General features: G+C 40.5%; 5 protein-coding genes across 9 annotated transcripts; 2 read left to right on the forward strand and 3 right to left on the reverse strand.

Annotated features, from left to right (window-relative positions):
- Positions 1–27,666: 27,666 nt before the first annotated feature.
- Positions 27,667–30,822, reverse strand: LOC147800523 (uncharacterized). Its single transcript, XM_087146615.1, has one exon. It carries the CDS (start codon positions 30,563–30,565, stop codon positions 29,864–29,866), a length of 702 nt encoding a protein of 233 aa, XP_087002741.1. The 5' UTR covers positions 30,566–30,822; the 3' UTR covers positions 27,667–29,863.
- Positions 30,823–33,264: 2,442 nt separating this feature from the next.
- On the forward strand, positions 33,265–60,936 carry LOC110989729 (putative tubulin polyglutamylase ttll-15). Of its 3 annotated transcripts, none has more exons than XR_015428166.1 (13): positions 33,265–33,462; positions 41,517–41,782; positions 43,295–43,450; positions 43,899–44,018; positions 44,663–44,738; positions 45,327–45,565; positions 45,965–46,043; positions 47,741–47,849; positions 48,402–48,468; positions 49,170–49,297; positions 54,260–54,356; positions 55,605–56,013; positions 58,623–58,657. XR_015428166.1 is itself a non-coding variant. In XM_022254309.2 (13 exons), the coding sequence occupies exons 2-13, from the start codon at positions 41,525–41,527 to the stop codon at positions 58,740–58,742; spliced, it is 1,563 nt and encodes a 520-aa protein (XP_022110001.1). In that variant the 5' UTR covers positions 33,265–33,466; positions 41,517–41,524; the 3' UTR covers positions 58,743–60,936. The 3 variants fall into 3 exon arrangements, 2 of the variants coding, with proteins under 2 accessions (XP_022110001.1, XP_022110000.1); XM_022254309.2 differs by having other exon boundaries at positions 33,265–33,466; positions 55,900–56,013; positions 58,623–60,936; XM_022254308.2 differs by having other exon boundaries at positions 55,900–56,013; positions 58,623–60,936.
- A 335-nt stretch (positions 60,937–61,271) lies between these two features.
- On the forward strand, positions 61,272–79,786 carry cfap36 (cilia and flagella associated protein 36). 2 transcript variants are annotated; one of them, XM_022254314.2, is made up of 10 exons: positions 61,272–61,413; positions 62,395–62,459; positions 63,049–63,153; positions 64,553–64,770; positions 65,399–65,552; positions 66,306–66,380; positions 69,680–69,763; positions 70,485–70,691; positions 73,129–73,309; positions 74,683–79,786. In XM_022254314.2, the coding sequence occupies exons 1-10, from the start codon at positions 61,314–61,316 to the stop codon at positions 74,787–74,789; spliced, it is 1,296 nt and encodes a 431-aa protein (XP_022110006.1). In that variant the 5' UTR covers positions 61,272–61,313; the 3' UTR covers positions 74,790–79,786. The 2 variants fall into 2 exon arrangements, with proteins under 2 accessions (XP_022110006.1, XP_022110008.1); XM_022254316.2 differs by lacking the exon at positions 66,306–66,380.
- A 106-nt stretch (positions 79,787–79,892) lies between these two features.
- LOC110989732 (serine/threonine-protein phosphatase 4 regulatory subunit 3-like) lies at positions 79,893–108,115 on the reverse strand. Of its 2 annotated transcripts, none has more exons than XM_022254313.2 (16): positions 107,782–108,115; positions 104,427–104,482; positions 103,579–103,677; positions 101,611–102,234; positions 97,954–98,097; positions 96,858–96,902; positions 95,497–95,613; positions 92,866–92,920; positions 92,263–92,345; positions 89,875–89,977; positions 88,907–89,065; positions 88,523–88,692; positions 87,657–87,802; positions 86,692–86,903; positions 84,437–84,711; positions 79,893–84,315 (listed from the first exon to the last, which is right to left on the reverse strand). In XM_022254313.2, exons 1-16 carry the CDS (start codon positions 107,921–107,923, stop codon positions 84,217–84,219), a joined length of 2,529 nt encoding a protein of 842 aa, XP_022110005.1. In that variant the 5' UTR covers positions 107,924–108,115; the 3' UTR covers positions 79,893–84,216. The 2 variants fall into 2 exon arrangements, with proteins under 2 accessions (XP_022110005.1, XP_022110004.1); XM_022254312.2 differs by having other exon boundaries at positions 79,893–84,318.
- Positions 108,116–110,686: 2,571 nt separating this feature from the next.
- LOC110989720 (transmembrane protein 26-like) lies at positions 110,687–121,461 on the reverse strand. The gene is made up of 3 exons (XM_022254295.2): positions 120,163–121,461; positions 114,698–114,911; positions 110,687–114,008 (listed from the first exon to the last, which is right to left on the reverse strand). Exons 1-3 carry the CDS (start codon positions 120,351–120,353, stop codon positions 113,361–113,363), a joined length of 1,053 nt encoding a protein of 350 aa, XP_022109987.1. The 5' UTR covers positions 120,354–121,461; the 3' UTR covers positions 110,687–113,360.
- Between the last annotated feature and the right edge of the window lie 435 nt (positions 121,462–121,896).

A 121,896-nucleotide genomic window follows, 5' to 3' on the forward strand; every position in this document is an offset into this window, starting at 1 on the left:
AAATCTGGCCATCTTGGTTGCATCTGAAAGGTTGAATGTTCCTCTCTCCATTGATGTAAGTTTCATGTGCATATTCAATTTGGTGAGGGAGATATCTTTGAAAGAATGTTCTAGTGCTTGCTATTTTTCTTAAATTGCCGCTTCTACTACACATTATTGGTCTAGTTTTCCGCCAAACATGTCTCCCTATATCGGATTTTAAAAGACCTGACAATTGTCCAAATCTAGCCATCTTGGTTGCATCTAAAAGGCTAAAGAATCCTCTTTCCATTGATGTAAGTTTCATATCTATATTCGTTTTGGTTAGGAAGATATCTTTGAAAGAAGGTTATGGTGTTTGCTTTTTTTCTGGAATTCCCGCATCTACTACCCATTATTGGTCTAGTTTTTCGCCAAACATGTCTCCCTATATCGGATCTTAAAAGACCTGACAGTTATCCAAATCTGGTCATTTTGGTTGCATCTAAAAGGTTGAATGTTGTTCTTTCCATTGATGTAAGTTTCATATCCATTTTTGTTTTGGTTAGGAAGATATCTTTAAAAAAAAATTCTGTTGCTTGATATTTTTCTGGAACTCCCGCTTGGACTACACATTGTTGGTCTAGTTTCCACCAAAGTTGGCTCAAAATATTGGATCTTAAAAGATATAAAAAATGTCCAAACCTGGCCATCTTGGCTGCATTCAAAAGGTCGAAGGTTATTCTTTCCATTGATGTAAGTTTCATATCCATATTCGTTTTGGTTAGGAAGATATCTTTGAAAGAAGGTTCAGTTGCTTGAAATTTTTCTGGAATTCCCTCTTCGACTACACATTATTAGTCTAGTTTCCACCAAAGTTGGTTTCCTCTATCGGATCATAAAAGATATGAAAGTTGTCGAAATCTGGCCATCTTGGTTGCATCTGAAAACTCGAATGTTCCTCTCTCCATTGATGTAAGTTTCATATCCATATTCATTTTGGTGAGGGAGATATCTTTGAAAGAATGTTCTGGTGCTTGCTATTTTTCTTAAATTGCCGCTTCTACTAAACATTATTGGTCTAGTTTTCCGCCAAACATGTCTCCCTATATCGGATCTTAAAAGACCTGACAATTGTCCACATCTGGCCATCTTGGTTGCATTTGAAAGGTCGAATGTTTTTCTTTCCATTGATGTAAGATTCGTATCCATATTCGTTTTGGTTAGGGAGATATCTTTGAAAGAAGGTTATGGTGCTTGCTATTTTTCTGGAATTCCCGCTTCTACTACACATTATTGGTCTAGTTTTTGGCCAAACATGTCTCCCTATATCGGATTGTAAAAGACCTGACAATTGCCCACATCTGGCCATCTTGGTTGCATTTGAAAAGTCGAATGTACTTCTTTCCATTGATGTAAGATTCGTATCCATATTCGTTTGGGTTAGGGAGATATCTTTGAAAGAAGGTTATGGTGCTTGCTATTTTTCTTAAATTGCCGCTTTTACTACACATTATTGGTCTAGTTTTCCGCCAAACATGTCTCCCTATATCGGATGTAAAAGACTTGTTCAAATCTGGCCATCTTGGTTGCATTTGAAAGGTCGAATGTTCTTCTTTCCATTGATATAAGTTTCTTATCCATATTCATTTGGCGAGGGAAATATCTTTGAAAGAATGTTCCGGTGTTTGCTATTTTTTTGGATTCCCGCTTCTACTACACATTATTGGTCTAGTTTTCCGCCAAACATGTCTCCCTATATCGGATCTTAAAAGATATGAAAATTGTCCAAATCTGGCCATCTTGGTTGCATTTAAAAGGTCGAATGGTCCTCTTTCCATTGATGTAAGTTTCATATCCATATTTGTTTTGGTTAAGAAGATATCTTTGAAAGAAGGTTCAGTTGTTTGATATTTTTCTGGAATTCCCGCTTCGAATACACATTATTGGTCTAGTTTCCACCAAGGTTGACTCAAAATGTTGGATCTTAAAAGATATAAAAAATGTCCAAACCTGGCTATCTTGGTTGCATTCAAAAGGTCGAAGGTTCTTCTTTCCATTGATGTAAGTTTCATATCCATATTCGTTTTGGTTAGGAAGATATCTTTGAAAGAAGGTTCTGTTGCTTGATATTTTTCTGGAATTCCCGCTTCGACTACACATTATTGGTCTAGTTTTTCGCCAAACATGTCTCCCTATATTGGATCTTAAAAGACCTGACAATTGTCCAAATCTGGCCATCTTGGTTGCATTTAAAAGGTTGAATGGTCCTCTTTCCATTGATGTAAGTTTCATATCCATATTCGTTTTGGTTAGGAAGATATCTTTGAAAGAAGGTTCTGTTGCTTGATATTTTTCTGGAATTCCCGCTTCGACTGCACATTATTAGTCTAGTTTCCACCAAAGTTGGCTTCCTCTTTCGAATCATAAACGATATGAAAATTGTCGAAATCTGGCCATCTTGGTTGCATCTGAAAACTCGAATTTTCCTCACTCCATTGATGTAAGTTTTATATCCACATTGATTTTGGTGAGAGAGATATCTTTGAAAGAATGTTCTGGTGCTTGCTAATTTTCTTAAATTGCCCCTTCTACTACACATTATTGGTCTAGTTTTCCGCCAAACATGTCTCCCTATATCGGATCGTAAAAGACCTGACAATTGTCCAAATCTGGCCATCTTGGTTGCATTTGAGAGGTCGAATGCTGTTCTTTCCATTGATGTAAGATTCGTATCCATATTCGTTTTGGTTAGGGAGATATCTTTGAAAGAAGGTTCTGGTGCTTGCTATTTTTCTTAAATTGCCGCTTCTACTACACATTATTGGTCTAGTTTTTCGCCAAACATGTCTCCCTATATCGGATCTTAAAAGACCTGACAATTTTCCAAATCTCGCCATCCTGGTTGCATCTAAAAGGTTAAATGGTCCTCTTTCCATTGATGTAAGTTTCATATCCATATTCGTTATCGTTAGGAAGATATCTTTGAAAGAAGGTTCTGTTGCTTGATATTTTTCTGGAATTCCCGCTTCGACTACACATTATTGGTCTAGTTTTCCGCCAAACATGTCTCCCTATATCGGATTGTAAAAGACCTGACAATTGTCCACATCTGGCCATCTTGGTTGCATTTGAAAGGTCGAATGTTCTTCTTTCCATTGATGTAAGATTCGTATCCATATTCGTTTGGGTTAGGGAGATATCTTTGAAAGATGGTTATGGTGCTTGCTATTTTTCTTAAATTCCTGCTTCTACTACACATTATTGGTCTAGTTTTTCGCCAAACATGTCTCCCTATATCGGATCGTAAAAGACCTGACAATTGTCCAAATCTGGCCATCTTGGTTGCATTTGAAAGGTCGAATGTTCTTCTCTCCATTGATGTAAGTTTCATATCCATATTCATTTTGGTGAGGGAGATATCTTTGAAAGAATGTTCTGGTGCTTGCTTTTTTTCTTGAATTGCCGCTTCTACTAAACATTATTGGTCTAGTTTTCCGCCAAACATGTCTCCCTATATCGGATTGAACAAGACCTGACAATTGTCCACATCTGGTCATCTTGGTTGCATTTGAGAGGTCGAATGCTGTTCTTTCCATTGATGTAAGATTCGTATCCATATTCGTTTTGGTTAGGGAGATATCTTTGAAAGAAGGTTATGGTGCTTGCTATTTTTCTGGAATTCCCCCTTCTAGTACACATTATTGGTCTAGTTTTCCGTCAAACATGTCTCCCTATATCGGATCTTAAAAGTCCTGACAATTTTCCAAATCTCGCCATCCTGGTTGCATCTAAAAGGTTAAATGGTCCTCTTTTCATTGATGTAAGTTTCATATCCATATTCGTTTTGGTTAGGAAGATATCTTTGAAAGAAGGTTCTGTTGCTTGATATTTTTCTGGAATTCCCGCTTCGACTACACATTATTGGTCTAGTTTCCACCAAAGTTGGCTCAAAATATTGGATCTTAAAAGATATAAAAAATGTCCAAACCTGGCCATCTTGGTTGCATTCAAAAGGTCGAAGGTTCTTCTTTCCATTGATGTAAGTTTCATATCCATATTCGTTTTGGTTAGGAAGATATCTTTGAAAGAAGGTTCAGTTGCTCGATATTTTTATGGAATTCCCGCTCCGACTACACATTATTGGTCTAGTTTCCACCAAAGTTGGCTTCCTCTATCGGATCATAAAAGATATGAAAGTTGTCGAAATCTGGCCATCTTGGTTGCATCTGAAAACTCGAATGTTCCTCTCTCCATTGATGTAAGATTCGTATCCATATTCGTTTTGGTTAGGGAGATATCTTTGAAAGAAGGTTCTGGTGCTTGGTATTTTTCTTAAATTGCCGCTTCTACTACACATTATTGGTCTAGTTTTCCCCTAAACATGTCTCCCTATATCGGATCGTAAAAGACCTGACAATTGTCCAAATCTGGTCATTTTGGTTGCATCTAAAAGGTCGAATGGTCCTCTTTCCATTGATGTAAGTTTCATATCCATATTCGTTTTGGTTAGGAAGATATCTTTGAAAGAAGGTTCTGTTGCTTGATATTTTTCTGGAATTCCCGCTTCGACTGCACATTATTAGTCTAGTTTCCACCAAAGTTGGCTTCCTCTATCGGATCATAAAAGATATGAAAGTTGTCGAAATCTGGCCATCTTGGTTGCATCTGAAAACTCGAATGTTCCTCTCTCCATTGATGTAAGTTTCATATCCATATTCATTTTGGTGAGGGAGATATCTTTGAAAGAATGTTCTGGTGCTTGCTATTTTTCTGGAATTCCCGCTTCTACTACACATTATTGGTCTAGTTTTCCGCCAAACATGTCTCCCTATATCGGATCGTAAAAGACCTGACAATTGTCTAAATCTGGCCATCTTGGTTGCATTTGAGAGGTCGAATGCTGTTCTTTCCATTGATGTAAGATTCGTATCCATATTCGTTTTGGTTAGGGAGATATCTTTGAAAGAAGGTTATGGTGCTTGCTATTTTTCTGGAATTCCCGCTTCTACTACACATTATTGGTCTAGTTTTTCGCCAAACATGTCTCCCTATATCGGATCTTAAAAGACCTGACAATTGTCCAAATCTCACCATCCTGGTTGCATCTAAAAGGTTAAATGGTCCTCTTTCCATTGATGTAAGTTTCATATCCATATTTGTTTTGGTTAAGAAGATATCTTTGAAAGAAGGTTCAGTTGTTTGATATTTTTCTGGAATTCCCGCTTCGAATACACATTATTGGTCTAGTTTCAACCGAAATTGGCTCAAAATATTAGATCTTAAAAGATATAAAAAATGTCCAAATCTGGCCATCTTGGTTGCATTCAAAAGGTCGAAGGTTCCTCTTTGCATTGATGTAAGTTTCATATCCATATTCGTTTGGGTTAGGAAAATATCTTTGAAAGAAGGTTCTGTAGCTTGATATTTTTCTGGAATTCCCGCTTCGACTAAACATTATTGGTCTGGTTCCCACCAAAGTTGGCTTCCTCTATCGGATCATAAAAGATATGAAAATTGTCCAAATCTGGCCATCTTGGTTGCATCTAAGAAATCGAATGTTCCTCTCTCCATTGATGTAAGTTTCATATCCATATTCATTTTGGTTAGGAAAATATCTTTGAAAGAAGGTTATGGTGCTTGCTATTTTTCTGGAATTCCCGCTTCGACTACACATTATTAGTCTAGTTTTTCGCCAAACATGTCTCCCTATATCGGATTTTAAAAGACCTGACAATTGTCCAAATCTCGCCATCTTTGTTGCATCTAAAAGGTGAAATGGTCCTCTTTCGATTGATGTAAGTTTCATATTCATATTCGTTTTGGTTAGGAAGATATCTTTGAAAGAAGGTTCAGTTGCTTGAAATTTGTCTGGAATTCCCGCTTCGACTACACATTATTGGTCTAGTTTCCACCAAAGTTGGCTCAAAATATTGGATCTTAAAAGATATAAAAAATGTCCAAACCTGGCCATCTTGGTTGCATTCAAAAGGTCGAAGGTTCTTCATTCCATTGATGTAACTTTCATATCCATATTCGTTTTGGTTAGGAAGATATCTTTGAAAGAAGGTTCTGTTGCTTGATATTTTTCTGGAATTCCCGCTTCGACTACACATTATTAGTCTAGTTTCCACCAAAGTTGGCTTCCTCTATCGGATCATAAAAGATATGAAAGTTGTCGAAATCTGGCCATCTTGGTTGCATCTGAAAACTCGAATGTTCCTCTCTCCATTGATGTAAGTTTCATTCATTTTGGTTAGGAAGATATCTTTGAAAGAAGTTTCAGTTGCTTGATATTTTTTGGAATTCCTGCTTCGACTACACATTATTAGTCTAGTTTCCACCAAAGTTGGCTTCCTCTATCGGATCATAAAAGATGAGAAAGTTGTCGAAATCGGGCCATCTTGGTTGCATCTAAAAACTCGAATGTTCCTCTCTCCATTGATGTAAGTTTCATATCCATATTCATTTTGGTGAGAGAGATATCTTTGAAAGAATGTTCTGGTGCTTGCTTTTTTTCTTGAATTGCCGCTTCTACAAAACATTATTGGTTTAGTTTTTCGCCAAACATGTCTCCCTATATCGGATTGTACAAGACCTGCCAATTGTCCACATCTGGCCATCTTGGTTGCATTTGAAAGGTCGAATGTTGTTCTTTCCATTGATGTAAGTTTCATATCCATATTCATTTTGGTTAGAAAGATATCTTTGAAAGAAGGTTATGGTGCTTGCTATTTTTCTGGAATTCCCGCTTCGACTACACATTATTAGTCTAGTTTTTCGCCAAACATGTCTCCCTATATCGGATTTTAAAAGACCTGACAATTGTCCAAATCTCGCCATCTTGGTTGCATCTAAAAGGTGAAATGGTCTTCTCTCCATTGATGTAAGTTTCATATCCATATTCGTTTTGGTTAGGAAGATATCTTTGAAAGAAGGTTCAGTTGCTTGATATTTTTCTGGAATTCCTGCTTCGACTACACATTATTAGTCTAGTTTCCACCAAAGTTGGCTTCCTCTATCGGATCATAAAAGATAAGAAAGTTGTCGAAATCGGGCCATCTTGGTTGCATCTAAAAACTCGAATGTTCCTCTCTCCATTGATGTAAGTTTCATATCCATATTCATTTTGGTGAGGGAGATATCTTTGAAAGAATGTTCTGGTGCTTGATATTTTTCTGGAATTCCCGCTTCGACTACACATTATTGGTCTAGTTTTTCGCCAAACATGTCTCCCTATATCGGATTTTAAAAGACCTGACAATTGTCCAAATCTAGCCATCTTGGTTGCATCTAAAAGGCTAAATAATCCTCTTTCCATTGATGTAAGTTTCATATCTATATTCGTTTTGGTTAGGAAGATATCTTTGAAAGAAAGTTCTGTTGCTTGATATTTTTCTGGAATTCCCGCTTCGACTACACATTATTGGTCTAGTTTCCACCAAAGTTGGCTCAAAATATTGGATCTTAAAAGATATAAAAAATGTCCAAACCTGGCCATCTTGGTTGCATTGAAAAGGTCGAAGGTTCTTCTTTCCATTGATGTAACTTTCATATCCATATTCGTTTTGGTTAGGAAGATATCTTTGAAAGAAGGTTCAGTTGCTTGATATTTTTTTGGAATTCCTGCTTCGACTACACATTATTAGTCTAGTTTCCACCAAAGTTGGCTTCCTCTATCGGATCATAAAAGATAACAAAGTTGTCGAAATGGGGCCATCTTGGTTGCATCTAAAAACTCGAATGTTCCTCTCTCCATTGATGTAAGTTTCATATCCATATTCATCTTGGTGAGGGAGATATCTTTGAAAGAAAGTTCTGTTGCTTGATATTTTTCTGGAATTCCCGCATCGACTACACATCATCGGTCTAGTTTTCTGCAAAACATGTCTCCCTATATCGGATCTTAAAAGACCTGATAATTATCCAAATCTGGTCATTTTGGTTGCATTTCAAAGGTCGAAAGGTCCTCTTTCCATTGATATAAGTTTCATATCCATATTCGTTTTGGTTAGGGAGATATCTTTAAAAGAAGGTTCAGTTGCTTGATATTTTTCTGGAATTCCCGCTTCGACTACACATTATTAGTCTAGTTTCCACCAAAGTTGTCTTCCTCTATCGGATCATAAAAGATATGAAAGTTGTCGAAATCTGGCCATCTTGGTTGCATCTGAAAGGTCGAATGGTCCTCTCTCCATTGATGTAAGTTTCATATCCACATTCAATTTGGTGAGGGAGATATCTTTGAAAGAATGTTCTGGTGCTTGCTATTTTTCTTAAATTGCCGCTTCTACTACACATTATTGGTCTAGTTTTCCGCCAAACATGTCTCCCTATATCGGATCGTAAAAGACCTGACAATTGTCCAAATCTGGCCATCTTGGTTGCATCTAAAAGGTCGAATGGTCCTCTTTCCATTGATGTAAGATTCGTATCCATATTCGTTTTGGTTAGGGAGATATCTTTGAAAGAAGGTTATGGTGCTTGCTATTTTTCTGGAATTCCCGCTTCTACTACACATTATTGGTCTAGTTTTTGGCCAAACATGTCTCCCTATATCGGATCTTAAAAGACCTGACAATTATCCAAATCTGGTCATTTTGGTTGCATCTAAAAGGTCGAATGCTGTTCTTTCCATTGATGTAAGTTTCATATCCATATTCGTTTTGGTTAGGAAGATATCTTTGAAAGAAGGTTCTGTTGCTTGATATTTTTCTGGAATTCCCGCTTCGACTACACATTATTAGTCTAGTTTCCACCAAAGTTGGCTTCCTCTATCGGATCATAAAAGATATGAAAGTTGTCGAAATCTGGCCATCTTGGTTGCATCTGAAAACTCGAATGTTCCTCTCTCCATTGATGTAAGTTTCATATCCATATTCATTTTGGTGAGGGAGATATCTTTGAAAGATGGTTATGGTGCTTGCTATTTTTTTTTATTCCCGCTTCTACTACACATTATTGGTCTAGTTTTTCACCAAACATGTCTCCCTATATCGGATTTTAAAAGACCTGAAAATTTTCCCAAATCTGGCCATCTTGATTGCATCTAAAAGGTTGAATGGTGTTCTTTCCACTGATGTAAGTTTCATCTCCATATTCATTTTGGTGAGGGAGATATCTTTGAAAGAATGTTCTGGTGCTTGCTATTTTTCTTAAATTGCCGCTTCTACTACACATTATTGGTCTAGTTTTCCGCCAAACATGTCTCCCTATATCGGATCGTAAAAGACCTGACAATTGTCCACATCTGGCCATCTTGGTTGCATTTCAAAGGTTAAATGATCCTCTTTCCATTGATGTAAGTTTCATATCTATATTCGTTTTGGTTAGGAATATATCTTTGAAAGAACGTTCAGTTGCTTGATATTTTTCTGGAATTCCCGCTTGGACTACACATTATTGGTCTAGTTTCCACCAAGGTTGACTCAAAATGTTGGATCTTAAAAGATATAAAAAATGTCCAAACCTGGCTATCTTGGTTGCATTCAAAAGGTCGAAGGTTCTTCTTTCCATTGATGTAAGTTTCATATCCATATTCGTTTTGGTTAGGAAGATATCTTTGAAAGAAGGTTCTGTTGCTTGATATTTTTCTGGAATTCCCGCTTCGACTACACATTATTGGTCTAGTTTTCGCCAAACATGTCTCCCTATATCGGATCTTAAAAGACCTGACAATTGTCCAAATCTGGCCATTTTGGTTGCATCTAAAAGGTCCATTGGTTCTCTTTCCATTGATGTAAGTTTCATATCTATATTCGTTTGGTTAGGAAGATATCTTTGAAAGAAGGTTTCCGTTGCCTGATATTTTTCTTGAATTCCCGCTTCGACTGCACATTATTCTTCTAGTTTTCCCACAAACATGTCTCCCTATATAGGATCTTAAAAGACCTGACAATTGTCCAAATCTGGCCATTTTGGTTGCATTTGAAAGGTCCAATGGTTCTCTTGCCATTGATGTAAGTTTCATATCCATATTCGTTTTGGTTATGGAGAAATATTTGAAAGAAGACTCTGTTGCTTGATATTTTTCTGGAATTCGCGCTTCAACTACACATTATTGGTCTGGTTTCCACCAAAGTTGGCTTCCTCTATCAGATCATAAAAGATATGACAGTTGTCCGAGGCTGGCCATCTTGGTTGCATCTGAAAGGTCCAATGTTCCTCTTTCCATTGATGTAAGATTCGTATCCATATTCGTTCTAATTATTGAGATATCTTTGAAAGACGGTTATGGTTCTTGCTATTTTTCTGGAATTGCCGCTTCTACTACACATTATTGGTCTAGTTTTCGACAAACATGTCTCCCTATATCGGATCTTGAAAGACCTGACAATTGTCCAAATCTGGCCATCTTGGATGCATCTAAAATGTTAAATAGTTCTCTTTCCATTGATGTAAGTTTCATATCCATATTCATTTTGGTTAAGGAAATATCTTTGAAAGAAAATTCTGGTGCTTGCTATTTTTCTGGAATTCCCACTTCAACTACACACTATTGGTGTAGTTTTCACCAAAGTTGGCTTCCTCTATCAGATCATAAAAGATATGAAATTTGTCCAAATCCGGCCATTTTGGTTGCATCTGAAAGGTCGAATGTTCCTCTTTCAATTGATGTATGATTCGTATCCGCAATCGTTCTAATTAGGGAGATATCTTTGAAAGACAGTTATGATTCTTGCTATTTTTCTGGAATTGCCGCTTCTACTACACATTATTGTTCTAGTTTTCGACAAACATGTCTCCCTATATCGGATCTTAAAAGACCTGACAATTGTCCAAATCTGGCCATCTTGGTTGCATCTAAAATGTTAAATGGATCTCTTTCCATTGATGTAAGTTTCATATCCATATTCATTTTTGTTAGGGAAATATCTTTGAAAGAAGATTCTGGTGATTGCTATTTGTCTTGAATTATTGCTTCGACTACACATTATTGGTCTAGTTTCCACCAAAGTTGGCTCGAAATATTGGATCTTAAAAGGCCTGCAAGTTGTCCAAATCTGGTCATCTTTGTTGCATTTGAAAGGTCGAAGGTTCTTCTTTCCATTGATGTAAGTTTTATATCCATTTTCGTTTGGATTAAAGAGAGACCTTTGAAATAAGATTCTGTTTTGTTGCGATTTTTCTGGAATTCCCTTTCGACTACACATTATTGGTCTAGTTTCCACGAAAGTTGGCTTCCTCTTTGGGATCATAAAAGATATGAAATTTGTCCAAATCTGGCCATTTTGGTTGCATCTGAAAGGTCGAATGTTCCTCTCTCCATTGATGTAAGTTTCATATCCATATTCATTTTGGTTAGGGAGATATCTTTAAAAGAAGGTTCTGTTGCTTGATATTTTTCTGGAATTCCCTCTTCGACTACACATTTTTGGTCTAGTTTCCCCCAAAGTTTTCTCGAAATATTGGATCTTAAAAGATATGAAAATTGTCCAAATCTGGCCATCTTGGTTGCATTTAAAAGGTCCAAGGTAAGTTTCATATCCATATTCGTTTTGGTTTGGGAGAAATATTTGAAAGAAGGTTCTGTTGCTTGATATTTTTCTGGAATTTGCGCTTCAACTACACATTATTGGTCTAGTTTCCACCAAAGTTTGCTTCCTCTATCGGATCATAAAAGATATGAGAGTTGTCCAAGTCTGGCCATCTTGGTTGCATCTGAAAGGTCGAATGTTCCTCTTTCCATTGATGTAAGATTCGTATCCATATTCGTTCTAATTAGGGAGATATCTTTGAAAGACGGTTATGGTTCTTGCTATTTTTTCTGGAATTGCCGCTTCTACTACACATTATTGGCCTAGTTTTCGACAAACATGTCTCCCTATATCGGATCTTAAAAGACCTTTCAATTGTCCAAATCTGGCCATCTTGGTTGCATCTACAATGTTAAATGGATCTCATTCCGTTGATGTAAGTTTCATATCCATATTCGCTTTAGTTAGGGAGATATCTTTGAAAGGAGGTTCTGGTGCTTGCTATTTGTCTGGAATTTCCGCTTCGACTACACATTATTGGTCTAGTTTCCACTAAAGTTGGCTTCCTCTATCGGATCATAAAAGATATGAAATTTGTCCAAATCTGGCCATCTTGGTTGCATCTGAAAGGTCGAATGTTCCTCTTTCAATTGATGTATGATTCGTATCCGCAATCGTTCTAATTAGGGAGATATCTTTGAAAGACAGTTATGATTCTTGCTATTTTTCTGGAATTGCCGCTTCTACTACACATTATTGTTCTAGTTTTCGACAAACATGTCTCCCTATATCGGATCTTAAAAGACCTGACAATTGTCCAAATCTGGCCATCTTGGTTGCATCTAAAATGTTAAATAGTTCTCTTTCCATTGATGTAAGTTTCATATCCATATTCATTTTGGTTAAGGAAATATCTTTGAAAGAAGATTCTGGTGCTTGCTATTTGTCTTACATTTCTGATTCGACTACACATTATTGGTCTAGTTTTCCCCGAAGTTGGCTCGAAATATTGGATCTTAAAAGACCTGCAAAGTCTCCAAATCTGGTCATCTTTGTTGCATTTGGAAGGTCAAAGGTTCTTCTTTCCATTGATATAAGTTTTATATCCATTTTCGTTTGGATTAAAGAGAGACCTTTGAAATAAGATTCTCTTTTGTTGCGATTTTTCTGGAATTCCCTTTCGACTACACATTATTGGTGTAGTTTCCACCAAAGTCGGCTTCCTCTATCGGATCATAAAAGATATGAAAATTGTCCAAAACTGGCCATTTTGGTTGCATCTGAAAGGTCGAATGTTCCTCTCTCCATTGATGTAAGTTTCATATCCATATTCATTTTGGTTATTGATATATCGTTGAAAGAAGGTTCTGTTGCTTGATATTTTTCTTGAATTCCCGCTTCGACTACACATTATTGGTCTAGTTTCCCCCAAAGATGGCTCGAAATATTGGATCTTAAAAGATATGAAAATTGTCCAAATCTGGCCATCTTGGTTGCATTTAAAAGGTCCAAGGTAAGTTTCATATCCATATTCGTTTTGGTTTGGGAGAAATATTTGAAAGAAGGTTCTGTTGCTTGATATTTTTCTGGAATTTGCGCTTCAACTACACATTATTGGTCTAGTTTCCACCAAAGTTTGCTTCCTCTATCGGATCATAAAAGATATGAGAGTTGTCCAAGTCTGGCCATCTTGGTTGCATCTGAAAGGTCGAATGTTCCTCTTTCCATTGATGTAAGATTCGTATCCATATTCGTTCTAATTAGGGAGATATCTTTGAAAGACGGTTATGGTTCTTGCTATTTTTCTGGAATTGCCGCTTCTACTACACATTATTGGTCTAGTTTTCGACAAACATGTCTCCCTATATCGGATCTTAAAAGACCTTTCAATTGTCCAAATCTGGCCATCTTGGTTGCATCTACAATGTTAAATGGATATCTTTCCATTGATGTAAGTTTCATATCCATATCCATTTTGGTTAGGGAAATATCTTTGAAAGAAGGTTCTGGTCTTGCTGATTTTCTTAAATTGCCGCTTCTACTACAGATTATTGGTCTAGTTATTTGCCAAACATGTCTCCCTATATTGGATCTTAAAAGACCTGAAAATTGTCCAAATCTGGCCACCTTGGTTGCATCTAAAAGATTGAATGTTCCTCTTTCCGTTGATGTAAGATTCGTATCCATATTCGTTTTGGTTAGGGAGATATCTTGGAAAGACGGTTATGGTGCTTGCTATTTTTCTGGAATTCCCGCTTCTACTACATATTATTGGTCTAGTTTTCGACAAACATGTCTTCCTATATCGGATCTTAAAAGACCTGACAACTGTCCAAGTCTGGCCGTCTTTGTTGGATTTGAAGGTCGAATGTTCCTCTTTCCATTGATGTAAGTTTCATATCCATATTCGTTTTGGTTAGAAAGATATCTTTGAAAGAAGTTTCTGGTGCTTGCTATTTTTCTTGAATTCCCGCTGCTGCAAAGCATTATTAGTCTAGTTTTTCGCCAAACATGTCACCATATATCGGATCTTAAAAGACCTGAAAATTTTCCAAATCTCCCCATCTTGGTTGTATCTAAAAGGTCAAATGTTTTTCTTTTCATTGATGTAAGTTTCATATCCATATTCGCTTTAGTTAGGGAGATATCTTTGAAAGGAGGTTCTGGTGCTTGCTATTTGTTTGGAATTCCGGCTTCGACTACACATTATCGTCGTAGTTTCCACTAAAGTTGGCTTCCTCTATCGGATCCTTAAAGACTTGACAATTGTCCAAATCTGGCCATTTTCGTTGCATCTGACAGGTGGAATGCTCCTCTCTCCACTGATGTAAATTAGCTAAATCTTGCAATCTTTTTAACATCCGAAAGGGAACATGTTCCTCTATCTATTCATGTAAGGTTCAACACCATATTTGCAGTAGTTAGTCAAAAATCTGCAAAAGGAAGTACGAGTTTTTGTCCAACTGCCTTCTAATTTTCGGAATTCTGACTTTGTCTGCACTATACTGGTCCTTTCCCGCCCAAAGAATGCTTCATATATTCAACCATAAACGGTCTAATATATATGCAATATGGGTGTCATCTGAAAGCTCACATAGTCCTCTATCTGTTCATAAAGGTTTGGTATCCATATTTGCAGTAGTTAGGGAAATATTTGCAAAAGGAAGTGCGAGCTCATAGCTGACTGATTTATATTTTCCGTCATTCTGACTTTGCGGTATAACGGGTCTTGTACTGGCACAGAGAGTGCTTACTAGAACATAAACGTTCTCCAAATTAGCTAAATCTTCTACTTGTGATGTCTTCCAAAAGGGTACATGTTCCTCTATCTATTCATGTAAGTTTCAATACCATATTTGTGGTAGTTAGGGAGAAATCTGCAAAAGAAGGTACGACTTTTTGTGCAACTGCCTTCTATTTTTTTTAATTCTGGCTTTGTCTGCGGTATAGCGGTCCTTCCTGCACTGAGAATACTTCATATAATCAAGCATAAACGGTCTCAAAATAATCTAAATCTTGCAATATTTTGTTATCGGAAAGGGCACATGTTCCTCTATCTATTCATGTAAGTTTCAGTACCATATTTGCTGTAGTTAGGGAGAAATCTGCAAAAGGAAGTTTTTTTGCAACTGCCTTCTATTTTTCGGAATTCTGGCTTTGTCTGCGCTATAGCGGTCCTTTCATGCCCGAAGAAGTCTTCATATTATCAAGCATAAACGGTCTAAAAATAATCTATATCTTGCAATATTGGTGTCATCTGAAAGGTCACAGAGTCCTTTATCTGGTCATATATGTTTGGTATCCATATTTGCAGTGGTTAGGGAAATATCGTCAAAAGCAACTGGGAGTTCTTTGCTGACTTCTTTATATTTTTTCCGTCATTCTGACTTTGCGGAATGCCGGGTCTTGTACTGGCACAGAGAATGCTTATTGGAGCATAAATGTTCTCCAAATTAGCTAAATCTTGTAATTGTGGTGTCTTCCGAAAGGACACATGTTCCTCTATCTATTCATGTAAGTTTCAATACCATATTTGCAGTAGTTAGGGAGAAATCTGCAAAAGGAAGTAAAAGTTTTTGTCCAACTGCCTTCTATTTTTCGGAATTCTGGCTTTGTGTGCGCTATGCAGGTCCTTTTCCAGCCCAAAGAATGCTTCATATATTCGACCATAAACCGTCTAAAAATAATATAAATCTTGCAATACTGGTGTCATCTGAAAGGTCACATGGTCCTTCATCTATTCATATAAGTTTGGTATCCATATTTGCAGTAGTTTGGGAAATGTCTCCAAAAGCAACTGCGAGTTCATGGCTGACTGCTTTACATTTTTCCGTAATTCTGACTTTGCTGTATACTGGGTCTTGTACTGGCACAGAGAATGCTTAATGGAGCATACATGTTCTCCAAATTAGTTAAATCTTGCAATCGTGGTGTCTAGAGAAAGGGCACATGTTCCTCTATCTATTCATGTAAGTTTCAACACCATATTTGTAGTAGTTAGGGAGAAATCTGCAAAAGGATGTACGAGTTTTTGTGCAACTGCCTTCTATTTTTCGGAATTCTGGCATTGTCTGCGGTTTAGCTGTCCTTCCCGCACTGAGAATGCTTCATATAATCAAGCATAAACGGTCTCAAAATAATCAAAATCTTGCAATCTTGGTTTCATCTGAAAGGTCACATGGTCCTCTATCTATTGATATACGTTTCGTATCCATATTTGAAGTAGTTAGGGAAACATCTGCAAAAGCAACTGCAAGTTCATGGCTGACTGATTTACATGTTTCCGTAATTCTTCCTTTGCGGTATAACAGGTCTTGTACTGGCACAGAGAATGCTCACTGGAGCATAAATGTTCTCCAAATTAGCTAAATCTTGCAGTGCTCGTGTCATCCGAAAGGGCACATGTTCCTCTATCTATTCATGTAAGTTTCAATACCATATTTGCAGTAGTTAGGGAGAAATCCGCAAAAGGAAGTAAGAGTTTTTGTCCAACTGCCTTCTATTTTTCGTAATTCTGGCTTTGTCTGCGGTATAGCAGTCCTTTTCCCGCACAGAGAATGCTTCAGATATTCGATCATAAACGGTCTAAAAATTATCTAAATCTTGCAATATTTTGTCATCTGAAAGGTCACACGGTCCTCTATCTATTCAAATACTTTTGGTACCCATATTTTCAGTAGTCAGGGAAATATCTGCAAAAGCATCTGCGAGTTCATGGCTGACTGCTTTATATTTTTTCGTAATTCTGACTTTGCGGTATACCAGGTCTTGTACTGGCACAGAGAATGCTTATTGGAGCATAAATGTTCCCCAAATTAGCTACATCTTGCAATCGTGGTGTCTTCCGAAAGGGCACATGTTCCTCTATCTATTCATGTAAGTTTCAATACCATGTTTGCAGTAGTTGGGGAGAAATCTGCACAAGGAAGTAAGGGTTTTTGTGCAACTGCCTTCTATTTTTAGGAATTCTGGCTTTGTCTGTGCTATGTAGGTCCTTTTCCAACAGAAAGTATGCTTAAGATATTCGACCATAAACGGTCTACAAATTATCCAAATCTTGCAATATTTTGTCATCTGAAAGGTCACATGGTTCTTTATCTATTCATATACGTTTCGTATCCATATTTGCAGTAGTTAGGGAAATATCCGCAAAAGGAAGTGCGAGCTCTTGTCACAAAGCTTTATATTTTTCCGTAATTCTGACTTTGCGGTACACTGGGTCTTGTACTCGCACAGAGAATGCTTATTGGAGCATAAAAGTTCTCACAATTAGCTAAATCTTGCACTCTTTGTGTCATTTGAGAGAGCACATATTCGAACATAAAAGGTCTAAAAATCCATCGTGGTGTAAACTTAATTAAAGGGCACATTTTAGGCTCTTCATTCTTGTAAATTTCATAACAATATTTGCAGTAGGAGAATATCTGACACACCTGAATCTCTGGATCCACCGGGTAGTCTGTCCCTTAGGCTCACTAAAGTTGAATAGCCATCGCAAGGACCCTTGATTGATCCGGTGTAGGAACCGTTTCCCAAAGAGATAGTGCTTGAAGTAATGGTCAGAGTGGACTACGGGCAGCAACTTTCTCCGAGGGGTACAGTGGTTGCGTTCGGTCTTTTACAAGATACGGCTGCCGTAGGCAATCACACTCTCCCCATCGTCTCCCTCCTGTGACAACACTGTGCCGACGGTGCAGTGGCTAGCGTCTGTGTCCAGAATGTAGCAGTGTTCCGTTCCAGGGTAGCACAACACCGGTGCCGTAGCCAGTGCGTCTTTGAGGTGCTCAAACGCCGACTGACAGTCAACTGGCAAGGTGAAAGCCTTCTTACTCTTGTTGTTGAGGGCGTGGAGAGGACGAACGATTGCGGCAAAGTCCGCGATAAAGCGCTAATAGTAAGACGCAAGACCCAGGAAACTCTGGACCTGCGTCACGTTCGCTGGTCGCGGCCAATTTCTGATGACAGTAACTTTTTCTTTGTCTGTTCGTACCCCCCTCAGCCGACACCACGTGACCCAGAAAGGACACTTCCGTCCTGAAAAGGTCACACTTCTTTGGCCTGAGTCTCATCCCAGTGATAGTGCTCCTCGAAGTCTGCTCCCCAACCTATGACGTCGTCCAAGTAGACAACTGCCATCTGCCACTGCAATCCACAGGCGCTCGAAGGTCGCGAGGGCATTACAGAGTCCGAAAGGCATCACAGGGAACTGGTAGAGCTCGTTCTGCATTCCGAAAGCTGTCCTCTCCCGGTCCTCCTTGTCCATGCCGACCTGCCAATAACCACTGGCCAAGTCCAGCGTGCTAAACCACCTCGCCCAGCTCAAAGCGTCTAAGTTGTCCTTGATCCCAGGAATGGCATAGGCATCATTTAGTGTCACCTTGTTGGTCTTCCAGTAGTCCAAGCAAAAGCGAACAAAGACGTCCCTCTTCCTGAAGAGCACCACTGGTGAGGCCCACGGGCCACGGGCTACACCTGCTGCGACATTTGTTCCACCTGTTCGTCTGCCTCCAACCGTTTATGGAGCAGTAACCTCCTCGGTGGTTGTCGCATAGGAGCCGTGGTCCCCGTATTGATTTTACGCTGGACCAAATTAGTCCGCCCATGCTTGCCGTGTGGACCAGTGAATGCCTCCGAAAACTTGGAGAAAGCTCTGCCAGCCTGGAGCGCTGGACTTCAGCTAGGCCCGCAGCTGCTCGATCTAAGATGTCCTGCAAATGAAATGGCACTTCCTCTTCGGCTCCTTTCCTCTGCCCAGGATTGGCCGAATGGCAAAGCTGGGCGACTCTGGGCTGTCCCCCCTCAAGTTCGACCACGTCAAAGTCAACTGCTGGTGAGAACAACGCTAGTTGACCCCCTTATAGACCGTCACGGGTCGGTGGATTAATGACCCTCACCGGCACGTTTGTGTCAACCAATCTGGTGGTAACCGCAACTTGACAACTGTCCGTTGCATCCAAGCTTGGATAAACCACCCCCACCGCCTTGGGCTGAGCAGATTTGATAGCCTTATGTCTGGCTGGCACTACTATGTTCTTTGTCACTTGCACCTTTGCCGCCATAGGCTGAGGCTTGCACTCTTCCAGTGGAACTGACTTCCCATTGGTAATGACCACATTGTCGCCCCAGAGCCTCTCGCAGTGGTATTTGGACAGGTATTCGATGCCCAGAATCACCTCCGGTTCGATGTTGGCTATAGTGCAGGCATAATATGGGCGATTCACAATTCGGTGCACCACCAAGAGAACAGCGGGGAAAGGCCAAATTACGAGATGCATGATGGGAAAAAGTCGACAGCGGATCGTGGCGTCAGCGCCATCGTGCGCCTTTTCAAGGTTTTTTTCGTGGTCACGAATGGCTTATTTTTCTGAATCCTCCAAATGTGAAGCACACACATACAAACTGAAAAACATTCAGAAATACCCGCGGATGAAAGATATACGGTGGGTTAAATGGCCTGGCCACGAAATGCTGCTGCCGTCGCAAGATGGAAGAAGCTGATAAAACGTAAAGGTAAGAGCAAGGACAGAACTGTGGTTGACAAACTAAATATCACTAAACGATCAAGACTTTGCAGCAGACATTTTGATAAGGATGGCATAGACATGTATGGAAAAGTGTGACCCGAAATACTTTGAATGGAATAATTGGGGACAGCCAACCAAAAAGAACCACATGTGCGCTGCAGAAACTTCACCTGGCAAGATAGGGCCAGGGGCTTCATGACACATCAGGCGTACGACAGGCGACCATGAAGTAACCCCATGTCTGGATCACGGTTTACAATTCCAACAGACAGTTAGTGCTTCGTCAAGAGTTACGAGACCAGACATGCCTGACATTGGATATTAGTGTCCTTTTGAAATTGTCTAAACATGTAATAGGCCTATTCCTAAACATGCTAAAAGCTAAAAAAAAAAAAAGAGCATTCCCTTGATCATGTTTAAAGTTGGACATTAACATGTCATTGTGTAGTGTGAGTAACTCGTGTAAGTTCCACCCTACAAAACTGCCTTTTTAAATATCAGATAATAAGTACAGGCATTTGTGCCGTTAACGGTTTTAATAATCCCTAACCATGCAAGTGCAAATTTTTGTTCAAATTCAAAGCAGCAATGGAGACCCTTTGCTGTATCGAGATTCCACAACCCATGGATCATGACTACCTCCACACCTCATTGCCAACTATGATTGACAGGTGCGTGCAGACGGTTATGACGATGGAGGACCTAGATGAGCTTGAACATCAACCCAAGTCTGTACATGTACATCAACAACTCCCGGGCAAGATGTTGTAGACTGTGCAACTGAGTCTGATGAGAGGGTCAACTTTTTTCAAGGTACCATGTCCCTGTTTTATCGTTTCAAATGTACTCAAATCCACTCGACCACACTGCGTCAGCAAAAAGTTGAGTTGTCAGAGAAGGTATCAACCACCACCACGAAGAAAAGTCTTCAATGGACGACGACGACATGTAAGCCTGAAGAATCGACACCTGGACTAGGACTGGATGTACTACCTCAGTTACGTCCGTCAAGTAACTAACATGGTGCAGATCGTACATGTATTAATTCACCTAAAAGCCTGAAATGTATTTCTCTAAATGCGAGTAGCATCTTTAAAAAGTGATCTTCATATTTCATACCACGGATCTAAAATGTATCTGACCCAATGCAAATAGCCTAGGGTATAAAGTACCTGAAATTAAAACCGTACTTGAATTTGACGATGCTGAAATCCTTTCCATTACAGAAACCCACCTGAATGACGATGTGTTCATTTCTGAAATATTTCCATACCCCTACGAAGCTGATTTCCATTGGAGCCCTACAATTATTAAACTAAGATTTAAAAGGGTGAACATAGGACGGGATTGAATTAAATCATTCATAGACAGGACCATGATTCAGAATGAGAGGTTTTTTGCTGTGAAGTTTGTTGCAAAAGAGGTAACTCTGTTCTTCTCTGTGTATTTCCAAGCGACAGTGATGCTATTAATGAATTAGGCAAGTATCTTGCTCTTTTGAACCTAGGCCAACTAAGTGGCCATAAATTAAGTTACACTGTTCTTATATTTTTGATTTTAACTTCCCTGAAATTGGGATTATGGCCAGCCTGTAAGAAATGCCACAGTAAATAAGAATAACTTTTTTTCAACATGTTATGGAAGCTACCGCAACCACTTCTGCGACAAGCAACACTTTAGGTTTTAGATGTGTAAAATGATTGCGGTTGCACCATGTATCAGTCTCTTTCTTGAGTATGTGTGGTTTCGAACAGTGTACTCTGTCTTCAGGAGACTGTAGGATTCTGACTGGGAGTGGAGCGTATATGGTGTAGGGAGGGGTCCACATGTAGGGATAAGATCGGTGATGAAGCGTTGAGGCGGGAAAAGTGAAGATGGGAACAATGAATGCTGAACTGGATCCTGCAGTACTGCATGACCTGAGTGTGTGCTTACTCAAGCGTGTCGGTTGGAGTTGGCAGTGGGAGAGTGAACAGCTCAAGCGCTCCAAGCACATCAACAATCTGACCTTCCTGAAAAGATGCAGAGATTCTAACATCGTCTTAGACTTAGACTCCATGATCCTATCCGCAGAAGCAAGTCCTAATCCATCCTCCACAAAGCCAGCCTTGCCCTACTCTGCCACCGCATCAGTACCACAAGGTCCACCCTTGCCTCACGCCCTCAACCCTCCAGCCCTATGTGATGTTCTGTACCTTCCAGCCGGTACCAAACAAATCCCCATCTCCGCTCCAAGGAATCCTTCACCAGCCACACCGTGGTCAACATGAGTCCGCGCACCCTCTCCGCAGACGATACCAAAGTTCTGTCGCGAGGTAAGTCAAGACCCAAGATCCCAGATCCACCCCCGACCGCGGGTCTCCTATACCCAATGCCAACTAGTTAGGGCCCCTAGTTCCATCTCCCTCCCCTACTTAGGCAGTACTTCCCACCATATAGAGCGCATTCTCCACCAGCACGGTATTTGAGTTTTCCACACAGCCCCACTGCAGTTGCACAACCTGCTCACCTTGCGCAAGGACCGGCAGGACCCCCAGCGCAGACCAGAGGTGTGCAGAATTCCTTACCATCTGCTCCGGCTGCCGAAGCGGTTTGCTTGGGCGTGGCCGCCGCTCACGCTACAGAAGCCGCAGATGACTGCTGAGTGTCAGGTAGGAGACCACATTTATAGTTAGTTAGTTCATAGTTATTTTTTTAATTTAATCCCAAAGGAAATAACATCTCTGCGTACAAGCCTCATTAAAAACATACAAAAATTAGCATTCTAAAACATACATATACTGAATCTAATTAAAATATAGAATTAATACATTACAAATCATTAAAAATCATCAATACCACATCTCATCAAAGTTCGTCTATTCCCTTCGTATGTTTCAAATTGCATGCAGCAATGGCCCTAGGGATGAAAGAATATTTATAACGCTCGTCATCGGCAGTCGCAGTCTCCTACTTGGCTCGTTTCGTCGCTCGTCAAACTCACCTCCCAGGGGGCGAGTTACGTCACTCAGTATTTTGTCCGTCCTGTCTATCAGTCGTCGGTCGTACGCTAAGTCAAATGTCTCCTGTGTATCCAAAAATGGACAGGTTTCCTTAAACAGCAGCAGACTTCCACGGACACCCCATACACCCCTTTGTTTCAAAATAATTGTACGAAGAAAAAGACCATACAGTCGCCAATGCTTTCTACATCGTGCTGTCTCCCTATCCCACACTCGGCAGTCTTTTCTCTCTAAGAGCTGGTGCATTATCTTTGAGCCAGTACGCCATACTGAATATATTATTGTGAAAATATGAAATAATTTGAAACCGTGTGACGTATTTCTAGCCGCCGAATTTGCATTTTCCTGTCGGAAACGGATTCTGATGACTTGTAAAGCTGGCGTTGATTACCTTGACATCACAGGGCAAACCATGAAATGTTAAGCATGCCGCATTGCACATGTGCACGTGTATACACTTGTTTAAAAGGTGTACATGATACCCGTGTAGTATGCTTATTTTGCCGCTTCCTCTTGTCTAGTGCACAAAACAGGCCTGTCCGGATCAAAAAAATTATGAACGGTATATTCATTCACATGAGCTTTATACATTTAAAAATTGGAAAATGTTCTTTAAGGAATTTGTTAGATTCGAAGGGATGCACTCAAGGCGTCGCAAGAAAGGTTGCGAAGCTCTCTCCGGTGGGCAAAGCACTTATTATCTGCCTACGAAATAACGCGCCATTCATGGTAGAATGAATTTATTCAAGAACATATTCACACAAAGTAGTGATATTCATTCCCTTTCCTCCTTTTGTTCGTTTCTTTTCCTTTATACCCACCCCCCCAACTTTTGGATCTCCTGGCAGGCTATAGGACTGACATAAAGCGTTGTCCACCAATCCATTAAATTGTTGTGTTTTAGAAACTGAAACCTCCTTGAAGCTGGATCAAGGAAAATTAGCCTATTTGAAGTATGACGGACGCAACAGGAGGGCACTATGCAAGTAGGTCAATTTTTAACACAAAAAGATTTTACCCAAACCAAAAATCGCCCTCTTCTTGTGTCCGCCAAATGGGCTAAAGAACGTTGCTTCTCGAATTTAGCTCTGAAACAACCGGTTGAGGGCGGAATCTGCATTGCTTAATGCGCTCAGGTCGCCTGGTTGATCGAACAGACACTTCGCAGATGTACTCAAGTTAATTACGTTTAACGCATGAAAAACGCAGTACTGCATCCATCTCGTCTTCCTTGCGCATGTGTATTCATGATTCTCCTTGGCCTGATGATTGATGACATGATTCTCCTCCGAATCTATGTTGTCGTAGAGATAGCTAGGTTTATGTCTTCACTCCATGAGAAATACACGGAGAAGTGCAGACAATAGACCTAGCCGTAGCTGTGGAAGCCTGTTCGGGACTCGACTTAAGCACTGCAGTGCTAGTGGGTCCAAATGGTGGGGGTAAGAAGAAATGTGGAGTAGCGATTTTCGATTAATAAAAGCTAGCGCCAGTAGGTGTAGATTTGTGAGGGTGCCTTTGTAGATTTAAATCATTAAAATCAAAGTGTTATTCTTCTGCGCAGAAATACGTATTGCTCATAGACCGTGGAACAGGGTCATTTATTGTAACAATTTTATTATTAATTTCAGTATTATTTTCTGTTGTAGATAGCACACAGTGAGGGACGTGAAGGGGTGTCATTTTTAAACCATTCAAAAAAGCTTAAATTCTATCTATCTATTCTAGATAGATAAGCAAGAAAGAAGTTGGTTTATCGCAATTCCTTCTGCAGTCGTGGTATGCCTGGGAATGTTGCATCGAGGAAGCCCTAAAATATTCTGACTTTACTCCATTTTTTAAAGTCATACGTCAAGTTTATTTCCCCCAGAATCAAAACCTTATTGGCAATTAGAACACCATCTGATATCATGAGATATTAAATAAATGGCAGGAGAGCTTTCGTTGTGAAAATAGGGTTTGGATATCAGTATTTGCTTAATCTCTCATTATCAGTTAGGCCAATTAAGAACAGGAATAAGAACTAGACAGCAGTGACAATGGAAATACGGGAAAATAAAAAAGAAAGTAGTGCTCACCAAAAGATGTTTGGTTAGTTGCTAGAAAACGCCTAACATCTTTTGGTAAGCAGTACTTCATCTTCATTTCCCCAATTATAATTTTAAAAATTGGCCTTTCCTTGCTTGTCGTACAAAGTGTTTAAGTGGTGTATTTCAATTCCAGTAAGAAAATTAACGAACTCAATCCAACACTTTTTTCTTTTCCAACCTCTCGGGTAAATGAAGCGCTCTTTGCCTGTATTACGAAATAGGTTTGAATAAACGTTTTAAATCAGTTCTTTGTATATGAAAAAGTAGTTTAAAAATTCAGAAAAGATGTACCGCCCTTCTTTGGAGCTGGAGGTATTATTCATTCAAACAAAAAGACAGAACAGACAAGGAAAAAGGAAAACGAGTGTTTGGATGGTTCCTCAGGCGCTTATATTAATATGGTGTCTTTTCAGAGCAATATTTACTGTGTTTGGTTGGATTTTTGTGTGGCCCACTGGTTGGGTTTGACTCATCTTTAATACAGAAACTACTGATTAGAAAGTTTCAGACAATTAATCGCCGTAGGACTGGCAATTATGTTGGGCGCAATTGGTCGATGTGTGCGATCGTTCCATATTTGCACGATCAGTTAATTTAGTCCACAATTTGTGTTCTGTCATCAGCCGGTGGTCTTTTCTTTCTAATTTATGGTCGTGAAAGATTGTTTTAAAGAAGGGAACTGAAGCTTGAAATTTCATGCAGGACTGACCAATTGCACAGAGCAATAGGGCGATCATGCAGGTCAGCCGATCGCGCCCAAACACGTTTATGTTGTTATTTCCTGACGTTACTTAGCTGCTGCTCATTAATTCGACATGGTGACGGGCGTAAAACAGGAGCTGAATGACTCCGCATACTATATGGCAAGGGGGTTATATAAGCCATTAACCCTACCCCCACCCACCCCCCAAAAACAATTCTGGTGTATAACGGTACAACACAGAAAGTGTACCTTTTAACTGTCCGACAGCCAGATTTATAAAAACCACCCCATCCCCAAAACAAGGCAACAAAAGAGAAAACAAACAGAAAATTAAAAGTGCCTCGTTCGTAATTTTGAGGCTATGAAACAAAAGCGTGAATATTTATGCATTGTGAGTGCCTCTTATTGAAATGTTGTGTCGAACCCCTTCCCCGATTTTTCGAAGTTTAACCCAGTAATTTCAGAATGCCTTCACACCCGCCCCCCTTCACTCGTCGATGTGGACGATGTTTTCATAAGTCCAGGCTCCTAACTGATAAAATCTTTCAAATTCTGAGAGGGTTCCATTCTTTCTCTGAAATAACAGCCAACCAAACCACAGACTCATTTTTCATGCTTGCCTTTTGCACGTCGATTTGTCGTGAAATATTTTGACTCGTGGTGACGTCTTACCCATCGACTCAGACACGCTGCTGCATGGCAGTTCATTTCATCGAAAGTATCTGAGTATTTATTGTTGGACGTCATCACGGAATTTCAGTGGTTCCATATCGATGGATAAGACGGGCGCTACGTGACGATGCGTGTGCTTTGAACGCGCAGTAGGAAACGAACCATGCACAAAAATGGTCAAAGAGTCATTTGCTCATGACAACCAGGTATCACATGTGCTGCCCCAAGCAGAATGTATTTAAAGCAGTTTCAGAGGCTAGACGCTTTGGCCCAAATTTTAGAGGGTCATCACGGAGTGTTGGCTCATCCAGATTGAATCATTAATTCTTGCTCTACCCCCCCCCTTAATGAATTTTGCCAGGCTGTCGAAAGTGAAAAAAGTCCGCTTTCTTCTGTTCTCACTAATAAATACCCTTACATCAATTACGAAAAATTACATTAAGACATGACAGACATTCACAAACAAAAGCCTGTCCGTATACATTGGGATGAAATTTCAACCTGTGGTCATTGGTTTTTTGCTCCACTGTGCCCCGCACGTGCAACAGAGCTATGAGCTTCATCAATGGTCTAAGACGGCGTAGATTGTCCTGTTGAATTTTTCGCCCAATTTCGCATTCAATGTGTTTAGTAAACCATTTTAGTGCCAACATCACAATGAAAAAAAAATACACAACGTAGGGAATCTGTATTATTTAAAGTTGCTAGGCCATGAGCTCTGCGGTGAAAGAGGGTATGCTGTTTGTAGTAGGAGTTACTTTTACTTGCGTTAAAGCAATCGCCAGATTGTAGTAAAAAGTGTTCATAGGCAGGCAGGCTCTTGATTATAACCATGCTCACAACTTCTCAGAGTGTTACCATGTTGTCGTCGTTCCCCTAAAATGCTTATTCATTCTAAATGGGTACATGTTTATTCGAATGTAGAATGCGAAGTATCAAGAATCTATCAGAGTTACCGGAGTTATGTTGCTGCATTTCCCGGACTCCAGCGACAAACAAGTACGAATGAAGCCTGAACAATATGATATTTTGCGGTTTTTTATGCTTGGCCATACAGCTCACAGCCACCCGCTAACCATCATCTACAGAACCAGGCGTCAAGCAGACATTAGCAGCCATCAATGTTCTTTCATCAACATACCTCTTTCTACATCCCCCGGGGGGGGGGTAATCCAGGTTTTTGAGTCAGGGTGTGGTTTTGTTCCAAAATGTCCTTTTTTTATTGAATAAAAGTTATGCCATCAGCTCCCGGCTCAAAGATGCTCACGCTGTTTCCAAAGTGGTGGCAATTCCAATTCTCTAAAGTAGCGTCATGTCCCCACGGACAACTCCCCCCGGAAAAAAACTATTTCCTTCTCCATGAAATTACGCGAGATTTGTGATAGCCAATCATGAGTTTCCATAGTTTGTAAAACAAAGCGTAAGAATGATGACAAAATGGATAACCCCCTTTACTGAATGGCGGTTCATTTTACATGTATCCCCCCCCACACACACACACACCCACACACATGTCGGATGCATGAATTAATTCCTCAAGATGAGGGCCCTCAGCTATCCATGCAACAGCAATATGGCCGGGGGCAAATTTGGAGCATGGGGCCTCTGCTAATGCTTGCTGAAATCCGATAATTGAATACCAGTATTCGAATAGTCGACTTTCCATTCAAAAATATTTGGTTGTATTAATTAAGTAGAAACGACATAGACGTTTTAATAAAACGTACAAAAACAGAGATATTTGAAGGAAAGGTATAGTTTCTGACTTTATTATTGGGGGTGTTACTCATGTTTCCATGAAAATAATGTACTTTTAGAAAGTAACTGTGCTACTAAATAATTCATTGTTTCCCTTTTTATTCATGTAATTGATTTTCATATCCTGATATTTGATTTCGAAAATGAATACTCAAGTATTAGGTAATCGATAAAATATCGGAATAATTCTTGGTACAATTAGCTTACAGGAACGGCTTGATCGTGGTGCTTGAGATAAAGCTGAGATTTAGACAAAATGGCTCTGAGCAGGCTGCAGAAACTGCTATTCCTACATTGGTAGGCTTAGTTGAGGACAAGTTTTTTCCCGGCAGAATTCATCATCTTCGCACACGAATTAGAGGTACTTTCATTCAGATTATAGATTGACCATCTAGAACACCATTTAAAGAGTAAAACTGATCATTCAATTTCATCCTAAGAGCATGTGATTGCACGAAGTTGTTATTCAAAAAGTGATGGGGCATCAGCATTCAATTTGGAAAAACACGCAAAAGCATTCAAACTCGCGCGGACCCTCCTGTGGTATGTTTTTGGCGCTCAGTTTCGTGAATCGGCAAGTATTTGTGAGATTCGTGCAACGTTATTCGTTTAACATTAAATCGTCTGGGTTTTTTTTCCTTGTTACTACTTTATGTAAGATATTTCATAAAAGGAAACGTTTGGTTCACGGATAGGGATCTCTATAAAAATAACGATGGATCAATGTTTAGTTGCTAATTTGCTAATTCGTATTTTGCTTGAGAAATGTCCAAAAAGAATGAAAAATAGAATGAAAAATGAAAGCAAAAAGAATTACTTTAAACATGTGACAAAAAAAGAAAATAAGCCATCGTTAAGTGAACCCGAAATATCTTAGTATACATGCACATTTGCGGAGATAGAGTATGTGTCTTGTGTGTAAAACAAAGAAATTACAAATCATTAAACTGCATCTGAGGGATTTTTCTTTCAGCATCCGTGATGAAGGTCCAGGGAGATTTTCATTTGTACACTTTGATTAGCAAATGCACTGTATTCTTTGTGTGTAATTTGTTTGAGATATATAAAAATATATACATTCAAGTAAATACGTGTCACACGTTTCTATCGTCTTTTCTATTTCTAAACTTCCTTTCTGTTCTTTACACATCTGCATATGTTCCTCTTACCCTGACTACCTTGAAGTTTTTTTCAGTTTGAAGGTTCAAAATGTGAACATGATTGCCCATAAAGGAAAACGAAAGTAAAATTCGGGAGGAATTTCTCATTCCAGTCACCCAACGCGAAATCGAATGACGGTTTTGAATGAAATTAGTTCTGAATAGAATTTGTTACAGTACACTACTCGACAAATTTGAAGGTTCTACCCACTGAAAAAGAAACACGGAAGAAACCAGCTGAGAAAAAGTTGGAATACGAATGAACAATATTGAACTTGATTTTGAAGATGACGAATTCGACTGGGAAAACCTATGCTAAGCTCGCTTTCCCTATAAACTTCGAACACACACTCGGCCTCGAGTTTACCTTTTCCGGCTTTGTATTTTTCATTAATAGGGTTGGAGTCCAAAAGGTTTCATTTCATTATCTTGCCTGTACTGGTTTTAGTCTCCACGGGTAATGATTCGGAGAGACTGGTTCTTTTCTTAATTCGAAAGTGGACGCGAACGCAATTTTGAGACGTCGTCAGATCGAACAATTGTAAAGTAAATTCACAAATATTGAACACATTTCAACCCAAGCGAAGTTTGCTGCAAACGCTCAACGTCACATTCCCATCGCTTTCGCTTTCGCTTTTGCCCGAGGCATAAAGCGGCTTCGAGACAAATACGGTGCAAGGTGTAAACGCTTTTCTGTAGAGTTGACTCATATATAACTGTAGATATCTCCAGGTGCGTGGGAAAGTAGACACAAACGCGAGTTTGTGACGTCAGATCAATCAAACATCCGTGTTGCGAAATTGCAAAGGTTCAGCATGGTTCATCTCAAGCGAATTTCGCTGCAACTGTTTGATGATTTAAATTTTGCTTTGCTTTTGCGTCTGTCTGAAGCATAGTCGGGCCTTAATGAGAATCTCTCAGAACTACAGGGGAGTAATTTTACTTTCTGACTTCTAAGCATGGTTCTGTCTAACGGCAAACATATAGCAATGTCCCATATCGTGGCTTTCACGGAAGGGTTACACGAAGGTAGACGTAGTCATTATAGCCAACACAGCAATGAAGTAACTCGGGTGAACCCTTTGACTTCCATTCTTGCTTGAGTCCTTGACACCAGGCTCCACGTTTGTGCTGGGAACGATCGTCTGGGGTTTAGTGCTCAGCAGAAGTGTCACGGTAGTGGTAATGAGCGGTTGGGTGGTCAGCGGGGAGGTGGTAGGTGGAGGTGTCGTGGGTTCGCTCGGCTCCTGGCAGCTGTATGCAGACTGCATGGCTTGCATGTTGTCGTCAGTGGCCCGCTCGGCGCCTAACTGGGCGTTGGCCTCGACCACAGCGTAGCCAGACTGGAAGGGTGCGAGTAGGAAGATATACCGCTGGTTCTCTTCCACGTTGGTGCTGGTGCAGTCGTGGCTCTCCCCGAACCCGACCACAGTCACCTCGTTATAGACTTTTAGCTGGGGTGACGGCTTCTTGTACACGCACTCCACTGCAACCTCCGCACCGTAGACGGGGGCGCCAAACCGACGGACGAAAACGGGCGGTGTGGTCTTCGTGACGTTTCCCAAGATGGCAAAGTCAACGGAGTCTTCGCTAGCCCTTGATGCGATAGGCAAAGGCTGCCAGCCGACGGGCTCAGAGCAGGCACCGCACATAGTAACAAGTATGGTCAACTGCAAAAGTACAATCACCGCCGATCTTCGTACCGCCATGCCCAATCCCATCGTTGGCTATGAATATCAAAGTTGTTTTTCACTTCAAGGTAGCTATATACGCGGCAAACTGCTAAGTTTCCCTCCTTGCCAGTGCATTTAATCCCTATTACCTCAAGGTAAACTGCTTCTCCAGCACTGAACGACAGAGTCCATGAAAAGAGCAATGCTCAGTAAGGCGATACGTGTATATCAATCAAGCTGTTAACTTCGTGTAGTGAAAATCTGTCCTTGGCTCAAATGGCGCATTCCCCAAGAATGCTACGCCTTGCATTATAATAATTTAAATATCTAGGACGCTCCACTATACATCATACCCAGAAGCGACGGGGCTTGATACCAGCAGGGAACCAGCAAACAAGAGGGCGTGCACAATCCGTATCAAACAGGGAGCACGCAGGGTAGTCCTCCCGCCCAGAGCTCCAGTAAATTCGACTTGACCAAGGCGCTTGTTTGGCCTGAGATGTGTCAGCTAGAGAACTTTTTTTGCGCGTTGATAGAGAATTATCGTCGAATACTACCTAATTCAGGCTCAAGGTTTGACACTTATCTGCAGGTTTGTAAAACGTTTGCCTTCTTAATAGTTTTAATACTTGAATATGATAGAATGAATCATGGGGAAAAGAGGAAAGAAACCCCCATTCGCGTAACAAAGCTGGTTTAGTGGACAGGGGAAAGTTCATTCTTGCGTCGCCTGATCTCTGAATGCGCACCCGCAGCATGACGATATTGATTGTCAGAATGATTTAATCATTATGTATCTGATAGAGGTGATGCTGATATGTTGATCTCGAATTTAACCAATGACCTCAAGTTCACGAACTGTATAGCTCTTCATGATGATGGGCCACGATCTCGGTGTGTGTAAGAGAATTACGGACAGAAACATTCGATTTCAAATTGCAGTGCAATCAAACTAGATAGTTGAGCGCTTAAATTCAAGCTTTTCAAGTTGGAGGGAAATTATCCCCAGTTACTGCATGGTACCAATTTAAACTATATGCAGCGCTGGTCAACGATGAATTTATAACGTCGAGATGATAATCTGTACTTTCCATCATAGGCTTTTATAGTTTACAATTTTTACCAACGACCCTTGTAAATTTATCCATTGGCGTATACAGCTGTACGGTTGGTAAGCTGCCCCCTCTCTGGAAACATTTTGCCAGCTTCTTTGATGTGTTGCGTATGAAAAGCACCAAAATGTAGCATCATCCATCAGAAAATGTGACATGAAACATGAACATATGAAGTTACATGAAAATAGTTTTGCCCATCCCGAAAAAGTTTGCGCCCCTCCCCAAAAGGTTCTGGAACTGACCTCAGGAAAGCATCATTTTCTAGGGGGAATGTTAGTATGAGTATAAATGAGTTTTCTTTGTGGTTTGGATGGGAAGGTAATACGTATTCTGTTGGAACAGAAAAATATCTCTCAGACACCCACTTTGATTATAAAAGGACATCTTGCTCCCCCGGCCCGCAAGACCTTACTCTTCACCACTTAATAATCGCTGTGCTAAGGTACGGACCCAAGCTCAACGAAGCCTCGGGTCTCGTCAGTGTTGCAAAAACATCAAGTTTATGAGGCCAAGGACTCGAACTTCTTAATTTGGTTCCTGCATTCAGTGGCGTAAATTTATGCTGGATATTGGGGGAATGGAGTGGGGTGACTTGCCCGGCCATGGAAATTTGAAAAGCGGGGAGAGGGGGTATGACACCATATGACACTGTAGGCCTATAGAGGGCGATTGTTCATGATACAGATGTATTATTACATTTATGCAGAATCTTACATTGCAATGGAATATTTGTTTATTTATTTTTAATGTTTTCCCTTTTTGAGTGATATTGAATACATTTTAGTCGTTGGAAAGTCCGACAATTCTTCACACTCACTTTAATTTTTCACTCGCTACAAAAATTGAGGGGATGATTTAATAGCCCATCCCACCTCCTAAATAAGGGAGATATATATATACATTCCCCACCCCACCTCAACCCCCACCATTTACGCCCATGCCTTCAGAAAGAATCCGATACCACCACGCAGGTTGATAATGAAGCAGACAGTCACTACGATAGAATAACTAACGAAAGAAACACAGTGCACTAGCAATGAGCGCCATTGCACCGTGCTTGTAAGATGTTCTTAAACGAGTGAAAAGAAGCCAAAGCCGAGTGTGTAAGGGTACAGCCCACTAATTCCAGCCCCATTGAAAACAGTGTGAAATCACCATTCTTCAGAGCCCAATAACATGCAAGCCAACATCCCTGAGGTGTCTCACACAAAAATTTAATTATTATTCAGTCATTAATCTTTCAGTTTCTTTTCAATTTCGGGGGGTTAACAAATTACATTTTTAATTATTCACCCAAAACAAAACCAACCCCCCAAAAGTCGAAGTTCCCAAGTCAGCACGCAGCCATTTTTCAAATGGCAACCCTCTGCTTTCTCGGTCCTTTGGGAACATTTGTCAACCGTTTTTATCTCTTCCGCCCTCAGATGGAAGCCCAAAGAACCAGGGTTTCGATCCTGGCAAAGATTTACACAATCTCACCATTTTGGGGGCCAAACAATCCCCTTTTTCGAAAGATACTGTGGGAGCACTTTTAATGCTAATGACCCTGGGGAAATTATTGCTTGAGTTAGTGGACTGCACCCGTAACTACGTCAAGCCAGACTTTCACCACAGGAGGGCGGTATTTCTACTATTTTTGGTTCGACTACTTTGACGCGTGCTGTTTCCTTCCTCTTGGTCTTAGTCTTAATGTCATGGAGGGATAAGAACATCCTTCAGTCCATGCTCTTAGACAGTATGCTCATCATGTAAACTGGTGTATTGCTGGCCTTATTACTGTGGTTGTCCAGTCTTCGACTTTGACACAATATTTACACAAATTACAGTAAAGTAAGTGAGTACATTTCTGGAATACGTGGTAGGCCTACAGGTTTCGAGTCAACTCGGACCCAAACCAACTCGGACCCATACCAACTCGGACCCATGCCAACTCGGACCCAGGACCAACTCGGACCCACGCCATCTCGGACCCAATACTAACCCGGACCCACGACCATCTCGGACCCACAACCAACTCGGACCCAATACTAACTCGGACCCACGACCAACTAGGACCCACCATGAGTCAACTCGGACCCAACCCAAGGAGCGTGATTAACTTGTTGAAAATTTTTATTTTGTCCACTTTTACATTTAAGCATTTGGTAAATGACACTTTTGCACTGCATGCTGCCGAGATTTAACGTCCTCTCTACACATTATGCGGGGAAACAGTGGCACAGGATTCCCAGAATTTCTCCGTTTTCGAGTTTGAACAGGCATGGTGGTTAAAAACCGTACAGGACTAGATTTGATATCAGTGATGTCTTGGAACAAGTGATAAGTAACCGACAAGCGTCGTATTTTTATGGAGGCACATTTCCTTTGATGTCTTATTTGCCGCTTGTAATCTGGAATCTTAATCGGTTATTAGCTTCCGAGGTACCGCCATGATTAACCACAAAGACTGATTTTGTCACCTTCCATTCTTGAAACCCTATGATCGGGGAGTGGGAGCTTGGGACAACCAATGGGAGCAGCTTTTGGAGTGTGATTGACAGTACCAAATCATTGACGCCCTTTCTCCGAAGTTTTTTTTTTTTGGCACTCTAGATCACCAACAGAAATCGAATGAACTTTCACCAAACAGCCCCCAAAGTTTTTGTTGCAATAAAAAGCCACAGATAGGCCTTCTGATGTACATGAGAGATACTGCATACATACAACAGATACTGCAGATATACACCAATGTCACGAACATTGACCTTTAATAGTGCCATAATCACGAGGGATCATAGAATTATTTATATAAATCCCGAATTTGGGATTAATAGTTTCCGGTTCAGAGTATTTCTTTCACAAAACGCCCCACAATGCGGACCTATTTTGGATAGAGGCAGGCGGCTACATTCAGAGCTGAACGCATAGTTTTACTACTACTGATTAGGGGGTATCTTTGGAAAAGGCGAATAAAAAAGTTCATAAAATTGAAACGAAAAGTGATCAATCTGGCCATAATCTTGAATTTCAAGTGGAAAAAAAATTATCTTGAATTTCCAGCGAGAAAAAATGAAGGCCAACCTCTTCCCGAGGTTCAAAAGTCGGCGCTATTTCGGTCTACGGGCGCGTATTTGGTGTAATGCAACCGTAAGACTCAGTGGGTCCGAGTTGACTCGAGGTGGGTCCGAAATGGCGTGGGTCCGAGTTGACGTGGGTCTGAGTTGGTTGTGGGTCCGAGATGGTCGTGGGTCCGAGTTAGTATTGGGTCCGAGTTGGCGTGGGTCCGAGTTGGTCCTGGGTCCGAGTTGGCATGGGTCCGAGTTGGAATGGGTCCGAGTTGGTTTGGGTCCGAGTTGACCTGATCCCGGCCTACACGTACATGTAGGTACTGGACATGTACATACCTTTACATGTACAGTACATGTACGTAGACTAGTAGTAGTATGCATGGTGTGCAATGTACATGTATGTATGTACGTATGTGTAAAATGTGTGGCGTTACATAAACCACGTGCATACAGATATTAAAGGCCTGAGTGGTTTGTAACTGGCAACTCACCTTATTTTCTTTGACATCAGCATTTTATGAAGACCAATTGACTATGCGTACAATTCTAAATGTATCATTATTATTGTTAAAAAATAATGATCAATTAAAATGATAAATAAACTAACAACTTAGCCTATTTAGGGTGTTTAGGCCTAATGTTTAATGTGTAACGTGTGTGACCGTATAACCATGGAGGAATAAGAACATTCTTCTTTCTTCATGGTACAACCGGCAGGTCCCTTTGTGACTTACGCCACCTTCCTCCATGCTTAGGCATACCGTGAAAATCAATCGGACTTGACAATACCTGAAGGTGGTGAAATTATTGACCGGCTGACCATGGGGCAGTGCATGCAGACATCTGGGAGTTTCACAAGAGTGCATGCTTACGGACTGATCAAAGAAAAGATTGTGTAACCCGATCCTAGGACTCGCTGGTGCGTGCATACATGTACGTCACAGTGGTTTCTGTTTTCACTGGTGAAGTAGCTGTCATTTTGCGAGAATCCCGGATGTCCGCGCTGCCCCAGACATGTACATGCATGGTATGTTTTTTAGTAACATAAGCTACATGTACATGTAAATTACAAGGTTTATTTAGCATGTTACAGTGTGTTAGCCAAGACTAAGCATGCTAAGACAGTTCTGTAGATTCAGTGTAATGCTATGTACATGTACATGTACATGTACGTACTATCACCAGATTACTGACATGTTTACAGGTCCACATGTGCACTGTGCACAAACACTTATTTTATATCTTCGTATCCTTTATGTACTAAAAATTTAGAGTGGGAAGTGCACGTTCCAATTCACTCCCATTTTGAACAAGAATCTTGTTTCTTACGTCATGTCACTTACACGTACAGTAGGCCAACATTTGTTATAAGTTTGCTATAAAGAATGCAATGTTAGGGAAAACAAGGAATTAAAAAGATGGTTTCTATTATATTAAATTCATTTTTTCTTCTCCCACCTGCATAAGTTACATGTACATGTAATTTTAGGGGGAAAATGGTACTTTAGAGTTTTATTTTTAAATTTTGCCACCCTGCAATCCTGCAAAATTTCATGTAATGTTTGTAATCCAAGCAGTAAACAAATGCAGGCTTTTGGCATGTACATGTACTTGGGCATTTCCACGGTGACTTGCGTAACATTTTAGTTCATTTTGAAACTTTTATAACCAAACACATACTGAAATGTAGCAATTAAAAATTCCATTTACTATGTGAAGGTACATGTAAATGTACTTAATGACACTTGGTATAAAATAAAAATAAAAAAAAAGATTTCAATAGATGACAATGCTTTTATTGCATTGTAACTATACCATGACTTGCGTTATGCAAAAAGGAAAGCAGTCAAATTGGTTTAGGTTTAAATCAAATTTCTCCTCAAACCATGAATTGGAGGAAACAATGAGTAGTTATCAGAAACTCACAACTCAATACCATTTCTACATCACCTAAAATGATACATGTACATGCATTTCCCAACCAGTTTAGGAAAACACGTAAATAATTGATGTGACATTACCATGACTCGCGTTACCTCAAGATTAACCTATATTATGTACACATTAGCACCAGTGCAACAGTGCTTTCAGGTTTGCAGTTGAGAAGACAAACAGTTGCTAAGTTAACAATTATAAGAATTTCATATCATAAACGATAAAAGAATTACTTTGAAGAATTGACATGTGGTGCCGTCCAAAACCAACATACAGTACATGTACCGGTAAATGTCATTTTGAATGAATGCCGCATTACCACATATGGTTGATCAAACACACTTCACGACAAGAAATTGTAATGGCCACGATGGTTGACTGAGAATTTTTCAGCCTGTTCCGTTTAGCTTTTGTTAGGTTTGTTCCTTTGCCTTCTTCAGCTCACAACTTTTTCCACTCATCTCATTCTGAAAGCTTTTCATGTCTTTTTCGCTGTCTTTCTGCTGCTGTGAGAGCCTTACAGAAACAGTTTTAGTAAAATTTTGTGACATTCCTTATGGTTATTTTATAAAAATGAAAGGCAATTAATGATACATGTACCTTTCAAATTATTAAAATACATGTAGTACAAACATGTACATGTATGTCCTTGTAATTTTATATGTGAAGTATATACCAATTTGAGCATTTCATGCGCTGACACATTGATTCCTTGGTTTATTTGGCACTAGTAAAAATGTATAATGTTGCGGGATACAAATTATCAAAGGTGACCCTGCAGGCACTTCTGCCAGGTTGTGGAAAACAATTAGCTCTTAAATCACTTTATGTGTGGTTTATGAAAAAAATTGGTCCATAACCATTTTACTACAACGCCATTCAGCAATACAGGTACATGTACTTGTACTGTATGCCAAGTGCTACATGTAGTAAGTAATATTGTCAACTATACAAGCTTTAGGCCTAGTACATGTACATGTATGGCACATGAAATGTAGAAAGAGAAAAATGAGGCTAAAATAGGAGAAAAATTTACCAGTATATGCTACATTGTGTGTAATCTGGCTAATTACATGTACATGCATTGCAATAGCTGTGGAGGTCATTCTACACAGAATTGCATGCATTTCATTTGTCCAAATTCTACAATTGGATCAATTTGTACCTCTTCTTCCCCTCATTATTTACTTTCACGTCGGGCAAAGTTTTACTTGTACATGTACATTACCGGTACTTTACTTTTCACCCCTATTGATATGATTTTGTGAGAAAGTTACATGTACGTACTTACCTTTATTTCAGATAGATGAAGACAGATGCGAATCTTTTGTTTTCTGCCGACATGTACATATGTACATGTAAATGAGGAATGTTACAAAACTAACTGGAACTTGTGTATGGAATTATGAAAAGGTTATCTGCTGCTCTCTATTTAAAATGCCAGTAAACTTGAAAAAACAGTTGGCACTAATGAAAAGATAATAAGCACTGCAACTACTGCAGTTTAAATTGTGACTCGTGTTACCCTACCGCTTAATGCTGTGACTCCGTTACATGTGACTTGTGTTACCAGCTTTCAGTGCCAGATACATGTGTATATTATCTTAGGCAGATAACCCAGGGTTGGTGGTGTTATAATTTGGTTTGTTGCACACTGAAGGAGGAGGTTTATAATTGACAAACTCAATACCCCTGGGGTTTTGGTATACTGAAAAAGCTAGAATAGAAAGGGAAGGTTTGTCATAAAATGTAAAGAGGAAATGCTCTCCTGAAACTATATTCAAATTTTAACTCAGCATACAAATTAAAATGGAGTTGTTTAGGAGGAATGTGTAATACCTGTAGCTCTTTTGATTTGTCAAAACTAAATAATTACAGACATAATGTTTAAAAGGTGAATTTTCAAGTTAAAAAGCCAGCAAAGACTAGTTAAGGACCTTTTCCATAGCTTTAGTCAATATGCTATTGCAAAAATACAACCACATTAAAAACTCAATGAAAAAAAAATTGAGTCCATTTTCCCTTTTTACACGGAAATGCCCATTTTGTTTTGCAAAATACATATATTATACTCCTCGGATATTCCTCCTTTTTGAGTAAATCCCCCAAACTGGTACTGTTTAAATACTTTATACATGTACAGTACATGCAGGATTCATGGACACTCGTTACTGCTCACGGACATGTACTGTACATATACCCTACTACATGTGTCACATATATGTACAGTACATGTACCTCTCATATACTGCATGTATATGCAGGGATCTGCCGCTGCCGGTCGGCGCCGGTCGGGCCCGACCGGCACGCAGAATTGCCGATCGCCACAATCTGCCAAATCAACTTTTCCGACCGGCACGTATTCTCGATAAGAACCCAAATAAAATAGCATCTTGGTCGAGGGATCGATCATGAAGATATGAAGATCGTGAAGAAACCGTAAAATTTCTTCGTAAATTTCACTTCGCACTGCCATGCATATCGTCTGCGCACCCACGACGTGCATATGCAACATATCTGGACCAAATATTAACATGAACCAATAGGAGGCTTTGTTACGCGCAATGCACGTGTACAGTGCGTAACGAATCTTTCCATTGGTTGGAAGGCCACACATAGGCTTGCATATGCAACGCTCTCAGTGCGCGAAGATCGGAAAACCCCCTCTCCATGATGTACAGCGTTTTTGTCCAGTTCCGCATTTTACCCAGTTCCAACTTGAAAAGAAAATTTGGCTTAACTTTCAGAAAGACAAAATTGCAAATGACCCCATTCACACTTCGTTTAAACACTGAAAAATCTGGCAGAAAAACAATTTTACATGTACTTGCAAAACTGACAATCGACCGTGACGGTTAGCAACATTCGGTGCATATATTTTCTGCTTGATGTTGCATAAAACGATCACTGTGACCTTTTTTTAAACCAACGATCGCACCGCATTCGTTAATTGTTGTTTATCCCACGGTGAAAATATTAACTCCGCAATTTTTTTATTCAAAAGTAACAGCATGATTTTGCCTTTTCCGTAAACGAGTTCCATATGGCAAGATACACACGCTCAGTATGCACGTGACACATGGCCAGATGTGTCAGAAAAGCAAATGGCCAATCTACATTATGTTCATGTAGACTTTAAAATGACTGTTTAGAAAATCCCTGCACACATTTATGAATGTCGTTATCCCATATGCATACTGTACGAACTTTCGTACAAAGAAAATAAGGAAAATATTTCGCCAAGATTTTGCATGTTTCGCCTTATTTTCAACACTCAAAAAAAATGAAAAATGATTTGAATAGCAATGAAAAATTATGGGCATCATAGAGATGGAAATTAATTCAATATTTAAGGGATTTACAGAATAAAATCAATATTTATTTCTACTCTTTTTTTTCTAATTCAATTGCCCGTCTAAAATTATCAACTCATCCTAGTTGACCAAAATTACAAATTTTCAATTTTTTTATTAAATTTCAGAAATTTCAGACATGAGATCCGTAATTCTAGGCTGTGTATACACAGCTGAAAACACCCAGAAAGTACTGTTTCCGGCCATCTGGGGGCTTTTAGATTCCAAAAATTTTCTGGTGCGCTCCGCGCCAACCGATCGTGGCGCTCCGCTTAGATAGTCCTGCCGGCACGAAAACCATCCTGGGCAGAACCCTGTGTATGTGATGGAGGACAATGCCATCTGATGAGTTTGGCATCCTTTTCTTATCTGTTTTAGGCTGCAAATTGTCAACATCCACATGCTTGATTTTGCACCAAAAACAGTTTCTGGGAAAGCACAAGGTTTTCTAAAGATTTATCAGATACATGTATGTGCATTATTCAGAAAGTTTTTTTAATACATTTACCATTTATATACCGGTACTGTATTTTCCAAGCAATAACTTGACCCAGGAGGGTATTTTACCTTGAAAAATTCACCTTTTTTCTTGACTTTTACTCAACCACACACAAACTAAGTACATGTACATGTATCAGAAACTAAAGATTACATCTTGACAGCTGTAATGATTTAGCAGTCTGAGTACATTTATAGCCTTCCAAATCAAATACACTGTGGTAGTACTGTGCATTGTATGTACAGTACATGTGTGTGAAGTTCCCTGTGCTAAAGCTGGCAAGTGGTGCCAGGTCTAGGAGCCTGGGACAGAAGATAAAGAGTATCCTCCTTCATGTAAATTGCGCTGTGAATCTTGCCTTGCTGGGTGATTAGTGAATAATTGTTGTTCATGCCGAAACCTAGCCCTGTTCTCATGATTCTGTTGCCAAGACATTGCCAATTTTTCATTGTGTGTGTGTGTAGATAGAAGGAGACATTGACCACCACCCTACTAGGATTTATTCCTGAATTGTTAAAGGATCCAGGAAATAAAGTTTTCTTAGAATCACATTTTGTGTACCTCTGTATTCTTCTTCCATAAAGACTGTTTGACATCTTTTTTGAGTTACGTGAACTGACTGGTGTACTTTTTCACACATAAAACATTGACCAGGCATTTATGGTCAAGTGAGGGCACAGATCAGTGCAAAATTGAGATTCAGTGCCTTGGATGATGTCATAGTTTTGCTCATGAATATGCAAATAAGCATTAGCATAAAAAGCATCAAAATATGGGTTAAAATTATAAAACAAAAATTTTAAATCAGGTTAATTGAAACCAAAAGATGCAATTTCAAGGGTTTTAGTACTAGCGGCCACGTGCTTCCAAAGATCATAGAAATGCATACATGTACATGCACGTTGGTTTGCCAGTGTTTTGTAGACCTACATGTACTATTACATGTACATGTAGTTTTGGGTCAAGGATACCTAAGGAGATTAGTTTCTTAATTAACACCAGAATGGAGCTGGCCCAAACTTATGCATTTTTTTCTTTCCCGTGTATTAGCAACACAGATGAAGGGTCAACTGTGGTCAGGATCAACCCGGGGAGTCCACACCCCTCTGTACCTGCCCATCCATGCCAAGTTTACTTTGCGGGTCCTGCTGGTTGTCATTGCTGTGCTACTCCTGGGCATTCTGGTCACTGTCTGGAACATCTACCAGCTGCGCACAATGCAGGAGACACACCTCAGTGGGTTCCACTCCAGTGTGGAAGGGATCGGCACATCTGGAGAGGAGGCTAAGCCAATCCTGTGGCTGCATGCAAAACGGGTTAGCAGACATACAGTGTATTCCTGTCTAATACCCACAGGGCCCCACTAAACGGAAATACATTTGCTTTACAACACATGTATGTGCACATGTACATGTATATATCACACTGACAAATGTAGGCCTGCATAAAATTCTTTCACTTGAATGAATTACAGGAACTTTAACTATTTTTGCCAATTATACATGTATGTATATTTGCATGTATTGCACATGTTCATGTGTATATATACAGTATGAGCTACAAATGCATGACATCTAGATGAGAAAAACTGTTTTGGGTATAAACAGAACACCGAGCAACTTTCGTACATTGTCATGTCACCGTCCAAAAATTGGTCTGTAAACTCACACATGCAGTTTACCAAATAAACAGATCAGAATGGTAATATGGTGTCTGTACATGCAAGTTCTTACACTGGGCGTCTGATGAAAAAATATCATGCAATGGCAGTGGATTGACTCAGATTTCCTTGGATTACAAATTGAACATTTCGACAGTCATGCATGTAACAGCTGTACCAACATGTATGACAAAGGTTTCGACCCCTCCTTGTTCCCTGTTTTAGGAAACGTTTCATGTGCATGTTGCCCGTACATACTGAGTACGAGGCTATGTTTATGTGGTTTAACTGGAACACATCAGCAAGTGTAGGCTTGATGCGATACACAACGCACGCTCGTAACGAACAGGACGCGATTGCAATCATGGTGAGAAAAGTTTACAAATTTAATTTATGGCAACAGTTGCAGATTCCTCGGCCGTTCTAAATTCACAGATGGATCATTTTTAATCGATTGGGGCAACTGGGCAAACTAAAACTTTTGGCAGTGATAAAGCAGCATCAGCATGCATACCAGTAACCACTCAGGACACCACATCTTACAAATGTTACCATAAACTATGTTGACTTTGCAAAATACACGATCTGTCAGTTATTCAACTGTATACATGTACGTACATGTATTAGCATTCAGAAGGCATAACATCAAACACAACACGAAAAAAATCAAACAACATCTATAGCAGTTATTACAGACTTTTTAATCCGCCAGTATTTCTACTGTATGTCACATTTTGGTGTCTTGTTTACAACCGTTACCATCATGTTTAGTCCTCATAAAAATTTGGTGGTTGTGTTTATGTTGACAATATTAATGCATTTATAACTTTGTGCATTGAGGTCCACATTAACCACATTTCTTTTGAGACTACACATACAGAATTTTTTTCAAACGGGTCTTTATGTACCCAGTCTAATGTCTCTCTAGTATTAAATAGTTACACATATACATGTATATTGATCCTCATTCTGGAAGTGTTTTTGTGAGCAATTTTTCTTACTCCTCCAACTCCATCAGTTTGATGTCATGCCATCTGTTCCATGCCCTTCAGGCCATTTTGAATTTTGGTTGATTTCGAGGTCCAATTATTGTTGACAAATGCATGTACCGACCCCCAAAACTCTGAACCAGATAAGTTATCAACTATTCTTTCCCCAACCTCAACAGATCGAGTCTGGCTACCTGGATCACATACTGCGAGTCTTTGAGCGGATTGGCTACAGGAGAGGGGGCCCCGACTCCGATTGGGATGTCCTGTGGGCGCATGATTACCCCTTCACAGAGCTGGCCATGGAAATAGGCAAAATGAAACCGCACCAAAAGGTACGTGTGCCACATATCATGAAATTCCTCAATGAAGGTGAGATGATTACCCAGTTGAACAAATTCTGTATCAGTAGAGGAACTGTCATTAATGTTTGAACAGCACCCAAATTTTCAGACATTTTGTTTGTTTGCCCTTATAAGTCAGCCAAGAGTGATAACTTTACTCATTGGTGTGCTCAATTCACTGACATTTATGAGGCTATGAATTGTAATTGACCACAACCACAAAAGGCTATGTTGAATTGAAAACTGCACAGATGTACACATTCATGCCAAGTTTCAAAAAGATCGGCGTGGCTCAGCTGAGATCTTAGGGGCAGAAATCAACCCCTCCCATGAGGCTGTGAGAAGGTCCAGAAAAGCACAGCTTTTTTAAGATTGTAACTAGCAACTTTTGTCTCTTTCCAATGTGAATTAATTTTCATCCCGGATATTCGTTTTCTAGTTAAACCATTTCCCAGGTACTGGCTTCATCACACAGAAGGTCCACTTAGCCACTTCCAGCATTGACTTTGTTCCTAAAGCTTTTAAACTACCTCAACAGAGTGAGGAGTTCAAAGCATGGGTGAGGACCAAGTTAAAAGTTTTCTTCTGAAAAAAATATTAAAATACTAAATTAGGTTAGGCTTGCAGTTGCACTATGTACAAGAAAATGAGAAGAACAGATGGTGAACACTCAAACGTTACGAACAGTATGCTCTTTTTGTATACTGTTGGAACATCGAGTGTTCACCATCGGTTCTTCTCAGAACCAAACACTCATAAAAGAGAAATTTTCTCGTACACAGTGCAACTGCAAGCCTAACCTAATTTAGTACTTCCACCATGCGTAGCTTCAAGTCTTATCTACATGTACCTAAATGCCAGCCAGTTCCCAATCACAGTTTATTTCCACGCCAGACCAAATGTACCTGCCATGGCACATTGAGGAAAGATCCCCATTTATGACTTTTGAGATACATGTATGCATAGAATAAAGAGAAAGGAATGGGCTTTCCCGTGATACCCCATTTATACTTGTAGCCCACTCCAGTCTGAAAAGACAATGCGAGAAAGACGAGGGGAAACATCGCCATGGTCAAGACTACTTTTAGAGAAAACCAGCTTTGAAAAAAAGAGCAGTCTTGTCGTCTTTCCAAGAGTCTCTGTGCGGCTCTCAATTTTATTACCGTCCTGTAATTTATTGTTTTTCTTCTGTGTTTTTCCAAGGCATCTAAAAACCCTGACAAGCTGTGGGTGCAGAAGAGCAATGCACACAGGGGCATAAAGGTCAAGCCTATATCAGGTGAGTTGGAGGGGGGACCTGGAGGGCTAAGGGAGTGTGGGGTTGTGAAATAAGTGAATGTACTGATGATAGCTTAGAAGTCAATGTGCAAAGATATAGCATATTCTCATAGGGTGCCGGGTCTGCCAGTTTTCGAAAGAATGTGCACAGATGATGGCAAGCATACAAGGTGACCTCTGAGACCAAGTGTCAGAACTTTTTCAGGGCTGGCCCTTTATCTTAGCGTAACATTCAGTTGTCCCTCAAACTGTTACAAAAACAGGGCTGATTTTCGTGAAACTTGACATCCATGTTAATGCACTCATGAGTACAGCTGTGAAGTTTCAATTCACTTGGTCATAGGGTTTTGTTATGATGATCTGTAGTTCACAGACTCCAGCCTGTCACTGGGAAAAGTGGAAACTTTGTTTGGCCGGTCTCCCAAATATGAGTATTTTGCAAGAACCTGGTGTCCAATTTTCAGAAAGTTGGTATCCAAATGATGATAAGACATTACTGAAAAACTCCCAAAGGCTTTGCAAGGCTAACTGAGGATTCACTGCACCATCTTTTTAATATTATATTTCAAATTTCCTTCATTTATTTTAGAGTTGGACCTCAGTGCAGCTAACAGCTTCATTCAGGAGTTTATTGACAAGCCTTTCCTTATAGACGGCCGTAAGTTCGATATTGGTGTGTACATCGTGGTGACCTCTGTTGACCCTCTGCGAATCTACATAGTTGACGACGAGACACTTGTCCGTTTCTGTTCCAAGGATTATCACCCAATAGACTACAATGTCGTAGACAAATATGTAATTGGTGATGATTACACTCCGATGTGGCAGGTACAGAAAATGAAGAAATCAAAGAAGGATTACTACAAAGTATATTAATATTAATATTATGACTGCTCTTCTCAATTTCACTATTTTTAAGAAAAGAAAGGCCCTTGAGTTTGCCTGTTATGTTTTTTAAGTTGGATAGCAACTGGATAAAACTCTTCATAAAGATTTCATATTTCTCCTGAAGTTGAAGTCAACAAATATTCCTGTGGTTTGCAATAAAAGTTGGAAAAATTTGTACATTGTATGGTATGCTTGTTAGCTTTAAACAATTCCAAATGCATTATATGTACTTGAATAATGAAATTGAAAAATACTGAATACTTTATTTCACTTTTTTGTTCCTTTTAGGGGGTTGTAAAAACCAGGTAATTCAAATGCATTTTGTTGCTTTTTACACAGATGCCTTCCTTTGAAAAACTGTACAATGAACAGCATTATTCGTTCAGGGAATCCTTGAACTCATACATCAGATCCCAAGGTATGTTTCCCAGACCTTCTCCTGGAAAGGAAAGAAAGGAAACAATTTTATTGAGGATCTGAGCCTCTTTTGAGAAAGTCCCAGGCAACATAATGCTTGAAATCAGATCCATAACTTGTTATAACCTGCAATGCGCAATATGAGTGATTTAATGAAGTTGATGCATTGACTTACATTTGCCCCAGTAACAGCATAAAAGATTTTATGTATTACACTTAGTTCGTGACTGAAAGCAGGGTTGTCCAATTACAAGTGTTGTAGTTTAGATCCCTGAATTAAGACCATCACAAGACACTCCAAGACCAACACACTACCTCCGGCCTGAATTCAAATCATAAGCTATTCTACTGAACTGACCAAAAGTATTCCTTTGTCATCGTTCACTTTGTACACGAAACTCAGTTGCATGAATGTCTTATGATGGCCTCATAGCACTGAAAATCCCTCATGGCCAAAAGAAAAATATCAGAAACGACAAATGAAAATGTTGGAAGCTAAGAATGTCATGTATAAATTGACCATCAGAAATCAGTGAGGGCTTTGCATGTACATATTCATGGTCATTCCACGTAGTTGAATGTTCAGTGACATGTGGATATTTTTTCCAGGCCTAGGGGTTCACTCAGATAACTCATTTGTTATTTGTAACATCCTAGTCGTTCCAGAATGTTCCACAGTATTTTGAAATTATTGGGCACGGTTTTTTAAAGAGTATCTGTTTGTGGATATGACAGGGACACTACATCTTTATCAAGTTTGATAACCAGAAGAAAGGTCAATAGCCGCATTATAAGCAGCAGCGTTAAAATCCAGTGAGTGGCCCTTCATCTACAAAGTGTCCCAGTGTCACCAAACATTCCTCAATTCCACACAATGACCTTGTAAATTTGTTTAACTACATGCACTTCATGCCGGGGCATTTTTCAATGTTGATGATGCTGGGCCGGCATTACTATCATTTTTTCCGTTTTCAAAATCCGTCAAAAATTCATCATTTCATTTAACGGTCATTTATAGCGGCACCAATTAATCTTTAGGCACTGCTCTAAGTTGACAGGTGACCTTCATTGACGCCTGAGTATTTCAGCCAGGCCAGCAGCCTTGTAAACAGAGCCCAGATTGTGCGGTGTTGTATAACTGTCTTTTGTTCACGAACCTGGCTCAGTGCACTGCTGACCTCTTTTCAATATTGGCCAGATTAGCGTGCAGCGGTACTGTGTGGCTCATCGCTGCGATGGTGGAGTGCTTTTGTCCCTGGTGGTAATCCGCTCGCTCTCAATGCCCCAAACCCTGGTATACGGTTTCAAAAGAAGGCTGGATTATCACCACTTTTGAGAGTGAAAAGTACCGGTACTGCCCAGCAGCCTGGTCTTTTGTTCGGAGTACGGTCTTTTGTTGCAGGGGCCTGTTTCCTTTGTCCAAGTTCGGAGACCCCGGCCACGCATATAAACCATACATCTCCGATTCCGGAGTCCCCGGCAGGAAGTGGTTAAAGGGCAACTTTTTTCACCCTATTCAAATCCAAGTTCTTGCAAACGTTGCAGATATTTCATGGCTTTAATTCAAGCTCAAGTCTTTGATATGTATTCTGGTATTTTAAAGAAAGATACAAGAATGTTACTTCTACATGTTCACCATAATGAAATGGCATTTTGCCTTCCATTAACGTACCAGTACCATTTTTGTTGTATTTCTAGGATTGGATTCATCCCAGATCTACCCGCAGGTCTACAGTGCCATCAGAAGTGTGTTTCTCAACAAATACCCCCAGCTTTTAAAAAGCCTTAATAAATTCAAGCACAAAAAGTAAGTTTGCTTTTACCAGGGTAACTTACTTTTTCGTATTTTTCAAAATTTATTCACATTTAATCACAACTTTTTTTCATTTGGAAATAGAAATTGCTTGATTCATCTCTCTGGTTTATCTCTATTTTATTTTCATCAGTGAATCAAACCTATTGTGAATTGTTTGAAACAACTGTTATCAGGCAAAACTGTGCTTAAAATTGCTTATAATTCTCCACATGTGTTTATATTATCTTTCTTAGTTTCCGATTTGTTTCGCCACAATATCAATTCTAATTCATTGGCAGCTGTATTGCTGCTGACAGCTTCCTACGTTATCTCCAAGATGAATATGTTATTCATCATGCTAATAGAATATGTGATGCAATACAAGGAAATGAGTGATTTGTATGGACATTCTTATTTGGAGATCTGTCTTGATATGAAAGTGGCTAATTTTAGTTTCATCAGAAATGATGTAAAAATTCCTGACCTCACATTTTACATACATTTGAATCATGTACATGTGCATGTAGTTTTGGTGTCATTTTGACTGTTTCTTTATAATTGTAGTACCTTTTTTGAGTTGATGCGGTTTGACTTTGTTTTGGATGAGAAGCTCAAACTCTTTTTAATGGAGGTAAGTTGGAATTCTACTTTATTGCTTTCACAGTCTTTTCTGTTCATGACAAACTATTGATGATGTGACTAATATCTTGCTCTGATATTTACTTTTTGCATTCACTTTTCAATTTTTACAAAGTGCCATTGGATGTTTTATTCCTGAAAACTGGATTCAAAATTCAAAATTTCAAAAAAGAGTGATGCCTGGGTAATTCCAGAATTAGGGGTCCAAAAGTGTGACCTTTGCATCTGAGCTTTGTTGTTTTACATGAAACTATCACCGGAATTGATTTCAAACTATTACTATTTGTTGGGCAGGTAATTGGCATTAATTTATCACTCTTGGAAATTAGAAACTATGTTCTGAACTTAAAAATAATGTCAGATGTGACAGGGACACCAAAAAAATGGACCCATGATTTCTGGAAGTACCCATCTCTGTTTTTATGCATTTTGGGAGAACTTACTCCCATGGTTACAGTTTTTACTAGGGATCAGATGGTTCGAACCCAGTAACTGGCTGGTGTCTCTAGCCAAATACTGGTATCTGTCCATTTAGCTGTTTTCACAGTTGTTGCATGTCAAGAAAACTGACAATAAAACTCTAGCCTCTGGAGCTACATCTTGATTCACTTGCATTTCATATGTGCAGTTTACTCTTCAATTTCAATCAATTACTTCACACGTTGTCTTGTATTTTGTTTTGATTGATGCCAGGTGAATATGTCGCCCAACCTTTCTTCCAACCACTTTTTGCCAAACAAGTACATGTACGAGCATGTGATTTACAACATATTGAGTGTGGTGGGAATAGCCAGGAATGTGAAGGATAAGATTAAAGACAGGTGAGTGCCTATATGGAAACACACATTTGTTCAAATCCAACTTTGAGGTTGAAAGCTGCATACAATAAATTCCCCAATAAAATGATTAACTTTTTTGCAAAATTCCTCTTGAAGGTTATTTATAGAAATAAAAGCTTGTTTTGAAGCACACAAATCACAAGAAATTTGTGTTCTTCCTTAAACACTATTTCATAACAAACTAAAACCGCTGACACGAAATAAAACATTAAAAACCCAGTTTTTGTCAGTGTATTTGGGCATCGGTAGCCTACGAGCACTAATTACATAACTCGGTTGTTACCATTACCTCACTAATACATAAATCAAACTCTTTCAGAAGGCAACTGGTATACTGCCAGCTACGAAAAATTCACCCACACTTTTTTTGTTTAATTTTTGTTTTCTTTTAATGAGGATGAGAAACGTCCTGAGGCAGTAAATCTTAGTGTCAGACACACTACATGCATGCCTCATTACCATTAGATCTTAATTGATATAAACCAACAGAATGAAAAAGCTCTTCTAAGTTTATATTTACATGTACATTATAAAACTATAAAGGAAGCGTACACAATAAACTACCAGGATTTGGTATCAACCTGAGGATATGAGTACTGACTACATTGCCAGGGCTTTAGAAACCGTAAACAGACTAGAAGTGGAGTCGTGAATGTAACTGTCCTTGGCACTTTGTGATTTCCATCTGCCGTGACGCTTGAATAAGCGATCAGGGACTCCAGCATTGGCTGCAACTGTAGCACCCCCCGATATGAGGATACATGTGTGAACACTGAAAGGTAAAGTGTCATCTACAAAAGGTTTAATCCAATCTAAAATCAACTCCCTTACTCTGAGCTTGTAACCTGCTTTCACCTCTGACAGGTTTTGGAAAATGCACTGATCTGGGTCGTCAGCAAGAGAAATCTAGGATTTAAGCATTTCCACAGGACAATAATTAACAAGAATTGGTACTGCTAATGACAACTGACCTGCCATTTCTGTATACGTCAGGTTTACTGGTTGGTATTAACAAGTTCAAACCATCGGGAGTCAACTCTCTATGTGCAAGTTTTATCTGAAAAAGTCCATTGAAACGGAAGAAGCCTGAATATGCTTATAAACACATGGTGACAGTTCTCAGATTCAGTAAATTAGCTAACATATGGCCATTTTCTCCAATATACATGTACATACGAATATGTACAGCACCATTTGTTTGAGAATATCTGTTATCGGTTCTTTTTTAGTTGCTGGCTTTGTAAGAGATCTTTTATCCCCATCTGCTGTAAAGAACACTATGGAAGACGAAGTAATATCATTAACACCAGCTAATTTACATGTGCCAAAGAGATACCAGTAGTTACTACTGTTTCAATGATGGGGGCAGGAGAATTGGAACATTTGCATGTCAAATGAACCAAATAAAGAGCAAAATCAAATGGATTAGCAGGACATGATCCTGTCCTATATTTACATGTACATGCCCAATCAACCCATCTACTGTGACAGTCAGACAGTAGAGCTGGCCCTTGCATTTAGCATGACTGCTGCTCTCTGGCTGCCTCTTATCTGATCCCAAACTCCTGTACTGAATATTACCTGTGCTGTAAACGTGTACTAATAGGTACATTTATAAGGAATCACATCCTTGTTATTAAGGTCTTTAATTAATATATTAAGCCATGCAATATGCTCAGCAATTAAAATGTAATCTTATTTGCTAGTATCTTCTGACAGTATTTTGTATGAGCTCTTAATTACCACCTCTCCCAGAGATAATTAATTCCGGGAATGCGAGGATCTTGTAAATAACCTCCACTGGTCTAATTGGATTACAACCACCTGGGAAAAGCAGGGACCAGAATGGTGCCATAAATCAACATGTTCATATCAAAGTTCCAACAGCTTTGGTATCTGACATGTGAAGTACACATTTGGGATTAAGGAAATTGGAGGAACAAGCCAATTGTTTTCACTGCTCCAGTCAAGGGTAAATGCATCTATATTTTCACCAGCATATACACACATACATGTACATGTACTAGCAAACACATCCCTTTGGTCATGACATTTAATCTGCGAGTCTGGGATATCATCACAAAGTTCTTTCATATGTTCCGTACCGATTCCGTGACCAGCAACATCTTCAGCGATCGAAGACTCAACTCCCCTTGTTGCCTTCCGACGTAACTGATCGATTGGAGGGACTTAGTCCGTTCGGTCATCCCAAAGCAACATCAGCACTGTAGCCTGCAATCATCCTCACTGTAATACTTGCAGGTTTATCCACAATGCCCCACGGTTGATGGCCCCAAAGGCAGTTACACCCCCAGAGGACAATTCACGTGTACTTTAGCCAACCTCGTGTATTGTATCTCCTGCCAACAATGCAGTGTCCATTACATCGGTGAAACAAAACAGTGCTTGGCTGACCGATTCACCAAGCACCTGCGAAGCGTCCAAAGTCAACTCACAGGGCACGCTGTAGCGTGCCGCTTCAAAGCACCACACGCTTGTAACGACATGCGCATGTGTGTGCTAACCATGACAACAACAGACGCTCCATGCTTGGTGACAGAACAGCACATCATATTCCGGATTGAAACATTGACGCCAGGCAGTTTGAATGTAGATTTTTCTGCTTTCAAACCACCAGTCCCCCACAGCTCCAATAAAGACCCATTGGGGCCAAAAATTCGGCACATGACCAAACCGGTGGCACTCTTGTTTCTTACTTTTCCCCTACATTACGGTGTGTACCTATCATCAGTGCTCCACAGTTTTCTTATACTACTGGCACATTATATTTTCCCCATCTGGGTTCCAAAATCTCGAATGAAAATGCTATAACTTGGTGTTATAAGAAGAGGTGAATCTGTCAATAGAATCGGTCCCCACAAAGCATTAAAACAATGGTAAACTTCACTTGAAATGCTCCAGTCATTATTGTCTATGATACAACTGTGCTTGTCCGCTTTTTCCTTTTTTTGAACAGGGAATCCATTTCATATCCAACTGAATGCATGTATTGTACTCTAGGCACGCCTTGCAAATACTTAAAGATGACTCTCCGAGTTCACTCCTCATACTGCCGCATACAGAGATCTTCTCTACAGCTTTGTTATCTGTGAACCACTTAGTCTCTCGGCAGGACAGTTTATGGGCTAGAGCTTTCAAGACCAGCTCAACAGCTTTAAGCTCTCTCCATGATGTACATGTACTACTCTTCTGAGTTTCACTCTCATCCCATAAACTATGGGATAGAGTATTGGCCATGTCTACTATATAGTCAGCAAATCCTGTGCAACTAGCGTCTGTACATACAATACATAAACAATTAGCATGAGGACCTACAGTACACCTGTTCAGTTTTGCCATGTTACTTCTCCAAAAAATGAATTCATCCGTAGCATCTGTGGAAAGGACTACTGTACCAGCCCATGACAACCTAGATTCTATGCACCCATGAAGCTCTTTTGTCATGACTCTCGCTACATAACCTGTAACTTTATTGTGTTGCAGTGGAGGTGGAGGCTGCACTGCCTGCTCTACGTTTAGGATGTGGCCTTCCAGTGGGTGAAGCTGCCGCATTTGAAGCATGATCTACCTGCCTATGTTCCACCGTAGGTTTGACCAAAGGGTAGGACTTGACTAGGTCAACGAAAAGACTGACGACCGCCATCAGTCACTGACCCTTGGTCACACTTGAACTTCTTGGCCTGCTCCAATACCACCATCTTCTTCTGCTTGACATTACAAGCCCAGCCCTGTCTTTGGCCCCGGTTATCTTGTTGTCATTCTTGTCATCGGCAACCTCGTAGGCCTCATACTCTTAAACAGTGGCCCATCCATACGGACTTGTTTCAGCAATGTAGATTAACTTCTGCAGTGTAGGCTTCACTCTAGACTCTTCACCAACGTCTTCCAAGGCACAGGAGATCACATCTTTAATCTCTCTGGAAGAAAACATATATGTATCAAATTTAAGAAATAATTGCAGTGTTGCTCCGGTGTCATGACTGACATGAATGAAAGATCACGCCACCAATCCTATGCTCCAATCACCTGTTACGTAACACCTGAACAATAACGCCACAGAAAACTACACACCACGAAGAAAGTAAATATATTCTAATTCACTCATGGTCGTTGTACGAACAATTCATGTCTTGGTTTCAACCCTTGTGGCCATAGTGTCCATTATAATCACCTGGTCCTGGTTCATTTTAATTTGTTCAGAGCATGTTGAGAATTAATTTGAATCTTATAATTAACCAATTGCCCAGTGGCATTATTCCACAAAGAACTTTTCCCAAGCTCAATTTTTATTTTTAGCTGACAATTATGCTAACATTTAAAAACAACAAGATACCTGTAACCAGTTCTTTATAAAGTTGGATTTTACAAATGCTGACCCTTGGTGTGTGTTTTTTTCAAGATTTTTTTGAAATTATTTGCCTTGTCAATTTTTGGAAACTCTGAGACAATGTCACAGAGCAATATTACATGAAGCTACAATGCCTGGCTATGACCTGTGGCCGCTTGAGGGCTCCACACATGCTCATTCTCCATTGAGTAGTTTTAACTTTTGTTAGTGTACAAACACAGATTTACTCAACAATGGGAACAAGTACGTAGATGTAAAGACATCACCAATATACATGTAGCAGTCAGAATTTGACAGAACATGTTGAAACATCCTCTGTGTTACAACACAGCTAGAAATCTCAGCATCGTTACACATCAGCAAGCTGGTGGTGGTTGAAGAAAAAGGCCTTTGCCTGGATATGTGCATTTATGTTTCTCAGTGAGGCCTTCAAATTACACGAGACTCTTTGGGAGGTGGCTGCAGCCATAAGCAGAGACTCATGTCATTCTGAGCCACAGCCAAGTAATCCGGACACAGCCATAGTATTGAGTATCACTAATCATGTTCCTTTTTTGTTCATTGATTACACACAGTTCACAGGATGCTCAAGCCATGCAGGTCAGCGAAAAGCGTATTCTTGTAAGATCAGACATCTGCGGCAGCCCAAAGTGCGCAACATGCATTTCAAGCGTAAGTGACTATTGTAGTCAATATAAAAGTTCACAATTGTAGGACTGTGTGGCTAATGTATTTTTGGTGTACACTTGTGTTTTTTTTATACAACAGTTTGCAGATACCGGTAGAACCTGCCCTTTCCTTGGGGAAAATAGTAACATTTCTAGTCTTGAGAGGAGACTAGTCTTACCTTCCTGAAATTGTGGAATATATTAACCCCTTTCGGGTTTTTTCAGGCACTCTGCCAAATCAGACAGAATCCAACAACAGAAAAAGTGTGAAGCCTGCTGAACTTGACAGAATCCAACAGCTTAAATTAAAAACCTTTTGTTCACTGCTCACTGCATCAAAATCCCACTGAAAGTGATCTCTGTTAGTATGCTTAGGGTTTACTTGTAAATGGACTGTAGATTGTGTCCTTCAGACCTCATTCAAGGCTCCCCCAGTATACTGAGTTTAAAAAAGTATGTGTGTGTACAACCCAACCTGTAACTTTACCTTACGCAAGATACACTGATGTCATTCCAGTGCTAAAAAAAATAATCTGCCGGTCTAATGCACGAGGCAAGTTCGAGAGGTGACCATGTATTGACCATTGACCAATTTCCGACACATGGTTATGTCTCAAGATTGGCCCATTGATTTTGATAGTTCGAGGACCTTCCAACCAATGCAAAGAGTGTACGCCAGTTAGTGGACCATTTGCATGGTTAATTTCCTTGCTTTGTGACACTTGAATGATTAATTGCACAGTTTTCATGTGAGCTTTCAAATAGTACAGACATTCTTATCTACAGAGCCCTGGGCATTTTCGAGTGCAAGCTTTGTCCTATCTAAAGGAGCCTTACAAAAAAACAGGTCTGAAAAGTACACCTTCATTACATGCACATAGAGATTTTCAAGGGAGGTCAGTTACAGTGGATCAGTGGATCCAGAAAATGGGGGGGAGGATAAAATAGTCAATTCCTTCCCCTCCAAACAACTTTTAATTATAATGACAGAAAGGCCATTGGGGGACTAGTGCAGCTCCTATCCTTCCTAAAGTGGATAAAAAGCCCCAAATTAGACTTACATGGATTCCTCACAAAGGCCATAAAAGAAATTCCCAAATCCCTCTCCCCCCCCAAAAAAAATAAATAAAAGTGTGGACTTAAATCTGCCATTGGTCAGTTATGGTCATGAATTGATTCATTGTAAGTGGAATATGAGCTCAACAGGGTGGAACAGGTTTACAGACTCGGACAATCTTTTTTTTTTTTCAAGATGTATTTTGGACGATCTTGTTGCATTAAGCAGTCAAGAGGTGCAGTACAAGTGCTCATCCTGAGAGAAGTTGAGCTCTTCCCAATAGTCACTGTTGGATCCCTGTAGTGAATGGCAGGCTGCGACTCCAAGGCTATGGGCATGGTTGGCCTGTTGGATGGTCTGGCTTCTTGTCATCTACTGCTGTTTGTGGTTACAGTGAACCAAGTTTCTAGCCAAAATATTGTTGAAGGTTTTTTTAAGGGTTGATGCAAACTACAAATTGACGTGAACAATAATTGTTGCGTGTTGTCAGGAATGTGAGCTGTGTTTTAGATGCTTGGTTCCAGATCAGATCACCATGTTGGAAGAGGCCTATCTTGAACACACACACCGCCAGAGCACTCGCAGAGTCTACCCAGAACCAATGGTAAGGCAGGAGACAAACTTAATTTTTGTACAGCAATATGTCCTTTTGATAAATTAGGAGTTGTATGTAAACTCACTGAATGCATAGTTTGTGCAGTAATGATTTGTTAAGATGGGAATTATTATAAACATTTTAAATACTGAAAAATGCACATTCATCAGAACTTCAGACGAAAGGCCAATTGCAAAACTCCTTCTTAAAATTCATGTGTACGACCCAAAATGACCTACACTGTAAATGCAGGCACTACAATTTTGGGCTGCTAGAAATAACTGGCCATAACTCACTAAAAGAAATGGCAGCTACCAAATCTCGTTTTGGGGCATTCCTTACCCAAGATCTAAACAACCTCTCTGAAAGCAAGGCATTATTTGCCATGAATCAGTTGCTGAAAGTGACAACAGAATACATGTACATCTTCATTTTATGCATGCAAAGAATACCTTTATACGTGTGGTAATTTATCTCAGTCAACAAAGCACACTATTGTTGCCATTTGGAAGAAAAAGTGATTTCATGTGGAAATGATATGATTTTCCTGCAAAGGGAAACAACAGTGTGCTCGGTGGAATAAGATTAATTACTGTAAAGGTATTCTTTGCATGCAAAAAATATGTGCTGTGCTTTGTCACTTCAAATTTTTAAAAGCAACCCAGTTCCAGTTAAGGGTCTTTGCTATGCAATTTATTTAATGTATCCTTTGAAAAGACACCTTCGTTTCTCTTTGATAATTACGTTTTATGTTTGTTTTGCTATTTGAAAGGGCATTCCGGGGCCATTTTTCGTTTTATTGTAATGAGTATTTTCATATATGTATGTGCAAAAGTCATCTTGTGAAGATAACCTTAATGTTACAGTGATTTGTACTCAGACAAATACTGGAATTTTTCAGATTTTGCAGGCGTCAATTTCCTTGTCTTTTGATGATTCATTGTTGTGTAAGTTCATGACCATGAACCAATGAGCAACTCTCAGAAATACTTCCAATGAGCAAATTTTGGTTTCACCAATTTAATAGAAAAATCTATAAAATAAGCAGTGCCTTTCCTGACGGACATCAAAGCATCAGCACCCTCAGTTGTCTGGAAGAACATTGACAAATTTTATGTTTTGAAAAATAAAGGGTACTTCTGAATACCTTTATAAACACAAAATGATGTCAGTAGTTTGCATATTTTGAAGAAGAATATCAGGTTACATAGAAAGGTTAAGATTACAATGTACTTCATTGCTTGACTCTCTTGAACCCCCTAAGTACTCACCACGTTGGCATTCTTATTAACCACTTGCTTGCAGGGTGCTTTTAAAAATGCAGTGCACACATATGGGAGATTTTCAAGATTTTCAGTTTTCAAAATTCTTCAAAAATTCATCATTTAATTGACGTTTAAACTCCACACGAGTGACTGTTTGGTGCTACTCTAAGCAGGCAGGCAACCTTCATTGACTCTTGAGTATTTCAGCCAGGCCTGCTGCCACCCTGTAAAGAGATCCCAGAATTGTGAAGTATTGCGTAATTTTCTTCGTCCCCAGTGAATGCAAGTAGCGTCTTTTCAAACGCGGCTGGATTAGCATGCAGCGGTGCTGTGTTGCTCATCAATGGGGCCCTGGATCACTTTTGCCCGCGGTGCTAATCTGCGGGTGCGCTGTGCCGAAAACAGTGGTATACTGTTTAGAAAAAGTGACGGATTACCTTCGAATAATGCAAGCCAAAAAATGATTTTCAAGATGTATTTAAATTAAATTTAAATTACATCTTGAAAATAGTTCGCGGTACCCGCTGCTTCATTTGACTCGGACCGGCCAGCCTACCCCGGCAAGCTCGGTGGTCGAGTGGTTAAGACATCTGCACTAGTAAGCATGAGGTCGTGGGCTCGAGTCCCACCCAAGTAAGCTTATGAGGTTTTTTCGCAAGCTCTCGGCCAAGCACTGAGCATATAGTGCTTATTATATACGTTGGGTAAGGGCAAACCCTGTTATATATAACCCAAAAAATGATGGCAAATCCCGGCAGCAGGTCTTTTGTTCTGAGTACTGTCTTTTGTTACATGGACCAGCTCTACGTATAAACCCATGGTGCTCAAAACAGGGTTCCCCGGCAGCAAGTGGCTTAGAGGACTGAGCGGTATATGCTCCATGTACCCAGTTTACACATAGTGGATACCATATTTAGGGTAGAATTCTCCCTCCCGTCAGTAAACCTACATGTAGTTTCCATGTGGTTGTAACAAACACTGACGGCATGCAAGATGCAGACAGTTACGGAAGAGGTGTGTGGACACCATTGGGTGTCACTTTTTACTCATGATGAGGAGAATATGAACAAAAGGGGGGTGCGATAAAAGCGAGAGGGACATCATTGTACTGCTGTCATGCAAGCATGCATATTTACATGTATGGGTCTGCTCTGGCAACTCAACACAGACAGTCTTTAATTTGAACCCTATCCAATCGTCGTGACTGTGTCTTTGCTTGCATTAGTTGTAATAAAGTATTTCCATATGACTTCGTATTGGCTTGAACTGATCAGTGATACTTTCTGCGTTTCTCTGTCGCTATGGAAAGTCTGTCCAAATGGTAATGTGGTCTGTTGCTGTTTCCCTCTGCAGACACAAGAAGAGGCACGGACGTACCACAGGAGCAGAGATTCAGACCTGACCCCGAGGAACCGCATCCTGAGGGAGTGGTTCCGAGCCAAGTGCATAGAGGATGTGTACTGGTGCACATGACAGTACTGTGAATCATTTGTGTAGTTCTGATAAATGGCTTATTACAAGGTGATGACTCGCTCTTTTGTGTAGGCTCCACCGCACACCTCTTGCCTTCCTTCAGAGGCTGGTGGTCAGAAACAGATCCCTTATTTTAGAAATAGTAATCTAAGGCAGACTGATACTCTGGCTAAAAGTGTAGGAAATATCCAAATAAAGTCTTTCACAACTCAAAATGTAATAACAAACCTAATGAGTATTTTCAAATTTGTCTATATGTGTGCATATAATGTACTTGAGTACTATGCACATTTTGCCCATGGACTCAGTGACTTTGGTCTGTAACAGTATTATAAATGCACATGATCTTGTAATTGTGTTTAATTTTTGTAGAAAAATAAGACGTTTACACTGAAACTCTGGAAGGCTAGAGTAAGGTGTTCTTGAGTTAATTTTGTTATCACTAGAGAATTTTTTTTTAACATGGGAATGGTTCAGTTAAGGGTAGTAGATATTAAAGTCATTAGCTTGTGCGGCTTTGTCTAACATTACATAATCCATTATTTGCTGTGCCTGCGCATGGCAGGGGTACACTTATTAGCCTTGCATCAATGTTAGAGGCAGTATAATTTGTTTCCACTAGATGAGCTTTGTTGTTACAGGGGTGAGATTTCTCATTTTTTTAACTGATTTCAGCTTTTTTTGTTTTGGATTTCAGCTTTTTTTCTCACTGGCTATGTGCAAAAATATAAGAACTTTCCACAGTTCAGCTTCTTTATGCCTTTTTCAGCTGTTTTCAGCTATTTTTATCATTGGTCAATCTCACCCCTGTTATTATGCAGTAGTAGTGTTAGGTTGTAAACTTACAATGCAAAGTTAATGTAAAACTATATGCACAATATCATTTACAGGCCTCTCTAAGGGTTCCAGGTTGTAGTAATTTTGTTTTTAGTAAGTCATAAAGGTTGTGTTGCCACCATCACTCTATAAATGTATGTGTGAATGTAGTTCTGTAAAGAGCTGATTAACTCATGAAGTTTGAACAGTTTGCTCTTTTTCCCCTATTAAATGTTTGTTTTAGTATACTTAGTTTCTTTTTAACACCCTTGGGGAAGCTGCTGTACATGTTTTTTCCTAGTGCCCCAGCCCATAAAATATGTAAAAATGAGCACATTAATTTTCAGGAAATATATTTGTGTTTTTAAATGATTAAAGCTTAAAAAGTTAGGTACTTGGCTTTGCAGAGAGACATTAAAAATATGTTACCACCACAAATCCAAAGAGGAAGCTTATTTGGGGAGAGCAAACACTGCCATTGCCGTTTTAAAGATATGTACTTGTGAAATATATTTAAATGCATGTATAATTTATGTTAACTACACTGTGGCAACTGAGTCATCCCAACTCCTCGTGGTTCCACTGTCCAAAGGCAGCCTTTTTCAATGTGTTTGGAAATGACTTGGTGCTATAGCAAAAGAGCAGTATTTGTTTCATGCTATAGTTTCTCTCCAAATCCCTTCAAGGATTGTTCTTGCCAAACGAAACTTTAAAAATCCAGTGTTTTTGTTTCATCAGTACACACATTTTGTAACAGTAAGTTCATGCCTTGATAATTTTGTCAAACAGTTCTAAAAAAAGTTATCCTTGCAAACAGTTTTTATCTTGAGAAAGTGGACTTGAAGCTGTTAACTTCCTCCCACACTCTAACTTTCAAGCCTCCGCAATAGAAGAGTTTACTGGAAGAGCCCCCTTCCCCTTTCCAAAAGTTCCTCTCCCCTCGTGGAAATTTTTTGAGAGATGTAAGTTTATTTTCGGATATAGGAAAATACTTGACTGAGTTAATACAGGTCAGTTTCACAATTTTGAAGGCATGCTAGTCAATTCCAACCCTCAACTTTAATAATACATGTATGCAAAATGTCAATTTGACAAGTAGAGGCTGACTCAAATTAGACCCTTTTTTAATGGGAGGGGGAGGGGACTTCAGAATGTATTCAGTGTGTTGTGTGTCATCAGTGCAAATGTTTTCTTAGTTTTCTTTTGATTTAAATGGTGAAATTTTGGTGCATTTTTAGAAATATATCTGGTTATAGTACTATGTTTTGAAATATCTGTTTTGCAACTGGACAAAGACGAGTCATGTACATTTAAAGAGAAATGAAATGAACAGTAAATGTGTAATAAATGTCAATCGACATAATACATGTGCAGTGTATTTTTGGTTTGGTGCTCATTTTGTTTAGTTGTACAAATGTGCTTCATTAATAACGCAGTGGTTTACCTTATGAAACCATGGAGAAAATAATGTAAAGTTACCCATACCGGTAACTGCATATTTTGTTTTGTAACTTGGTAATTTGTGGGCTTTGGAATAAAATTTAAGTGAAGCGACCTTTTATTGGGAATTTCCATATCTTAACATGTATGACTCCCTTGCGCCCTGCCATTTAGTTTTCCCCTACGCTCAGATCCATATAGACACGAATCCGGTGAACTATGGCTACGGTTTCATTATTACAAAGTACGTTGCTTAGAGGTCATGTTAGGGTCACCGTACCATGCCACTGTACTGCGTTGTTATAAACAACCAAGATGGCGGACAACGCTTGGCTAGTAGATGGAGTTGTTCAGTATTTGAGAAGCCCCATTTGGCAGATGCCAGTCATGGGCTTTATTGATCAACACTGCTTGGGTAAGAGGACAGTATGGTCAAATTCCACAATAATGTTTTAAGTTTACTGCATTTTGTAAAAGTTGATTTCAGTCTCATAAATGTAAGAAAGACTTGCAACTGTTCACTTTGTGTCTGGGAAAGAGTTCCATATACGGACGCCACTTGACACCCTGTGCACAAACCCTACGGGTATCATGAGATTTGTCTGAAAAATTGTTTTCTCAGAGTGTACATGTATGTAGGCCTAGTAATGTACATGTGATGTGTTGTCCTCATGTACATGTAGTCACAGTAACTTCCGAATTCTGTAGTCATGGCATTATACAGTTATCACTGCCAAGCTACATGTACGTGTACATGTAGGTGGTTTCAATATCCAATTATTGCCCTGGAATTGCAAGAGCCAGTCAGTACGCACACTGGTCTGCAATCTGCTTGATGTACAATTTTGTTTGGGGGGGGACTCTAATGCCCTTTAAAAAAATTGTGCAGGGGTGTGAATATACATGTACCATAAAAAAGGAAAACATGTGCATGTACCTGTAGCCTACAGAAAGTAAACATGCAATCTGATTAAAAAAAAACAAAGGAGTAAAAATAAATGGAAAAAAGTTTAAAAGAAGCCCTGTTATGTGGACACAATTGTGAATCACAAAAACAAAGAAGTCCATTACATGTAAGTCAAATTGTTCGCCTATGCACCTCGCGAGAATTCTTTGTATGTGTTGTTCTGATAAGAGCCGGGGGTTTACTGAGCATTTCGGACGGTATGTTCTGTCAGTTGTCAATACCATGTTTCGTTTCAGACTGTTTTACAAACTATATGTACATGTACACTGTAGTTTTGGAATGATCTTCATGAGATTTACAGTGTACAATTTTGGTGTTGTTCTTTTTTTAAATGTTGCTACTGTATCATCAGATTTTGCAGTCATTTGTTCAGGTGCGAAATCCTAAGCACTCATTTCCCCAAAATTATTTTATTTCCTCTCACACCAGTGTTTGATCCAGAAGAAGAAAACAAACTTGCTTACACAGACATACACAAAAAGTACCAACAGTTGGTGAGTTTCCCTTTCCAGAATTACCAGTTCTGTTGCTTCCATTGTGTGTAAATCTGGTTCCCATGCCATATTACACCGTGCATGTGTGTCAACTATCTGAGAGAATCTTTATCCAGTAGCAGTTACAGTCTTGTGTGAGGAATTTCCTCTCAGTTTCTGAAAGTGAAACCTTCCAAAACAGTCTGAAAACATCTGAATGCCTTTCATTGATTTTTGGTTGTTATTTTGTGTTTGCTACGTGTAATATCTACATGTGCACATGTACATGTATGTCATGTGAAAATCAACTTTCCTTCCTGATCTACCTTCGTGCTATTTTTCCTTGTGTGCTTTTGCAACCTTTTGCCCAAGACTTGATAAAGCTGAACATTCAAATACTAACTCAAAGGCATACATATTTAAAGAGACATTGGTACAGCCGACATTTTGTTTTGTGCTGTTCTAGGTAACAGTGCTATCAGTGCTAACATAATAGACTTCAAGGTGTGTTAGGACAGGGAAATACTAGTACTCTAAGAGTGTGTTTATATGTCGCCGATCATTGGGGACTTGGTTTTTTGTTTTTCTTTTTTTGTGTTTTTTTTGATAGGTGGAGTTTATGTTGGAGAGCTTTGTGGACGACATCGGTATCAAAGCAGAGGATTTCGTGAAAGCCTGCCAGGGACACGAGTCCCAGTCTAATGCATCTATCATGGTACGTGTTGGTGTTTCAATATACCAGGTTGTGCCTGACACTTTTGGCTACTGGTCATTCTATAAATTCAGAGTCGAAAATTGTGACATTTTTGTTCCCCTGTTACACCTGAACTGTAAATTTGATACGGATATACCAGTATCACTGAAATTGATTTCAAAACTATTTCTAGTTGTTTTGCATTGCAGGTAATTTGCATTAATTCATCGCTCATGGAAATTAGAGATTCTGTTCTGAACTTACAAATCATATGTCAGATGTGACAGGAACACGAAAAAACGGACCCCAGATTTATAGAATTACCCTACTGTAGCTACAGCCACTTCCCGTAGATACATGTGCTATTCCCAGCAACAGCCAGTAGAGTCAGACACGGCTCCTAATTGCTCAGCATACAGCATACAACTGTCATGCACCTGATTTTGTTCATCGCGACAGTGTTGGGTAGCATGTACATGTACATCCTAATCGGCTCCTTGCAGGAATGCTGTTCTTTTACATGGCAATATTTGTCCATGGGTGGGAACTCACCATGTACACGCACATGTACGTGTATATGGATAGGTTTGTGTGCCTTTAGTGTGGGCCCTGCTGAACACACACAATCAGTGTCTGTTGGAATGTTCATGTATGGTCTTCACATCTTTACCGAGAGCCCATCAGTCTCATCTTTGATAGTGGGAAGATATATCAAGCGCTAGATCTGGGTATCTGCCCTGAGTGGAAGTGCACCCTCACAGGCTTAAGAAAGACAGGCTGGTGAGACGTTTTCCAGTAAGACATTCCTGCATGTGTTCGGTGCACACGCCAAAATCATACATTCTAGCATAAATTTGTTGCATGTACTCAGTGTGACCCGCGGCAACCGTGCATAAACTTGTGCACTCAGCAGTAAGTTCCTACCATAGAGTCCTCATTTTCCTTTAAAAATGCCCTCTTTTTTTCCTCTTGGAGCAGATTGACCATTTCAAAATATGTTTGCACAACAACGGATACACCTGTACTTGAGCCATGTTCAAGACAATGCCCGACCATGGCCCACGCCTGCTTGAAAACGACTCACGCTCAACCTCTCGACAATTTCCAGCCCAGTGTTTCTGTGTGTATACAACTCAGTGATAATCACTCAAGTGTGAGGATAAGAACAGAAACACACAGCATTGCCAGAGTGTACTTAAATGCCCCCTGCATTTTGACACGTGAAATCTCTGCAAGGTTAGATGTTGACTAGTAGGAAGAAGTTTAAGAGAAAGATATCACCAGCAAATAACTTCAGTAATAGTTCATTAAGATTGGTAAAACAACAACGTTAAATTATGGTCTCAAAGCTCACACAGAAACCATGTATCTTACAACAAAACTTGAAGCAAAGTTTTTTTACTTTGGCATACCCCCACAGACATTGTTCGAACAGGTGGAAGCAGCCCAAGACTTTGAGGTCTTCAAGCGTATGATGATCAAGCACAACATTGAGCTGGAGCTGCAGGCCTTGCGCGTCATGCAGGTGCGCAGTGGTATGGTACCAGACATCATGCAGCCAGGCAAGGACACCACGGTCAAGTATACGGACGCTACGGTGGACACGGAAGATGAAAGGATCCTGAACGAGATTCTCAGGTGAGGGGAAAAGTCCTTGCGGGATATAGGTGATGAGGGTCTTGGACTGTGAAGGGCTGGTGAGCCAGTGTTATACAAAGGCAAGGTCATTCAAGAACAAAGCATTCGTACGAATTGAAAGGGTAGCATTTGCACAGGCTTATTGCTGTTCTAGTGGATGGACACACTTCATTTTGGCCAAGGCTGTTGGAATACCAATTGGGCTACCAAAGTAGAAAATTATGTTCAGCAAGAAATTCCAGGCCGCCTTTGCTTTGTGGTTGCATGTAGTTTGTTCCACTCTCTAACACTGTTCATCAAAAATAACTACATGTACTATGGGTATACACAAAGGTTTTCAATCCCATGCTGATTCATGGGAGCCTTTCTGAATCTTTCAAAATCCTCTGCTGTGTACTGTAGTACGACTCATGCCATTCAAAACTGAAAAACATTGTCTTGTAAAGGTTAGCATTGCCTTATATTTGTCAAAGTTTAAGTTGCATGTCTGAAATATGGAAACTCAGTTTTAAATCGTTTCTAACCAAAAATGTTGATGTTTATTATATCTTTCATCAAAAAATGGTGCCTTTTTTTCAGAGTGTCTTAATTTAACAACTTCAATTTTATTGTTCTTTTTCCTTTTCAGGAAATCCAAAGAGGAATACGACGCTCTTAAGAAGCAAGGGAATGAGAAGGAGGCTGGGATAGATGCCCTAATGGACAAGGCACTGGCAAGCAGTCGGGAAGAGGCTGAGAGATTAAAAAAGGAGAAGGAAAAAGAGGAAGAGATGCTTAGCAAGGTATGTTGATGTACAATCTTGAGTTGTCTTGTGTTGTAGGAATATTTGATGGGGTTATATGTATCTGGGATATGCTTCTGCGACCACGACCAGAATCACATCTTGGCTTTAATCCTCAGTTGGGCATTTTCTTGACTTCAGTTGTGCCCGTGGGACGACATTGTTCCGACTAAATCAAAACCGAAGGTTGGATTTGGTTCAGCATCAGTTCAAATTGACCAAAAAAGTAATTTTGGTCACCTCCAAAGCAATTTAATCGTGTCCCTGATGTGTTGTGGCAAGCAGTGATTCAAAATGAGTTTTTCTTGCTGGAATGTGAAAAGAGAGAGCAGCAGTTATCAGAAACTTGCCAAGCTTAGTTAAAATGATTCTTGTTAACACCATCTGCACGCTTTGTCATCTTTTGTCTGAGTGGACACACCAGAGAGCTGTGTGTAGAAGTAGAGAGAGTTATGACATTGGATTTGAAGCCATTTTAGTTCCAAAATCTGCATGTGTGTCTATGCACATAACAATCAGTCATCCAGCTTTGACATGTTGTTTGTCATTTTCACCTCAACATGCTGGAATTTACAGCCAATTGGAAATTGAAAAATTACATGTACTTCAACTTCATGCACCACAGTTGACGATGGCACTACATACATGTAGTATGACGTTGGGGAGTTATAGATTGTTTATGTTAACAATGAGCCTTTTAACAACTGTCTCCTTCACCAATGTTTCTTACTGTGTTCACTTCTTATTGAACAGGTTTTAAAGGAAAGTAGCGATGATTACCAAAGAAAAGAGGCCCAAGTCAATAGAGAGAAAACGTTATTGGATAAGGTAGAGAGGTTGCTTGATTGATAAAAGGCAACGCTAATGTCTTATTTTGGCTCAGGCCAAGGAAGCCATTTTTGCATGCAGAGCTCCATACCCCAGAATGACTAATCCATTATTAATGCTTGATTGCGGGCATGGTTCTTAAAACAGCTAATTTTGGGGAGCATTTTTTGGGCATGTCAAAGTTTAAGAAAACACTGTATACAAAGGGTGATTCTGACCTCTGCCATTTGCCTGTACGTATGTTTCCTTGAACAACTCAAAAGTCTAATACTTCATATTTGACTTGCTTTGCCTCATTTTGAGCTTTGCATTGATTGTACATAACATTCTGTGTTGCTTGTAGGCATGGTAGGGATTCTTCTTATTGCATCTGTTGCTTTTAGTATTACTTTTTTAATACCATCAGCATTTGTCTCAATCATTTCATGTTCCCCTTGTTCAAGTATTGAGTGTTACGGTAAAGTACGGTACCAGCTATTTGCAGTTGGTTGTGCCTTTTGTTTTCCTGTGGCAAAGGCAAAGAAAACCAGTCACTGACAACTGCTGATAAATTTGACCATGAGTTAATTATTCAACATACAAACATGTGACATTAGAGTTGATCCAAAAAGCCAGTACAAACATACAGATTTCAAGTTCTGTCTCAAACTACTCCTGGTTGAAATGTCATCTGTACATTTCCAAACCCCCCTCCCCTCAGGGAAAACATTTCCAACTAATTGCAGTGTCCATCAGAAAATATAATTTTTCTGAATTTTTAGTACTTTTATTTCTGTTTGCACTAGAAAGTGTTTCTGTAGATGTTTCAGTTATTTTGGAATGCTGATGAAAGTAGAGATGATGTGGAGGGCTCCTGTTGCTGTACATGTACATTGTGTTAGATTCCTTCAAAGACCATTATTAACTCAAAATTGGCTGTGGTGACTTGGAACTCATTTTCATAGACATGACAGAGTGGGTGACACATTTATAAAAATGTAATGCAATGATGTAATGAAGTAATAGTGTGTTGCAACATAGTATCGGTATCAATGTTTTAGACATGGGAGGGGGCATACAGTGTACTTTGCCTTCCCCTTGAGTACCAGTTTTCCCCACTGTGGTTTTACAAAAAGCCATCACCCCACAGTGAGCAGTAGGTAAAATAGAATGCATGCCAAACTACATGTTCGCACAGTACATGTACATGTACCGGTCCATGTGAATCTATCAATCCCCATACATGTATTGTACATTTACAGTGTACATCCTTAATGATCACTATTCTACATGTATGTACATGTAGTGGTGCATGGTCCTATTTATCCATGTAGCTTCTCACTTATGGTCACATTCTGTCGAGAAACAGCTTATTGATTCAAGGTCATGCAGCGAGCTTCCAGAACCCTCGCGCGGTCCGCCTGTGGGATTTTACTTGGGGCTGTCCTATCACGTTCGATAATTTTTGGAAGAAGATTTCTAACTAAAACCACCCCATGAAACACTGATGTTGGAATTTCACCTTTGTTTTTCTCAAGTAATATTCAGGAATAGTCACCTGGAGATGGGCAAAAAAAGAATTAACGACCTTTCACTTCCAGCGGTATCGTATTTAGGTTTCCTTATTCATACACGTTTGTTTTCACTCCTGTGCAAACGTGAAAATGAGATTGTACAGCGTTGCAAAGATTTTACCTACCTGCTATCAATGTGTTCCAGATTCCATTGAGTTGACATGAGGCAGGTCTTGTAGCAAAGGTTACATTAAATATTAGAATCTTTCATAAAATTAGATTACTACTTTTACTTTAACCCTAACAGTCCCAAATCCTCCAATTTCAATATGATTTTACATACACCCTTGGGGGTTAGGGTTAAATTAATAAAAGGTGTAAAATATTTTTATCTGTTTTTATTTTGACTTTAACAGACTACCATTAATTTTCAAACCGTAAATGTTCCCCTAAGTATTAGACTGCCGCATTGCACTGTTCTTCATGTACAATGTACATGTATTTTAGATTTTTGGAAGTGAAGGTCAGTTTTTGGCGGAATATATATTTCTCTTGTAGGTCAGGTAATTTGTCAGTTTCTATAAATTGATATTTGTACTTGCAAATATTTTCTGAAGTCCTTTTTCCCAGTTGGATTTTTTAAGTAACTGAACAAAAAAATATTATAAATTTTAAAAGTTTTTCATGTTATCTTTCCTGTCCAAGGGTTCTGGAAGCATGCCATCAGGGGGTCTACTTTCAGGCTTTATGCCAGCAGCAGACAATATCTGTGTTTCCATAGAAACAACTTCCTCATATCGAACAATATCAGTTTTTCACGCAAGTGAGCAGAAACCAGTGAAGTTGTGGAAATGCAGAACTCACTGTTTGTGAACATTGGAGCCTTTTGTTCCACAAACTTTTTTACATGAGTTTAAAGAAAAGATAAAGACTGCAAAAGTGTTTTGATCAAAAGGCAGTTTGTCATGCTTTTTCAAGTTAAAATTTTCCATACTAACATGAAGAGGGTAGATTGTGCATGTATTATTCGATTGGGCAGCAAGTCAAAATGAGCTGTCTACATGTATTAACCTAGACCCTTCAAGATTTTTCAAATTCCTGTAGGTTTTAGAAGATTTGAAACGATTTTGGAGGGTGTAGTCCACATCTACGTGTACATGAAGTGGTTTGAGCTTGTTGCCCCAAGATGATTTAAAGTATTTTACCAAGAATATGCCTTCTATTTTCTGCACTATGGAGGATTTGAGGAGCAATGTATGTCCTACCATTTACAGGCCATTCACATTGGCCACGTTCAAGTCCAGCACACTGTTTGCCTCCATTGACTTTTCTTGTGTGCATGTACATGTACATGTATAGTTGTACGAAACAGATGGGGCAGTAGCATGTTTTAATATAAGCCATCTGGCAGTGAGTTGAGGTACCTTTGACATCTTAACCCATCATCTGTACCTGTGTATACAAAGAGCCAGATTCTGTTTACTATGGACATCACAAAGGTTTGGGGGAGGGGGTCAAAGAGAGTAGAGGGATGCTTTCCACCTCTCCCACCCCAGAAAAAATGAATAAAAAAATGGAAAAAAAAGAGATTAAATATCTTGGAATCAACCTCTTCTACCCTCAATGGTCTATCGGTTTGCTACTGAAGAATGCTCTGCCTTCTCCCTTCCTCCTCCCCCCCCAATTTCTGTTGACGCCCATAGTATTATTAAACGCATCCTCTGGCACACGTTGGTCTCTGGTTATTGGACTCTCATTGTCGGTCTACTTGCAGTTGTCATTTTGTTTTGGTTTGTTTCGTTTCAGGCATTGAAACTGTCCATCTCCACTGACTCATCCAAATCAACATCCAGTTCATCGGGTCTGCCGCCCGTGACTCAACAAAGCCAGGTAGAAGGAATTTTGGGGTATGACTTGAGTGTAACTTAGGATTTTTTAGCCAAGATTGTCCGTTGATTGTTGCATATTAAATGCTTTGCTCATTATAGTTCCATTACAGCAGTTTGGTGAAGTTTGAATAGGGGTATATTAATACTATATGCATTTTATGCTTGTGTGAAAGGCAAACAGGAATTATATTTCTTATTTTTCATTGCTAATGGACACATGTTCTCGTAAAGAAAAAGCTGGTACCTCTGGGACATCTATCATGTTGAACAAAAATATTATTGCAGAGGGTGCCTTCTTTTTGTCTGTGTGTGTGTTAAAACTCAAATTTCAAGTGGCAGAGTAAATTAAAGGGTGAGGCTTGGTGAGGCACTGATGATTTGATGTACAGTTGCAGGCATTATTTATCGACACTTTTTTTGAAGTTTGTGTGACTCCACCCTGGGGTCACTAAATGTTTTTTGCACTCTGACAGTCAGTCAAGACAGTCAGTGAAAAGTGTACTACTTTCCATGTTCTGGTCTTGCACTGCGGTAATGACCCGACCAACGTTAGGACACACCATAACCACTGATGCATGAAGTGCCATGTGTCTGGCTGAACAACTCACTGTACGAAGCAGGAGAGTTGATTCTTTCTTTAAAGCACCAGTGGTCAGAATAATGTATTATTGATTACTGCATTTCGTTGACTGTCAGTGGGGTAATGACGATCTTCTTCGCAGAAACCGAGTTCAAGGCCTGAGTCCAAGGCAAGTACAGTTAGCAGCACCTCGAGCAGCAAGCCAGCCCCAGCAGCTCCAGCCCCAGCAGCTCCAGCCCCAACTGCAGCAGCCAAGAACGTGAGCAGTGCACAGGCTGCAGCTGACTGGCTGAGCACCGCCAAGGCCGAGGCGGCAGCAGAGGAAGCCGGCCGAGGCTCCAGGGCTAGCGTGAGTTTGGGAAATTGTCGCTTCCTGGCCGCAGTGTCATAGTCAAGCCTATGACAAGTTCTCACAAGTCAAGTGAAGACAAGTCCCCGCAAGCCCATCACAAAGCCATTACAAGTCACAGTCTTGAAGACATATCACAAGGGCCGCATTAAAGCGTGTTACTTGTGTTACTCCTATTAACACAGGTATACTCCTGAGCATATGCATGGCAGGAGGACAGCCAGTAGGTGAACAAAAGCATACTCTCAATCAGACCCAAATTGTACTCTTGAATCTTGTGGGCACGTCAAGATTGCAGAAAGAGAAATGTTTTCCGTTCATGTGATGCGATCCAAGGGTAATGCACATGAAACATTTTCCTGAACCCCAAGTATTGAGAGTAATGCAGCTGTGTTAATAATGTTTAACTGCTCAGACATACATGTACCTTGGTTTTCATTTATATCAGGGGATGAAATCTTCACTTTTTATGGGATTTCCGCTTTTTTGTTGAAAATGCCAAATTTAACTTCTGCTTTTTTGCTTTCGACTGGCCAGATTTCCTCATTTTTTTTTTCTTTCGCAAGCGCTGATTTTTCCGTTTTTTCTTCTTCTATCGATGTGATAGCCAGGCCAAACTTGGCATGTCCTCTTTCCAACACCAAACAGTACCTGAGCGCCATAATACACATGACTGAATCTACTGTACGTACATGTACACTGTACATGCACATGTGTGTCGCGTACGTGCGTGCAATTTATACAGATCTATGTGTGGGGAGGTTCGTCTGTAAACAGCATCCTCGGACCATCCGGTAATTGTGCTATGATTGGCTGCAAATGAAATACCAATATTTGTATATCTGTCATGCAGTTGAACTCGTTGCAGCTGTTCCTGCATGAGCGGAAGTAGTGGCTAACCTCCACTATAACTCTTTGTAGCATACATTTCATTGTGAATTTCCAGCTTGAAGTAAGGTTAGTAAGTTTTTGCTTTCGCTGATAGAGGGGTTCGCGACAACTGGTGCAGAGTACACAACGTTCTTCTTGTGTCATGCATTCTCGTGCGGTTTGCATCATTTTGTACGGGCATTCGAACAATTTTTAGACATTATATCGTCGAAGAATCAGTGCAACACATGAGTACCATTGTTCAAAGAGGTTCCGACTTGGATAGCGATCCTTAACGTATACATCTGCAGAAATGGACATGAGTGGAATACAGTGTACCATAGACGTGACGGGCAGGCAACACAGTCGGCAACCAGAAAATGTAAAAGCCTGGCCATGCGATGTACGCGCACAATGTGCATTATTTCAAGAACTGATATTTTGAAAACACTCAGAACAGGTGGGAAAAGGGCCAACTCACTCTACAAACGTCGATATTTACAATTTTGGAATACTTGTTACTAGTTCATTTGGAAAGAGTTCCATACACAGACCAACAACACTTCATGCCTCTGTGCACAAACCTATGAGATTTTTCTGGAGAAAAAAATTTCTAAGTAAATGCTTCGGAGTTTTCTCACCTCTTTTGTCCTAATTTTTAGGACATGTTTTCACTTTCTGATGGCTGTTATAATATTTTAAGGGAAAATCAGTGTTGTCCGTATATGAAGTTCTTTTTATTCATTTTAACCTCTTCAGGAATTTCAGACAAATATGCAGAAAAAGTGAAATTAAAAAATTGATATGCATAGCGTAAATTGCAAGTAAACAATGATCAATGGTTGCACTAGGAGGCTGTAAAATGCACCACAGAGCATCCATATTTCAAAATTTCCCTGACCCGACGCTGTATATGCTTCATGCTTCGCGCTCGCGATTTCAGCTATTTTCAACTTTTTTTTTTATATTCCTTTCACACCCCTGCTTAATGAAAACAATGGTTTTCCGGGACTTTCAAAAAGGACCTGTGATTTACTTGATTACATCCCTGCACCACGACATAGTGGAATAAGAGATGTAAGGCAAGGGGTTGACCCTTTCTGCCCTTCACATTTTGAAATTATTACCTCTTCTCCCGCCTTGGATCCTTCTCTACAAAGACCAGGGAAAGTCTCCAATTTCAGGCAGCTTTAGATAACACAACACACTGGCACGATACATGCATGTAAACTTCAAAGTTGTGATAGTACGCTTTAATATCGCAGATATTCAGGAGTGGCAATGTACATGTACACTGTGGTTTTTATGTGGCATTAGATTTGGGAACCTCCAGACTTCTTGCTCAGTTACATGAATGTTGCCAAATTTCTGGGGAAATTTGGCTTGGATTGGAGAAGAAAGTTTGGACAATTTAGGCATTTGCAACAGTTGGAGAGGGCCACAGTTGAGAACTGTATAAGAATTTATTAAACCAGAGTGAGGTTAGTCAAAAGCTGTCATGGCTCATGACAGTAGTTCTGGTTTCAAAGTTAGAAATTTTACAGAAAGGTAATATTTACACGTGCAGGTCTCATCATCAGATGCAAATGAGTTGAAGAAACGCGAGGAGTATTTGAAGAAACAGCGTGACCTGCTAATAGAAATGAAGAGGAAGGAGAGAGAGAAGAACTTCAAGAAAGAGACAGAGTCCCAGTCTAAGGCATCATCACGTCCCAAATCAGCAAGAGCGGCACGCCAGGCTACAGCTGGTGAGTGTAATTAGCCAGGTTTTTGGAGGTTTGGTCTTTAATTTAATTAAATAAAGATAGAAACAATTACCCCTAAAGGAAAAACTTGAGTCTCACTCTTCTCCAGCCGCTTCTTGACTCGACGAAACAGTGAAGATTTAATATGTACAGTGATTAATACTTAGGAAATGTGTCCTTTCACGGGAACAGTCACCGTAGGGAGAAAACACTGCCTAATCAGATCCTATCCCCGCATCTGGACACAAGTTGAACTAAGAAAAAAATGGCTGCTAGATGAAGTAGTGGACCAGTGACTTGTGGAAGCTCGGCTGCACAGCGAAGGAGTGAATGTTGCATTCTGCATGCACTAAGCTTTTATACTACTTTGCTGGAATGAAGAGCTCTACCCTGTCCATTGAATTCAATTATAAAAGCCGCAGGTCTGAACAAAGAGGGGGATTAACCGACCTCTAAAAAAAAGCCAGGGCAGGACTGCAGCGCTAAAGCTGTTCAGGAATTCACTACAGGTTCAATTCACATGGGGCATTCCACTCATTTCATCTGATCAGTGCTGGAGTAAATAACGAGGATTCTTTGAAACAGTTCATTTTGATGGAGAGCACTTACATCAGAAGTAAGCAGACCATTATTTCCATGTGCAAGATTGCCAGGAGTTGCTACATGTATGTTGAAGCTGTAAAGCGGCATTGCAAATCTCCACTGGAGTACAAGTGTGACCATGCCTACTCGAAATATGCTACACCTGAAGAATTTCATTGCTACAGTCACATATATTCCTAGCATACTTGCTTCCTATTAAGCCACTCATGAAATTTTTCTTCAGCATTTGTGAAATCATTCCTTCAGTGTATACTTCTATTGTACATATCTTTAGAATTATTTTCATTATTCAGGGGCGACCATTCTGCAACGTAACCTCACATTTGGGCCCTAGACCTGTATGTAATGAAAACCAAACACATGATAATAAGCCAGTTACAGCAGTGCATGCTTAAAAAATGAGGTACATGTACATTGTAGGTCATTTAAGGGCATCAGTATTTGTACACATGGTTGCCCGGTCAGCACAGCCATACATGTATGTTAATTCGCATCCACTGAGCATAGTCAAAGTACCGCGTAGCACTTAGTCAGGTGCTTTGCTTTTAAATGACCTTACCATTTTGACATACCAAACAGGCTTATGGCAGTCTTTCACATTTCTATCTAGTGAGCTGTTTCTGCCATTCTGGTTCTCCATTTTCTGCGTTGTTGTGTCTGTGTTGGACTTATTATTTTTTTCCCCATCTCTGGGTTGTGCTCTGTCATTCTCTGTGCTTCTGTTTGTGCATCTGCGGTTCATGCCCATTCATGCTTTGTCATCCCTTCTGCAGGCGAGGTGAAAGTGGATCCTGCAACAAGCGCTGAACAGGAGAAGAAGCTGAAGATGCGGCTGGCACTGGCCGATCGGCTCAAGAAAGAAGTCATCAACGAAAAGTGATCACATGGCATTATTCGCAGCACTGCAAGGGCAGCTTGGTTGAGGTGGAGGAATGTTAAAAGCAACTGACTCGTCACACACATGGTACTCACGAAGAGCTGGTAGATACAAGCCACTGAACAAACTTTAGGTGCAATGCTACGATTGACAAAACATACCAAGAAGTTTTTGGGATCATTTCCTTGTAATTGCAGTTGATTTCTGTTGGCCTCAAATAAGTGTTTAAAGCTTTTTGCACCAAACAGCAGTTGATCGTGTAGTTTCAGCGTTAGTAACACCATTTGCAACAAGGTACAGTGTTAGGCACCTCAACACCAACATTGAGTTAGCTATAGAGTGATGGTGATTAAATGAAATCAAAAGAGGGATTAAGCAGGGTTCCCACGGTCATGGAAAGTCCTGAAAAATCCTGTAAAAAAGTTGTTTTGGAAAGACCTGGAAAACAGGAAAAATAGTGTGTCCTTGAATCCTTTTGTCAGAGAAAAGGTTATGGAAATCAAGATCATGTAAGGGTTATTTTTTATGGGCCTCATTTGATATGATAATGAAATGGTGATAAATTCAGAGCCTGTATCCTAACCTCTATCCTAGCGGCTAAGGCAGTCTTCCAGTTCATAATGCATCAGTGTTGGAGGTCTCGAGGCCAGCCTTAGCGTCGAGGCCGGCTTTTCAAAGCCTTGGCCTCTGCCTCGCTTCGCTTCACAATTACTCAGTCTTCACTCTTGGCCTTGGTCTCAGCACCCTCTGGAATCGAAGAATCAGTTGAGGCCGGTTCGAGGCTGCCCATTTTTAGTCATTTTTCTCAGCTTCTACATGTACTTTCCCCCTTGACAATTTATCTTGACAGAGTACTTGCAGCATGCATGTGCTGTGGGCATGGATCATTTTTGTATACAAACACGGAACCTATACTCTCCAATGACGTGACGCCGCTGAATAGTTTTTTATCCCCAGGGAACATACTTACTTTCATTGATTGTTGCGTGAAAAGGATAGCTTTTCTTTTGCATGAATTAGGCTACATGTACTTATCGTTGTCCAAGTTCCACATTTTTCCTATTTCTGTATCACTTGAAATAAAAACCTACCTTTTTTGTGTTGTTCTTCAGTTCTATGTTCCAAGACAAGTTCTGCTAGGGAAAGTGAAATGTAAGCCTTTTGTACAAATATTCTCAGAAAATTCTAGAAAAGAAATTTTGGCCAGATTTCTGATTCACACTTCAACTTTTTTGAACGGTTTGTCAAAAGTCACGGGAGCCAAAAAAATTTCACTTAAATTTACAGGGTCACTCACTACGTGTGATTCCAAGTCATATAAACGTTTGAATTTAATGTCTGTTTACTTAAAATTGACTTTTAGAGTTGCTGTTTGTTTAAAATTGGCCAAAAACTGAACACATTTTTCCCCTGGTTTCGGATCGCACATAATCTGCATGCAAATACGTATAAGGTTTTCTATAAAAGTGTTGAATGTCATGGAAATCTCATAGGTTAGCCCTGGGAAAAGTCATGGAATATGGTTTTTAGATTTCTGCAGGAACCTTGTTTAGTCATGGTTATCAGGTGTAAACTCGCAGATTTTCTCACATGATTACATGTTGCATTTTAAAAAGCAAATATCAAGTTTGTAGTTAAGACCACCTTAAGTCATCAAATGTCCCTATTACCATACCACAAGGATTCCTCAATATGCTCAAGTCGTACCTGTATCAAGTCAAGTCATGAGCCTTTCATATGAAACTGAGTCATTCTCTCTCATTATTCTTATTAAATGTTTCTGTGGCTGGTGACATAACTTACGAGGGGCATGACTCCAAAGTTTTTATTAACATTTTTTAAAATCGTGAAGTTTTCAAGGCTTGCTTCAGCCCTCATTAAGTTGATGGAGATTGTGTTCACATCAGTGCTGCTGTACTAGTGTGCAGTTGTTTAACCACTTTAGCGTAGTGCCTAAAGATTACTTCGTGCGGCTATAAACATCCGTTAAATGAAATGATGAATTTTTCATGCTGCCGGCATAGACATGCAGAGCCTCGATCTGGTAGCTTTACACAATAGATTTAGCCAGTTCAGTGATTCCCATGTATGTTGCTTAGTCATTTTGGCCATGCTGTGTCACCTCTTATACTATGTGGTTTGACAATATTTCAAAAGCTGTGTTGACGCAGTTCTGATGTGATTCTACAAGCTGCCAGTTCGAGGCTCTGCACGTCTATGGCGATAGTGTGCAAAGAGCGAATGGGCCTTGAAAATTTGTGACAAGAAACCAGTCAAGGAAAATTCACTGCAAAACAGTATGTTAAGGAATTTTGAACGGGAGATTTTCACAGTGGGTATACAGGTAACTCTGTACAGAAGTACATGCACTGCATGTCGGCCTTGGTAGGATTCAAAGCCCAAATTGCAGAAGTAGAAGGGGAGGAGATCGAGTTCCACAAAATTATTAGGAAACCTCAATTAAAAAACTCATTTTTCCTTGCACTGTGAATGTTCATTTTAGCTGTGGATTTTTTATAGTTTTTGTTGTTTTTGGCGTGGTAGTTTCCTTGACGGTTCCTCTTCACATTCCTTCAGATAACCCGGAGCCCAAACTATATGTACCTCTGTGTTTTTCAGCAAAGAAGAACCTTGTGTGGACCTGGCCTAGTCCACACAAGGTTCACAGAACCTGCATTATGTGGGCCTGTTTTTTCTCAAGTACACAGAATGTACAGTGTACAGATATAAAACAAGCTTAGAACAGCAGATAAACACTTTTCTTATGTTGTTCATGTGAAAGGAGCCCATTAAAAATATCAAGTGATGCTTTTGTAATTCAGGGACTGTATTTTATTGAGGACTGATGACAGTGCATGTAGCTTAAGGACTTGATGTTGGTCATATTGTTGTGCAAGTTCATACAATTTGGACAGGCGGGCTAATTTGGCAGGAGCTTGAGTGTGTAATTTTCATCGTACAGTGCAATTTGAAATGTGCTAATTGAATGTAGGAGCGTGTAAATTTACCAAGTAATTCATGTAAGATATGCATGTTTATCACTCTGTTGTCAAGTAGTTTCATATAAGCATGTATTCAGTGTGAATTGTCCAGTGCTATAGTCAAGATCACGCACAAGACCATTCACACACCAGACACATGGATATTCAAAACACCAGTTACAAGATCAGTCACAAGTCCAGACAAGACCAGTCACAAGCAACAAGGTGAACAGTGACTAAGGAATGCTTTTGCGACAGTTCATTTGAATAGCTTGTGACTTAATTTCAGACTGGAGGTCTTGCATTGGTCTTGAGTGGTCAAGACTACAACACTCTCACTGTCTTATGGGAGTTGAACTTGTATAGTCATTTTATACCAGGTACCCTCACAAATATATTCACAGTGGTTATTTATCCTGGTTGGCCTAAACACCGTCAGTAGGGGCTTACTTTAGCCTTGTGCATGACATTTGCATATGTGTGACCAGAACAAGCGTGAAGACATGATGCACATATAATTCCTGGAGTATAGTGCCCAGTCAGGCACTATACTCAAAAGCATTTTTGGCTGCTTACTGTTTGGTCACTTGTGCATATCTCTGTCCCCCTCAGAGTACATAGATGTGCACTAGTGACCTCATTGCCAGTCCACTGTGTATGATGGTCTTGCTTTATTATACATACCTGCTGTTGGGTTTTTGTTTTGTTTTGCTGTTGATACCGAGGTATACGCAGTAGACTCATCTATTATCATATGGTCCACTTTCCATACACCCATAATACAGCATGAAATTATGGTTAGACATGGTCAGTTTTACGACCACTTTTCAAATTTGACCAAAGGCAGATGTGATCGGACTAACTATCCAAAGGAAATGAGAAGGTTTAAATCCAAATACAGAGTCCTGTATGTGTTTTTACTCTGGTGTATGTGCTTGTGACATTATAAACGGCAAGGCCACTTTATGGTGTGCATTTAGGCGTTTGAAAAAAAAAAGGATTTGTATTGAATTACAGTGTAGGCAGCTGGTTTCCAAAAGACAAGAGTTTTCTGATAGAAATGATGGCAGTTGGAATCAGTGCTGTACACGTATGTTGTCCAGCTTCTGTATTAGTGACAACTTGCCACACCGAAGCAGCTAGATTTATCCATACATTTGCATTGTCAGGCAGTTGTGTGTTGTTTGTAATATGTATGTTGATAAATGTACATGTACAAACAAGTGCCTTAGATTTAGAGGTAACAGGGAGTCCATCACCAGTTAAAAAAGCAATGGAATGGGCCATTGGTGAGTGATCCACACCCTTTTCTAGTCAGACCTGTTTATTATATGGTACACTAACTTGTTCATGTGTTTCACACATACATGTACCAGCTCAGAAGGCACATTGTACAAGGTGAGTATGTATTACAGATATGCTTGGGAGGTTTCTAATAAAAGAAAAAAGAATAAGTATTAAGAGCCCTTTCAGAAGTAACGTTCAGTTTAATACTTGGATATGAAATAAGTTTGCTTCACTTATTTCTTGCTTTGAAGAGATTAATGTGTTGAACTCCTTTCAAACTGTGCACACACCGACTGTACTGTTAAAGTTGCATTCACACATCTTTTAGTGAAATGTTCTTTGCAGTAGGCTCAGCTTATTCAAGCCCTGCACACAACCTTGTTTTAGCCAGCCAGAATAAAGAATCAACGTGTTACCAGTGTCCATGATTCCTATGCAAAACAATAGCCTTACAAGCAGTTGCAAGAGTGCGCTGATCAGTGTTTATATCTCTTTCCCAAACCTCATTTACTGCCTCATACAGGGGGCACCAACTCACAGGCACCTTCACTGTTAGAAGTCTGTTGCACAGTACTTTCACTCAACTGTTGATTTTCATCTCCTTTTCTGTTCCCTTTTATTTTTATTCCCCCTTATGCCAATGGGAGTGTCTATCATCTATTCAATCACTGTTCAATAATTGTGTACTTCATTCTGAGAAAGAATAAAGCGTGAGCTCATACTCAACAGAAATGATCATTTCTTCAGCCTGCTCATCATGTGATGTTTTGAAAAAGCTTTTACGTACTACAGACTGCATCTTTGAGGCATGACACAAACACACTAGCTAAACACAATGTATTATGAAGAAAATATTTATTTACATACACCTAATAGATTCTGTACAACACCTGTTCAACAGAGCAAAAGAAATAGTTCAATATTCAACATTTCATTGGTGAGTGGAACGACATCCAAATTGAAAAATCCAGTCATTGCTACTTTTTTCAAAGAAAAAAAAACATTAAAAGGTCTCCCAGTTGTGGAACACACGAAAAGACGGCTACCCAAAATGAATAACATTATATTCAAGTTTTGCTCTCAAAACAAAAGGGTCATTCACGCTGGCAACAGTACAGGTATTGAGAAGATAAATGGTCAATCCAGATATGACTCACGAAGACAAATGAAAAGGGTCTTCTACTTTTTTCAAGCCACATGAAAAAGGTCCGCTGCCCTTTTCATGCAACCAACAATCAAATGTTAAGTTGATGAAAGATTTCATTCCTGACAACTGCTTTTATATCACTGAAGTGATGACAAAGCAAGATATGAACGCTACAACACAAATACATCCACCAGTTTGGAAACCATGCAGTTCTCTTGAGAGGGGCCATTGCGAGTATTTACAAAATGAATGCGTCTTCTCATCAAAATAAATGCATTCCCTGAACATGATTTCTTCACATCAGCTTTAAAGTATCTGGAAGTGTGCCTGTGGGAATGAGCTTTCTGGTAAAAATTCAATCTATCTCATGAACCTCAATTTTCTTGTGGATGTACGACTCCATAAAGGAGCAACTCGAGAGAACACTAAAGAAAGTTCTAAGAACTGCTCATTCCAATTGAGAACATCTGCCATCACTAGTACGAACCGAACACTACTGATGCCCACATTAACTCGGGAACAGCTTATTCTCGAAGGAACACTTAAGTGAATTCCAACAGAAACATGCACTGTTCCCAAAAAGAACATTCCGAGTTCTGAGGCATTCCCTAATCCCCAACTGATTTAGGCTATGAAGGGAAACAAATCTATGAAGGGAGACAGGACCAAAGGAGTGAGATTCCAAAATAAATCACTGGGAGATTAGCCTTATCTTTAAAAATAGCAATAACCTGTACGGGCATTTTACTGGGTCTTAAATAAATGATTTCCTTTGATATTACACCAGAAAATGTCCTTTCCAGTTGTAGCAAAACTTGGGATGGGTTCGCTCTTGTTTCACAGCATACGCAGCTTTGAAGAAAAAACCTGCAAGTTTCTCTGAACAGGTTGAGGCAACAAAATTAACGAATAAAGTAAACAGAAATTGTCATCAGAAACACGTAATTACAAATTAAAAACATTACAGCACTGATGCTGCTTCAGGCTGCACGGTCACATTCTTGCCCCGCTCTCTCTCTCTTTGGTTCAAGCCACAAGGGCAACCGGCCGCTACTGACACGGTAAATTTTTTCGTCGCACTCTCGCCGTGATAACAGTTTTTACAAACATTGTAAATCACTGGCTTTTGTACAATCTACAATTTGTACACGTGTTTCAGTCATTAATGAGCAGGAACTGACCAGGTAATGCCAACATAACTCTGCCTTGAGTAAATGTGTTGGACAGGAAGGGTACAAGTCAAACGATGAAGGACATCGACTCTAAACAATTAGCTACAAGCTCACCCCATACCCTCTTGTAACTGGTCATGTGAAACCTCCATTTTTTCCAATTACAGGTCCACAATAGTTTCCATGCTGTAACAAATTTACATGTCAGGCTCGCTACAGAAATTCCCATCAGCACAGTGTTTTTTTTAATATGTAATGCATATGTGAGGAGTAAAGGACAAGGAAACTAGCTGACCAAAGGAAAAACTGCATGCCTGCTCCAGGCTTCAGATCTGTAGGGTGCACATCCTGTGAGACGCGGAATACGCTGGATCTGAAGGTGTCAAATGCGACAAAGGTCCCTCAAAAAATGAACAAAAATATCCTGCCCGAATTCAAAATTTGACAGCCTGAAGTGATCGATTAAAAAAATGCTCTTAGCACCTGTTAGAAAAAAACTGAGGAGTGAAAAAACAGAGACCTAAACAATTATCATCGAATAATTTTTTTTTCAAGCTCCAAGCTGGAGCTATTTAGAATATCCCACAGGTTAATCTGTTAATACCTGATATTTGATCTTACATTTACTCTTTCCCAATGTTGACTCCTTCACACTTGCCCTTCCTGTCACTCGTCACATATTCATGTGTTTGGTTTTTTTTAATTGTTTAGGGGAAACAAAAAATGGCCACTTTTGTCAATGCAAACTACTAGTGACTGCTGCGTAACCCTTGTACCAACTGAGACACACTTAAAAAAGGTCAACAAGAATTTTTTTAAAAAATGTTCCTACTGATACGACTGACTAAAACATTTCACCGACGTGAAATGAGTGTGACAATGCCTAGCTGCAACCCCACATCAGCCAAGAAGTGGGCAAAGCCCTTTCTCACCAATCCACCCCTTGTTCAACTGAAAGTTCTATTTTTTTTATCAATATTTTCATGATGTCACAAACCATGTACAATAAAACAAAAACACCAACAAGCAGGTACTTTCAAGTCATTTACAAGTATCTGCTTCATTCATTTAAAAGAAAATATACACTTAAGATAAAAAGTCACTGACCTTTATTAAGGCCAATGGTCAGATGGTCCAAATGTGATTTGGTCTGGAAAAGTTTCATCCTGTATGCAAACCAAGCCCAGTTTGCACAAACCCCTAAATCGGACTAGTTAAGCTCTAACGGTAGTTTGTTATGGGTTTCAACCTCAACCAGGGGCACGTTCGATCAAGGACCAGCAGTTAACTTGTTGGCTCGAGACACAACTAGCGCATGTGTAGTACAGTTTGAAGTGTGAACGACTCTACTCAATTATTATCAGGTCATTTATGCCTGTGGGAGAAGATGTGGCCATAGGAAGGAAACAATAACAAAAGAAAAGTGAAAAGGACCTTCTACTAGTGACATACTTACATTTTCCATTTTTCCACCATTTTTTCTTATAGACCTAACTGGTCCTCTCTGGACCTTTGCTATTACAAACGGCTACAGCAACCAACCTCGATAGGCTGGTCACAATTAGTCGACTACACTAGTCCACCCATAGACAGCTAGCATGCATTTGATCAGAGTTAGTCAAACTATGGTTAACTGAGTCATTCCATGAGGTTGGGGCACAATTTGTGACGGTGTCCTTGTTACATCTGGAACTTTTACCACCTGTCACGACCTGTAGAGTGGGTCATTTACTCTCAAACAATCCAAAATTAGTCATTTACTTTGTAAAAATAACACACACCTGTGTATTCAGCCTTGCAAGATGTATAATGTCAGTTTGGAATCCACATGTAGGGAAATTGCTGTTCATTTTCACAGAACCAATGTGACAACTGACACTGTCACAAATTGTGCCCCAACCTCATGGAATGACCCAACTATGGTCCTTGGTTAAACTTGCCCCTAGCAGTGTCTGCTGCTGTTGTTTGACCATCATCCAATCACTTCTTGCTTTTCTTTGGCTCAGCCATCCCCCAGCATTGGAATGCAGAATCACTGCACATGGTCCGTTACTCATGGGCAAGCAAGAAGTAAGGAGAGATTTGCTAATCTTTTGCAGTTACATTCATAAAGACACTCACTGAAACCTTAACGAGGGACAAGCTTCACTCTCTGAAGTACAAACCAGCTTTTGTGCTTCAATAAGACCTAGTCAGAGGCTACAACTCTGGACAAGAAGTGAAGCCTGGTTATTGCAGGCATAGTCCACAAAACAGACTATAAATATACTTTACTGCCTGGCACAGAACTGAAATGCATTTTGCTTTGGGTCGGATGTAGTTAGGTTTCTCTGTGTGGCATTAATCACATCACATTTTGTTGGTTGCCCAGGAGAAGGACATAAATAAACCCTTGTTTTTATTTTAGACTTCATCCAGAAAACCGCACAAAAACATCCTACTGCCTGCTGCTACACCATTTTCAATGTGAATACAAATGCAAATTTAGACCCAAACTGAACCGAGAATTCCATGCCTACAAAAATGCTCAGTGTCTTTTACCACAACTGGCATGGCTCATCTGTACTGCCCACCTTTCAACAAATCCCACGTTGTCACTAAATACACCTAGAAGCACCAACCAAGAAATGAAGAGAGGAAGATGAAATGACCATTGAAACCAACAGATGTTCCTGAGTTCAAGTTGGCCACGACTGTCACCGTCAAGGGACAGGAAACAGCAGTGCTGATTGAAGCTGGAAAGGGACTGGAGGGAGGGGGAGGGCTGGAGGGGGAGGGGAGACATGATGCTGAGGGGGCGGTGTGATGCAGTTTTGTGGGTGGGTTGGGGAGGTGGGCCGGTGCTAGGTGGCGATGCGAGCCCGCTTGGAAGGCGGTTCTACATCGTCGTCCTCCTCATCAGAGTCTTCGTCGGGGTAGTCTACCAGTCCTACCACGCCTCCCTGCTAGAAAAAGCACATCATGACATAATGACTAATAGTGTGGCTTAACAAAATGCTACAATATGTTCATGATAAATGTGTTCTTTGGATGACTGGGAGAATGGATAGACCGCTGACGTACCTTTGTCGTGACGCTATTTGTGGATGTTGTGTTGTCAGGCGTGGGGTCTGCAGCTGCTTTGGTATTTGAGGTTTCCTGAGTATCTTCGCTTGTCAACTTCTTGCCTGTCGGACTAGTCACACTGATGGGACTGACCGCATTGACTGCACTGACCGGACTGCCAGGTCTTGGCGTGGACACTGTCCGGGACAGGGCACCAGTGGCCGGTCGGACGGGGCTAGCTGGCCTACCATTGCTGGCCAGGGTTTCTTTGTTTAGAATCGTGCTCTCTTGAGCTGTTAAGAACAAAGAGAAGATGTCATGTGTAAGTCATTGTGTTATCACTATGCCTTAAGCTGTTCAAGTGCACTGCATTACTGTTAAGAATACAGGTGATCCACAATACAGCGCACCATCACGAGTTTGCCGCGGACAGGTTGACAAGCTGCCATGATTAAGCGCATTCCATAAGTAATTTGGGGATATTTGATTAATTAATTAACCACTACCAGCCGGGGACTCCGAAATCAGAGCCGTATGGTTTATATGTGTGGCCGGGGTCTCCGAACTTGGACAAAGGAAACAGGGTCCTGTAACAAAAGACCGTACTCCGAACAAAAGACCAGGCTGCTGGGCATGACCGGCATTTTTCACTCTCAAAAGTGGTGATAATCCAGCGTTATTTTGAAACCGTATACCAGGGTTTGGGGTATTTAGAGCAAGCGGATTACCACCGGGGACAAAAGCTCTCCACCACTGCAGCGATGAGCCACACAGCACCGCTGCATGCTAATCTGGCCCCTATTGAAAAGAGGTCAGCAGTGCACTGAGCCAGGTTCGTGAACAAAAGACAGTTGTATAACACCCCACAATCTGGGCTCTGTTTACAAGGCTGCAGGCCTGGCTGAAATATTCGGGCGTCAATGAAGGTTACTTGTTAACTTAGAGTAGTGCCTGAAGATTACTCTGTGCGGCTATAAACGACTGTTAAATGGAATGATGAATTGTTGAAGGATTTTGAAAACGGAAAAAATGACAGTCATGCCGGCCCAGCATCCTCAACATTGAAAAATGCCCCGGCCCGAAGTGGTTAAGGCGTATCCTGCACCAAACAAAACCAATATTTTGACTACATAACACATATTCCCAATATGCGATTTTGAATTTTGGTCAAGATAAACAAATATTCAGGGAAGAATTTAAGTTTTCCACGCACAGCCCAGTTACCCAATAAGACTTAGTCGACTTTTTATCCCATAATGCACTGCAAAAAGGCCTCTCCATGACAACCTCTTGGTGGCACACTGCGTTGTGAATCGCCCTTATTTAATAACGCACTGGTGCTATTTGAAACAACGCACTCAACACTTCTAAACCTAGTTCCCTTACAGATCAAATGATCACAGACAGCAGGCAAGATGTAGAGAGGCAGAAAGTTGCAGAAGAGACAGTGGCGATGTTGTTCAACAAAAAGTGAAAATAAATGCCGAGTGAAACTCCGAAATTTTTTGAATGAAATTCCACTTTTTAGGTGGTTGTGCCATTTCATATTGCAAAACTGATACTTCAGACTGATGAATTTTATTTGTGGTTAGCTATTCTGTTGACAATCAGAGTTTCATTTCTAAATAAAGAGAAAATGGGCTCGAGCATGTGGTTCTCAAGCTAGATAGAAATTCCTGTGAGCCTGTGATGGCTAGACTCAGTCTACAAAGAGGTCTGCATCTGTGTAGGAGTCAATCACAATGAGGTGTTTCCACATGACAGGGTATCCTCGGGCTTGTTCAGCAAGGTCATGTGCATGAATGCTAGGCTTTGCACAAACATTCTGTGGGCATAAGTGCACTCATTTGAAATGGTTTCACACATTTTGCCGTTCTTGTACCGTATGTCCAAACCATGATCAAGGAAATTTTCAAAAAATTTTAAAACGTTACATGGTGTGGAAAAATGCAGTTAAGAGTTGCCCAAACAGCATTCTAGATTGATGAGGCAGGCACAGGGATACCAGACCATCTACGAGTTGAAAATTGAGTGGAGTAGTTGTGAAGTCCTTAACAAGTACTTCAAAAGCTATCAGAAGTCTTTGCAAGTAGTTACTGGTACCCAAGTCTCAAATCTGAACCACAAATGTTTTCATACATGATCAGTGACAAGGGCATTCCTTTGTGACTGTTCAACCCAGGTCATAAGTGACTTGCAACGGAACAAGGGGTGCCTTGTGAAAAAGTGCTTGTGAGGTACTCGACTGCATCACGGCCAGCTCCTCTACTTACCTTTCTTGCTCTCCACGAATCTGTTGATGGAGTCCAGCTGAGCATCCACCATGGTCGACCTGAAGGGACTGATAGTGTCCCCTGCCATGGGCACCACCACGTCTGCGTCTTCCACCTCTTCCTCCCGGTCGAACCACAGCTCTTCGTCCTCGTCTAGGGCGCGGGCGTCCCGCCGGTACCGATTGCTCTGGAGGATGGTCGTCTGTCGAATACTTCAGATAAAGAGAGACAACAAGATGACTTTCAGCCAGGAAACCCTGCTCCCCTAAGTTAATGTTGAAATGAACTTTCCCAGATCTCCCCCAAAAATCAGCCAATAAATGGGAAAACCAAGACCACCTCCCTTTACCCCAACCCCTTAGGGTCCATGAAAAATTACATGGAGATTGGACAGAATAAGGGACTTCAGGATCAACTGTGCAAAACCCTCCCAAAACTCTCAGGGAGTTTTGAAGTATCAGAGAGGGTCAGGGTTTTAACAAGCCATTGAAAAAAAAAAGAAAAACTAGACAGAAATATGTGGTGGCCATCATTCAAAATGCCAACCTCATAAAAGAGAAAAATGAGGGAACCAAGACAGATGAGTGAACCCCCCCAACATTTTCTCTAATCCTGTTGCCATTCCCTCAATTGTTTTGCTGTGCACAGTCTTCAGGAATTTTTCCAGTGATGTTTCACAATGAGTTTAATGACATTACAGAAATTAGGCATTCCACCCTCACAAAATGCCTCGTTTTCCGAGATATGTCTTCCAGCAATGTCAACTTTTCCCACTGCCCTGCTTAGTGCTAACCATCACTACATCAGACCTTTGCAATCCTGCAAATCAAACAAATGACACCTGAGCCCTTTTGTTTTCAGCCTGATGTCATCCTCTGGTGGCCACACAGTGTCACTGCAGAGGTAAAAGAACAACCCCACCAGACCAACATCCCATGACCATGCTACCCAGTTCAGCTACCCACCTGTCCATATTTGGTTTGTTGTTCATGCGGTCTAGGTGCTGTTCGTATTTCAGCTTAAGCCCCTTGAATGTGCTGACATAGTCCACCGCATCAAACACGTTGCTGTACGTCTCCTCAATGTGAACTATCAAAGACTTGATATCCTCCTAATTGTTAAAAAAACAATCACTGATAGTAAACTTTGATCAAAAGATCTTGGGTATAGATGTCACTTCACAATACTGAGGCATTCCCCTGCAGTTCACAAATTAAAACCCTCCTATGAAACACAAATTAAAACCCTTCCATGAAAAACATCCTCTCAGTCACAATCAGTCCAGTGACTGTTTTAAACAGTTCAGAGTCCCCTGCCTACATAAAGCAGGACTAGCTATGACAGTTTGATGTAGCTGTGCTTTGACCATCAGTGATTGACAAGCTAGCTGTGTCTACCAGTCGTGTGAATTTGTCTACTGATGGATTTTGACTGGTCACAGAGCCAACCAGAATTATGATCTAACTATATGTGACTAGCCTGTGTACAGAGTGTAGCAGGGGAAAGTAAATGCCCTATTTGACTATCTGTGACTGTTAAGACTGAAACAGGGTATAGAAAATGGTCAAACTGCATTCACCAACATTTGGAAGTAAAAATTTGACTTTTCAAAACTAGCTTGCCACAACATGGATACCACTTTGTCAGCATACCAGAATAGGAAGTAAAAGATTGAGGGAGGTTGTTCAAAGGTCTTATTATACAATATTTCTTACAGCAAACCATCTCTGAAGTTCCTGCAATATAAACCACAACCAAGTCTACTCTTTCAAAACTACATCAACTATTATGCCAGATGCCATGAAAATCAAGTGGAGGTGACCATACTAACTAGTCTGATGAACTCAAAGAGCTCAATGATGGCGGAGTTCAACAGGTTGTATTTGTTGCCGTTGTTTTTGAACGCTCGCACCACTGGCTCCATCAGGCTCCCCTTGATGATGTAGCGGTTGAAGAACTCATCTTTCCTTGCTATCATCTTCCGCACCAACCTTATGGCACCTTCATCAGAAAACAAGTCAAGGTATACAAGTCTAAATATCGCTGCACTGGAATTCAAGCCAAGCTGAATACCCATGTGGTCGGCAAGAATTGTCAAAAGCACTGGTCATGGACAAACACATTAAAATCAAATCAGATATTTGAGTTTTCCCTGATTTGGGTTCTAGGGAGGGTCTGGGGGTGGGAATCACCCAATACAGGCACACACACTCACAGAGGACCAGGAACTGGTGGGTGGACTGCAGCAGGACCAGCACCCTCCTGAGCAGGTCTTTGGAGATGATGTAGTTCTTGATATGGTAGGTGTGATGCTCTATGCAGAATGTCAGGAGCTCCAGGATCAGGCCCAACAGCTGTGCCGTCTGGTAATCATCTGATGGGAGAAGTGAAAAGAAATCTTAAATTCACGGACCTACATGTAAAGGCCTGCATGCTGATGATGTCACACTTTGTTTCCACACGCACTGCCAATGGAGCCAGTGTGGGGCCCGAGGTCCACTGAGTACAGAAGGAATGCCAACAGGTAAACAGTGTTGCATCATCAGTGTGGACAATAATTTCATTTGGCCAAAGTGAAGCGTTGAAATCTGCCAAGAAAAGGATTGCTCATCACTTGTGACAGGCTCTGTGCTGAGTTTCACTCAGGAACATTTTCTACCTATCAGTAAGAAATTGGGAACCTGGGCACACTTTTCATGGCTAAAAGCCCCCAATTTCACATGGATTGTAAACAGAAGGCACATTAGACAGGATGCCAGTTTAATAGACCAGTATTTGCTTAAAACACTGGCGCAACACTCAAGTGTCTCAATGTGTGCTTCAGCTGTGCACCTGGGATGCACCTATGGAGAGATAGTTGTCAGCACAACAGGTTGTGAAGGGGGGGTCAAGTTCAACAGGCAGTCTGCCTCCACCGGGTTCTCAACCTTTGTGAGGACAAAACAAATGGGGGATTTGTGTGTTGGGGCGTGAACCAGAGGTGAGTCGAGGTACATGTACGCTTGACGTTTCAGCCCATTATCCATGCATGTGAATACATACTGTATAGCCAGATTGTGTTTACATGTCCTCCAGCAAAAAGTGGTAAAAAATTCATGCGTGAATGCCATGCCACCGAAGCTACCACTATTACAGCATCTCCTTTAGACGTGTCTATCTTGAAATCATTTGAAGTTCATGTACCTTTGCTGGGCATGTCAGTAGCAGTGTTGGCCAGTAACGGTGCTGTCAGGATATGCATACAGTGCTTGTAGAAGAAACTCAGAAACTCGGTCTTCTCTGTCTTCTGCAGCAGAAAAGATCAATTCCAACCATTGGACTTAAGACCTATTCGGCTCAACTTTAATTGCAGAGGTTATCCCTCTGTAAGTGTTCTTTTTCAAAAATATTTCTGGATCATAGGGCTGAATCATATTTGGTGGAGAAGCTGTATAAACTTTGTTGCCTGCAAATTTCCAAGAACTGCTTCTGTCCCTTTGATAAAATCAAACAAACCACACGGGAGAAAACGACTAAAACGACACGTTTGTGTATAAAACCCCATAAAGCAAAGAAATCGTGACAGGGAAATTCCCACTTGCTTTCCAGTCTCAAGTTAACATTCTGCCAAATTGACAATGTCTTAGTTCTGGGTGCTTGTCTGAAGGCAAAACTCCCACACATTCCTTGTGGACAAGGATTGTATGGGAATTTCATGAACTTGAATCTGGAAGGTCACCAAATGACTGTACAGCTTTCGTATTTCAAATCATCCTGGAAAAAGCAACATTGACTTAGTCCAAATGTCATTATTACGTTTGCAACATTTCTACTATACAAATGGAACTGACTAAAAAACAGTGCAACTGGTAAAAAAAAATTCCATGTTGCACAGTACTTTGTAGAGAATTGACATATTCTACAAACATATTTTAAATTACACAAATAGTCCGCTTGGGAACAGTATCAAGGCACAAAGCCCCCAAAATATATTCTTACATTGTGTTTACCATAATGCACTGCAAAGTTATCCAGATGGGTTGGTCCGAAAATAAAATTACAACATTTTATGTATTTCGGAGAACTGGTCATGTGTACTAACTTCGCTTACTGTACCGGTAGATACTGTGGTAGTGTTTATTTAATACTGCTATAAAATAGTGGTGACTATTTCACCACTCTATTCTGCTTAATTGATAAATACCCACTAACGGGTAACAAAAAGATGTCAAAGTTACATGTATATGTTGTATTGGTACCAGTATTTCATACCAAATTGCAAAGGCCATAGATGTACGATATGCCAACACACAGTATGAGGTTGGTAAGGTGACGGTAGAAACTCAAGGTAGGTTGGGTTATCATAAACAGTACATTCGAACCTTCTTAACCACTTCGGACCGGGGCATTTTTCAACGTTGAGGATGCTGGGCCGGCATGACTATCATTTTTTCCGTTTTCAAAATCCTTCAACAATTCATCATTCCATTTAACAGTCGTTTATAGCCGCACGGAGTAATCTTCAGGCACTGCTCTAAGTTGACAGCTGACCTTTATTGACGCCCGAATATTTCAGCCAGGCCTGCAGCCTTGTAAACAGAGCCCAGATTGTGCGGTGTTATACAGCTGTCTTTTGTTCACGAACCTGGCTCAGTGCACTGCTGACCTCTTTTCAATAGGGGCCAGATTAGCATGCAGCGGTGCTGTGTGGCTCATCCCTGCGGTGGTGGAGAGCTTTTGTCCCCGGTGGTAATCCACTTGCTCTAAATACCCCAAACCCTGGTATACGGTTTCTAAATAACGCTGGATTATCACCACTTTTGAGAGCGAAAAATGCCGGTCATGCCCAGCAGCCTGGTCTTTTGTTCGGAGTACGGTCTTTTGTTACAGGGCCCTGTTTCCTTTGTCCGAGTTCGGAGACCCCGGCCACACATATAAACCATACGGCTCCGATCCCGGAGTCCCCGGCTGGTAGTGGTTAATAAGAGGTCATCAGACTTTGCAAATTACCTTGTTGTAACAGGAACCTTGTATAATCAGGAATGAAAACAATGAAAAACAAAGGATTGGGACCTTAACATTTCCTTGTTATAAGCAAAATTTTGTATTAACAGAGCTCTTATTAACAAGGTTCGACTGTAATTTTTTGTTGGCCTGAAGATAATTGTTACGTGCTCCATGACCAACACTTTGCAGGTCGTTGTTTCTGAATATCCTCAGAAACTTGCTGAACGCTTGTAACATGCTCCATGCATACAGCACTCTCAGCTAATTCAATATATCAGGGAAATCCGGGGATGTGGAAATGCATCACTCCAAATCAATTTCTCGCAAGTACACACCATGCCAACACAGACAAACATCTCATGATTGCATCATCCCTACATGTAAGCCAAGCCCTTTGGCATATGTTGACATGGCTTCCTGAGCTGGGCAGCCACACGTGCAGTGAATGATAGGGAATTTCTGATGACGAGATTCAACATCTTTTAGAATGAGCATACTGCACTTTGAAGGGTGATAAAATTGTCCTTTTTGTTGTGTCTGGCAGGGTGAGGGGTAACAGAAATGAAATGAAGGAGGTGAACTCACACTAACAGCTACTGTGGCCATCATGTTCTCTGGGTCCAGCAGAATCCTAAGGATGTTCATGAGCTGCATAGCACTGCCCAAGTCTGTAAAGACAAGTTTACGCGAACATAAGTAATGAGAGAAATGTGATCTGAATCTAGGTCTGGATCAGTAACTCCATCAAAGCACGTGCCTGCATTTCAACGGAGAATGACCTTTAGAACTAAGGATGTTAATACAGAGTGAGGTGGAGAGGATACAGAGAGAACTTGCCATTTAAGAGGTGGGAGGAAAACCGTAGAAAATTCTGGGTAAAACCTACAGAATCTGGCGGTGTGTGAAATCCAATCAACATGTGAACTGAGCTATACATGTACATGTAGGAATCAAACCCTGGCCAGGTTCAATTCCTGGCTCAGGAATCGAACCCTGCCTTGGGAACCAAACCTCATCTTTCAACCTGGGAGCTGCAAGCCATGTGTGCACAATCACAACATGAGGACTATCGCTTCATCACTACTGCATGGCCCACTGGCTTACAAGAGATTGCCAGCATTTTCAAAAAGTGATACTTGCTTTTAAACATCTCCAATACAGTAATTTTTATGAAGGATTAAACCCTACCTGGGTCTGCATCGCATATCATCTGCTCAATGATCTGGTTTATCAGCGTCACATCCTGGGGAGACACAAACAACAAATTGCATGATAAAGAGAACCCCTTGCTGTTGATGCACAACAGATGAAATTTTGGCATAAGCCCATGAGTAGGTCAGACTGAAACCAAATTCAAAATAAACCTACAACTTCTAGCATCATTTGACTTAGCCTTTCCTTTTCACAGCTTAGCGGAACCAGTGTTTATGAACAATACTTACTTTTCCAACAATTAAAATATCTGCATTTTCTGCACATGATGGCAAGGTGATGATGGCAATCAGGAGTACCAAACGGACCCCTTTTTTATCCAGGGACCATACATAATGCAATGTTTTCTTTCATCACACAATCATTACACTGACTAGTAACATAAACACTCTCCTGCCTATTCGCCATCCAAATGCCCAACTGTGGAAACAGAAATGCTGAAACCCACGATCAATGTTTTCAAGTTTAAGGCTTCCATTATATCGGTCACAGTGTGAGTGACATTGTGGACTTGCTAAGATAGACATTGCTTAATACTGTCTTCTGTGCCTCTATTGGATACAAGAAAAAGGGATGTCAACATTCTACTCAAATAATAAATACCATTGCTCCAAAACTGTACGGTTTTCACAATCACTTATCCATCTTATTTGAACATTCTGCTTATTTCACAACTCCTTTCACAATTAGGCTGGGGAGAATACACTAACAAACATATTCCCTGATTTTCTTTCTTTGCCATTGAATGTGATACTACATGTATGTGGGAGAAGGTTTGAGCCAATTCTGACTTTAAAGTCTCCTTTTCACTTACGTACAGTATATTCTGGAATAATTACATGTACACAGGCCCAGATGACAGCTGCTTATCTGCATGCCAATGCTGATTATGTATCCCATACCAACACACACAGAAATGCATGTACATGCAGCTGTGTTAAATGTAGCCATTAGATTCTATATCCCTCAGTCCAATTTCATCCAGAAGGCTCAGAAATTGGTGGCTTCCTATCAGAGGAAAACATCCACTCCTTTTGCTTTTCCAAGGAGTGCGTACGTAGAAAAGAAGGGACTGGAAGGGAAATGCAACTTAAAATGTATCCAAAGTTTGTGCAGATTTTGTCATGTACCGGTAACAATGTTATTTTCATGTGTCATCTATACTGTCTACCTCAAGCTCAAAGGGATAAAATGCCAGTTAAACTATAGTCCAATTTTCTCAACGAAAGTCATTCTGTAATACAGGTCCCATATCAGATACAGTCAAACCTGTCCAAGCGACCACCTGTGTATAACATCTACCTGTCAATCACGACCATTTTTAAATCCGCCAATGAAAAAACTGTTGGTTTTTTTACTGTATATAACGACCAACTGTTTAATGCGACCAGCAACCATCCATTATTGCACCTGTGCAGACACAAAGTCTGCACAGAATGACCGCAACGGGTGAGTCGTGCAAAAATAAAGCGACCATTGAAAACAAATTGCCTCTGTTACAATGCTTTTGTTCAGTTTCAATTGTGTAAAAAAGCCCAATAAACCATTTTAGTGGATTAGTCAATCAACACCTGGGCATTAGCTCTACGCTTGCAGGATATCTGTGGTTGCGTTAACAAAAACACTACGCATGCATGTATGAATGGTTCAAGGATGCCACAGCCTTCGTTGATGTCAAGCCGCCAGCCAATCATCACTTCTTCAAAAAAGTCTGAACACTGACTCCAACTGGCCCACAAGGAGGTCACACCAAGCCAAATGGCTCTTTTCAGAGCCAACATTATGGCACTGTGTGAGAAACGTCCCTGGTGTTGTGCCGGTAATGCGCTGCTGCAGCATAGCTAATTCTCATTAAAACAATTCCCAAACTACGATCCCTGTATTAAAAATAAAATGAGGTGACCCAGTGTCTGTTTTTCATATCATCGTTTATCATATAAGTAAAGTCTTAAAAACTCAACAACACACTAAGCACACATGTACAAGTATTGAGAATACAATTAAATAAATTGAAAGATTTTTCCGTTTAAAGCACAATAACGTCATTATGGGCTGGATGCAATGGTCACTATAGGTTAAACTGACTTAACTTTCCACATGGGGTCACAAATATTAACAACCTGTACAGAGAGACTACCTGTAAATAAAGACCACATTTTCCGTTTCCCTTGAGTGGTCTTTATGGATAGGTTTGACTGTATTGGAAAAAAATATACGGATCTATGATTGATCTAGTGAAAGATAAAGCCAAGAATGCAGAAAGAGGTACACAAAGCCAGCTGACAGATTCATGTACAGTCATCAAACCAATGAGAGGATAACACCAATCAAGTGACAGATTCAGTAACAGACCCTGTTAGAAATGCATGTTTAGTCACAAACCTTGAGACAAATACACCATGTATGTACAATAGTGCTGACCCAGCAGCAGTCTCAAGCCCAGTAGTAAATATACTCCTAAACCAAGTGACAGATCACAACAAACTTAGTCACAGACTCACGAACACTGAGACAGACAGACAGACATTCACCAACCAACCACAGGTCGTCACATGAATGGCAACAGATACGTCCACAAAACTAAACACTGTGTGGTAGCCTACTTACATCCTCCTGCCCATTGCCTTCTTGAAGGATGAACTCTCTGACCATGGAAGGACTGTACTCAACGATGTAGGCAAAGATGTCCACGGCTGCTTGCCTCACCTCGCTGTCATCCATGCCCTGCAAAGAACCAACCGTGACCTGTTTTGTGATGCCTCCATTAGTAAGGTTTTCCTTTTAATTTTTCAAAGGCGCAGTTCAAACAATTTCTTAATCATCGTTAACACTAACCATCCTCAACTTCCAATAGGTGAAGTTCTGAGGAGTCTTAATGTTAAAAGGATCAAATTAACGGTAGGGGGCAAAACATTGTGGGAAAAGGCCGGCATCACATGGCTCAGTTTATGACAAGGGTGATCTGAAATAAAAAAGTTCAGGTTCTTTTCACGGCAAGAATATTCACGGGCATTAGTGCATGCACTTTTCTTTATAATTTAGGGGTGCATTTATGAGACAAACGGGCAATTTAGCTACCTGTGCCCGCTAATTTCGAGCCCTGAAGTCTGCAATCTTCAAAGCACAATATCTAAACTCAGTGCTTATACCAGTTAGGATGAATACTGGGGACACAGTCCATTGTGAATCACACAGGCATATTACCCTAATTTCCCTTTTTTTTAAAGGAAAATTCACAATGTTTGGAGTTTCAAAAGGTTTATCCACAAGGGTGAGTTGCAAATACATGTACTGAACAAGAAGACAAAAATTATTGCAAGCAGTCCGTCTGAGTATGCACCAAAAAAGTGCTACTGTGCACGCAATAAATTACATGTACATATAATCTACTTCACCACTCAGGGCATGATGAAAGTAAGCATGCAGGGGTTGTGTTGTAACAAGGGGAATGTTTTAACATGTCATAGCAAATTCTGAATGCAATACCAGGTGATCATGGTGATGTAAATACTGCTGGTACATGTACATGTACAGGGTACCCTTATCAGTGGTTCCCACTGAGCATGTGCACACTAAGAGGTCTGATCTAATCCATGGAGGTTGAGTGCACATGTGGAGCTCTCACACAGCCCTGGGCTACAGCTTGGCCTTGTAGCAAATATCACTCAATCACATTTTCTTGGAGTTTGAAAAATGACGATGCAGCAAACTGTTGAACGAATGATCCCTAAGGGTCAGCTTTTGTAAAGTCCAACTTTGTAAGCAACTGTAGTTGCAGAATCTTATCATTCTGAGAGCTGGTATTTTCAGCAAAAAATAATACAGTGCCTAGGCCAAGTTCACTGTCATGACTGTGGAATAAAAGCATCTGCAAGTGGTTGAAAGAAAGAAAAACATCAGCAATAACTTAAAATAGCATGTAGATGGATAAACTTGAAAGCAAGTCAAGCAGTATTTGACCCACTTACCATGACAACTTCCAGTGCTGGCAGGATACCAAGGTGGGATAACGTCTAAGGACAATAATAATAAAACAACACTGGCATGGTCATTAACAGGATTTCAAAATTAATGTTTGCTTTCTGGTTTAAAAAAAAACCGAGGTGGCACGCTGATACATGGTCATCTTCAGGTTAGTGATCAAATGGATTATGGGTAAAGGCATTTCAGATTAAAGTGACCAACGATGTTGGAATCCTGTATTGATTACATGGTCTATGTACAGGTGTTTGTTACAACTAACGGTTATGTGAAATTAAAGACCGCGAAGATTCTACACTTAAAAGACTTGCACAGACATTCTGCGCTCAAAGGCTGATATGAGGCTTAAATAGGAGAGCAAAATGGCATAGTTTTCAAGAAAGACCACGCATAATCTTTGTCCATCCAAATCCTCTAGAAATATTTTCGCCAAAACAAGTTTGGGCCAGATACAGATTTAAACCCAAAACAATTATCCCCTTTCGTTAATTTGTTCCATTAAAGGGACCTCCCTAATTTGTCGCTCTTCACTGTAAGAGGTTGAGAGAGCAATGTCCATTGCGCTAGTAAACTTTTTCTTCGGGTTTACACTTTTAGCCTCCATTTTTCTGCACAGCAGTTGGCAGACAACCAACATCTTTTTTTAGCAGGCAATTGCAACACCCATGCACATTGACAAGTATTTCCTGCTCACTGTATATACATGTACATGTAGCAAGAGTTTTTTCGGCTGTGATTTGGGATCATGTAAGCAAAGAATTTTCTGCTATTGTAAGTACCGATTTTTTGCTTGCGGTAAGCAACGCCATGAAATTGGGCCCAAACTTTTTACATACATGTAATTAATCTTTCTGTCAAGTCTTCATTTATGTTTCGGTTATTCTTAAATTAAATTCCTTTTACATTGTTATATTTTTCAAGATTTTTTTTTCTTTATTGGAACAATTTTTCAGAATCCACCTGACTTTGTTTTCATATATGCATTGAACAGGTGTCCTTTGCGTTTACCTCACCTGTATGTTTAAACTCAATCAGCATAGGTACATGTAAAAATTTCCCAGAGTGCTGGCACAAGGCACTTACCCTGAAGAACTTATCTCTGTTCTGACATGCTTGCCCACAGCTGCAGAACTCCTTCAGAAACAGTACTAGGTCCCGTCGCTTCTTGTCCTCTGTCGCCTCGTCAGTCAGTTGCGTGAACAGCTCGGGAAGAAACTGGTCGTCCTCCTGTTCCGAAAGAAATCATTGACGTTCTTTTATGACTTTACTGAAGGTGGGGTACATGTACAGTGACAGATGGATCAGGCTCTTAACTTCCGTGCAACCCTCTGGTATTGGCTAAATGTTCCAATGTCATTTGACAAATAACAATAACCCTAAATCCTTCACTTTATAATTTGCCACATATATATGGAAGCAGCAGTAAGGAACACAAAAGAGAGCTTTCAGCTAAACTACAGCACTTTTTAACAAGACAACAGATGGACAGTTGAAACCCCACTGATTAATTACATGCAACCTTTCTTTGGTCATGATAGTCGAACACAGTGAAAATTCCGTTCACTTTCACCTGCTACATGTATACTTTGTGCACAGGCTAATCATGAACAGTCAGATCATACATGTAATTCTTACTAGTACAGCAGCCGGTTACCGTCAACAGATAAATACAGGCAACTAGTAGACAAAGCTGGCTTTAATACAATCAACAATCAGAATGCAACTACATAATACTACATGTACATATATGTCAAGCTACATGTACAAGAATATTAACAGTCACAGCCAAGCAATTCTGCTTTGTAGGCATGCACAGTACATGTAGGTACTCAAGATTGAAAACTCAAAACTGTGAACAGCATCCATTCGACTGATTTTTACTGAGAGGACAACTGTCCGGCCTCAAGTGGAATAACCTTGTCCAATGGGGCCTTCAAGAAAATGTGGATGTCTACACCACCATGTACGTACATGTATGTATTTGTCATGTACACACATGAATACATGAACATGTACATGTATATATTATGGCATCATTCTGGATACAGCGTTATTTTTGCAAAGAGTACCAAGTGGAGATCTTTGCTGTACTATACATATGTGTTCGCGCATTCGCTGCTTTTGAGTCAAAATAACAAAGACACTTGTGGTGGTGTGTAAGGTCTATTCAATTTACTCCTGTGGTACCAGTATGTACATGTACGGTTACCGTACCAACAATGCATATTTGTAATTGTGAACTGACTATGGAAATCTGCCACTGATACAAAATTCCATGAACTGATTACAGAATTAAGTTTCACAAGAAAAAAATTCTGGATTTGTTCAAGTTCCAGTTTTTGAAGGTTTTTTATTTCCATTTTCAGGAGGTTTTTGTTTTGTTTTTTGACAGATTGTTAATGCTGCTCTTCCTGTACCACACCGCACCAACTCCTATTATGTTTAAAGGAAATGACCGCATTTGGCATGATAATCTGAAGTTTCCTTATTTAAGAGTATGAGCAACACTCCCTCCACAGTCTCCTCTCCAAAGGGTGACCTCTGCTTGGCCTTTAACAGTTTTTTCACCTTTGACCTACATTCTGTCTCAATTTTTTTTTTCAAATATGACCTTGTCACCTAATCACAAGAGTTCCTCAAGTGACAGCAAAGATCAATGCACTTTCATTTTCAGTTTCCGGTGTCCACAACTATAGCAAACGTACAACTGATGCATTCATATATAGTGTACATGTACATGAGTGACAAGTATAGCAAGGTTCAACCTCTGATCAAGTACTGTTATAAAGGGTAATCACCACACCATTTTTCCTTTTTCCTGATTTCATTGTTGATAAATTAATCCCTTTGGCATTAAAACCCCCAACCTGCCAACCCCAGAAACTACATGTACATGTACATGTTCATACTAGGGATTGATTGATGTAGGTTTTAACTGCCGATCCGATGTGCGATGTTTTAATCAGAACATCAGCCGATGTCCAATCCAATCCAATGTTTTTACCAACAATAACTGAAACGTAACCTTGACAGGACGTACATGTTGGCCTACTGACAACACAAAACCAGGGTACTCCCTTAAAATGTCAGTTTACACATTACTGGTAATAGGATTAGTTTTTGCCTTCACAGTCACTGTTGAGAGAATAAATCGTGTAAAGTCTGTACATCTATCGCCACTGCGCACGATACCAATGTAGCCTAACTGATCACACAAACCCACGTAGTGCTTACTGTGTACAGTACATGCAGAATAGACACAGCACCTCAGGCTGAATCTCTATAGCCTTTAGTCAAGGTGTGCATTGCACTGCTGCACCATTGCACTGGTGTCTTCATCGTGCATGCCAACGGCAGAGGTGCATGTTGTGTGTTAAGGTAGCCACATGTGCCTTGAATAAAAGGCTAAATCACGGGCTACCTTCAGACCGGTCACACGGCACCTCATGTGTGGTGCCACACATGGTGTTGTTCCCTGTCTGTTTTAATGGCTGTCAATGAATTAATTAAGTGTAATTTTGTTGGGTACTTTATGTGGGTTTAACTATGGTATACACTAACTGTTCATTTATCACACCAAATGAAAAACCACAGTTTGTATTCATGCTCCAATAAAAAATATGACATTTTTGTTTGCCAAAACTGAGTGCAGAGTTTGCTCCTTTCTTCAAGTTAACATCGGCAAGGGAGGTCAAATTTTGCTGATCCGATGTTTTGCCGATGTTGCCGAACATTGGCCTGATCGGATGTCCGATCCGAAAATCAGGTGATCCCTTGTACATACATTTACAGAAAGCAAACGGCTAACATATAAACACGCTCGGGTCTTGTTCTTGGAAATGCCGTGCACGCATTTGCACTCCCTGAAGTTGATCACAAAGATTTTGGTTTTGGTAGAGTTTTCTCACCACTACATTGCAGCATTTGCTACACTTGCAGCACAGGGTTAAGGTAGGTTCCTCAAAATATGGACTATTAGATAATGTTCAACTTTGGGGGTTCATTTTTCCTGAAGTGAACAGCAGTGAATTAATTTCCAATGATTGATGTGATGAGGGAAGTCAAGGCTGATATCTGGAGCAATGATGACTATGCCAACCTTTCAACTTAATTGGAGTTAATTAATTAAAGTCTCGAACATTAGCAATTTTGAGGGACATGAACTCCTTTATAAATCCGAGCAAACAGTTAAATGCAATATTATCAATCTTTCGACACCCTAATCTGGTACCACAGCACAGTGCACCTGCTACCACAGTTGGTCTACTGTGGTAGCTAGGGCACACTATGATTTAACCTTTGACCTCAAGTGCATCAACACCATGATGTAATGAGGTGCCAAGGTTCTTGCCTTCACAACACTAGGGAGATGTATATGTATATGTTCACTCTGTAGGGCACGATTAGCACCATGTAGCAGCTGCACAAATATATACATGTACAGTGTACACTCTACTGGGGTAAGAGTTGAAAAATCATTTTACTTTATCACCTGCAAATGGGAAAGCTAAGAAAACCATGTCCAATTTTGGTGCCTTATATCTCTCACTTACATGTAGGCCGATTTCAGACAGCATGAACAGTGAGTGACAATTTGGACCGCGGCCCAGGGTACACAGGATACATGCATAAATTATCTTCAACGGTCAGTGATTTAAGAGAGGAACAACATGAAAAGAAAAACATAAAGCGCTTGTCCACCAAAACAAGCCATGCAACATATAAAAAAAGCAGCCTCACCTGTATCATCTCTACAATTTCTAACTTGTTAAAAAATATGAATGAGTTGAGGGTGGTGAGCATGTTCTCCTCGAATACAGATGGGGTTGGCAGAATCACGTCCTGAATGTACTGTACACGATAGGTCTGGTGGATTTTGTTCAACAACTCCTGGTTAGCGATGGGAATGACCTCCTTGAAGGTGGCCTTGGAGTTCAGGTACTCCCTGTGTTTGTGGACGGCCGTGGCCGCCGGATCGTACTCCAAGCAGCCAATGACGTCGTAGATGATGTCGTCACTGAACAGGATCTCCAGCAGTGAGTTCTTGTTCAGCAGGATGGAGGTCTTGATAATCTCGAAGAGGTGCTGCAGGCCCTCGGCATTCTCCAGGTCCTCACACATGCGGAAGAGCTCCACCAGCTTGGGCAGGTAGCGCTCGCTCTCCAGGGCCACCGCCAGCTTCTCCCGCCGGACAGGCGAGGGCAGCACATTGCTGAATAGCTCTGCAATCTCATCCAGCTTGCTGAGCTCGCATGGGGGGAGCTCGATGGGTGTGGCTGCATCAGGCATCTCCTCAAAGCGCTCCTCTTCAGACTCCTCGATGATGTCCTGGGTCACGTCCACCGAGGGGTCTTTGCCTTGGATCTGATATGGGGTTAAGGGTAAAAATGCCACAAATGTACCATAAAACTCGAAAAGATTGACTACATAAAATCTGGCTTTTCTAAATTCCAAATATTCACACGACACTTGTGCACTTTACTGTGTAGACTGAAACTAACTAGGATGTTTTTTCAACCTCTTCAGCTACAAAAATAATGTCATTCTTCCTCTTTAATCAGCAATTAATGAGAGATTTCACTTAGTAAGATATGTTCAATCTGTAACAGTTGTCCGATTGCTCGGTATAAGAAATTTCTTCCTTCAGGCAAGTAAAACTGAAAGACAAATTGCCTGATGGACAGGTACTTTTTTTCTTGAAATAAAAGTGTCTGTTTTTGTGGCTGAGACTAGCAGTCAGCAAATTTACCTTGAATTTGTTGCTTTCCTCTTCACAAAAGCTTACAAAAAGTGGTAGAAAGTAAACAGCTACGTGGTGTACAACAATTTTTTGCATCAGTACATACTTGTACATGTACATGCTCGCATGTATTAAGCATGCTGTATATTTAGCAGAGCACCTTTCCACACCAGGGAAAATGCGTATACAAATAAACCGTAAAATGACCTTGTGTCTAGGTTTCAAACCTCATTGGTTATTGCATGCATGGCGCAGTGGAGCTTTGACAGCTGGAAGCTCGAAGACTGTTTAACATGTGGCTGTGACTTCAAAATCAGTGAATTTTGCCTGGTACTTGTGTGTTACTTTTTGTATATGTCACCAGGCAACATCTTCGAGTGGTTAAGAAATAACCATTGCCAGCACTTGTATGAATGATGCATCAGAGTCGTGCACACATTAGGATGATGTATATTCATGTCATATGGTGATTGGTTGTAAGGTCTATCAATATATCGATAATATCTGATATATCGATTTTTCTTCGATATCGATATGAACGATATCATTTTAACATTGAAATTGATATATCGAAAGTGCCGATATAATGAAAAAATTATAATAAAGTAGTTATTGTGTTGAAATAAAAGTGTCCACTGTCGTGGCCAAGAACACCAGTCAGCAAATTTACCTTTGATTTATTTTTTCCCTCTTCACCAAGCTTAATTGGTTGAAGGAAGGACTTACTGTTTTGCGCAGCTATGAGCAACTAAACCAGGGTTTGGCAAGTAAAATCTTGCCTCGGGCAAGCAAATTTTCGGGAAACATTTTCTTCTAGAGACTTCTGTATCCAGGTGATTGCAACAATATAAAAAAACACAGTTTGTTTGGCAGATAGGAAATATTGTTTCCACTGATGGATTACAAACACTTGCATTACATAAGATGAAAGATTCATGCGTTGGGTTAATCAACTGCTTGTATCTCACCTGACAGATGATTTCCCACACCTCATCACAGCCTGCCTTCTCTTGAAAGCTGAGTGCCAAGTCATAGTTGTCATTCTCTGACCAAACAATGAGGGTCTCCTACCCATTGACAACGTACAAAGAAAAACATTAACTCACTGTTAGTTTTAGTGGTGCAAAGAGATACCAATACGACCTTTGGCCCACCTGACAGAGACAGCAAAACAGGCCATTCCAAATTATACCTCTGTAATGCTTGTATTGCAATCAGTAGATTGAACATGAAGCAAACCTGGCTTTGTGCATATGTGTGCATGACTGAATAATCCTCACAACAGATTACAAATATTTTTAAACATGTCATTCCACAAAACATAAATCCCCACAAGACGAGAATGCCAAATGCAATCTACATGTACTCAACCATGTACTCAACCGTTCTCCAACTCATACTTGTATGTACAGAACAATATCTAAGTTCAGAAAAAAAAATTTGAGCAAACTCATGTTCAGTTTCTCAAGAAATTCTGAGCACATCTCAAGCAAGTAATCTAGCATAACAATGTAAAAGGATAACATGCAAATAAACATAAGTGTAGCAATCAGATGGATTGATAATGCACCCCCATGCATAATGACTGAAGTTCTTCCATGCGTGTAAATACTCAACTGTAGTATACTCTGAATGTCTTAGTTAAATCTGCCCGATTTGCTGAGACCGACTTGACTTTAGCATCACAATAGCGTCCTCTGGTAAAGATTCAGCTTAGTTCTTGGGATCGAATCTCCAGGCACTGTAAGTATCCTGACTAAAGTCTGTACATGTACATGCAGATGTCATACATAATATTTCCACAGGAGAACCTCACCTGCTGCTTCTGGTAGGCAGTATCCAGTTGAATCTTGGATTCCAAGAGAATTGAACCTGAAGATAGGTGAAATGGCAAGGAAAACAACTGAGGAAACCCGAGAGGACACCCAACAAACAAATGACCCTCTACTCATGATCACAAGCAACAGGCCTACAATACAATATTGGTCATCATTTTGCCAGACTTTTTAAGCAGGTGTAATGAGATATAAGGTGAAAAACCCTCCCCAACAGACATCTCACCTCATCAAACAGGGACGTACAAAATTCTGTTGCACAAATATTTGTGACGGCTGAATAAGTTGGCATAATCCAAAGGAAGTAGATATTTAGCCGTCGCTAGGAAATTGAACTGAACAATCTTAAGTTGTTCACACGCTCAGTAAGGTACATGTATTTTCCTTTTTATTAAAAATACTTAACGTGACAAATCATCATCTAGTTTTGTGCCAACATAGTCATTGTGATTTTGTGTTCATGAGGTTGGAATCAGACCATTTTACACGTACAACTTCGGACTTCTCCCCCTTCCAAAAAAATCCCCCAGAGCCACATGTAATGCCTTGTAATTCAATATTGGAGTCAATTAAGAAATTTTAAAAAGAACATTCTTAATTTGGAAGGGTAAAAAAGGAATTCGTACACTGTTGGCAAATATCAAATCCAGTTGAAAGCACTTCACATTCACTCTCAACATAAATGCACCATCCACTAGAATACAGACCCAGCTTAAAGTCCAGTGCTACATGTAATTTAACCTTTATAGGCTCACTTGTCTGCTCAAAGAGGGCGCTGTCTACTTGTACATGTACATGTAGGTGGCTCACCGTCATTTCATTAAACCTAACGTTCCTCATCCCATCAATTTACAACACCAGGGTTTGTTGAAATTTGATGGGTTGAGTTATGTGTGCATACGTGTACTGTATATGAAACTTGCTGCATAAGGTGTTGGGTTATGACAGGATGAGTACTGTACAGATGCAGTAGCAGTGTTAGGTTTTGACTGAGTGGGTATGGTCAGTATTGCCTAGTACCTGCTGCTGGATGTTTGCTGATTAATGCTGCTGGTATGTGTGTGCCTGTAAACAATGAGGGTCATTTGGTCATGTACCTGTACTTAAAGAGTAGAATAACTTACTCTTGAATGTTTGGTGACCTTGCTTTATTAAGAATAGTCACAGATAAAAACAAAGAAATCTGAGCCGCCCCCCAAAAAACAATTTTGTATAGCCCTGCAATTGTTGGATCTTGAAGGAATGAAACCGCTGTACCCCCATTCTTATACATAGTATATGACCAAGTATCTCTGTTACGCCCCAACTATAGCATCAGTCCCAACTATAGTTGGGGCAGTCCCAACTGTAGGGCTACAGTTGGGCTGACCCAACTATTGTTGACCAATGTCTATGGAAAATGTCTAAGCATTATCCAAGTCAATGTGTCTCACACGTGACACAATTCATCTAAAATGTGGCACTTCACCTGCACATCTAGCCCTATGACCAATGACATGACATTTGTAAACAATATGACTTTGGCACATGCAGGTCACATCATGCATACTGGACCCCTCTGCTGTAGTTGGGCTGGCCCAACTGTAGCACTATAGTTGGGACGGGCCCAACTATTGTTGGGATGGGCCCAACTATAGTTGGGACTGATGCTATAGTTGGGGCGTAACATCTCCACTCAGCCAAAATCCAACAGTTTACTGCCTGTTGGAGTTTGTTGGACTGAGTACTGATACAGCAAGTAGACTGTTGGAATCCAGCAGGTTAAGTACATACACCCCACCCAGCAGCGAAAGGGTGTTAAAATTTGACGGGTTGAGTCAGCCTTCTAGAAAAAATGCTGAGGGGGATGGGATTAAATTTAGCCAGTAACAGCTACATGTATATCCACCCTCCAATCAACAGAGCCAAAACTGTGTTTATGCGAGTTGTACACAGGGGTGTCCACAACTCAACCATTTGCTAACTTGACTCAGGACAACTCGATCATTGAGACAACTCCACCAGTGGGACAACTCTACCGTTGACCAAGTCATCCATTAAGACGACTCAAACATTTAAGGCAAGTACATGTACATGACTGAGTTTCAGGCATGTAACAAAGAGTACAAATCATGTATTTGGAAAACTTGCGTGTCGTGTTACTCGTTGCAACTCACCTCACCGGGCATGCCGTGCATAGTGACCCAGTGACGAAGCACGCATCGAACTGAATGGTGCGCCTTGGCCGCCCTAACCAAGCAGTGCATGTCCGCAATGGTGATGTGCATGCATGCTGGCGCGCAACGCACAGTTCGCAGTTCAAAGGTGCCTCAGCTGCACCAGTGATCAGTTGCTAATCTGCCAGTATGGGAGGCAATAAATCTGTCCTCTAGTCTTTCTCTGTTGATTTGATGAAAAGGTGTGGATGACAGGGTTCTAGCCGCAGTGGGCGACGCCGCGCAGCACCACCTGGTACAGCAAATTCTCGCCCGGCACTCAGGGTTGAAATTGGCTGTGCCACCCAGCATGGATTTTCCAAAAAATGAACTGAAATACATGTATAACTGAAAATTTAAATTACCAATTCGATCGTATTTAGAGCATCAGAAAGCTTTAGGAACTGCGCTCACTATGCTTTGTAATCCAAAAATCTACCCGGCACTAAAATGGTCCTAACTAGAACACTGGTGGATGATGTCACTGTCGGACTGTAATATGTAAAGCACTAGCGCACCCATTACCAGTCAGCTTGTCTCAATGGATTTGTCCCTGCAATCAAGCTGTCTGTCCATCCATCATGTCCATCTGACAATCTGAGGCATAGACGATTGAGTTACCCCATCGGTTGAATTGTTCCAAGTCAAGTTGGCAAACAGTTGAGTTGTCTGAGCCCGGTACATAGGCTAACACCTCAAAACCTAAGGTTACATCATGTGCATGTAACCTACATGTAGAGACAGGCTAAGTTCTACAAGTTTGGTCATGTTGGCATGGTTGGTCAGCTGGAGTAGGCCCCTAGAGTACATGTACACTGTAGGCCTAGGCTATGAATGTTTAGGCTTACGCATTGTTGAATTGTGCCCAAATTTATTTATTTCCATCCAGTGTTGATCTGCCTTTGAATGAAACCTTCTCATAGGATAATCAATTCAGGAGGGGTACAACACTGTACAATAACTGAATAAGTTGCACAAGAGTCAGTGAGCACGAACATGACCTGATCGTGTCATGTGGATGAGGAATTCTCATCACCATCATGAATCATGGCGATGAAGTCTGTAGTAAAGGCCTAGTCAAACTGTTTTCAGTGCTAGATACATAACTCTGCATATAACAACCCATACTAATAAGATTTACCATCCGTTTCAGATCGCACAAGTAAGCACATCCCATTCAATCTCTCCACATAACACGACGATACGTGACCAGTGCCCCTGTCGTCCCACTGTCGGTCGTCGTTGAGAACGTAGAGCTTCACTCTTCGCCTTGTATTTGCCATTCTGACAACAAACACTGTCTCCCTATCTTTGGATTAGTGGCGACTGTAGCATACTTTAGAAAACTGAACAAAACAAGATAAAGTGAACGAACTGATACTCAAACTTCGAGATGAGCACTAACACAACAAGTGCGATCGGCCTTTACTGCGGAACCGACCGCCATCTTGGTTGATTTATGAATGACGGGTTTCCCAACTGAATCGAATGGCACGACCAATGCGTGGAGCTTTAACAACCGCGCTTCAGTGGCGCCAAAGTCAAACTGAAAGAAATACTTATTGAGAACATTATGGTACAACGGTCCATCCCTTTTTCTCATCAATTTCTCGAGCGTACAACCTCCTCTCCTAGAGGGTACGAATTGAAAGGAAAAGATTATTATTTCTATGTTACAGATTATCACAGTTTCATATTTTTAATCTATACACCTTACACTCTTTCCCCCTGCGTTTTAACTCGCAGATGAAAAATAGCAGGCACGTAAGTTTATCGGAATAATGATCATTATAAAGCACCAACGAATAAAACTAGATTGAGAGGTAGAGTCTGGAGAAAAATGATCGATGAAACGGTATAAGCTGTTCTGTGAAACATTTTATTTCTCTGCAGGGCACTAAAATTTAGACAATAAGAAACTTGCCACAAGTAAAGCATAACCCTTTTCCTAGTATCCTCCACGTTATGATTTCAATTCCTTGTTATAAGGTTCCAAGTTAACCCCCGAAAGAGCATTTTCCAAGCAAACAACTTTTTTCAGCATTACTTCCTTATTCTTTCCCAGTTATCAACAAGTGCGACACTTTAAAAAAGAAACACTAGTATGAGATGGAGTTGTGCTTATGGTGGGGTAACAGAACCATTCTCAATAAGAACAAAAAATTGAAACACGGCAGGCTACGCGGTGGGAACAAAAATGGCCTCAGCGGCATTCCCGGAAAATGAGTGGGGAATATTCTAAAATGGACGACACTATAAACGCCATCTCAATATTTTATTAGAATAAAATCTTTATCAATCTTTACCGCCTTGTGTGTATTGTATAGGCCTTTACGCTGTAATCCATTAGACTAGGCCTATAGTCAACCTAAGGTACATGTATAACCATCGTCGCCACCATGCAAAGCTCTTAACTGTATCTTTCCAGTGATGGGCAAAGCACGCCCTCGGAGCAAACTAATAAGCAATCAATGGAGGAAAGACATCAGTTCAGTGGTACATACATGTAGTACAATTCCACCTACCCACTTCCCGGATTGCCCATTCAACTCGTTTATAAGCTCAGCTACCTTGAAGAAAAGAGACTGATTGTTGGCATGAAGTCGAATTTACCATGCATTAGGGCATAGCTCATTACGTCACAGAATCCCCACTTAAACAAGCATCTATATAATACTCTTTCGTTGGCTGTAATTTTTTTCCATGTCTGTCTTTCTTTCCTTTGTATTGTATTTCATTTTGATATGTGTTTTGTTTTCTTTGTGTTCATACAATATGATTATAGGCCTGTTAAAATCAAAATCCGCATAGGCCTAAGGCCTACATTTTTAAAGTGTGATATGATGTTTTGAGGGCAGTAAAGGTCATGAGTTATACCGTCCCACACTCCCTCAAATGAGAAATAGAAAGAATCGGTCCAGGCCATGCAGTGAAATTTCAATCTGTATGTATGAAACAGCACACTCATGTTGGAGTTTGGGCGGCCTCGTCTTGACTCGGGTTTCTTGTTCTTTCTCTCTAACGGCGGGAACACGACCCAAGAAAACGAGCGTGACTTTGGTTATTAATAAAGCCGCAAAAAATAGCCAGATGGCTGACAACACCGGAGACTATGGGAAAGTTTGTAAAAATAACGCTGATAAATTTTAATTATACAGAAACAAATGCTTCTTTTCAATAACGTACAGGTACACTGCCATGGTACAAGTTGATTGTCGCTATTACTCAATGGCGTAACTACGGGAGGGGCACGGAGGCACCCCCCCCCCGAATGCCCGTGCCCCCGGGTGCCCCCCCCACGGACATAATAGCCCTTCGGTGCAGTTACGTCACTGCTGTAACTACATGTACATGTACCAGCAATAACCGATTGTGCGTTCCCGCTATTCGATCGGCCGACCCACGAACAAGAAATCGAGCCGTTTGTGAAACCGTGCGAAAACACGCCACCGAACTCATCCACAGTTATTGAAGAGCGCCCGCAAATGTCGCCCCGACTATATGCATTTCACTAAGATTTTTAACAGCCGGATCGTAACATAAAGACTATTCTGCTTAACCTCCTGAAAAAGTGTCTGGTTGCGTTGAAGGTCACTGTCAACCTTGGCAAAAATTTCGCCGTCGACAGCGAAAGGCGTTGACGCCGTTGGCCTTGCATTACCCCCGTGCAAATACAGAGAGACATGTACTGTACTAGAGTGGCTGATCAACAAGCTTTCGAAGCAGCGCCCTCTATAAAACTCTCAGGACCAGGTTCAGCATGGTCATGCGCTTTATTGTAGGCCCAAAAGCACAATTTTTTAATCCTTTCAGAATCACGTATGGATATCGGCGTAGTAGCAAAAACCAGCAATAAACAGGAGGGAAAAGGACAAGAAATAGTGAGCGAAACGAAAAAAAAAAAGGTTCACGAAAAACAAAATGCACTGTTCCATCACAGGGAGTGATCATGCATGAGATCTCAATAAATACCTTTTTGTGTAAATTCCGTAATAAAATGATTCAAAAAAAACTCAAAATCTTACAAACAGCTTGGATCATATTTATTCCCAAAGAAGTCCAGAAGAAAGCATTCGATAAGGGAAACAATTGCACATGAACACTTCGGGTACATGTACACAGCCTAATAAAAGCAACTGCGCAAGCACTAAATTTGATGTTGTTGTCAAATCATATCAAGCACCAACGATGGCATGAATATTCAACTTCCTATACTGCAGTACATAACGTTCTAGGGGTGCAGTTTCCTAACGAAAAATTGCGGCGGTGATCATGGGGGACAAAGGCGGCTTGTGGTGCGTAGCAAGCATGCACTGCGCTCTGGCTATGGACATACCAGGCATGCCAGAAAGCAGTAATTGGCCAGCACTGATGTTATAGCCCAGGCAGTTTAAACTCCTATGTCCTTCCTCCCTTCCTCTATGATCCATATGATGCAAGATATGGGGCGGAGAGAACCCCCCCACCTTTGTGTTGGTCATTGTTTGATCGGAATCTCCGGAATTCTTTAAAGACTTCTGCGGGGATGTGTTAGGTAACAATAGTCTAGAGTGTGTATAGGGATTGGATATGGGGGGGGTTACCCATTGGCCCAATATCGTGCACGGTTTCCAATGATACAACAAACTTCTTCAAGTAAGACGCTAAGACTTTAAGGGATTGTCCTTACCCGACCTGTGGCAACAAAACATTAACAAGTTTATTTTTGAAGATGGACTCATTAGTAAGATAGGGGGTTCATAAAGGGTCCCCGACTAAGCAAATTAAAGTTACCTAAGAATAACAAATATATTTCTAAACAATGCTAAAAAGCTAAGTATAAGCTAAATGATAAAATATTTCAAATGAAACTACTTGCAAAAGTTACCTCATATGTGTAACAGTGAACTGTACACAAAAAACCACCAAAAATATTAAATGGGATAATGAGGAAAAATAATGTGCAGCCAAACCAAGTACACTTGACAAAATATTGTTTTTTTCTTCGTCTCCCATACTTCATCCTTTTTTATTTACAATTGATTGTTACACTACGGCCGAACCACACTCAGAATAAAATCTGCATGCCATTAAAAAGGTAGCAGAAATGAAGAGTTTGAACTTTCAAAAAATGGAGTTTAGCGAAACCTAAATAACATGAGTTTGTTGTAAGTATCAAATGCTTCATTCCCAGAAAACCCCAGATGCCACGCATTTATATTCACAGTCGTGTTTTGCTATACCGCCGAGGAGGGGATTATGTTGGCCTTTGTTCCAGCAATAATGATGACACTATGCCATAGGCTAACTACAAGCACCTACCACTGAGCATGGTTTACCATTCAGGACAGGGAAACGTACTCTTCGTTTCCTGTGTGTTCTGTCCTCTGTGGCAAAGAAAAACCTGTCCAAAGACTTCAATGAAAGTTGATGTCCTCTTTGATGTCAAAACTAACAGGTACATTTTGTTCCGGCGATTTTTTGGACTTCAAAAAGGAATAACAATTTTTTAAGCGCGAGAATTAGTTAGCTTCAGGCTCAAATTACACCACAGCAGCCTGCATACTTTGTCACTGGGATTTCCCAAGTTAGGGGTTTGCTATCCAACAGGCTATAGGAGTATTTACGTGAAGTGAATTGTCATTGGTTTCGCGAAGGCCACTGCCTTATCACCGTTGACATTTTCAACCAACATTTTCGCCAGGATCTCTTCCTCAACACGTTGGGACTGAGAGGCCCTGTGGCCCGTCCTATCTTTAGCGGACCGTGTATTCATGTCTAGTACTTTTTTGTGCGACTGCACGATTTGTGTGTCACACACACACGCGCCACGGTTAGGTAACTCAAGTTTGATTGTCGGCTTTGAAACATGGACCCAAGTTTGGACATCTTTCCGAGACACGATATCATTTCGAAATACTTTATAACGTATAATTAGGAAACATTCTTTCCTGGACACGATATCAGAGGATGACGTCTTTCCGAGATAGGGTTATCGGGGAAAGAAGTAAAACTGAAAAATCTCCATGTGCCATCTTCCCAAGATCACTTATCCGTCATGGAAATGCGGAAACTCGGAAGTTTGATAATTGCTGTCTACACAAGGCGTTATAGATCACAGGACAAAGGTTGGGTTGGCAGGTACATTTCCAAGAAGTCCAAAATGTATCATCCCTCTAAAATAGCCAGTGCACAGTAACATTTGTAAAACATTAAAATAAATGAGAATAACGTAATGAACTTATGAACACTGATTGCAAAAAATGGTATGCAACAATAAGAGTTCCCTTAATTTAATACATTCCCTTTGGCAGATCGTATAAGAACACCGTTTATGTTTTCATGAGAAATGTAGGGTAATTGCTCCCCATTGTGCAATAAATGACTCAGCACTTTCACTAAGAGAAGTTGAACTTCTCATCCCCGCTCAACATGATTTGATTGGATAGTGTAGTCTTCGCTCCATTAGGAACCAGTTTCAAGGGAACTCCTTTGCAAATGTTTTGTGAGTCAATTTGCTTCGATTTTACATTCAAATGAAGTATGAACCGATCTTTAAAGCTGGCTGCGCCGCTGCACAGATCAAAGTTGCCCTGGATGTATATCCCTTCATACAATCAATGTCCATTTTAGGCGAAGTGCAATGCACTATTTGAACACCACAATGGCCTCCATTAGTATGACCATCTCACGTGAATGAGCTGCTGCACTTCCACTATCTGCCTCGCCTGGTCAGGGGCCTTAGGATCCATTTATTGGTGTTGTAGGCGTTCGTGCTTCCTTGATCTCGAATGCGCTGTCTTCTTCCTCCTCTTCATCCCTAGACTTCCTTCCCTCTCGCCCCGCCCGGCGTCTCTCGATGATAACCACGTACAGTCGGTACACTTGGAGCAAGAAGAGAATGCCGTTCTTGGCCGTGAAGAATATCATTGTTTGGCCAAAGTTCTGGACGGTAAACATGATGTAGAGGCGCGCAGTCAGGTAAGGCCCGTCTTGCATGACGACGCTAACCATGAGGGCCCACATCTCCGTCTCGCAGCAGGCGGCGATGCTGGTGATGGGGTTCCGTGCGGAGGGGCTGGGGCCCACCACCCTGGTCTTCTTCTGCTTGGTGGCCGTCAGCCCTAAGGTGAACTGCAGCAGGCTCCAGGCCCAGATGCCCAGGATGATATAGATCAGGAGGTAGTCGCAGGCCGTCTCCTCCAGCTTCACCGTCTCCGTCACGAACTCCAGCATGTCGGCGGCCATGCCTGTCAGGGCCAGGAGAAGCTGGGACAACTGGTCGCGAGTGAGGGCCCCCTTGGGACCCAGCCACCTTCCGCCGATGAGAACCAACATCATCGTTTGCTGGAAGACGAGAGCGTAATGGCGGGCTTCGTCGTATGTCGTCTGCAAAGATTGAACAAACAGCAAATAAAATAAGCCCCGGTCTTTCTAAATATCTCACAGCAGTGAATGGATATACAGTAATTTTCTCCTAAAACAAAGACACCTAAGGAGACTGATATTAATGAGAGCTTTCTCGGTGGCTAACAATCAATTGTTTATTTGTGAATAGGTTTTTCAATGTAAGCCTTGTTATGTTTTGTACTTAAAGGAGGAGCAGTATGGTACATGAAGATCACTTTAACGGATCCCTTTGATAAATTCAAATTTGTAGCCAAGATAAATATTACGATTCGGAGATGAGTAATCGCTTTCAAGTCAAACGTCATGCTTCGTTAGAAGGATTATGATCACGGGGATCGTTCGGAGTTTGCTGAGTGGGAGTCGCTAACAGAAAAGATCAGTTGCTACCAGCTTATTAAATTTACCCTCAGGTTACACGGGAACAGGGGCGTGATCTGACGACGGTAAAGTAAGAAGTTTTTGGAGTCAGGTCGGCGGAGTTTTTTGGTTTTTTTTCTTGCCTTCAAGCTCTGCGCGAGTTCCAAATTCCTCCCACACAGACCGACATGTTCATTGCTCAGGGTTCTCACTCCTATCTTATTATGTGGATTTTCCAACTCGTTAATCTGGGTATTCTTCCCGGATTTCATGCAATCATACTAACAACTTTTTATCACATTATGATGCACCTGATCGAGTACTCCGTTAGACATATCAACCTCACTGTTGTCCACGTAATCGATGCTGCCATTCTGGCCGACACAAACGTCGTTGAAATCGACAAAGCAGCGACCGTTTTCGGACATGTCGAGCCGGAACTGACGATAGTCCATGGCGTAGGACTCCAGTAGCACAATGGGAGGGACAATCCACAGCAAGTACAGGAAAACGCTGGGCAGAAACCTGTAAAGAAATTATGACAATCGAGAAAAACATTAAGGTTGGAACTATTCCTTCAATCTTAGGACTCCCTATCCACAAGAGTTGTAACGAGTCACTGATTTTTGTTACTCGTGTAGGGTCGAGCCCTTACAATGTAGTGACTGGAGTCGAGTCATTAAAAGGAAAAAAGTAGAGTCAGCTCGAAGCAACTCGAGTCACAAAAATCTGAACACAATAAGAAAAATAAAATCAAGACATAAAAATCCATGTTTGTATTTTTTTTAATTTACCTCTGGGTTTCTACATGGTCACACGACGTCTTACTAACGGTGACAGTAACACATGTCACGAACATTATAACCGGCACTCTACGTCATTGCAAATCTTTTTTTTTTTTTGGCAAAGATGTTTGATTTTATTTTGGGGGCTCGAGTCCTATATTAACTGTTACTCGAGTCTGGTCCTCTGATGCGGGATTCGAGTTGATTCGACTCATTTGCTCGCGGTGACTCGATTCAAGTCGAGTTATTTACCTGTTGGGGCTAGAGCCAAGTCGAGTTATTGACTCAGTCCTTACAGATCTCAGTTAACTGGCTGTGACACGCATGCACCCTTATGATATGAGTTTTGCATACAGTCGCTATCTCTGGAACGGAAATTTCAGCACAATACAAACACTTCACGAATGGTAGTGATGGGCCCGACGCACCAAATTCTCATTAGTGCCTGCTCTTCTTACGTCAAAGTCACATTTTGCTCCACTGGCTGGTAAAACTATGGCTAGCCGTCAGTACACATGCAAAGAAAATATTTCACTTTCCACTAAATGCTATATGAAAATACCACCCTCTTTAACACAGAAATAGGGTTTATGTACATCTTGAGGTAAAATCCGACACTAACAAAAGGTTACATTTTCTACAAACATTGGCCACCAATATACGAATAATGTATAGGGGCCTATTTTGGGGCTAAAATGACGCTGAGCACAGGCACGATGTGAGCCAAGATAGAGTAAAATCAGCCATTAAATAATAAAATTTCATATGCGTGCTATACAAACCCTAGATACTACCAACGTCAATCAATCTTCTATAAGTCACGTGTTAATGTGAGCCAACTTGGGAGGGGGACAAGAGAAACTAATTTTGTCCCAACCAATGTAGCGCTGCAGCCGCTGGTCAAATTCTGAATAGAAAAACAAAAATCAAGAATATTTGCAAAGCTGAGATTGGACTGAGTGGGATTGACTCCTAAACGAGTACATGCACGACATACACCTTTCAATATTTGGCGGCGCTTTACAAAGAAAAATTCACCAAAGTTGTCCACCCACGTGATAACAATGTGCAGGTCATAGGAAAAGGACTGTCATTGTGCATAGCATTCATTCCCGATACTCAAATTCGGACCCTCGTCAGATGTACATGAAAGGATACGTGGGCTGACCAGCACGTATCAGTCATCTGTGTATAATAACAGTCGCGTTAAATCTTCCCAGAAGGCCATTGCAGAAACCTCTGCATATCAGCAGAAGAGTAACATACCTGGGGTGAAATTTCACTTTTTTCAAGGGGCACTGGAAGCAAGTGAAGTATTGTTCGTAGATAGGCTATGCGCATTTCAAAATTACAAATTAGGGTTCTGGAGGAGGGGGGTTGAATTCCGCTGGGGGGGGGGTAGTGTCCCCACAAAGATGTGGGCGCAAAGTTGCAGTTGGCTCTGGTCATTACATAAGCCAGAATATATGCGCATGATAAATGGAGAGACCTGAATACGATAACAGTCGAGAACGTCAAAACATCATGCAGTCGGCCCCCTTGACTGAAAATTACCACGGTGCATAGACTCCTCGTTATATGCGTGACCGGCTTCTTTCTTTCTTTCCACATTTAAATGGCTAACCTAATTAGAATCCCTCAAATCATCCTGACGCAAAAGACTCTTTATCTATAATGCAAATTTTGTGTGTGTGTTTAAAGTACCTATATCTGATCTTTTCAGACCATTCACCAAAGTGGAACTGTAGCTGCGGTCGTTAAACAGTACCAACTGGATCAGCATTTGCCATACTCCACAAATGCATGAGAACAAATGTTATATACAAAGGAGAACAATTGCAATACATTGCCTTTTGCGGTTGACTTATGAAATGTGCGTTCGAATTCATTTGCTCGAATTTGCGCAAGCGATTCATATTGAAAAAAAAACAGATAAATTGCAAATTTCGCCTTCGTAGGAAATAAATCTAAGAAAAATCTAAGAAACAAATAATTTGACATATAATTATTGGAATTTGAAAGGGATTATTGATCAACGCCTCTTGAACCGTCGGGGGAGGGGGCCATGCACCACTCTCCCCACCCCATGCACCACTCTCCCTACCCCCCCCTTCTCGTTTGGCATGTGGAAAAAGTAAGACAAAATACAAAATTTGGATTAAGTTTCAAAGCAAAACGGTCGTAGCAGACCATAACTATGTCAAAGTAATTCCCTTTCAGCTTATGCGGCAATGAAAATAGTGCCTCTGCGTGAGGCCTTCGTGGGAAAAATGGCGTTCGGATAACAGCCTCGCTTTCTAATTATTAGCGTTGCTACTTTTTTCATTTAGCAAAGATTCTGCCAAACTCTTTCGAATTGTTAGCGTTGTTGCTTTTTTCATTTAGCAAAGATTCTGCCAAACTCTGGCCTCTAATTATTGAAGTCTTGGAATACAATGTAAAAGCTAGTGGTAGGTTTATCTAATCTAAGTATCCTAACATAACATGGCCGCAGCACAGTATGAGAATCTCCATAATAAAATTAATAATTAATATGGCCAGGCTATTGCCCTAATAATCGCCTTCTTTGAAACCCATATGGTACTCGACGATGCGTATGATGTCAGGATTGTAAATTTACAAAGTTGATTTTCGGATGGCCTCCCTTGGAATGTTCCCTGGTGTCATTTGTCCTCGTTAATTGTCTCCAACAGATCACCCGACACCTCTCTATCAACATATTAAATAACCGTGGCTTATCGTGTGGTCTGTCATCTACCAGTGGTTGGTATGTATGGGTTTCGTGGGAATTTAGAATCTTCTAGTGCTAAAGACTACTATAGATCTATCTGAACTACAGTCTGAACCAGCTGAGTATACATAAGAAAAATCAGTTTTGCAACCAACGCTCGTGAGTGCCTTGAAAGGAGATGAAAACACACCAGTTTCTACGTTGTGGCCTATTCATTTTCAATTTACCCAATGGCAAGGCAAAATGCAGTAATAATGGCATGACCAACATTAGCATGCGCCGTAATGTCAGTAGCCAATACATTGCGAGAATTAAAAAACAGTTGCCTAGTGTCTGGTTAAGCCTCATCCTGCAACAGCATTGGGGAAACAGAAGAAAGGATACAACATTTAAGAGTGCCAATTTTTGGTCCGTTTTCCCCCGCTTTTCAAATTTCCACGGACGGGCAAGTCACCCCCAGCCCACATCTAGAAAAAAATTCAGTCCGCTTGTTGGAGTTACTACTGTTATTTGATCATTTGATTTTTTTTTTTGGTAGATCTTTTGCTTTGGCGAGTGGCTGATACCAATTACCAGCAACATATGGTTATCAGGAACCTATTATGCAAATATGGTCTTCATTGTTTTTTGTCCGATGTCGTCTAAAAAGTGATTCGCCTGAATAAACATTTTATTAAAGACTTCATCTTATTGAAATTATTAACTTCACAAAATGTACTTACAGTGTGTGTCATGGGACAATAAGCTATATAATTCTGGCCGTATAGAGCCTGAAAGTAAACGGTCACGCCGCGAGCTTATGGAATTCTCGTCCTATCACCTGCGACAGTTAATGGCAGAATTATTCCTCACTGAAACTAATCTAAGAAACATTGACATAAGAATTTTGCATTTGTGTTCCTCAAGTAATATTTTGGAAAATCACCTGGAGATAGGTAGGGGGCCTAAACAACGAGTATCGTTCCTAGGACTCTTCGTTCATGCGCGTTTGTTTTCACTTAATTAAGGAGCTTACGTGAAAACGAGATTGTAAAACATAGCAAATATTTATGTACTTGCAGTCGATGGTTTCTAGATTCATTCGAGTTGACCTGGCGCCATTCTTCAGCAACAGTTAGATTAAACTTTAGAAACGCAGATTACCGTATTCCTTTAAGTTCATTTCCATGTTAATAGTAAAATACTTCAAATATTTTGATCCGTTTCTATTTTAGCTTTTACTGCAAGACTGCCATTCAATATAATGTCATAATTGTTCATCTGCGTACGAGACCACTGAATTGCACAGGTCTTCATGTATATATATTTCGGAAGTGAGAGGTCAAATTTTGGGATAACATTTCTCTTTCAGTTTAGGTAATTTTTCAGTATGTATAAATTTGTATGCCAGCAAATATTTTACAAACTCCTTTTTCTGAGGTGATGTTTTAAGAAGTAAACGCACGGAAAAAATGACGAATTCTAAAATTGTTGCACGTTATTTTTCCTATTCAAGGGTTCCAGAAGCGCGCCACCAGGGGTCAACTTTCAGGCTCTGTTACGGCTCTATTAGCCAAGCCAATGGCCGTCGATAACGAAAATAAATTATGACGTCTTATCTAGGGTGCCCTGTCTGACGTGCACACGCCCTTTGAATAGTTTTTTAAAATTAAAACATCAAAATAGTCAATGTTGGCAAAAGTTGAGTCCCAAAATAAAACCACTGTCCTACTGAATTTTACCTGAACATACTTATACACAAACGTTCTACGCTACTAGATTTGCATCTGACGACTTCATTACGAAAGCTCACAAAGTTCTCTGTTTCTATGAATTATTGGCCATTGGGATCAAATTTCATACAAAAATGCTGGAAGGCTTCCAGCCACCTGCATAATATTAGCTAGACAGCCTGTGGTGCCAGAAGCGTGTAAGTAATTTACCACAGACTGAAACAAACTCCCTCTCATACCACTGAGAAGGAAGGGATACAGCTGAATAGAGGACACACCTAGGTAGACTCTATCGGCAACTTCAAAATGAATGAGCGAGAGAAGATTCCAAGTCAGTGACGAAACAAAATTCGCAAAGGGGAGCATATTATTACAACAGAAAGCCATCACGACTAATGATTAATACATGTGTACGACAGATGTGTGAACGGTGATTCTGAAGTATCCCTGGAAATGAAAATGCAACAATCTGCACAAGGCACATAGAACAATAGACAATGTTTACACCGATGCATTTTAAACTAGACTTGCTGTATCGGATGCCCTACCATTTCCACTCAGCGTGTTTGTTCACCTTCAGCGTCACGAAAGCCTCAAGGAGGGACACGGCCACTAGACACTCGGCCAGGTAGAACCACCGGATCTCCGTGATGTTGACCAACGCGATCACCGCGAGCGTGCCGTGCGCCCCGAAGAGCAGCCTCACGAAGATGGCTTTGGACTTTGAGAGAATCGTCATCCTTGCTGTCTAAAACGGAGGCGGTGTCAGGATGCCCGTATACTTCAGACTGCTGGTCAAGCAATGAGAATAATTGAGTTTGAATCTGTATTATCTCTTGTCTTGATAATGTTTAGTCTAGTTGAAGTGTGGGGCTAAAGTAAGCGATCTTTGGACTTGCCGCTCGACGTGACGCCAGAAGGGAATTAACCGCGTCAGGTGGCGCTCAGTGATGCCGTTCAAGCATAGCACATCAACCGAAACCGGTCGTTACGGTGGCCAATAAGGGACATTTCTTGTGTGGTTCACCGCACTCTCGCAAGCCAAGTCTTTCAGTGAGTGTATGAATTATGTATTTTGTTTTGTAGTAGCGGCTCGCAGTTGTAACCACCAGTGTGATACCAACATTTATTATACCTTTAGGCCCGTTACGAAAGGCAGCGATTTGCATCTGGTAGTGGCGGGCCGACGTGGTGTCATGTGGGTGCAAATGTACCCACTGAGAAGCCACTTGCACCCACGTTTGCACCCACAAAAAATTTTCACATATTACGACAGGGCGATCAACCTTTTCGGTTTACGATTCCGCATCGTACCCCAGGATCACTATGCACCCACACAATTCTGCCTTGCCCCACACTTGCATCCACAGCTACCGAGGTCTGGCACAGCCACTTGCAGTTGGTATGCCATTACTGAAAAGTGGCATGCACATGTACGTGTAATGTAATAAAAAAGAGATACCTTGCTCAGGATTCCAGTAAGCTGTCAGCCACTTTTCTAGTAGCGTAGACTTAATCTGGAATCTGTTCCAGTCTGCACTGGCACAGCATACCCTATAGGTGCTCACTTTCCTGAGAAGGCAGCAATATATTCTTGAGGGGGAGCTCGGCAGGTTAACCCTGCCTACAGCAATATATGCTCCATTTTGGAGTGCCGCTTTGCTTATTACTTGATTTAAAAAAATTAGGCCACCTATCAAAACCTTCCACGATATCCTACCTCTGTTCATGCGGAAAAGCTTGGTTTAGTTGCTGTATACACAGGGGCCGTCCCCTTGGCCGTGAAAAAAATATTCGAGCCGGTCCCCGAGTAAGGCCCGTTGAACTGTGTACAAAAATCTTCCAGATGTGAGTCCCAAGTGATTGTTCACATCAGGCCTGCACTTATCAATGGAAATGCACTCCAAGGACCCTTTCAGTGGGGTGGGACCCCTTTGATGTTTGTGGCATGGGCTGACCACAGAGACACATGTCTAGACATGCATTCCAATTCAGCTCTGCTCATAGCCAGTCAGATCTTTGGTTGCACCCCACTCCACCCACCCACACCCCCAGCACCTAAAAAAATTCAATGCCATTTCTTTACTTTGGGAGTTTGGAGGACATCCATGTAGCAACTTTGAACCATTTACAACAGCTTTTGGGTCAAAACAAATACAATTAACACAGTTGTAATACCACGTACTTTCCAAAATGGAGCGTCTAACTGGCACCAAGGAAATCAGAGGAAACAATGCCGTGTAGGATGGTACTGATGATTTCATCATGCCTTTTCTCCTTAA

The sequence above is a fragment of the Acanthaster planci genome, linkage group LG01 (assembly GCF_054643075.1).
Source record: "Acanthaster planci isolate LZ-2023a linkage group LG01, COTS_SCS, whole genome shotgun sequence".
In the NCBI taxonomy this organism is placed as follows: domain Eukaryota; kingdom Metazoa; phylum Echinodermata; class Asteroidea; order Valvatida; family Acanthasteridae; genus Acanthaster; species Acanthaster planci.

Excerpts from the sequence above, each read along its gene's own strand:
- LOC147800523 (XM_087146615.1), bottom strand. The coding sequence starts at position 30,565 with ATGGGATTGGGCATGGCGGTACGAAGATCGGCGGTGATTGTACTTTTG.
- LOC110989729 (XM_022254309.2), top strand. The coding sequence starts at position 41,525 with ATGAAGGGTCAACTGTGGTCAGGATCAACCCGGGGAGTCCACACCCCT. Across the intron at positions 44,019-44,662 it reads GTGAGGAGTTCAAAGCATGG|GCATCTAAAAACCCTGACAA; the intron begins GTGAGGACCAAG and ends TGTTTTTCCAAG. Across the intron at positions 48,469-49,169 it reads TCAAACTCTTTTTAATGGAG|GTGAATATGTCGCCCAACCT; the intron begins GTAAGTTGGAAT and ends GATTGATGCCAG.
- cfap36 (XM_022254314.2), top strand. The coding sequence starts at position 61,314 with ATGGCGGACAACGCTTGGCTAGTAGATGGAGTTGTTCAGTATTTGAGA. Across the intron at positions 62,460-63,048 it reads ACAAAAAGTACCAACAGTTG|GTGGAGTTTATGTTGGAGAG; the intron begins GTGAGTTTCCCT and ends TTTTTTTGATAG. Across the intron at positions 66,381-69,679 it reads AGAAAACGTTATTGGATAAG|GCATTGAAACTGTCCATCTC; the intron begins GTAGAGAGGTTG and ends GTTTCGTTTCAG.
- LOC110989732 (XM_022254312.2), bottom strand. The coding sequence starts at position 107,923 with ATGGCAAATACAAGGCGAAGAGTGAAGCTCTACGTTCTCAACGACGAC. Across the intron at positions 92,921-95,496 it reads AAGGCAATGGGCAGGAGGAT|GATGTGACGCTGATAAACCA; the intron begins GTAAGTAGGCTA and ends GTGTCTCCCCAG. Across the intron at positions 89,066-89,874 it reads TACTGACATGCCCAGCAAAG|ATGATTACCAGACGGCACAG; the intron begins GTACATGAACTT and ends TTCTCCCATCAG.
- LOC110989720 (XM_022254295.2), bottom strand. The coding sequence starts at position 120,353 with ATGACGATTCTCTCAAAGTCCAAAGCCATCTTCGTGAGGCTGCTCTTC. Across the intron at positions 114,912-120,162 it reads AAACACGCTGAGTGGAAATG|GTTTCTGCCCAGCGTTTTCC; the intron begins GTAGGGCATCCG and ends ATTTCTTTACAG. Across the intron at positions 114,009-114,697 it reads CTAACGGAGTACTCGATCAG|ACGACATACGACGAAGCCCG; the intron begins GTGCATCATAAT and ends CAATCTTTGCAG.